The sequence below is a fragment of the Panicum virgatum genome, chromosome 3N, assembly GCF_016808335.1.
Source record: "Panicum virgatum strain AP13 chromosome 3N, P.virgatum_v5, whole genome shotgun sequence".
NCBI lineage: Eukaryota > Viridiplantae > Streptophyta > Magnoliopsida > Poales > Poaceae > Panicum > Panicum virgatum.
In genome coordinates, this window is record NC_053147.1 from 65281144 (window position 1) to 65416325 (window position 135182).

Here is a 135182-nt window from a genome sequence, read left to right on the forward strand (position 1 = left end):
TATTTTCTGCGAACAAAAAGATTAAACATAAAAACAAATAGTAATGTCCAACGAACAAAATATTACTTATCGCAAACTTTTAGATGTACAGATAAATAATAAAAAATGAATATTATGAACAAATGGATCAAAATCACAGAACAATTGAATCTATAAATGTGAACAAATAATTTAGCGTTGCGAACAAATGAATGAAAAATTATCTACCGAAATATTGCAAATAAATGATAAAAAGTGATAAAAAGGAATCATTACAAAAGGAAAAAATAAAAAATAAACAAAAAAAAGAAAGGTGTGTCCATTGCATGTATGTGCATGGAGCATGCAGGTGGCTAGTCAAACAGCTTTGCATGTGAATGGAACGAGGAAATGTGTGATTCGATGAAAAATATAACACTAAAAAGGAGATGTGTAGTTCAAATGGACCGTACCAAACAAATAGTGGTTGGGTCCAATAAGTAAATGGACAGCTGAAGAGAGAGTCTGATCGTTCTGGCGAGAGTTTCAACTTTTATAGCGCGTCCGATGCACAACCTTCTCGGTCGAGATCCCCACGCTGCGATGCGACGACGGACGACCTGACAGCTAGCTGGAAGCGAGTGGCATCGTAGAGAAGAGGAACAGCCTACAGCCGTCCACGCACGCACGCTTCCCGCTCGTGCTCTCTTCTCCGTTCCGGCCGGGAGGTCCGCCCACCAGAGGCTCCGGCGGCGGCGGCGGCGGCGGCAAACCTGGACAACGGGGCCGGTGGCCGTCAGGCGATCGAGCGGCGACGGTGATATATATGTGCGCGCAGCGCGCGCCTCTCTCTCTCTCTACGGACGACGACGCTGAGCACGACACGCCGGCCGGCGTCGCACGCAACATGACTGCGCGACGACGATTGGCTGGCTCTCCGATCCATGACGACGTTGACGTGTACAAGTAGGAAGAGGGGCACTCGAGCAAGCGACCGTCAATCATAGGAGCAGACGAAACGGAACGGAACAGAACCGGACGCGCACGCGATGAATGGGACGGTCTTGGATTCTTTGGGTCCTGGACAGGCAGAGTACATGTCCCGGCGGCCGGAGGCTACTACATACAGGGGCCGGCCGGGGCTACTACATACAGGGGCCGGCCGGGCCGGAACGCGACGTGGCGGACAGATGCCATCGTCGTCGGGTCGGTCGACCATCCAACTTGGCGAGCTGGTAGCAGCTAGAGCTCGACTGGTCGATCAGCCCCACACAGATCATATCATTGCTAAAAGCCGCTTAGATTAGACCATAGAGACTACTGCTGCTGCTGATAGTAGCTGTGTCGTCTAATATTCTTCCGGATGCAGATTTTACTGGATCGATCTAATGATTCAGTACCAAAAACTGAAAGTTTGGTGTAATTATTCATTGGACCGACCCATAAAATTTTAGTGCCAATTGGTGACAAGGAGGCTGGGTCACTCACTCAACCCAATCTCATCGTCGCCTTCATCCTCCCCCATCCAACTGTAATCTCTACCGACAGGGAGCAATTCATGCTTCAGTCAGAATCAGTGTTCTAAAAAATGTTTTTAAACATCGTTTAATCTTGATTAAACGCTGAACGGTGGCCAAGCGTTGCGTTTAATCACAGTGTCGTTTAATCGCAACACACGTTTAATCATGTTCAATCTACGTTTAATCACAAAAAACTCTAAACCATAGGCAAGCGTTCGCCTAGCGTCTAGTGTTTTTTAGAACCTTGGTCAGAATAGTAGAATACCATATTGCCGGTGGCCGGTGCGTAGAGGGTCAGAGGTTACAGACGTCACAGCGACCCGAACAATCTCCCGACACATAAACATTTTCAGAATGTGAGATTATCCTCCCTCGATGACCGCAGTCAGGACTCAGGAGGATGCGAGCCATGACCTAAAAAAAAGGGTTTGAATACTTCAGTGAGGCTGCTAGTGCTGCTCGATAGCCGCCAGCCCGCCACGAGCCACTGATCAACACACCCGTAACAGCCCAGATTATACGCCCCAGGGAAGGCCAGGTCTGCAACTGCGAGGGATTCTCAATTCACGGGTCTGCACTCTGCAGTGAGTCAAAAGAGCAGCAAAAACAATTCGGGGAATCATCATCACGGAAGGAGGAAAAAATGTTTTTTTTCAGAATGTGTTTTCTTGACCTGACCATATACTCTTATTGACTGATCAATCAAGCTTATTACCTGCCAATGATCCATCTTCTTCTCCCTCTTCCTCTCCCTGGCCCTATTGCGCCCACAGCACGCGCCCATCGTCTCCGACTCTCTCCCCTCCATTGGCATGTCCCAGCTTTCCAATACTAGACGACCACTAGCTAACCACCAAGCCATCCAAGGTACTCCAGGGAAAGAGCGGAGACCAGCAGAGTGAGCTGGCTGCCTACATGTCCCCCCTTCTCCTCCTCCTGTTCCTCTCGATCCCCCATGCAACCTTCTTCGCCGACGCCGCCGCCGGCGGGGGCGGCGGGTGCGACCGTCGGCGAGGCGGCAAGGTCGTCCCCTACCCCTTCGGCTTCTCCGGCGACTGCCCCATCATCCTGGCCTTCAACCAGACCGCCGGCGCGCCGCTCCTCCCGCGCGGCGCCGCGCCGCCGTACCCGATCCTGTCCTTCGACCCCAACGCCTCCACCTTGGTCGTCTCCGTCGCGACCTCCTGCGGCCGCACCGTCGCCGAGACGAGGGCGTCGCTCAGCGGCGCCGGCTACGGCGTCTCCTCCCGCACGGGGATCTTCGTCGGCGGCGGCTGCGGCGCCGGCGCGCCGGCGGCCGCTTCCAACTGCACCGTCCCGTCGGACCTCATGGCGAAGCTGCTCCGCACGCCGGGGTGCGGCGGTGGCGGCGGCCGCAACGGCACGGCCTGGACGTGCGTGACCTCGGCGCCGCCGGACCCGAGCAGCGCCGCGGCGGTGCGGGGCGAGGGCCAGTTCATGCGGTGGGAGACGGTGCAGGCCGCCGGGTGCCTGGACGCGCTGACGGCGGCGCTGTACGGGGACACGCCGCAGGGGGTTCCGTCGGTGGAGTTCGGCGTCGCGGAGCTGGGGTGGTGGCTCGACGGGAGGTGCGACGACACGGGCAACGCCACCGCCGCCGCCGCCGGCCGGTGCGCGGCGAACGCGACGTGCCGCGACGTCGTGACGCCGGACGGGGCGTGGGGGCACCGCTGCGCGTGCCGCGACGGGATGGTCGGCGACGGGTTCGTCGCCGGCGAGGGGTGCCGCTTCGGCGTGGCGGCGGCTGGTGAGTGCTTCCCTAATCATTCATTGCTGCTCTAGCGTCGTCATCTGTCATCACGGATGCATACGTGCCGCAGTGGGTGTCTCTAGCCGTAGTGTTAGTGTGGGTAAGTGGGGCCCACTTATGCCACGTCAGCCGCACCCGGAAGTCCTCGCGGGAATTGATTTCATGAGCGAGCGAGCTACTAGTGGCTAATCATAGTTTACTCACTAAACCACCAAGTTATGTTGGTATCCGGCCGGACCGAGGGACTAAATTGGCCCTTTGTGAGAGGCGATGGATGAACTTGAGTTTAGAGGCGAAGTGGATGAGATACACGACTTTGCTCTAAAATTTAAATGAACAACTTCCTCCCATCCGTTTGAAATTGTAGATCATTTTAGCAAATCTAGATGCATAACTTTTACTATATATATCTAGATAATTATTTATCTAAGTACATAATAAAATTATATATATATCTAAATTTGCAAAATGATCTACAATTTGTAACGAAGTAAAATTCAGTTTTTGCAATCATTATAGGGAATTCCGGACAATACCTCTTTGTTCCCTTAAGGTAAGTTCAAGGTAGCTCTATAGTCTTTTCCATCACCTGCGATCTCAATCATCCCACCCACTACCACCGTTAAGCTAATCTTCCTTCCAGACATCTTTCTTAAAACTTTCATAACTTTGCGTTGAACAGCCCAAACCCCATGCTCCAATCTCGTTGTTCGCTCGTAGTTTTTAGAATGACATGAGATTATCTCTGTTAGCATCAGCCAACCAATATTACTTTTCTCTCATAACAAATCAACACCAGCTACCAACTAGAAGCCAGTCACAGCCAGCCGAATAGAGACATACTATATATCATTAAAAGAGTTCAATATCCCAAGATCAACGTTGTCGAAAAAATTTAAAACTTGACGAAACAATTTGAAATAACTCAGTGGTAAGAGCCCAGGACTCGTACGCATGCCAGAGCAGCCATGATCAGGGAAAGGCAAGTCAAGGTGTGCAAGGATTCTCAGTTCACGAGGGTACGCAGCGAAAACAATATAATTCCGGTGAATCAAAATAGGTTTTTCTTTTACAGGATTGACCATTCATACTCTCTGACTGACTAATCAAGCTTGCCTTCCAACCACCCGTCTTCTTCCTCCGGCTGTTCCTCTTCCTCCCCGTCTCTCTGTCTCTCCAGTCAAATTGTCCACGCGGCTATCGTCTCTCCCTCTCCATTGCCATGTCGCAGCTTTGTAATATTAGGCAGGCGTAGCTAGGACGATCTGAGCAAGCCATCGAAAATTAAATTGAGTTTACACGCAAGAGCAGAGACCAGTAGTCTGAACTGGCTGCCTACATGCGCCAGCAGCTCTTCCTCCTCTTCCTCTTCCTCTTCCTCTTCCTCCCCCATGCTACCTTCTGCGCGACCGCCGGCGCCGGCGGCGGCCGGTGCGACCGCCGGTGCGGCGGCAGCTTCGTCGCGCCGTACCCTTTCGGCTTCTCCGGCGACTGCCCCATCCTCCTGGGCTGCAACGCCACCACTTCCACGCCCCACCTCCCGCGCAGCACCGCGGCGGCGCCGTACCCGGTCGTCTCGTTCAACTCCACCAGCTCCACCTTCCTCGTCTCCCTCGCGCTCTCGTGCAACCGCACCGTCCGCGAGGCGTCGGCGTCGCTCCGCGGCGCCCGCTACGACGTCTCGTCCCGCACCACGCTCTTCCTCCGGGGCGGCTGCCGCGCCCCCTCGCCCTCCAACTGCTCCGTGGTCCTGCCCGCGACCTTCACCTCCGTGAACCTCAGCACGCCGCAGTGCGGCTCCGGCGTCGCCAACTGGACGTGCGTGGCCTCGGCGCAGCCGGCGGCGGGCAGCGACGAGGCGGCGAGGGGGCAGGGCCAGTTCCTGAACTGGACGGCCGTCAACGAATCCCGGTGCGAGGACGCGCTCACGGCGACGGTGTACTGGGGCGAGCAGCTGGGAGAGGGAGTGCCGTCGCTGGAGCTCGCCGTGGCGGAGCTGGGCTGGTGGCTCGACGGGGCGTGCGCGAACGCCACCGGCGGCGGCGGCGCCCGGTGCGCGCAGAACGCGACGTGCCACGACGTGGTGACGCCGAGCGGGGCGCCGGGCCACCGGTGCGCGTGCCTGGTGGACGGAATGTCCGGCGACGGGTTCGCCGCCGGCGAGGGGTGCCACTTCGACGCGGGTTGGTTCCTTTCCTTCCTTCTCCCTTGGCCATTCGGGCGTGGCCACGTCAGCCTCACCCGGAAAGTCCTCCCTCCTCGCTCCCTACGGTCAATCACATGCGCGAGCTAGTCCATCATAATTCACACCCACCTCCCAAATTATGTTAGCTTTGATGTAGTCATAGTGGCATCACTTTATTAATTTCTAAAATAGTTCAGATTTAATCAAATTCATCAGTAAGATGTAAATGGGTGAACTTTAGATCTATCTCCGATCCTCCTTAGTTTAAATATTTATACTACTTCTCTATTTGCACCCTTATTATCCAGCATTCCAGCAGTATAATTCTGCATATAAAATGCACTTTACCCATAGTTTTAAGTACCATTTTAAATTTTCAAAAAAAAAACGATCTGTCCCAAGAATTAATATTGTCATTTTTAGGTTTCTCATCATTTAGACATGTAGTCCTATAATAATTATAAACTCGAGGGTTCAAAGATGGTGACGGGGGTTGACAATCAGCAACCTTGAGTTTATACAGGCTGTATCATGCAGCATGCTATTGCTAGCGACACTGATCCCTGCGGCAATAAGTGGACGCATAGGAATCCTTGTTTGACCTGGAACAACCTTTTTCAGTGTAAATGAGGCGTAATTTCATTTCCTCACAAAATTCTTTCTTCAATTCAACCCGCCTTCCTGAGTGTGTGTCTATATATATATATATATATATATATATATATATAAAGCGCCGCCCTAAACTAGGAATTAAGAAATCCGGTTATTATGTTTCAAGGGTGACTCTTCCTGGTCCAAGAAATTGTATGTTGAATTTTTTCAGTTGAGTTTTCTCAAGGGACAACCTACATCTAGCTGGCAAGAAATTATATATTGCTTTTCTTTTTCTCTTGTTGGTGGTTGAAAAGGAAGCATTCTTATGCTAGTGAGAAGAAGAAAAATACTAGTAATCGCAAGAGTGCAAGAGCCAACCAATCTGGGCAATATCTTAAAATAAACAGTATGAATCTGTCTGAAGCATTGAGTCAGACAGGTCATACTCATTTTTACTCGTTAACAGAAAACCAACCAACTGCCACCAAGTACCTGAAACCTGCCCCTAATTTATGATCTTACCGAGTCCACGCACTGACGCACTACAGCCTTTTTTTCATAAAAAACAGTAAACAACTTTATAGCATTTCATTGTATTAATCCTCCTCCTCTTGTCCCTTTTTTTTTCCCTGGCAGAGCGTCCCAAGAAGAAGACTCTCCTCGTAGTTGCAGGTAAAAATTCGAACTCTTCTGCTTGACTTTTACTGCTTGTCACATGTACTCCTTGCAGTAGTCTCCGACAGATTCTAACCCTGTTTCGTACGGCGTGGTGAGAACAATCAGATGCTCTGGGTCAAGTCAATTCGTCTCGTCACATTTTTTTCTCTGCCGGTTACGTGCAGTTTCATGCACGTTGATCTGATCGCAGACTTTGACCTTTTATTGTTCGTTTTGAAACCACAAAACTAGCATACAAAAATGAAACAAAAACAATCCCTTTTGATGGCGAGAATTTTATGGCTTTTGTTGGACCAAGAATATTTCTCAACAGTAGAAACTAGATAGAAAATCTGACGAACGAATTGGATTTGGTTACGGTAAATTATTCAGTGTGATCAGATTAAGTTAACCGTCGTCGATTTCAACGGCAGGTGTTATGGCGGCCGTCGCGGCGGCTGGCGGCGCGCTCGTGCTGTGCTGGGTGCAATGCCGGCGGTGCCGGGCCGGGCGGTCCGGCTCGGAGCGGCTGGCGGTGATGCGGCTGCTGTCGGAGGCGGCGACGTCGAGCGGCGTGCCGGTGTACTCGTACGGCGAGGTGGCGCGCGCGACCAACTCCTTCTCCCACACGCACCGCCTGGGCACGGGCGCCTACGGCACCGTGTACGTCGGCAAGCTCCCGGGCAGCGCGCCGGCGCTGGTGGCCATCAAGCGCCTGCGCTGCCGCTACCACCACGAGGACGACGACGCGGCGGCGGCGGCGCTGCTGCTCAACGAGATCAAGCTCATCTCCTCGGTGAGCCACCCGAACCTGGTGCGCCTCCTCGGCTGCTGCCTCGACCGCGGCGAGCAGATCCTCGTCTACGAGTACGTACCCAACGGCACGCTCTCGCAGCACCTGCTCGACGGCGGCCGCCGCCGCCTGCCGTGGCGCGCGCGGCTCGGCGTGGCCGCCGAGACGGCCGCCGCCATCGCGTACCTGCACGGCGTGCGGCCCCCCATCTTCCACCGCGACGTCAAGTCCAGCAACATCCTCCTCGACGCCGCCCTCCGCCCCAAGCTCGCCGACTTCGGCCTGTCCCGCGCCGCCGACCGCCTCGGCGAGGCCTCGCGCTCGCACGTCTCCACCGCGCCGCAGGGCACGCCCGGGTACCTCGACCCGGAGTATCACCAGAACTTCCACCTCTCCGACAAGAGCGACGTCTACAGCTTCGGCGTCGTGCTGCTCGAGCTCATCACCGCCATGAAGGTCGTCGACTTCGACCGCCCGCCCGCCGAGATCAACCTCGCCTCCCTCGCGCTCGACCGCATCGCCAAGGGCAGGGTCGCCGAGATCGTCGACCCGGCCATCCTCGACGGCGGCGAGGAGTGGGTCATGGAGTCGGTCCGGCACGTCAGCGAGCTGGCGTTCCGGTGCCTGGCGTTCCACAAGGACGCCCGGCCGGCCATGAGCGAGGTGGCCGCCGAGCTGCGGCAGATCAGGGACGCCGCCCCTGCGGACTCCGATTCCGACGACCCTGGTGCGCCCAGGCTCAGGCGGCCTACATTGGACGTGGACGTCCAGGTCGACGTGAGCTTGGACGGCCCGGACACGGTGGGGGAGAAGGCGGTGGTCTCGCCGGTGTCGGTGCAGGAGGTGTGGGTCAGCGACCAAAGCTCGCCGTCGACCAACGGCTCCATGCCACGCTTTGTTGCATAAGCTAGTTCTTGTACATTGACGAGGAAAACAATGTAATTTATTTACTAAAATTTTTGTTCTCTCGCTCATTTTCTCTAGTATAGAATTCATTGTACAAGATAACATCCATTGTTGTATAAGATAAGGGCAACGTATCTGGTGAACCAAGGATCTCGTGCAAACCTGTGCAAACCTACTAAAAAAAGTTTCAAAAAATTCTGAAAAAAACCATGAATGTGCTTCTCAGCTTATTTCATCTATATACAAAATTTCATGGTCAAATTCATCTTACTCTAGAAGTTACAAAAAAGACAAATTTGAGATGTATTTGAACCATTACTATTGTTAGAAAATTTGTCTTTTTTGTAATTTTTAGAGTAAGATGAATTTGACCATGAAATTTTATATATAGATGAGGTAAGCTGAGAAGCATATTCATGATTTTTTTCAAAAAATTTTGAAACTTTTTTTGATAGGTTTGCATGGGTTTGCACGAGGTCCTTAGTTTGCACCAGATATGTTCCCTTGTATAAGTAGTTACATGAAAATATGTGATGTACTGCATCACAAAATGGCATCTTTGGTTACCTTCGTTGTTTACCATGCAGGCAAGAGACCTCAGAACAGAGCTGTATACCAAGATGCGCATTGGGAAAATGGGAATGACCTTAGTTTTATCATCCACAAAGTAATGACGCAAGAAGAACAACATCCGCACTTTGTTTCCTTCACCAATTACACTGATTTTTTTTTTTGAGGAACGCTATGGTAGGCACGCAGCCGACCTGAGCTGCACTAATTTTTACAAGAAACAAGAGGGACATGTGGTGAAGCTATAAATACTGAAGTGATGAAGATACAGAAGAAACCATCTCCAGAAACTGAAACAGCCTCCTTGTCCTACATCTGAAACAAGCGAAGATGTGCTACAAGGTGGAGTGCAGCAGATGCGGCAAGTTCACCTGGAATGGCTGTGGCAAACATGTCGCATCCGTCTATGACGGTATCGAGAAGGGGAAGCACTGCACCTGCAAATCATGGCCAGGCGTCGACACAAAGGCAGAAGGATCCACATCAACCGCGAAAGAAGGTCAATTACCTTGCTGAATTTTTCGCCTGTCCAATATCCAGCAGCTAACCAATTTGCTGGACTGACTCCTGTGCTTGTTTTGCAGGTGAAGCAAAAGCTTGAATTGAATGCAAAGAGATCACTAGTTTTGCCACTATTCGATTGAAGGAGCTTACACTTTGAGAAAATAATGTTTGCCTCTGTTATCTGCTTATCATAAGTAATTTTTGTCTCTGCTATCAACTTGTACTGATTTCTGGCTTCTACAAAAATCCAATAAAACACTGTTCAGTTTGTTGAAATCATTGCTCTGCTGAAGACTCCAATTAGGGCTGTGGTCTAGAGAGAGTTTGAAGACTTCAGCAAACTCTTTGATCAAAGAATTATATGCTTGATCCATCAGTGATGTTTCATCAATTCCTCTTCCATCAGATGCCTTTTGTAATATCTCCTTAATGCTCCCCATGCAGCAGCCCTTTATGCCACAGGGAACAATCATTTCAAATGGGGATAAGTCAGTTGTGACGTTTAGTGCGACGCCCTGACAAGTTATATATCGAGGGAAGACCACATGAATCCCTATTGATGCAACTTTCTGATCCCCTAGATTGAAAACGGAGGCGATTTATATTAGTATCAGTGCCATAGTTAATTATACTAACCATTAGAAATAAAAAGTAACAAATGAAAAAAAGGAATAGTGAAACGATCGGAAACAAGGTAATGGACTTGAAATTTCCGGACGATAGCACATACCAACCCAAACACCAGTGAGGCCATCTACCCTCGATGCCTTGATAGAGAACGCAGAGTGCAGTGCACGGATGATCACTTCTTCAAGTGATCTTTGGTATAAATCAAGATACTTTCCGTGATAACACAGATTGAGGATTGGGTACATAACAAGCTAAAGAAAAAGAAACGCCTGTAAGAAACACAGATATGCTGTGTTCATTCATAATAATTGCAAAAGGTATTTTTAAATTCAGGATCTATCTATTAGGCTTAAAATTCAGGATCTATCTATTAGGCTTATAATTCAGGATCTATCTATTAGGCTTAAACAGGGACCATATGTTTTTTTCCCCATGAAACACATAACCAAGGTTCAAGTACAAAAATACTATGAAGTGCAGCTGTGGACATTGGATATAGATTAAAAAAAATACCTGTCCGGGGCCATGGTACGTGGCTTTCCCAGCACGGTCAACGCGATGAACATCGCAGGGAGGATTTTCCTTGTCGAAATGGAGGCATTCCTCGGTGGTGCCATTGCCCAGTGTGAAAACAGGTGGGTGCTGCAAAGCAATCAAGGTGTCCGAGTGATCCTCGCCTCTGCCTGCCAACCCTTTCCTTCTCGCGACAATGGACTCCTGCCAAGCCTGGGACTCCGCAAAAGGAACTATCTGCTGATGCAGATCGAAGCAGTCGCACCTGTTTCAGTACAGGCAGCTTCATCAATCTGACAGAACTAGATCGCGAAGCAGTTTGAACTGTTGAAGCCCTACCTCCTCCTGTCGACGGCGGCTGGTCGGGGCTGCAGCGCCGTTTCCCTCCAGTTGACGGGTGTAGGGCCATGGCGGCCGCCAGCTGCCACTTGGCACAGGCTCCGTCCCCTCCGGGGGCGCGCCCAGGTGGCCGCTGCAAAGGTCGCGGGGGACGAGGGGCAGTAGGATGACGAGGCGGCCGGAATAGCCATGGCGCCGCGCGGCGTTGGATCACGCGCGAGGGATGGGACTCGCTCCTTCCGTGCTCCCTGCGCGGCGGCGGCGGCGGCGAGCGGCCGGCACCGAGGCGAGGAGGAAGAAGGCCACTTGGCGTCGAAAGACTCTTGCGGGGATTTGATTTTTTTATATATATATAATAAGAGAGTGGGCTCGATGTTGGGCTGCAGCCTGCAGCCCATCTAAGCGATGGATTGAAAGGTGTCCTCCCTCCGATGATGATTGTTGGTGCAGGATCCTGAACTTTTGCTGCCAACCAACGTTAATGGCTGATCTGATCCAGTGATCACAGCCATTAACTAGAAAATAACTAGAACCATTTTTTTAGACAAAGCTATTATTTTAAGTTAGCATCAATGGTGATTTTTCTTTTGCAGGTAGCTGCAATGGTGAAACTGATAGCCACACTACCATGTTGATGATGAGTTCTTGATGGTATAAAACCGTCTCAAACCGTTGCGTAGGAAAACAGAATGTCGTCTCTGTGAGAGGCTAGTCATTTGTTCTTCCATAAAAAACGGGACTTAAACGAATAACACTTTCGATTTAGAATGTTGGATGATGCAAAACAACAATAGACACCATTTTTTATGCCGGTTCGGGTCGTATGGAAGAATTGGTTAATAAACTGTTACTTACAGCAAACGAGCACTACATGATGCTATAAACACTGAAGACCATCAAGAGGGGGGCGCCGAATAAACCCAATCCAGAAACATCCTGCACCTGAATGGATGTGCTACTGCTATACAGAGCGGACTGCAGCAAATATGGCAAAATTCATCTCGAACGGCTGCGGCAACCATGCTGCCTCCAAAATGAAACGTCAGGCAGTAGGCTGAGAATGAGAATGTTGTCTCACTGAAAACTGCAATGAGGGCTGATGTCTAAACTGAGTTGGAAAATCTCAGCAAACTCTTCCATCAAGGAGCTATATGCTATATCCATCAGTAACCTGTCGTCGATTTCTCTTCCACCGGATTCCTTTTGTAGTATGGCCTTAATGCTCCCAACACCGCGATCCTTTATGCCGCAGGGATCAATCAGTTTGAAGGGGGCTAAGTCAGTTGTGACGTTTAGTGCTAGACCATGGTAAACTATCATCCGGGTGCCACGAATCCCTATCGCTGCAACTTTTTGATCCCCTGGAGAGGAAATGGAGAGGATTCATTAGAGATCCAACAGCACAATTTATTTTACAAGCATTATAGGATTTCAATGACACAATGAATGGTGAAAAAAATGGAAACTTGGCAAGGTACTTGAAATTTCCCAGAGGATAGTTCATACCAACCCAAACACCTGTGAGGCCTTCTACCCTTGATGCCTTGATGAAGAATGCGGATTTCAGTGCACGGATGATCACTTCTTCAAGTGACCTAAAGTACCAATGAAGATCCTCTTTGTGGTACCGCAAATTGAGAATCGGGTACATAACAAGCTAAGGAAACAAAGAATGGGGTGTACTGTGTAAGCAGCACAGATATAACATACTCACTCATGGTAGCTGCAAAAATATATTTTGCGAACTAAAGACTGAATATGAATTTGCGAACTAAAGACTGAATATGAATATGCATGTAAGAGGTCAGCTTTATTCTGAATTTGACAATGAGCAGATGACCAATCCTGGGTTTATATATACTACTACCTATAACTAAACAACAATCATAATTAAGAAGCGACTAGTCAGTGAACAGAGAATTGAGCTGTGAAAAACACATCTAGATATGCAGCACTAAAAACATAGCTGATAGGTAAATACCTGTCCAGGGCCATGATACGTCACTTCCCCACCACGGTCAATCTGATGGACCTCAAAAGGAGCATCTTCCCTGTTAAAATGGAGGTATTCCCTGTTGCTGTCAGAGCCCAACGTATAAACCGGTGGATGTTGTAAAGCAATCAAGGTGTCCGAGGGATCCTCGCCACTGGCCAGCAACCCTATCCTCCTCTTAACAATGGACTTCTGCCAAGCGAAAGCCTCCGCGTAAGGAACTATCTGGTGATGGAGGTCGAAGCACTCACACCTGCTCAACACAGCTAACATCATCACCACGGCCGGCAGTGTGGAAGGAGCAAAACTCACGAGCAGTTTGGGCTGCACACTGTATTTGATTGAGTATTGGACTTATATGTAACAAATTAACCAATGATACCGTGAAAATCTGAATATCGAAGAGTGACTGCGCAATCACTTGTGCATCGACCAGAGACTTGCTAATTTTATACTACTGCACCACGGAATGGGCTTTCGAGTTTCGACAGGCAGCACAAGACCAGGAGGGAACCGATCGAACCGCCTAAACTCCCGAAAACGGCGAGCAGCTGTCACGGGAGGGGTTATCCGCGCGGGCGTACCTCCTCCGGCCTGCCGCGTCGGGGCGGGTCCGCAGCGCGGCGGCAGGCCTGCTGGCTGCCGCGAGGCACAGGGTCCCCCTCCGGGGGCGCGCCGAGGCGGCGGCGGCTGGAGCGAAGGGCGCGGCGCGGTGGCAGGAGGTTGACGGCCGGAGGGCCATGGCTGGCGCCCCCCTCCGTCGCAGGCTCTGGAGGCACGCGCGAGGCGCGGGAGGATTCGCCCCCCTTCGTACGCTCGCCGGCGCGCTGCGGCGGCGGCCGGCGGAGGCACCGAGGCGACGATGAATTGGGTCGCGATGCGGATGGCAGGTAGTCTGGCGGTTTTTTTTATTTTCGTTTTTTACAAAAATATATTTTAGTTTTCGAAATTTACAAGAATATTCCCAGCCGCCCCGCTCCCGGCAGCCGGGACCTGGTCGCCCCGCTGCGGGGCGGCAGGGGCTTTTTCTGTAAAAATTTCGCGAAAATTTTTGTAGAAAAGCCCCTGCCGCCCCGCAGCAAGTCTGTGTATCTTAACCCAACAAGCGGCCCAGTCTAAGTCCATAACGGCCCACTAGTTGAGCTCTGCTCTTCTGCTGCTCGAAAAGCTGGCTAGGGTTCTAAAAAAAGTGGCGAGGGCTTTTCCTTCCCTTCCTACCCAACACACATGGCTGAATTTGTACTACTATGGGAGAAGGTGCAAGAGGTGCATTTTACAGATAATCCTGACCAGATAGTTTGGAAATGGACAGCGAATAGTCTGTATTCCTCTAAGACGGTTTATGATGTACAATTTATTAGAGCCTACTGCACTTTTAACAGCTCAGCGATTCGGAAGGCCAAGACTGAAAGCAAGCGCCGGGTTTTTTTTTTTTGCATGGTTACTAGTGCAAGCGAAGCTACAAACTACAGACAACTTGTTGCTGAAATCATAATCACAAAGGTAAAGAGTTTAAAATCATAATCTTTACACCCCAACGGGATCCAACAATCGAAGATATGTCTTAGACTAATAGGAACTCTTGGCAGCAAGCTATCACAATGTGATAGTGGAGGCCGGTTTCCCCTTATCTAAAAAAAGGACTAATAGGAACTCTATCCCACCTCAAAGCTTCTTTGAAACTGGCCCAAACAAAATGAATCACACACTAGAAGAAAACATGGTCTACCGTTTCTGGTGAGTTGCAGAGATTGAAGTTAACATCACCCTTCTTTTTTTTGCCTTTAAAGCTACCCCGTATGTAATCTCCCCTGGATGGCTAGCCACAAAAGATTTTAAGTTTTAAAGACAGTTTAGAATGCCAGAGCCTCTCCATTCTTTTATTGATCACACCCCTATTAGAGAGGAAGCGATACATCGAACTGGTAGAATAACAGCCCGACTTCTCCAAACAGCATTTTCATAAAAAGTTGGTTCAGTAATTTGCAATCTAACAAACATTTTAGAAGACTCAGCATTTTGATTTCTATATTATTGGATAAATTAGTTCGGTATTCTGTACATCTACCATAGCTTAACACTTTAAAACTTAGTTCAATTCGTTATTGCTAAACCAACATTTCAGATAAACTAGTTCAGTATTTATTGCAAAAATGTGAAATAGTACATTTAAAATATTGATCTAGTTTATTCAAAATGTTGAATTTTAAAACAATAAAATATGTTCATCGGATGCTATTGTGTTGGATTAATTCTTAATAATTCTGTGGTTTAAACGGATTTATAGAAATGTTGACCGTTTGAAAAGAAAAATGTATTTTAAGGTGGGAACCCAAAACGCCCTACACATTCAGTCATTCACCACGTGTGCCTGTTTTATTGGTTCCGTGCTGGGAGCATCTCTTCTCACGTGTGCAGTTGTGTGGAGCTGCGTACGGCGTACTATACTGTTTTGCTTGCTTGCTGCGTTAGGCTAGCTCCAACGGTGCCCCCCATCCCTCCCCCCACCCCATATCCGGGGAGCTATAGGGGGAAATCCGATCCAACGGTTCCCCCTATAGCTCCCTCTATATACGGGGGGAGTTGAAACTCCCCCCATATATAGGGTGAGTTCCAACTCCCCCCATATCTCTAATCACACTGTTTCTTCACGATATTAATCCCGTTTGAGTCCCGTAACATGATGATAATGTATATTATGACAGTATAAATACTGTATGATTTTTTTTAAAATTCAAAAACGTTAAATAAATAGTTAGTTAATGAGTGATAGTATATAGGGGGAATATATATGGGGGGAATGGTTGGAGATAAGGAGTTATGGGGGGATGAATCTTTTGGAGGGAGATAGTAAAATATAGTAAATAGTACGTTTGTGGGGAGTTGGATGGGGGGAATGGTTGGAGAAAGCCTTAGGCTACCTCCAACCGTTCTCTGTATATGGCCCCCCACCCCACATAGGGGGAGCTTTGGGGGAAATCCGATCCAACGGTTCCCCCCAAAGCTCCCCCTATATAAAGGGGGAGTTGAAATTCCCTCCATATATAGAGTGAGTTTCAACTCCCCCTATATCTCTAATTACACTGTTTCTTCATAATATTAATCTCGTTTGAGCCCCGTAACATGATGATAATGTGTATTATGACAGTACAAATACTGTATGATTTTTTTAAATTCAAAAACGATAAATAAATAGTTAGTTAATGAGTGATAGTATATAGAGGGAATAGATATGAGGGGAATGGTTGGAGAGAATGAGTTATAGGGGGAGGAATCTTTTGGATGGAGGTAGTAAAATATAGTAAATAGTACGTTTGGGGGGAGTTGGATGGGGGGAATGGTTGGAGATAGCCTTACACGGGCGGTCACTGGCTTGGCTCGTTAAATACAATCAATTATTGGCAGTTTGGCACAATTACTAAAATAATAAACTAGATAATCAAGCTAGATGAGTGTTACAATGATAACATTGCTCTCACTCTCTCTATCCTCTCACTTCATAATGACTGTGCTATATATGTAAGCAAATACTTATAGTGAAACTAACCTAAAGAGCATGCGAATGAGTGGTTACCCTAAGACTTATTATAAGCTCTGTCGCATCGGATGTTTGGTTTGGTTACTATAGGGCTTATTATAAGCTCCGTCGCATCAAATGTCTAAACATAAGTTAATGACAATAAATTCTATAATTTCTAGTTTTTCACTAAACAAATCTAATTAGTCTAATTAGTTCATAATTAGTCCATGTGATGCTACAATAAATATGTGTTAACTATGAATTAATTAGGCTCATATTAGATTCATCTCGTGAATAAACTCTAGGCTTATGCAATTAGTTTTATAATTAAATTATGTTTAATCTTTCAAATTTGCACTGAAATATTTCGATGCAACAGGGCTTATAATAAGCCCCGAGAAACAAACAGCCCTTAAGCTGAGGCTTGGTAGTAGTTGGCAGCTTGAGGCAAGTTATAAGCCCAGTCCCATTGGACGTTTGGATGTTAATTAGACGTACTAAACATAGATTGATGACAAAATAAATTTCTAAATTCTAAATTTTTTAGGAGCCAAATCTAATCAAGGTTGTAAATAGCCGGCTATAGCTTCCGCTATAGACCGCTATAGCTTCTAGAAAGGGCAGCCACTATGGCATTTAGCCTGCTAAATGCCGTAACGGCAGCCCTGCCGCTAAACGTCTTAGCCAGCGATTTAAAACATTGAATCTAATGAGTCTAATTAGTTCATAATTAGCCAATGTGGTGCTACATTAAATACATAATAATTATGAATTAATTAGGCTCATTAGCGAATAAATCCTAGGTTTATGCGGTTAGTTTTATAATTAGATTATTTTTAGCCTTTCAAATTGGTACCGAATAATATTCGATGTAACAGGATTTATAATAAATTCCTAGAAACCAAGCAGCCTTTCAGCCTGATCTGTTTTGACCCGATCTGACCCGAAGCGGAGCCAACTGGGCGGCGGTACGAGGGAGAGGGACGGATGGGCCAGCAGCCCAGGCTGTGCGCGGACGCAGGGCCGCCGCTTTACGCGACACCCAATTTACGCCGCCCCGCGCTTGGCGCTCCCCCACTTCCTCCTTCCTAGGTGCGGTTCCCTTTTTCCTTCCAGATCCCAGTAGCTTCACCGGTTCACACGAGCCGCGTGCCGTGCCCGCCGGGGAGATCCTAGTCCAAGTGCTACACAAATTACGAGCTTACTACTTCCATCGGTACCTCTTGTATTTTTGTTTTTGAGTCTTTGGTTCTGGTCTAGAATGCCGAATTCTAAATGTTTGAATATTTTGTTCCAAAAAATAAATAAAGATTTGAATATTGGTAGTCGGTTCATTTTCTTTTTTCGCAAAACAAAATGCCCGACGCAGTAACAGGAGGGGTGCGACTTTGTACTCCTGCTACTTGCAACGAGATAAAACGTAACTTGTAATCTCGGATGACTTCTCAATCTTAAAGATCTGCCGACTCAGTCTTTGACGATGCTTAAAAGGGTAGAATTTACATACATTCATTTATAGAGATGAAACTACGTGTGTTGTAAGTATTTGAATTGTACTTTGTAATTAAAAAAATGAGGTGTAGCCTCCTATGATCACAGTAACGACGCTTTCCCATTTCGATCGGCTAAATACTTTGAGAAGCATACTAAGGTAGTAGTTAACATTAATTAACACCATTGAAACACAGTTCGGAACACACAAAGCCGACACCGGAGCCAAGAGACGGACAAAACGGTCCATCCAGACCAACGGAACCGTACGCGATCCCCTCCGATGAGCCGGACCGTCCGGCGAGAAAACGACGGCTCCGGTCAACCGCCGGACGCCGCCGTCGTTTTCTGATCGGACGGCCTTCCACCACCGCGTCCACGCGCTTGGTCAAGCCAGACGGCTGGCTGGCGGGCCGGAGGAGAAAGGAAGGGGCAAAAAGTTGAAACCGGCGGCAAGCCGAGGCAGGGACACTGTTGCCTGCTGCGGGAAGCGACACGGCTCGCTCTGGGCGCGCGTCCTCCCGCCATTAAAACCTTGGCAGGCAGGGCCTCGCATTTATTCGCGCCATTACTGCCCCGCCCCCGCCCCCACGCGGGCGCCAGGCCCACCGCGCCACCGAGATCCGCTCACCACCGCGGCGCGGTCGCGTCCCCGCCGGCGGCGGGCGGGGTCAGCGGCGGAGCCGGTCCGGCGAGAGCAGCGCCTCGGGGTCCCCGCACCGGAGCCGGCTGGACGCGGCGGCCGCGCGGCCCCGCCTCGCCGCGCCCAGGATCGAGGGCGGCTCCGACGCCAGCGACATGAAGAACCCGCTCCCGGCCCCGCCGTGGCCGCGGCGGCGGGAGAAGGGGGAGGACTTGCCCGCCGCGGAGCGGTACGAGCGGAAGGAGAAGACGCGGGCGGCGGCCGCGGAGCCCCCGCCCCCGCCGCCGAACGGGGACGGCCAGCGCTTGCTCCAGAAGCTGCGGCCGCGGGAGGTGGCGCCGTCGCCGGTGGCGGCGGAGGAGACGCGGTAGCGCCAGGGAGGGGAGGCCGTGGACGCGGCCTCCACGGCGAGGCTGCGCTCGAAGCCGAAGGAGTAGGAGCGCTTGAGCAGCAGCAAGTCCCTGGCGCCGCGGAGCTGGTCCGGGCTGGCCGGCGCGATCTCGGGCGGCGCGGCGGCGTCGGGCGGGACCGGGTGGAAGAAGAGGAGGTCGTCGAGGCTGGGCCGCACCCGCCGCGCCGCGCGGTGGAGCGGCGACGCGACGGGCGGCGGGAGCGCGACGGCGGCGCGGCAGAGCGGGCAGGAGGCGTGCGCGCGGAGCCAGACGTCGATGCAGTCGGCGTGGAAGGCGTGCGCGCACAGCGGCAGCGCGCGGAGCTCGTCGCCGTCCGCGAACTCGAGCAGGCACACGGCGCACTCCCTGGACGCCCCCGACCCGCGCGCCGCCGCCAGGTACTGCGCCGAGGGCAGCGACTTGATGGCGGCGGCGTCGAGGCCGCAGTAGGGCGAGAAGGTGTGGTAGTAGTTGTCGTAGGTGGTGAAGGACGCGAAGGAGCCGTCGCCGCCGCCGCCGCGCGCGGAGGAGGGGGAGAAGGGGCCGCCGCCCGGAGCCATGAGCAGCCGCAGCCGGCGCCGGCGCCACCGCCGCCGCGCCGCGCGGAACACCCGGCTCACCAGGCGCGCGTACAGCACCACCAGCAGCGCCGCGCCCACCACCGCCAGCATCGCGATGAGCGGCGGGCTCAGGCTCCCGCCCGCCCGCCGCTCGCCGCCCGCGAGCGGCTCCGGCGCGGGACCTGGGCCGGGACCCGGCGCAGGGCCCGGGGAGGACACGAACGCCGCCGCGTAGGGAGAAGGCGGCGAATGGCTGGCGTCGCGAGAGAGCGGCGCGGGGGACGGCGCCGGGGACGGGGGCGGCGGCCGGCGGGGCGGGCGCATGGTGGTCTCGCGGCGGTGCCTGCCTGCCTGCCTGTGGGCGTGTCGGTGCGGCGGCGGTCAGTGCGCGGGAGGCGGAGGCTGCGAGCACATGGCGCGGCGGCAGAAGCTGCTGCTAGTGGGAGTGAGCAAGCAGCGGCGCCGGCATGATGCGTGTGGCCGAGTGCCAGTGTGCCACTAGTCACGCTCGCTCGAGGTGGACAGGACACTGGTTGGTGGGCCGATTTATTATGGGTCGCCGATCCCATTTACTTCCACCCGTCCAGTGTTGCACAGCTGGTCGTTTCCTCACCCTCTCCCCGGCGAGCTGAGCTCCCCCGCGCCGGAGACCCGGCCACCGAAGAAGGCCGCCGGCCTGCTTGCCACGCTCGCCGCCGCCGCAAACCGTCCTCCACCTCCTTTTCCGACCTCCCCAGCGAAAGGCCACGGCGAGAACTCGCGCTCCAAGCTGAGAGGGCCTTGAGCATCCGACAAGATGAGCCGGGGCGTTTATCGCTTGATAATAAGAAAAAAACAGAGAGATTGGTTTCCTAATAATTGAACACTGGAAATGACTTCAGTTCTGTGGATCTGACCTTCAAGGCTGCGATTTCAAACTGTATAATGGCCTTGTTTAGATCAAAAAATTGGACGGAATTTTCTGTAGCAATTTTCAATCGAAGATTAGAAGGACTACCCATGATCTAATTATAAAACTAATTATACGGATGGACGGGAAATCACGAGATGAATCTATTAAGTCTTAATTAATCTTTCATTAAAGCATGTGCTAATGTAGCAGTTTAGTGTCTAATCACGATCTAATTAGGCTTATTAGATTTGTCTCGCAATTTATAGCAAACTGTGCAATTAGTTTTTTTTTATTTTATCTATATTTAGTTCTCTATGCAGGTGTCGCAATATTCGATGTGATACTTTTAGAAGTTTGAATTTTGAATCTAAACCAGTCCCGTATGGATCAACTGAGTCGAGCCTTGGCTAATGGTTATGCGCAATGATGGCGTGGGAATGGTTTCCCTGAAGACAGCCAACTATTTCATCATGAGCAAATGCAGTTAGGAAGAAAGTATCATTCCATGACAAACATACCTGATTTGGATTCTTATAAAAATTGTCATATCAATGTTCCCATATTCATGTCATGCAAAAGTAGCATATTCCTGCAAAATCACCGTGCCGCTGGAACTGAAAACATTCCCAGCTTCATCTCCATCAGCCGCTCCATGTGCGATGCATTCTGCGATCTGAATCGGCCGGGAATCAGAGCTTGGAGTGAAACCTGCAGAACACTACCCATTCTCCTTAATCTTGGTTCCCTGACAGAAAGGTCTCTCACACTCAAGTTTGCACTCATCAGGCCATTGGCGTCTCCCTTTGGGAAAGAAGTGAGAATCAGGATAAAGTGGGAGATATCGATCAGTGCCCTAGGTAGCTATATAACTCTGCTTTGCAATGTTCTTTGTGCTCCATAATTCCATTGTCCCTGCATTATTACATTCCTTGCTCTCTTTTCTGACCTTTTGGCATACGGACAGATGAAGGCAATATTCCAGTCTCGGAACCAATTCCTTCCTCGATCTTGATCGACAAGTGCCATGAACAATCTGATAGAGAGTTTAACACGAAGGTCGATCTAGGGGGAGATCAGATGCTCTGAGTTTCCATCCGAAATGACGAGCAAAGCGAGGTCCATGTTTTTCATAGGAGGCTAGTTCAGAATTCCTTCATTCAGTCTCTTTAGTTGGGCACTGAACTTTAGTATCATCTAGTTCGTGGGAAAAGGGTATTACAAATTGTATCGCCATTTTTAACTGTAACAAGAAGTAAAGAAATCTCCCAATGTTCGAATCGCTCTTTGCACAAGGGATAATTCTAATACTGGTCTGCACTTCTTTTTTAAAAAAAGTTTTTAAAAAAAGAAGTGCAGACCGGTATTAGAATTATCCTTTTTGCAAAGAGTGATACACTGATCTGAAGCACCATCACTTGAGACTCATCATGAATTTCAACTTTTGTTGATAGTACCACAAATCACAATAGTTGTTTTGAGATATTTTTCCCCGTGCGCCATAACCCTACATTCCTCACCTAAATTCCGGCCTGCCCGAGCAAACGATTCTCGCTGCACTCAAATCCATGATAACCACAGGTTTTTTGCAGTCTGTTGGGGACATTCCAATCTTATTCTCCTCTGCAATCTGGAATTTGTGCGCTCTTATCCGCTGCTCGCCCTCCATCATGAAGACAAAGATCAGCAAGGGGATAACTGAAATCCAGGACAGGATGTTGCTGAGCTGGTTTTACAAGGAAATGCTGTGTAGGATTAGTAGTTGGGTCAAGAGAAGAACCTGAACAATTTGACGTTGGAGGACTAGTAGGAGGAACGAGATGCCTGCACCAACACACCAAAGCTTGAGATGCCATATTGCCATGTGTTGTGCCAGTGACAATCCATGTCTCATCAAGCAGTCTCTTTTCCTCCGACTAGTCTTGGCGTATGAACTTGCCAGGCAGATAACATATCACTATTCAAAAAATTTCATCACAACTGACTACAACTTCACAAACATATGATGGAAATTATACAGAAACCATTGTGATTTCTCCAACATTCATGTCAATATGCTCTGTTCTGGAAACTGATTCATTTTAGTCCATGATCTCTCATGGTATTATATACGGTGTGTTCTCCCTTTAAACAAACACACTTCCTCCGTTCCAAATTGTAGGTAGAGCCTTTAATTCTCCCAATCCATGAAACACAACAACCACAAACATCCAAAATCCACAAAATTCGAAAGACACACAAGAATATATTCCATTCTATTCCTCGACACCCTTCTTCTCCAAGCCTAAAGCCAAGCCAACCAACTCAACTTCCATATAAACCTCCGCGTCCTCGGCTTCGTGGAATGGCACTGTTCTCTCTCACTCTCACACCATTACAATCTCTCTCAAGAACAGTGCAACGACCGGGAGGGTGGTGCCGGCCTGTTCCCGGCGGCGGCGATGAGGTACGGCGAGGTGGCGCACTTCAGCCACCCGCAGCACCGCCTCCGGCTGGAGCACCACGATACGCCGTTCCGGTGCGACGGGTGCCGCGAGGTGGGCATCGGCGCGCGCTTCCGCTGCCCGCACCCGGGCTGCGACCATGACCTGCACCGGCAGTGCGCGCTCCCGCTGTCGCCGCCGCCGCCGCCGCTCCGGCACCCGTTCTATCCGCGCTGCGCGTTCGCCTTCCTCGCGCGGGCGCCCGGGCCGCGCTACTGCAACGCGTGCGGCCGCGACGTCGCCGGCTTCGTCTACCACTGCCGCGCGTGCGGGTTCGACCTGCACCCGTGCTGCGCCGCGCTCCCGCACGCGCTCGACGCCGGCGGCGGGGTCCGGCTGTACCTGCACCCGGACTCCAAGGCCGGCGTCGCGTGCCACCGATGCGGCCACCGCGGGCGCAGCTGGAGCTACCGGAGCCACTGCGGGAGCTTCAGCCTCCACGTGGCGTGCGTCGTGGACATGCTCGTCGAGAGCTGGCACGGCGTCGGCCGCCGCAAGGGCGTGTACGACGGCGGGCTGGTGGTGCCCGGGGCCGGCGGGTACAGGGTGCCGGCGATCCGCGGCGCGGCAAAGAGCGTCCACGCGGGCAGGGGAGGAGGGTACGCGTCCTGGGGCAGGAAGAAGGGCAAGGTGAGGCGCTGCTGCGAGATCGCCGGGTTCGCGGGGCAGGTGGTCATCTCGGCGGTGCTCGGCGACCCCACCGCGCTCATCGCCGGCGTCATAGGGTCCCTCATCGCGCTGTGACGGACGGACGCCGGCCGAGGGCACCATGGCAACATGCCGACATGATCAAACGTGCAAAACACTGTACATGTATCTTGTATGTGCATCGCGCGGTCGCATGGCATGGCCGGGCAGATAGGGACTTCGTGGTGAAGTACCGAGCAGTAAACAGTAATAACATGTTCGGGGCAAACTGTAAAGTTAATCTCTGGTGCTCCCTCCATTCTAAATTATAAGTCATTCCAAGAATCTTGGAGAGTCAAACCATTTTAAAGTTTGACCAAAATTATAGAGAGAAATACAAAAATTTATGACATCAAATAGATATACTATAAAAATATAACTAACAAAGAATCTAATAATACTTAATTGGTATCGTAAATATTATTATCTTGTTGTATACATTTGGTCAAACTTGAAAAATTTTGACTCTCCAAGATTCTTGGAATGACTTATAATATGAAACGGAGGGAGTAACATATTTCGGTGGATGGAAGCGCAAATTCATCGATATTCTAGTCTTCCATGGAGCCATAACTCATTTCTATCCGCTCATGTATTAATCGAACTTGTTTATCAACCAAACTGCTAGTGCCCAGACATCCGATAAGACGATATTGCATCGTCAGAACTACCAAACCATTAGGTGTTTGTACTGTGACAACCTACTTTACAGGGCCCACTTAAATAATTCAATTGATATCTATTATATTTTCAAAAGATTTTATGTATAACTATTTATAGTTTAAAGCATGTAAATGTATTTAAAAATCGAAAATAGCACGACATAACGGGCTTGCCAATCCCTCGTTCTGTTCTTCAGAGCAAACGGACATATCAGCCAGCCCACCTTTCGCTCCTTATCCGACGGCCCATACGTGGCCCAAGGGCCCAATTTCAGTCAGAACTGAGGAGGATCATCCAGTCCATCCCCCAAATCGACCACTCCCCGACGCGGCGAGCCCTAGGTGGCCGGCAGGCAGCGACGGCGGCCGAGCTTGCAGGGCACAGAGGGCGGCCAAGCGGCGCGCCACAGCGCCAGCGCGTGCGCCTGCAGCAGCGCAGGGCGGGGCCGCAGGGGGCTCGGCAGCGGCCGAGCACCCGCGCCGAAGGGGCTCCGCGGCCGGCGGGCGTAGCCGGCCTACGGCATCGACTCCATCCATCGTCCCTCTGCGCCTTCGCCGGTACTCCCTTTCTCTGCTCCGGCCTCAGCACAGGCGCACGGCAAGTCAGCAGCTGAGTTACTGAGGTGAGCAATTTGTCAATGTTTTGTTAATTTCTTATTTGCGATTGCGATTTGCGAATGCTTGTTTGCTTGTGACAATGTGGTAGTGAGAGTGATGCAAGTTATTAGGATCAATTTTATGTATCTATAATTTAGGCTGTCAAAAGAATTTAGCATTTCAAATTTTGAATACTCATGCTCCAAATCCTGAGCCCACCCCTGGCTGGGGTATGCCACCCATTCCCTTCCCTTCCTGCTGTGCGAAATTGAACACCCATGCTTGACATTGCTTTATTGTTTTTTCCCATCACCAATCAAGTGAGCAATTAATTTCTTATACAGCTCTCGAGCCATCTTTGGGAATATGGATATTTCTCCATTGAAGCTGGACATCGATGAGCTAATAGCCGATTATGCCAAGGTAAATTTTGTCAGAAGTTTTGTGTGTTATGTACAAGCTACCTTGGATGAGTTACATTGTTGCGTTCCTGACTGGTAGGAGAACAGCACGTCACTGGCTGATTTCAAGCGAGTTTGGAAGGCAAAGAAATTTTCTTATCTCTATGAAGGCAGACCTAAGACAAACTCTGGTTTCTTCATGCAGTCCCTCTTTCTGCATTGTATTGGTAGGTGTCGCCGGCATCCTGGAAAAGCAGATTTCTGAACTGAACTCACAATTGCTAATGAACCTTTTTTTTTCTGCCACTTCTGAACTATTTTTTTATTTAATTGTGCACCCAGGTCATTTCACTTCTCAAAGTTCTCTACAACAAAGATTGGCTGGGCTTTACTGCCTTTACTGTCTGTATGAGTGTCAGCCATACAAGCCGCAGTTCAAGATCTACTTGTCCCTTGGTAAGGCATATATTTTTAAGCCAATAATTTGGTGCTTCTGAAACTGAATGTTAATACACTGAAACTTTTCCTCTGCTGAAAAACAGAGGAGTGCAGGCAACTGAAAGATTTTGTCGTTACGGTTAAGCAAAATGGAGTGCATGTCGTGCCGGCGCTTGTCAAAAGGATGCTGGATAAAGGCATGTTTTTGTTTGGCTACATGAATTTGCTGGATGATGACAGTGAGAAGCAGATCGAGGAATTGACTGCATTGCAGAATAAACGGGTCAACTTTGCCTGTGACAAGTATGTGATTTTTTGCAGTGTGATGTTTAGCATTAGCATTTGTATTTTCAGTAAATTGCACCAAGGAATACTTAGATTATTGTCACAACAACATGAGTTTTTAGTGTGATTTTTTTATCATTGATATTAGTGTTTCAAGTAATTTGCACCTATGGATGCATAAATAAGATTAGCGACATTTTTCACCTCACTGATGTGCTAGCGCTTCTGTCAAGTTCCTCCACTAGCTACACCCATCTTCATGTTGTTCTACACTGCAGTTTATTACTGGTGTTATCTTCTTGCGCAAACGAGACCATTAGTATTCCATGCTGATATTTTCCCTGTACTTTTGTATTGCAGGTTGTTCGCAAACACCCAAGCAGAAAGTTATATGCACATGGACCTGGTATGTTCTAGTATATTTAGTTCTACATACACCACTGCTTTTATAGTTCTATGTCCAATCTTTGTGACACGGCATTTACACTACTTCATGATTTGCATTTTCCACACTGACACACTCCCTGTGAGGCTATAATCCTTCCAGTTTTATGTTTGAACATAATCTCATTAAGATAGACCTGTGCTTCCTCTTAATTTCCTTAAGGCCTGATTAGAGAATTATTATGCTGTGTTGCTGGGTTGGAACTATAACAGCATAACTTCAAGGGCAGCCTGCCAGTCCGTTCGTTTTGTGATGAGAAATTTACGCAAATCTATTACTGACATGTTTCATCTACCTCCAGGGTGCGGAGTTTGAGCTTGATAGCATCAAGAAATTGTCAAAGGAGTATGCTGAAGCCAAAGAATTGGCCCTTGCAGGTGCTTGTTCCCTCGTTTCCTATGCCTTACATTTTCTACATGTGTGTGTACGATTTTGGAACTTACTGACAAGGGTTCTGGTTTGAACCTGCTGCTATCCGTTTGCCCTTACTTTCCACCTTGACAGAGGCAGGCGAAACTGTCGACATTGAAGATGCTAAGCACATCCTTAAGAGTGATAAGCTGTTGGGTGACAAGATAGATGAGGTTGTCAAAGAATGGGATGCTCAGAAGGAAGAGTTCTACGAGCGAACAGGTTTATCACGTGGCAATGAGCTCGCTGTGATTGACAATGATGAATCAGGAGTAGAGCATCACGAATACGACGACTTTGATGAGCTAACACAGCTGCTTGAGTGAAGAGTGTCTTACACATGAAATTCTTTGTCAGCTTTAGTAGATTCATCCCTTTTTTCTTTCTATTTTCACCTTTCTGTGTTCAACACTGCAATTAGGAATGAAATATTGTACATAGTTGTTTCATCAAAAAAAAAATTGAACATAGTTTAAGTTTATGGCGAAGCTTATCTCCCGTGGATGTTGGGTGTTGTGGTTTCATGCATTGGGGATTCCCACATGTATCTGGCATTCCAGTAGGCCAATTAACCTGCAATTTTGCATTTCCAATATAGGTCTTGCAGGAATTATGTACATTGAGAATTCGAGATAATATATGTACATGAACATGACAAAAAAAAGGAGCTGTACATCTAGTTACATAGTGTATTAAATTTCTGATAGTTGCATGTGACAGGAAACGGGAAAATTTTGAAAAAAAATTGAAATATGTGATAGGAACCTGGGTATAACATTCTGATAGGAAACAGGAAAAAACATTGAAATAATAAAATGTGGAACAAAAAGGCTTCCATTGCCGGGATTTGAACCCGGGTCGCCTGGGTGAAAGCCAGGTATCCTAACCGGACTAGACGACAATGGATTTGGTGCTCAAATGCATACGTTCCCATATACCACGTCAACATATAAGCAGTCGGTAACAGATTTGATAACATCTTGTGAATCCGGCGTGGAACATATGAAGAATCAAGATTTTTTATGTTCCTTTTTTGTTTTGGAAAAAGCAGAACAGCCTTTACCTTTATTTACTCCCTTATCAAGAACAAGAAAAGGGTGTGCAAGAGCGTGAAAGAAAGCCCAGCGCTTTCCTCGGAGCCCTAGATCTGAAAAATCCCAACCTGCACTTTGCTGTCCTCTCTTGCCAGCCAGCCAGTTCCCAATCTTCCATGCTCGCAGGTTGTAGCATTATCTACCACTCATCAAAGTGGTTTACAGTTTAGGATTTAGGGTGTGTTTAGATCACTTTACATTTTGTATTTTTTTATTTTTGGAAGGGATTTTTTAATATTTGAAGTATTAAATGTAGACTAATCGCAAAATTAATTACAGATCTCGTCTGTAAACTACGAGACGAATCTAATGAGCTTAATTAATCCATCATTAGAGCATGTTTACTGTAGTATTACTGTAGCAATTTAGCGTCTAATTACATCATAATTAGGCTCATTAGATTCGTCTCGCGATTTACAGTCCATTTGTGTAATGCGATTTATTTTTTAACTACATTTAGTACATCATGCAAGCGATTTATAAAAATTTTGCATTTTGCGTTTTGGGATCTAAACAAGACCTTACCATAAAAGGCGTAAACATTGCTTACCATGATAATTGCAACCGTCACGGTGAATGATTGAGAAAACAATTGCAGCACAAGAGTAGCTCGCTTAGTACTCCGTAGTTTGTATCAGCTGGTAGTTGATCCCTGTTCCATGTGGCCTCGCAGGCCTCCAGCTCAGTGAGGGCTCCAACCGCTCATGTGATCACTGCCCTAGATGGCCCGGTGTGGTCTGGTCCATCCCCTCTTTATCCATCTCCATCTGCTCACAAAAAAATGGAAAAGGCATTTCATGACTTTAGCAGCATCCTGCAGTCCTTTTGATACGAGGTGAGAGAGGCTGGGTTTTGGCCTCTGGTCCTTCCTCTACACATCTCAAGAAAGATGTTTCTTCCATGACATCGGCCTCCGTCCACAAACAAAATTTTGAGAAATCTTTTCTTTTTTGAACGAATGGGCACAAGATAGTGCCTATTTCATTGAAAGAGAAGAGTTTTTTTTTGACAATCCTGATGACAGGGCTTCGGGGCCCCATTGTGAACATGATGTTTTTTACAGTCTTTGTGAAGTTCTTGACTTCCTGTGAAATTACTGCCTTCCAAATACTTCCAACTACCAAACGTGCATGAGGGAGGTTTACATTTTATTTACAGCGGAGTAATCTTTCTACTACGGCCGGTATGGTCTTGTGAACTCTGAAGAAGCTGCCATCCATCTGGAACAGTAAAGAGAAATGCAGGGCCGGGCCGGCCGGCCAGAAAGGACAGCACGGCGACCCACGCCGGCGTGCTCGCTCGCTTCCGGGTTACCCAAGCAGTGAGGACAAGGCATTGGATTCGGAGCAACAATATCCTAGGCCTGGCAGCCTGCCTGCTTGCTTGCTTCTGCGCCACTTTACTCTGCTTCTCTAGTCTGTACTCCATCCTAGTCTGTACTCCATCCTACCTACCGGAATGTACCCAAAGTGGCAGTAGCTCCAGGACGCAGCAGCTGAACGAGGCCAGGACGCAGGACAACAGCTGAGCACACGCCCGGTGAGCCTGCAGAAGCAGTTGCTGCCTTGCCTTGCTGGGTTGAGCCCGGCCGTGTCTGTTTCCATTCCAGTTCGGGCTCGCGTTGTCACTCGGAGGCTTGCAGGGCAGGATCACAGGAGCGTGGGTTGACGACGATCTCCATTCTCCGAGGTGAAATCTTTGCCCCAGCCATGGTTTCCGTGCAAGCAATCCGGTAGCCCGTCGCCGCCGTTCGAGTCGGCACTGCGTTTCTTGACGTTGGCAGGCATGTCGCTGTCGAGAAGTGGGCATCTGCAGCTGCACTTGTGCGGTTGTGTTCTTGTTCGGTTGTTCAGGCTCTGATCGTGGAGTGGATAGACAGATGCAGGGAAAATGGGGAATCTTTTTATTTATTTTTCTTTCTGGATGAATTCGATTGAGCGGCAGCCATGCGCCGTGCGATGCGTGGTCTTGCGCTGATTTCTTGCTCTGATCTTGCACGCCGATTCGCCTGAGCAGGTTCTTCCGAGGAATCGGATGTGAAGCTGAAGCCGCCGGCCTCGAGCGAGGAGGGGATGGAGGGATCGAGGCCGAGGAGGGGCTCGCAGGCGAGGGTCCGCACCGTGCCGATCGCCGTCACGCCGGAGGGCTTCTGGTGCTGCCCGTCCCCGGCGGCGCTGCACAAGAGCCTCAAGAACCCGCACCACCACCACGCCGGCGGCGGCGGCAACAAGCTGGCGCCGCAGCAGCAGAAGACCCCATCGGCCCCTCCGTCCAAGGCGCCATCAGTCCAGACCGCGCCGTCCGTGACCGACGAGCCACCGGCGCCCGTCGACGAGCCGCGGCGGCAGGACCAACCGGCCGCCGAGGCGCCGGCGCCGGCGGGTGGGCAGCAGGAGCCGCAGCACAAGATCTGCGTCGGGTTCGGGCGGCCGGAGACCAGCGACCTGACGGTGATGCTGTACGGGAAGGAGGGGATCGCCGTCAGGATGGGCGTGCACAGGGACGTCCTCTGCCGGAGCAGCGCCTTCTTCGCGGCGCGGCTCGCCGGCGGCCACGGCCCGCCGGCGCCGTGCGTGGAGATCCACGACTGCGACGACGCGGAGATCTACGTCGAGACCGTCGGCCTCATGTACTGCGACGAGGCCAAGCACCGGCTGCTCAAGCAGAGCGTCCCCCGCGTCCTCCGCATCATGAAGGTAACATTGCAAATCCATCGCAACGCTTTTCATCGTTTCTGCAATGCAATCTTCACCCCATTGGAAGGAATCTCGAACATTTCGCAGGTTGCCGAGGTGCTTGGCTTCCATGGATGCGTCAAGTCATGCCTGGAGTACTTGGAAGCCGTCCCTTGGGTCGGCGAGGAAGAAGACAACGTCGTCGCATCGATACGGCGTCTTCAGAGCAAGGATTACGGAGTTACCCCGCTGCTAAGGAGGATTTCATCTGAGAATCTGAACTCACCGGGTGACACATTGGCAAACATAATGGAGATGGTACTGACGAGCACCGATGATCGGGGGCGTCGGGAAATGAAAGCCTTGGTTCTGAATCTTCTCAAGGACAGCAGCCATTGCACTGACGGATCTTCGGACATCTGTTCTGAAACATTGTACAGTTCATGCCGAGGTTGCTTGGACAGGCTCCATCGACTGTTTACAGAAGCATCTGAAGAGGATTACTCAGTGAATGTGACGCGGCGGATCACCCTGGAGACTGATAATCTCCTATGGCTGGTGGAGATTCTTGTCACCCAGCGAATCTGCGACGGCTTTGTGGCGATGTGGTCGAGCCAAACAGAGCTTGCTGAATTACATCCAAAATTGCCGGCAGCATCTCGGTACACCGTGAGCTGCATCACGGCGAGGCTGTTCGTCGGCATTGGGAGAGGGGAGATGCTTCCATCCAAGAACACCCGTCTCAGTCTCCTGCAGGTGTGGCTGCAACCGCTGATCGACGACTACTCGTGGCTGCAATGCAGCTGCCGGTCGTTTGACAGGAAGCTCGTCGAGGACGGGATCGGGCAGACGATCCTGACGCTTCCATTGGAGGACCAAAGGTCTATGCTGCTGTCATGGTTTGGGAGATTCTTGAAGTTGGGGGATAGCTGCCCGAATCTACAGAGGGCGTTTGAAGTGTGGTGGCGAAGAACTTTCGTCAGGCCATATGTTAATGAGGCTGAGGCAGGTAATGTTTTAGCATCAGATAGGAGTTCAACTTGAAGTGGTAGGGGTGTTAAATTTAGCTGACCATAGAATCTCTGTATCCTGAGGGTATTGTCTTGGTTGGTCAATCTGAGATGAGGCTGGTAAGAACTTGGGTGTTCTATTTCCTCGTGTAAAGGTGTTGTGGTGGTACAGATTTGTGCAACACTAAGTGTTTAACTAGTGTGTAAAATCAGAGGGTTTTTCCCTATTTATGAGAAGAAAATCACCATCAATGAATCCCCTCATTGTATCTATTGTGACCATCCATTTCCAAGTTCTTTAATGAAATCTGACTATTCTTCCTCTTTGTTTTGACTAACTGAAGGCCGCACTTGCATGAACTGTCAGTACATGAGAATCATGCTGTACAAGGCCTGAGAAGCTAGTTAGCGATACATGCATAGACTATAATCTTTGAATATAAAAGGTCATTGACTTCAAATCATAACCTTATTTGACAGTACTCAACAGATGACTCTCGGTGTGTTCTTGGAGGATAACCTTTTGATCTGAGTATGAATGAGATATTAGTTTAAATGAGCTTAATAGGTTGTGTGTGTGTGTGTGTGTGTGTGTGTGTGTGTGTGTGTGTGTGTGTGTTTGTGTGTGTGTGTGTGTGTGTGTGTGTGTGTGTGTGTGTGTGTGTGTGTGTGTGTGTGTGTGTTTTTGCAAATTGAATAATGTTAGTTAAACTGCGGATATTCTTATTGTGTATAAATAATGCACCTCAGATATTGGCAAAGTATTTGATGAACTCCGTATTTTTTCTTACAGTATCACATACTGCTACCAAGCGGTCTTTCAATGCATGAATTTCTTAGCAGCCTAAATATATGCGTATGCCTGTATTCTATAGTTCCATGCTACGGGTACATGTCATATCTGTCTCTCCTACAAAGAGTTCAGTACAAAGGATCACCTGGTCCAATTGTAACTCAAGAACTCAGCACAATGCCTCAAGTGAAAGAAAAACTAGATCCTGCATACCAATGTTAATATCCTACTGGCAAACTGTTTTGCTAACAGATGTTTTCAGCTAAAATTAAAATCTAACCACACCGTACTCAACTTGGGTCCAATCCACTACATGCGACTTCGCACGCCCAGTAATTGTGATAATCTCCTTTAATTTCCTCATAAATTCATCTTCTCCTTGTTCCTTGTGAGGTATAATCTGCAGCGAAGAAGACAGCACCCAAACCTTTACATCCAATGTTGTAAGGGCCTCTGGATCACGGTCATAATCCTGCATGCCAAAACAAAGGATTGGTTAGTTGAAAGGACAATCAATGATCAAGCAAAATATTAGACAGTGGGGATCCACAAGGCACTACTACCTTCTCGGTAATTAAGACGATGGCATCTTTGCCATGCTGATCCATTAGATTCCTCACGGTTTCTTGGATTATCTCGAAGTCCTATTGTAATTTGTTGGTAAAATAACAAGAGAGAATCAACCATCAAAACAGCCATCACTACACACGCACAGAATGCTGTGACAATTTCTATTGCTTTAGTGGAGAACAGAAGTAAATCGATGCATTGTTGCAAGAAGCGTGTCATATATTTTGCAGTCAAAAAAGTAGGATAGGGTGCTGGACCATACATCAGCATGCGTTTTAATTCAAGACTCATTCTGAAAGCGGACATCTTGATTTCTTTGTGTGGAATATTTTAGCCAATAATGCTGAGAAAAGGAAAAGAGATAACTGCACTTACATGTGCATTGAAGAAATGGTGATCACTGAAGTCCATCCTATCAATTTTAAGTGGACCCATCTGCAACAGCGAGGATAGATATTGCAATTCAGCTTTGGATGGAATGTACATGGATTTTATGCTTTCAATAAATTATTACAGTTCATAATCAGTATAGTAAAGGTTCAAATGCTTCTGTTTGATAAAGAAAATAGGTAAAAGTGTCATAAATATTGCAGGCTATAACAAATTTCTGATAAAGCTGGAAATTCATGCCTTCAACCCTTGCTAACAAATAGCATGTTGGCATGATTTACGAGAGACAATATGTAAAGCCAAAATAAGGGGGTTTCTATGCAATTTAAAAAGGCAAAAGTAAAGCAAAGAAGTATAGTACCTCTCTGACTGTATGAATGAATGCACTGGGGCAGCCAATTGCAGAAACACATAGCACGATCTTGTCATTCAACACATTAAGAGGAAGTTTCAGTAATGGTTGCTTAACTTCAAAAATATGTGATGGAGCCAATCTGCTATAGAACACTGAGCATGTTGCAGCCCTGGTTATTAAAACGACGTTTAAACGTCGTGAAAACGACGTTTTCACGAGAAAACGTTCTTGTGAAATCGACGTTTAAACATTAAAACGTCCGTTTAAACGATAAAACGTCCATCGTTTCGTTAAAATCTACCCTCTATTCGTTTCGTCGTTTTATCGTTTTAATAACCCCGGTTGCAGCATTGTCCTCTATTGTAGACGTGATTGCTTTAAGTTGCACTTCAGAAGCCTGTTAAGTAGTAAATGGTAATTAAAAAACAATCCACCTAATTATTCTTCAGGTAAACATATTATAATTTAATCTACATGTCTACCACTCACCTCTTATAGTGATATTGGTGGCAGAGAAAAAAACTCAAAGAAAAGGTGATTATTTCAATGTATTGGTTCATGTTCAAATAGCCAAGTCCATGAATCCATGAACATAATAAAAGACAAAACAGATGAAAGTTGGCTTTATTTAGATTCTCTTATCTCTGGAACTTGTCATGTGGGGCATCGCGTACAGGCGCAGGACGCGCGGCCAGGGGCAACAACCGTGGGCCACAAGTGGCTAGGCGTGATCTGCGGCAGGAGGCTTGCAGCCGCATGCATTAGTTCCTAGATAGAAGGAGTTAGTTTCCAATTTGTTAGCAGCCCATGGGGCCTTCATATATCGTGTAATCAGGACTCTTTTGGAAGCAAGCAATGAACACCTATCTCCTACCTCTCTCTCTACTCTTAATCTCATCCCCTTCACCATTGAGCAGTTAGGCAAAAACCCTAGCGCTCCTACCCGCCGAGACTACGAACTACGTAGTCGAGGTCCCGCTGTCTTGGGCGCTGAGGTCCTTGACAACCTGGTATCAGCTTCCAGGCATTCCTCGTCTACCACACCACCGCCAAACCCTACCGCGCCGCCGCCGCCAAACCCCACCGCGCCGCTGCCGCCTTTTCCATCCATCAACTCCATGGCCGAACCTACCTTAGCGGAGCTTGCTGCCATGATCAAGCAGCTCGCCACGAACGTGGAGTCGCTGCAGTCCAAGGTTGATGGGCTCCAACAGGAGCGCACCGATGCATCGTCGTCTGGTCCCCGCGCGCTGGTCACCGGCGAGCACCACAACGATCGCCCACCCCGGTTCCAGAAGATGGACTTCCCCAAGTTCGATGGCAAGTCCGATCCTCTCACATTCATCAACAGATGCGAGTCCTTCTTCCATCAACAACGGATCGCCGAGGAGGAGCAAGTGTGGATGGCGTCGTAAAATCTAGAAGGCGGTGCCCAGCTGTGGTACATGCAAGTCCAGCGCGACGAGGGCACGCCGCCATGGCGTCGCTTCACCGAGCTGCTCAACCTCCGCTTCGGTCCGCCCCTGCGATCTAATCCGCTAGGAGAACTGATGGCGTGCAAGCGCACGGCGTCCATCGTCGACTTCCAGGAGCGATTCGAGGCGCTCCTCCCTCGGGCCGGTTACCTGTCGGAGGCACAGAAGGTACAGATCTTCACCGCGGGACTCCAGCCACCCCTCAGCCTCGACGTGGAGATCCATAACCCACAGTCTCTCGCCATCGCCATGAGCCTCGCCCGCAAGTTGGAGCTGCGCGACCAATGCGCACTCGCCGTCGCGCCACCGGCTCGTCCTCAGCAGAAGGGCATCCTGCCGGCGCCCGCGCCACGCCTTGCGCTTCCCGCGCCCACGACGCCGGCCGCACCCCAGCAAGCGCCGGTCCTGGTGGAAGGGCGCCAAGTCAAGCGCCTGTCGCAGACAGAAATGGAGGAACGCCGCCGCCTCGGCCTCTGCTTCAACTGCAACGAGAAGTTCGGCAGGGGCCACAATCGGGTGTGCCAGCGCATCTTCCTCCTCGACCTGGCGCCAGACGACGACGACGATGCACATCATGCTCAGCGGCGTCTCCCTCCTCGCCTTGATCGACTCCGGCTCCACCCACAACTTCATCGCTGAGGAGGCGGCCGCCCGCGTCACGCTGCCATCCCCCACCCTCGACAAGATGCGCGTGACGGTGGCCAACGGAGAGCGCGTTCCGTGCCATGGTGTGTACCGCGCCGTGTCCTTCCACATCGCCCAGGAGGCGTTCTCGGCGGACTTCCTCGCCTTGCCGCTCGCGGGCTACGACGTCGTCCTAGGCACGCAATGGCTGGCAACGCTTGGGCCGCTCCTGTGGGACTTCCGCACCCTCTCCATGACGTTCTGGCGGGGTGACCACCAGGTGTGCTGGCGCGGCATTGCGGGTCCGCCTGGACCAGCTCTGAAGTCCTGCAGCGGCCGCGACTTCCTCGACGCCATCATCGCCGAGTTCGACGGCATCTTCGCCGAGCCCTCCGGCATGCCACCACCCCGCGCCCGCGACCACGGCATCACTCTGCTGCCCGGTTCTGCCCCGGTGGCCGTTCGCCCGTATCGCTACCCGGCAGCGCATAAGGACGAGCTGGAGCGTCAGTGCGCCGCCATGCTCGCCCAGGGCATCATCCGCCGGAGCTGTTCCGCGTTCTCCTCGCCGGTCCTGCTGGTCCGCAAGCCCGACAGATCCTGGCGCTTCTGCGTCGACTACCGCGCTCTGAACGCCATCACCGTCAAGGATGCGTTCCCGATCCCGGTGGTGGACGAACTCCTCGACGAGCTCCGTCGCGCTCGTTTCTGTTGGTCCCTGCAATCAAGGGCCAGGTAATCAACCTGCTCACCTTTCTCTCCCTCTCCTTTGCTCCAAGGTAGAAGAAGAGCTGAGCTCCTCTACACACACATACACTCACAGCTCACTGCGTTGGCTGAGAGCTAGAGACTGGATTGTGGCAAACTGAACTGCCTTTTCTCATTGCATTGCACTCATATTTATACACCATTTGCTACCTACTCTAAGGTGCTAATAACTTCTATCATTATCTGAACATTAGTGGCCTAAAGCCACAAGTCAACAAAGGCTGCAAGTCAACAAAAGCTGCTAGCAAACTGCAAACTTGCCTTGCTAGCAAACTGAAGACTTGCCTTGACTTAAACAGATAAGGGACAGCTGCAGATTAAGTCCTACATTACTTCCCCTAATCCTGCTGCTAGCCCTTGACCTCATCCATGCCGATCATCTTCCTCAATTCCGAGAACCGAAGACGCCCGAGCGACTTGGTGAGGATGTCAGCGAGTTGCCGTCCGGTGTCGACAAACTCGATGACAAGGTGCCCCCCATCGACGCAGTCCCGAAGAAAATGGAACTTCACATCGATATGCTTGCTTCGGTCGTGAAAGACGGGGTTCTTTGCCAGTGCAATGGCCGGCTGGTTGTCCAGAGCACTTGTTAGTCCCTGCAATCAAGGGCCAGGTAATCAACCTGCTCACCTTTCTCTCCCTCTCCTTTGCTCCAAGGTAGAAGAAGAGCTGAGCTCCTCTACACACACACACTCACAGCTCACTGCGTTGGCTGAGAGCTAGAGACTGGATTGTGGCAAACTGAACTACATTTTCTCATTGCATTGCACTCATATTTATACACCATTTGCTACCTACTCTAAGGTGCTAATAACTTCTATCATTATCTGAACATTAGTGGCATAAAGCCACAAGTCAACAAAGGCTGCAAGTCAACAAAAGCTGCTAGCAAACTGCAAACTTGCCTTGCTAGCAAACTGCAGACTTGCCTTGACTTAAACAGATAAGGGACAGTTGCAGATTAAGTCCTACAGTTTCTTCACCAAGCTCGACTTGCGTTCCGGCTACCACCAGGTGCGGATGCGCGCGGAGGACATCGCCAAGACCGCCTTCCGCACCCATGACGGCCTCTACGAGTTCCTGGTGATGCCGTTCGGCCTCTGCAACGCGCCGGCGACGTTCCAGGCGCTCATGAACGACATTCTTCGGCCGTACCTGCGCCGCTTCGTCCTCGTCTTCTTCGACGACATCCTCATCTACAGCGAGACATGGGCAGATCATCTCCGACATGTGCGCACCATCTTCACCGCCCTGCATCAGCACCGGCTCTTCGTCAAGCGATCCAAATGCGCATTCGGCGTCGAGTCGATCTCCTACCTCGGCCACACCATCTCAGCTGCAGGAGTGGCCATGGATCCCGCCAAGGTGCAGGCGGTGGCCGAGTGGCCGCAGCCACGCTCGGCGCGCGCGGTCCGGGGGTTCCTCGGTTTGGCGGGGTACTACCGCAAGTTTGTCAGGGAGTTTGGCGTGGTTGCCGCGCCCCTGACGGCCCTCCTTCGCAAGGACGGTTTCTCCTGGTCGCCGGAGGCGGCAGCAGCCTTCACCGCCCTCAAGACTGCGGTCACCACGGCTCCAGTACTCGCCTTGCCGGACTTCACACGGCCGTTCATCGTCGAGTGCGACGCCTCTACGTACGGCTTCGGGGCCGTCCTCCTCCAGGACCAGCATCCGGTGGCGTTCTTTAGCCGGCCGGCCGCGGCTCGTCACCGTTCCCTGGCAGCATATGAACGGGAACTCATCGGTCTGGTGCTCGCTATTCGCCATTGGAGACCGTACCTCTGGGGGCGCCAATTTGTGGTAAGGACTGATCACTTCAGTCTCAAATTCCTTCTCGACCAGCGCTTGGCAACTATTCCGCAGCACCATTGGGTCGGCAAGTTACTGGGGTTCGACTTCACCGTCGAGTACAAGGCCGGCAGTACGAACACGGTGGCGGACGCCCTCTCCCGCCGCAACACGGAAGAGACGGCGGTCATGGCCATCTCCGGTCCTCGCTTCGACTTCATCGATCGACTACGGCAAGCTACGTCAGCCGATCCGGCGCTCGTTGCGCTGCGCGAGATCACGGCGGGCAATCGGGAGTCGCCTTGGTCGCTCTCTGACGGCCTAGTCACTTTCAACGGCCGCATCTACATTCCGCCGACGTCCCCACTACTCCAGGAGATCCTCGCCGCCGTGCACGACAACGGGCATGAGGGCGTTCAGCGCACGCTGCATCGTCTACGCCGCGACTTCCACGCGCCCAACCTTCGCAAGACGGTGCAAGAGTACGTCCGCGCGTGTGCTACTTGCCAGCGGTACAAGTCCGAGCACCTGCATCCCGCCGGTCTGCTTCTTCCGCTACCGGTGCCCACGGCCGTGTGGACTGACGTCGGCATCGACTTCGTGGAGGCGCTCCCTCGCGTGGGCGGGAAGTCCGTCATCCTCACCGTGGTGGATCGCTTTAGCAAGTACTGCCACTTCATGGCATTGGCGCACCCGTACACGGCGGAGTCGGTGGCCCGGGTGTTCTTCGCCGAGATTGTGCGTCTCCATGGCGTTCCGCAGTCCATGGTCTCCGACCGCGACCCCGTCTTCACCTCGGCGTTTTGGCGGGAGCTCATGCGCCTCACCGGAACGAAGCTGCACATGACGTCGGCGTTTCATCCACAATCGGATGGTCAAACGGAGGCTGCTAACAAGATCATTGTTATGTACCTGCGTTGCCTCACAGGAGATCGTCCGCGGCAGTGGCTCCGGTGGCTTCTCTGGGCCGAGTACATCTACAACACCGCCTACCAGACGGCGACCCAAGAGACTTCGTTCAAGATCGTGTACGGCCGCGACCCTCCCACTATTCGCTCTTACGAGCCGGGCGACACGAGGGTGGCGGCCGTGGCGAAGAGCATGGCAGAGCGGGACGAGCTGCTCGCCGACGTTCGCTATCGTCTGCAGCAGGCGCAGGCGATCTACAAGTCCTACTACGACAGACGCCATCGTGATGTTCGGCATGCCGTCGGCGATTGGGTGTGGCTCCGTCTTCGCCAGCGCGCCGCGTCTTCTCTCAATTTGCCAACCAAGGGCAAGCTCAAGCCACGCTTCTACGGCCCGTACCGCATCTCCGAGGTCATCAACGACGTCGCCTACCGCCTTGAGCTTCCGGCGCGTTCGCGGCTCCATGATGTGTTCCACGTGGGCCTCCTGAAGAAGTTCGTCGGCACACCTCCGATTACACCGCCGGCCCTTCCTCCGATCCACTACGGCGCGGCGGTCCCGGAACCAGAACGCGTGACTTGCTCACGTCTAGCGCGCGGCGTTCGCCAGCTCCTCGTCCACTGGAAGGGCGAAGCTGCATCATCGGCTACGTGGGAGGATCTTGACAGCTTCGTCGAGCGCTACCCCGCTTTCCAGCTCGAGGACGAGCTGCTCGTCGAGGGGGGGAGAGATGTCATGTGGGGCATCGCGTACAGGCGTAGGACGCGCGGCCAGGGGCAACAACCGTGGGCCACAAGTGGCTAGGCGTGATCTGCGGCAGGAGGCTTGCAGCCGCATGCATTAGTTCCTAGATAGAAGGAGTTAGTTTCCAATTTGTTAGCAGCCCATGGGGGCCGGATGGGGCCTTCATATATCATGTAATCAGGACTCTTTTGGAAGCAAGCAATGAACACCTATCTCCTACCTCTCTCTCTCTACTCTTAATTTCATCCCCTTCACCATTGAGCAGTTAGGCAAAAACCCTAGCGCTCCTACCCGCCGAGACTACGAACTACGTAGTCGAGGTCCCGCTGTCTTGGGCGCTGAGGTCCTTGACAGAACTACTTTAACTTCACTCATTCTTCAAGGTAATTACGCACAATAAAGTTTGCAAAGAGAGAGTCCCTCAAATTTCTGGTCAAGGTCAACCAGACAACCACACTTCAGCAGTATAGTTTTATGCATTTGCCATTTGAGTAACGTTATAAAAGTAGACTAAAACAAAACAAGGTAACTATAATCTCAGAGATTGAGATGACAACAGATACCAGATCAGCATTATGAATGACCACAATATCAGCTCGACCAAGTGCACTCAAAGGTTCTCTCATGGGTCCTCGTGGAATGAAATGAGTGTTTCCCCACGGAGCCAACCCATTAACCATCACAATCACGACATCTCTGAGCAAGCTCCAATGCTGCCTAGAAAGGAAGGGTTGTTTCAAAAGAGCGTGTAAGTAAATTACCATGACGATGCCTTCATCTACACTGTCAAACAGATGTATCTGAAAACAAAAGACCAATTGCATCACCTGCATACCGTCATCTAATATGGCTACTCCAATTTTTCCGGAATCCAGTTTGTTAGTCGATGAAGGCTTGTTCTCAGCACAGAGAGTTTTAGAATGATGGATGTAGCCATATTTTCGCAGCATGGAAAAAGCCACTGCTGCTCTGTTTGCACCGACCCCAATCTTGGCTGAAGTATCAGAAAGGCGCCTCCGGAGCATCTTTGGCTCATCACCGCCTGCATAGCCCTGCGACACTAAAATCCAAATGTTAGGATTGTTCATCAACACAAACATCAAAAGAAATGTGGCCTAATATTTGAAGAAAAGGATGACGAGAAGGACAGACGAGAGCAGGAACTGACCCTCGTTAGGAGGAGCGGCGAGATGCCGAGGCGGTGGAAGCTGCGGGCCAAGAAATCGACCATGGGCGTCTTGCCATTCCCGCCCCAGGTGAGGTTGCCGACGCTGACGACGGGGACGGGCAGGGCGCGGCGCGGGCGGAGCCGCGAGAGGAGCAGGGTCAGGCGGAGGACGGCGGACGCGGCGGAGAGGAGGGGCACGGTGAGGGCGCGGTGGATGAAGGGGAGGTCCCGGATGGCGGAGTCCGGGGTGGCGGCGAGGCGAGCGTCGCTCGCCTCGCCTTCTCCTCCATCCCCGCGGGGGCTCCTATATGTCTACCGGAAGATGGAAGATGGAAGATGGATAAGGAGGTTTTTTAATTTTTTAATTTTTTATTTTCATTTTAAAAAAAATATATTTTCGTTTTCGAAATTTACAGGAATATACCCGGCCGCCCCGCTGCCGGGCGGCCGGGACCTGGTCGCCCCGCTGCGGGGCGGCAGGGCGGCCGGGATATATTCCTGTAAATTTCGAAAACGAAAATATATTTTTGTAAAAAACAAAAATAAAAAATAAAAAAATAAAAAAAACCGCATGGATAAGCAATATAACTATAAACCCCAATAAGACTATTTCGGCCCACGAATGACATCCCCACCCCGCGCGCCGTCAGTTTCTGTTCTGTTCCATTACATGCACGCGCTAGACTTTTTTGTTGTCATGCTATATCTTCTGTTAGTTTTGAAAATTGATTTGGCTTCTTTGAGCGGGCGCTCTTGACTTTCTTTTTGTCGAGTAACATCAGAAATAACGACACGTGGTTATTTCTTGTACATAAGACTTTTTTCGGGGAACGTGGTTAGAAGGGGGAAGTAACGGGTGGGGACTTACGCAACTTCAAAACTAAAGTTCAAACTTCAAACTTGAAGTTGAAAGTTTAACTGCAGCAGACGTAACTTCAAATTTTTTGTTTGACCAGAGTTTACAATCTTTAGATCTGAATTCTACAACAGAGTAGTATAGACTCAATTATAGTCTAGACATATTACATACAGTTTACATTCTAGAACTGAATGTGAAGACACTTGTAGTACTCGAGAAAAAAGTGGCACCAGGATGAAACATGCAGTAGTACTCTAAATCCAAAGGCGTTGTCATGCAACATTTATAGCCCTGTTACGAAAAAAAGAAATGAATTACATACAGTTCAAAGAAAAAAAGCAGAAATGTTGAAACAAGTTTATAGAAATGTTCACTTAGAATTAAAAAAATGTTTGTTTAGTTTTCCAAGATGTTGATTTATTTGAAATGAATTGTTTTTTCATTTGCAATCAATGCTAAATAGTGATCATACCTTCGAGTGTCTATACTAGCAATTCAATGAATCTATCAACGAACTTGTTGTGTTTATAAGATAGCAGTTGGAAGAGAAACTTCTGCCGAAGTGGGAGTAAATCAACATGTAATGTACATAAGTATTAACAATGGAGATAAAAAATACTTGAATTAGATTTGCAATGGACAATTTGAACTTTGTAATGTACATAACTATTAGCACTGGTAAGAAATCATACATTTGAAATTTTTTGAACAGTTGTTCCATCATAATTCTGCATAAATCTGAGAATAAATATACCTGAGTCATACCTGTATAAAAAATAAAGAATTTTATAAAACAACGATGAAAAATGAACTCATCAAGATTGAATAGAAAGGTGTCTGGAAAGTAGTATATAGCCTGTATTTCTGTTTTGGCACAAAAACATAGCAAGGCTTGAAATCTCTTATGTTAAAATGAATATAGTGAGGATAAGCAAGGAGAAACAAGCACTTGAAGTTGTACATCACTGTGTTAATAATGTGTTGACAATCTCCAGTTCCATAATCTGAGTTCAGTATGTCAAATCTCTTTTGCTTGAAATTAGCCACCACAACAAACCACTGATGGTTGTGAAGACAAGGAACAAAGACATAAAGAAAAAAACAGCATAAATCCAACAGAAATGATTCTGACAACAAAACATATATGTTGAAGTATTGCATATATGTGTGACAACAATCGAACAACAAAACATATATTTCTAACTATAGCAGATGATTATTGGGATAATGTTGAAGTAGTTTTTTACCAATGTTGATACAACCATAAAGAATAGTTGACTATCAGACAAATAAAATGTTGAAGTGCCTAAGAAATAGTGTATAATGATCTAATGAAGAGTCATGGGACAGTGAGCCTACAACCAATACAGCAAGAAATAAATGTTTGAAAATTATTGCATGGAAGTGGATAGATTGATCATGAGCATAATTTGGTCCTTACATGGTCAACAACGTCGAGTTTAATACCAAGATAAGATTCAGTGAAATATACTCTGACATCATTATGAAAAGAGAATTTGTCATTAACAGATCCTGTCCATATGAAATGTAAAAAATAAAATTAGACCGTATATTGAAACTATAATTGAAAAAAAAATGAATGAAGTGAAGTAAACATACAACAATCTTTTTGTTCATATAAAAGTATGTAAGTTCATCCAGATTTCGCTGCCTGAGCTTCAACCTCTCTTTCTGCTCATGATTGAACATTTTGCAGAATGCAGACATAGCAAAAGAATTAAACCAGCAACCAGATCTCATTGATAGAGCTCGTGTCCGTTTATCGATCCAAACATCATCAACTTGAAAAATGTGTTTGCTGCAAAAAAAAGTAATACAAAATTTTATTTGGACAAATCTATAATAAGAAGGTTCTCTACAACAAAAAAGACAGTAAATATCATCTACATACCTTTGCATGTTGTTTGGAATGTCAGAGGTAAATTTATCATAAAAGTACCGTTCAGCATCAGTTGCAATAATAATTGAAATTTCAGACCTAGAAGATTGTCCTTGCAAAGAAGTAGCAAACTTGTTGTTCAAGCATTCTTCAGCATTTATCATTTTACTGCACGCGGTGAATTTTGATGCAAGATTATTTACAAGTAGTAACTGAAAGTTTGCCTCAGCTTGAATTGCACAGTCTTCATACTGTTGAGCTAAAATAGTATCCATTGAAGAATCTTTTGCATCAGAAAGTGGTTGAACAGGTTGATTATTGTAAACAGGTGACTTGCAACTTTCAGTTATCAGGTCAAAAGAAGCAGAAGGGTCAATTGAATGCTTTTGAGCAGAAGTATAAGGATATTTGCTCTTTGAACAGACAAGTAGAACATGTTCATTAAGTGACAATGCTTTGCCAGCAGACTTTTCTGGAAGAGGACCTTCTTGAACATGGTCATTAACTGAAATTGGTTTGATAATAGACTTGTCTGAATTCAGAAATGATGTGTCAGCATGAGGTTCTGGAGGTGGTGCAGATTTATTCTCAGAGCATAGAGATATCAGTGGAGCAAATGTTAACAAAGAAGCTGAAAAAAAACAGAATGAATATTAATCAATAAAATGTTTGGCAGCAATGTAAATTGTACCATTAGCACTATATACCTGGTTCAGAATCTTTAGGAGGCACAAACTGGTCAACGACTAATCTAAATAAATGTTGAAATTCTTCATCAGGATGTGGGCATTCAAAGTCAGAAGAGCAATCAGGAAGTGTTAAATAAGACATCTTTCTAACAAGTTCAATAAATGGATCAACTGACAAATCATGATCATCAAAAGTTGGATGTTTGAAAACCAGTTCCAACGACCAATCTTTACTTGGTTTCAGAATTGAGCACAAACACTTTTCCTTGGTTGTGACATCTTCATCATCAGATTCAGATATTGTATCCGGAAAATTCCCAATTTCATTGGATTCCAAGTCTAATATATCAGTTTGTTGGATTGGAATATCAGAAGCATCATTGTTGTGAGTAGAACCATCTTGTCTATCTTATTGAATGATTTGAGTGTATGTTGACACATAAGAAGAAACAACAGGTTGGATTGCTCGAAATATAACCATCTGAAGATTATTTGATATTTGAGATAGTTTTCTTCTTGTCTAAAATGACCCATGAATGAGTATGATTAGAACAAATATAAAAAAGTACAATATAGAAGAAAACATTGGATTAGCAAAAATAAATAAATTACTTACTCCTTCTTTTATTTGAGAATATGGTTTGCTGAAAATATTGTCATGCATGGCATTCAAACTGACATTGGATTTGCAATACGATGATTCCATATCAGAAAATGGTGTCAACGATATGTCCTTCACCTATTAATTAAAAATATATTAATATTTCAAGATTAGAAATAATGGTTGCTGGAAGTAACAATTTAGAGTAACATGGTACATACAGGCAATCTGCGAAATCGAGGTGGAAAATAGGGTACATGTTAAGATTAGATGCAAGAGTAACATCACTAGTTGTCCAGAACTTCAAACGCGGACAAAGATGAAGGTCCATTTGTATTTCTGGTGATTTCAAAAATTCAAGATAGCAAACCTGCATAATAAAGATAAGTAAATCATTACCACAATTATGATGTGGTAAAAAAAAGAAATTTACATAAAAAAACAGACAGGCATACCACCAAGAAAAATGTACATCCACCTAGGGCAGGAGACTTTCCAAAAGATATCTTACGTTGGTATCTTTTCAGATAATGGATGAGCCAGTCAAAAACTAAAAGAGACCAGTTGAAACTCTTGATATCATCAATTTCGATCAGTGGATAAAAATATCTCGGGCTAGCATGGCCATGAGTAGTGAGGCACAAGAAAGAAGACAGACATAATAACAAAAATGCACGGATAAATTGAGTTTTATGAGGATGAGATGATAGAAGTTCCACAAGTTCATTGATTGTGGGTCTGTTTACCAGAACAGTTAGTTTCCTTTTTCATTATAGCAGAAGCTTCAGATATTGATTTGCAAGCAATTTCTCTTCCACCAATAGGAATACCAAGAACTTTATGCACTACATCTGGAGTAAACTTGAAAGAGAAGCCATTTGACAAAGTTATAGCGTTGGAAGAGCAATCAAAATTTGATGCTAGCCAAGATACAAGTGCTTTTGGTGTAAATGAGCATTTCAAATCCAAAAGACTGCCAATTCCAACATCAGAAACTATTTCCCTTTCCTCAGGTTTCAGATTACTTATAACTGACAGCAACAAAGAGGTTGAGTGACGAGTAGAGTAGGACTGCAAAAATAAATAGAATGGAATGCATCATGGATATGCATATAAAAAAAGACAAAAAAAGATAAACAGTAAAATTGATAGAAATAAAAAAGATGTATTGTGTATTAATACTTTAGAACCATTTCGCATATCTGAGCTGCCAATGTTGCAGTCCACGTGATGCCTTTTCGAACCAGCAGACATACTGTTATGAAAAAGTATACAATTAGAAACAAAAACTCTAGGATACATGTATTAACAAATGTTGACGACATTAATAAATATTGTTGAACATGTCTAATATAGCAATTGAATACAATTATCAGTAAAGTTGACCTAAAATATTAGTATGTTGTGACTTAAAAGAATATTGTGTTCGCTAAATTTTAAAGTAAGTAACAAGGACTACTAAGCGATCAGAGTTTGTACATACATGTAACCAGAAATTTGCAAGGGTGCGAGGCGTGATTGAAGGGTAGGCGGGCAAAAAAAATTAACAAGAACATTCTGTGAACACTAGAGGTAATTAACGAGAACATGGACCAAGATTGAGGTGCCGAAATTAAATTGAACGGAATTGAGCTCCTAAATTGAAGTTCCGACTCAGAAAAAAATCGAAATGGAGAGATCTGAACAAAACTGTAATCAAGGTATGAGAAATTAACAAGGGGATAGATCCCAATTGAGGTGGCAGAGTAAGATTCAAAGGAATTCCAGTCGAAATTAAAGTTTGGACACAGAGAAATCAAACCTAGCCATGTCGCCTCTCCCGTGTTGGTGCCCTTCAACTCGAAAAGGAAAGGGGAAAGTGACTTGAAGGAGTCCCTGGGGACAGAACGTTATCTGTTATGTTGTGACTCTGACGAGTGGACCCAAAGCTTTCTTTCAGTGCAAGTAAGAAAAGGACCCGTGATTTACAATCCTTCATCATAGTGCCAGGAGGAGCCACAGCAGCGGCGACGGGCGGAAAAACACCCAAAAAAATCTACCACTCAGTGAGATCTAGGACTCCATGGAACCGATTGGTGGAGCATCAAGATTAACTAAACCTCCACCAAACAAGAAATCTCCAGCACAGGTAAATTTGCGAAAAGAATTCATGAACCATTCACTGTTTGATGTATATTTCCATCAATTTCTTCGATGGAAATCAAAATTAATGGATTTCAGGAGTTTTGTTTTTCTTAAATTGCAGGAATGGCAAAGGCCAGTATCTCTATTCCCATCATTTGCTTCAATCAAATTCAGAAGAGAATGAAAGAAAGACAAGAAGAACTGAAGAAGAAAGTATCACAGGTAGATATGAAACTACTGATTCAGCATCAGTACTGAATATGTATTTTGTAGAACTAAACTAGAAGAACTGATGCTAAATATTTGCAGGTTGCTAAGCAATGTAAGGAAAAACAAATTTCACTTACAGAGAGAGTGAATGTAGCTTATGGAGAATTATCAGAACAAAACCAGGTAACATTTCTTAGTTCCATACTGAAAATGAACATATATTTCTTCCATATTGCAATAATTGCCAGGATGAACATAGATTAAATTATGATGGTGATAAATAATAAACTTGAAAATTTTGTAGGGTTCTGGAATGCAAGAACAAAATGACTTAGAGGCAAACCTGATGCATAAATTTGCAGAGAAGCAGTTGGTCAATGTGATTTGCACAAATTTTTAAAATGTGTAACATAAATGTTTTTTATTCTAACATAGAAAAATTTTGATATGCGGTTACTGAATGTGAAAATGCAGGAAGTAAGGATTTGTGGCAGGCAAGATATTCAAGATACTGCAAAAATGTTGAGAATTGATTCATATCAAGGTGATTCATATCAAGGAAATCTTGATGAAGCAGTAGAAGACTTAGTGATGATTACAGGAAGTGAAGGTCATGAAATGACAAACAATGCTGCACAAGTAGTACATGAGGATAATGTGTCAGATGATGAATCAATAGTAGCTAAAAATCAAGAGTATATATTCCCAAGCCCAGAAGAAGTCGAAAAATCTGCTGAACCTTCTGTTGGAATGGTGTTTGAGAGCCTGACAGAAGCTCAAAGGTATCTCAATGTCCATGGGCTCCTAAATGGATATGCAATCAGAAAGGGTACAAACTACTTGAAGAAGACATACCAACTAGAATGCAACAGAAGTGGAAAGCCAAAAGTTATGGAGAATGCACAAAGGATAAGAAGAAGGAATTACATCCTGAAAACAGGTTGCAAGATGAAGGTTATAGTTAAACTGATAAATGGAAAATGGATTTTCACAAAAGTCGACAGTGAGCATAATCACAATGTAGTGTCTTCTCCTTCCCTGACTAAGTTTTTCTTGAACCACAAAAGGATGACAGAGGATGAGAAAGCATTCTCCAAGATTTTGCAAGACGCAAGAATTAAGCCTATAAAAATCATGTCAATATTCAGAGAATTGAAGGAGAGTTTCAAAAATGTATTCTTCAATGCAAAGAACTTGGACAATCTGAAGCAAAAGGAGCGCATCAAAACAAGAAATTCAGACATTGAAACAACAGTAAATTATTTAAAGAAAGTACAGAATGAAAACCCAAGTTTTTACTATACTATGAGAATGGATGAAGAAAACATAGTGAGAAGCATATTTTGGACAGATGCTAGAGGAAGAATGGATTATGACTTGTATGGAGATTTCATATCGTTTGATACAACTTTCAATACAAACATGTATAACATGCCTTTTGCACCAATAGTGGGGATAAATGGACATGGGAAGAATGTGATATTTGGATGTGCTCTAATTGAAGATCAAACTACTGAAACTTTTGAATGGGTGTTTAGAACTTTTGTTGAGACTATGAGTGGCAAGAAACCCAAGATAATAATGACAGACCAAGATGCAGCAATGAAAAAAGCAATTGCAAATTATATGCCAGATGTCATTCATAGGCTTTGCATCTGGCACATAATGAAAAATCTGCATGAGAAATGTGGATGCTTCATGAGCCAAAAGCACAGAGAAGGGATGGAGAAAAGGCTAAATGAACTAGTTTATGATTCACTCCATGTAGCAGAATTTGAATCTGGATGGCAAACAATGCTACAAGATTATGATGCAGAAAAAAATGAGCACCTACAACTTATGTACAGATTGAGAAAGTTGTGGGTTCCAGTATACTTCAAAGATACAATGTGTCCATTCATCCATTCTACTTCAAGGAGTGAGAGCACAAACTCATATTTCAAGGATTATGTAATTCCTAAAGATACGATAGAGAATTTCATGAGGCAGTTCGAAATAATACAAGAAGCAAGCATTGTCAAGGAGGATGAAAACATGTTTACAAGTTTAGTAAAAGAACCAACATATTGCACACATCAGTGCATTGAAAGACATGCAACAAAACTTTATAATAGAGACATTTTTGTGAAATTTCAAGAAGAACTGTTCAATTCAAGCGCATTCTCAGTGAATGAGATCATAAAGGATCACAAGTACACAATTGTAAAGAATTGTTTCTATAAGAATGCCGAGTTCTGGAAGGACAAGTTCATCATAGAAGTTGATAGAATAAAGCAAGAGTTCAAATGTGAATGTTGTAAGTTACATAGGGATGGTCTGGTATGATGTCATATTCTAAGACTATTTACTCAGCTTGGAATCAACAAACTCCCAGATTCATGCATAAATAGAAGGTGGACAAAAACCTACAAAGAAGAAGAGCTTGAGAAGCAGAAAAAGAAATGCATAGAAGACCCAGGATGTACCAAAGCTCAAAAGGCAATTAGATATACTATGGTGAACAACAAAGTGACTGCTATATGGTCTGATATATGCAACAATGCTGCACAGAGCAAGGAATTTCTTGAAGGGTTAGAAAGATTTCATGAGAAGATGTTGAAAGAAAAAGAAGGTACACATCAAGAAGTTGAAAAGCAGAATGCTTTGAAGGATCCACTGATTGGTGAAGGCAAATCAGTGCCGAAAGGAAAACGCATGAAACATCCTATAGAACCAACTGTGGAGGAGAAGAAAAAAAAGGCAAAGGAAAAGGAACAAGGAAAGTAGACGGCATAGATAAAGTATTTAGATTGTGCATTTGCTACAGTATTATGATAATGTTGTGATACCTTATTTAAAAATGTTGCAAACAACTTACCAGGACATTGGTTATTCAAAATGGGGAAGTGGAATATTGCAAAATATGTGATGTTCAATAGTTGGTTCATTGGCGACAGAACGTCTGTGATTTTAAGTTTGATTGGAACTATATTATTATAATGTTGAAAATAGTTATATATAAATGTTGTTCTGAAACTACGAAGTTGCTGGAAAAGTTTAATTTTAAATTTGTAGAATGTTGCTTGCGTAGAATTTATGATTATCAATTTGAGGAAAAAAGTTGATAATGAGATAATGAAATGTTGATAATGAAATAATAAAATGTTGAAGTAGTTTCATGTAAATATTGATATCAGAAAAACTAATTGTTTAAAATATTGAAACAAAACTTATGAAAACATGTGGGCAACATAACCATTTTAATATTCATGTTTTGCGCTATTAGACAATAATAAGATGAAGTAGTAGGAAGTGTAATGTAACGGTACGAACACTTTAAAAACGGTTGGTAATTAACATATGAAATTTGAAATGTGCATTTGTTAATGTAGAACAGAATTCACAGTTTTGTTGAAAAGAAGATAGCAAATGTTGAAGTACCCTAATTGAAATGTTGAAGTCAACAAAAATAATTGTCGAATAAAATATGGAGAGCGTAACCACAACCGTGACAAAGAACATGTACAAGGAAATAGCATTAATACTACAGTAAATACACGATAAACCAGAAAGTATAGACAAGCAAGGAGAACCCATGTTATCTAGTATTAGATGAGCAAACAGCACTTGCAGTGGACAAATCTAAGGAAGCATGGATAAGCCATGTTTTGTAGCATTACATAACCAACACCACTGGCTAAACCCTAAAACAGCACTAAGAATACGTGCATGAGATAACATCCCAGACAACAGCAGTCTGCCATTACATCACCAACATCACTTTCAATGGAGAAGTCTAGGGGAAGCAAAAGATAGGCTATACTCGGTAGCATTACATAACCAAAGCTAAGATGAGCACTAAGAATATGTACAAGAGATAAAACCCCAGTTGCACTAAAGTTATATAGTAGGAAGACTATGCAGCTAACTCAGTCTCTGGTAACAGACGGGAATACATGTTCAGTGGAGAGTAGAAAATCTTGTATGCAACTATTTTCCGATACTCTGCCACAACAAGCTGAAATCACAAAAAAATGAAAAATTGAATGAACTTTGATCTATGTTATTCAACAGATGAAATGAAACAATTTAATGACAAACCTGGTCAAATTCTCTGACATTTAAACCATCAAAACAATACATGTAGAGAATACAGTAGAATCCACAGTCAAGACTTACAGCTCGACGAGTTTCATTACTGCATATATTTGAAAACCAATTATTAAACATTGAGTAGAAAAATTTGCTTAAACCTTCAGTAAAAAGGTTTAGTACATACACTACAGCTTCGCAAGGATAGCTAGGAGGTGAATATGGCTTGAAATGCTTGAAACCTTGAGTAGAAATATTTGCCTCGAAGCATGCAGTTGTAAAATTTGTGGCCTAGAACAATAAAACAATTAATATTTTATACACAACATAGTTTATAATACTTAAACATTGATTAAGAAAAAATCAGATGGGATAGAAAACCATACAAGGTTTTGAATCATACGAACAACATCATGTTCAGACGTGATTTTCACAGAATCAAAGAAATTGATTGTCTTGTAGAGAAGATTAACACAAATCAGAACCCAATGACACTGAACTATCACAGGGAAAAATATCTGTAGAAGAAAATAAAAAAAACTTAAGAAATGAAAAATTGCCATGAAATGAATCAGGGGGAAGCGATTACATAGATTTATACTAACCAGATCAGCAGTGGTTATTGATAGAAGTTCAAGAGCTTTCTTAATCTCAGCAATGCAAGCACTGGATTGAAATACAGAAGGGCTAACAAGCAACTTTTTCTGGGAAAACGAGTAACTATTAGAATTGTATTGTAGAAACTAAAACACACTAGTAAAACAAAGATAGTAAGAAACAAAACCAAAGCAGTGATTATACCGCAAGAGATGGAGATAGTGCAATTTTCTTGCGATCAGACTTGTCAAACAAGTATTTCATTGGTTTACCATTGAAAATAGAATAGTAAACTGACATTAAAGTATCTGTGATATCTCTATACTTATTTAGAGATTTCTGAAACTCCTGGTAAGAAACCTCCATATCATCAACTTTGACAAAAGGAGCACTGCAAAAAAAATGAATATAAGTTAACAATTTTTTGATATTTTTTTATTTTATTGGAAATGCAAATTAATATGACAAAGAGCACTAACTTTTTCTTGAACTTTGCATATTTGACACCATTGCTACAAACATAATTCTTATAGAAATTTTCAGTCTGGTCATCAACTTTGACAACTAGAGCAGGTAGTGGTTAGACAATAGCTTCTGCAACCTTCCTCTTCTTTCTATTTTTCAAGTCTATTGTACTTGGACCAAAGCTTGAGGTCGTGTTGACTATAGGAGGAGCTGAATGGAATAAAAAAATTAAATAATGTGAACAGAGTACAAGAACTAGTCATTTTATGCACAGGGTGTAGAATTTAATCTCACCAAATGTTGAAGCAATTGTCGGAGAAGCATAACTCATAGCAATATTAATGCCAGCTGAAATATTAGGAGAACTGATAGGAGAGATTTGTTGAGCCAATAAATTGGAAACATGTCCAGACGTGTTGATGTGGAGGCCATTTAAGATTTCATTTGCATCTTCAAAAGAACCACTAATTGTAGATTTATCTATATTGGGATCAGGGACTGAATCACGAGAAAGATGAGAATTTAAATCGGATTGAACTTCATTCTCAGGTTGATCACGAGAACTTGAATAATGAAATTGAGTATCATGATCATGAGCATTACCCTTTGAGCCATCTGATTTTCCTAAATGAATATGGCAATCTTGATTACTATAAGAGGAACATGGAGATTGACTATTAACCAAAAAACGACCATGGACATTACCAGTTGACTGAACATTGATAGAAACATATGGTACTTGACCATATAATGGAACATCATGGTCATGAAAGGAACCATGTACATTTCCAGAATTAATGCTCTCTTCATTATCTGATTCTTCAGGAATCTGTTCATGAAGTTGAGGCGAAGAATGACGAACTTCAAAAGGAGTAACATCTGATAAAACATTATGAGCAGCAGCATATGATTGAGGAATAGTATCATGAAATTCAGAAGGGTGACGATGTGATGCAGCAATACCAGACACATCTTGAGCAGGTTGGGTTGAACCTTTTTAAAAAAGAATATGTTTTAGCAATAATATACAATGAGCAAACATGAATTAGAAGGGATAGCAATGAACCAACTACCTTTAGAACAAGAAGGAATTGAAGATTTTAGATTTTCCACAGAACACTTAAGGGCTTCAATTTCCTGTAACTTTGACTTATACATATTATTGAATTCAGATGTAAAGCCACGAACTCGATTATCAAGAGCTTGATTAAAACTTGATTGCAGAAAAGTTAAATCATCCTTCCACAAAGCCTTTTGCTTTGCAACTAAATGCTGCACATCAGCGTGAAGTGCCTAAAAAGAAAAAAATGATAATGAGAAAGCCAAAAAGAAGAAGAATAGAACTCTAATAATATAAGGAACATGAATGGAGATAAGGAAAAACAAACTTACAATGGGTGGCAAATCACGGTCATCAGGCTGAGCAGTGTAATATGGAGTCTGTGTTATATCTCGAAACTGAAAACAACCAAATAAATGTTGAATAAGGAACATAGAAAAGTTAGAATAGATATTGCACAATATTGAATCTAAGTAACGTAAATATTGCATAAGTCATGGACACCTACTGGTCGCATTCCGTAAACATGAGGGCGAGCATGGTTGTTCCTATCGATTTCCATGATGAAATCAAAATCACTTGAAGATAAGTCGCAAATCCTAGGCACACCATAGCTCAAGCTGTGGACATATGTACTATGTTGTGGCAAATCAAAGAAATTAGCATACACAATTTGAAAAATGAAGAAAAGCAGGTAACATTATCAAAACTATAAAAATGTATAAACATTGAATAAGAACATAAACACTTACAGCCAGCAATGGTAAACATCCCTCCATATAAAAGTGTTTCAAAGCAACAGCATTTCCAAGACTATCCCTCAACTGGTGAAAGCGGTGTACTTCATGCATAATGACATGCAAGATTTCATCAGCCCAGTCCAGTTTTGGTAACAGCTCAAGATCAACCAAGGAGTACAAATACTCAACACATAAGGTATTAGATTTGCTAGGCATAAGAATGGTGGATATCAAGAAAAGCATAAAGCGCCTCATAAATGTTGTTTCATCTTCTTCCTGACTCATCAATTGAATGCACTTGCTTATTGGATATGATTTGCCATCCTTCTATTCAGATTTGAACTGTTCGACAAGTGCCTCTACCTCAAAATCAGAACTATCAACTTCTACTTGCATAGTTCCATATGGAATACCAAGAACTTTGACAACCATTTCCTTAGTAAATCTAATTGTCTTGTTTTTCAGCATGAACTCATATGAAGTAGCATAAGTATTAGACATAACCCACTCAATAAATTGAACTGGGACTCTGAAACTCTTGATACCAAACAGAAATCCAAATACATGTTTCTCAATGAAACCCTTCTGAACAGGAATCAGATTTTTGATAATCTAGCGACACGAGCAGTAGACCATCTTGACTTAATATGCTTCCCATCCCCATCCTCATCAGACTACATAAAACATAACATAAATTAAGGAAACACATATTCATAAGTAAGATAGATAGTTTGAGGAGAAACAAATTACACTTAAAGAAACATTCAACAAGATTATGTCATTTCAAATAATTCAAGAAGCTAGGAATACGAAGGAAAACATAACAATTTCAGGTAATCAACAAATATCATTACAAAGAGTAATTAAGGAAAGAATCAACAGGAATATGCCATTAAAATTTATGTGCCTCCCATCTCAATTTTAATTTCATCATAGAACATAACTATATTATAATCCAGTTGTCCATACAAGTGTAGATGTGACAAAACCATTTTACAAAACTTGAATAAAAATCCAAACAAGCAGAAAGCAATCGAAATATTTACCCAGATTTAGAAATTAGCCAAACATTTAACTAGATTAGCCGAAACATTTTACAAACCTCATCAATCAAGTCCACTTTCCTCGATCTCTCGGCAGCCACTCGACAAGAACGACGCCTCTTCACTGTGCGAGTAGCAGATGCTAAATCCGGAGAACCACGGGAACTAGACTCTCCCAAGGCACGTCGTCGTTTAGGAGCCATCACCACGCCTCAAACAACAAAAAGAGAATCGAAGAACCTACCCAACCAGAAATCATCCACAAAGTTAAGAAGGATGGAGACGAGGCCAAGGGATGAAACAAAGAACAAACATGCAGGGAGGATAGACAATAAATACTCACTGGAAAGGACCAAGGACCGAGGAAACTAGAATGAAATCATCGATCTGCAGAACACATCCGCCGCCGCCAAACCCTAGCCCAGACTCTTCTCCGCCTCCTCAAAGAACACGGCAGGAGAGGCGACGAAATCATCCACAAAGTTAAGAAGGATGGAGACGAGGCCAAGAGATGAAACGAAGAACAAACATGCAGGGAGCATAGACAATGAATACTCACTGGAAAGGACCGAGGAAACTAGAATGAAATCATCGATCTGCAGAACACATCCGCCGCCGCCAAACCCTGGCCCAGACTCTTCTCCGCCTCCTCGAAGAACACGGCAGGAGAGGCGACGGCAAAATGGTCTCAAACGGAACGGAAAAAGGAAGCGGAACGGTTAAAGGTTCGGCGCATCAAATCGGACGGCTCGGGGCACATTGCACGAATCTCAAACACTGGAAGGTGAGGGAGGAAAAAATCTTGTGGAAGATGTATAGGATCCGCGCATCCCCACCCCCGTTCAGCGGCGGCCCGGCGGCCGGAGAAGGGAAGACCTGGTTGTGCCACCTCCTGGGGGAGGGGGGGGGGGGCAGGTTGGGCCTTTCCTTGTCTATGGGCTGGCATCTGGATGGGCCCTTTTTTCTCATGGCCTTGATCTTGGGCTCCCGGCCCAATGTATAAGAAAAGGAAAAAGGACTTTTTCCGAAAAGGAAATAAATAGAGTTTGCCCTGGCCCATGGGCCACTTCATCAACGACAGATAAACTATCTCAGCTGAAAAATAGCAACCCTAAAAAAAAAGGAAAAATAGCAGTTTCTTCCTCCTGATCAGATGTTTCTTTCAGTTGGAGGAGTCAGATCCTCAGAGATGATCTTTTCAGCTTTCTTGAGCTTGGTCGTGCCTGAGTGCTGACTCAAAAGTAGGAGTATGTTCTTTCTGTGGGCCCATGGTTTTTATCCATGGCTGCCATGATTTTTGCATTGGATAATAGAGTTGTGAGTTGGAGGTTGCTGGGGTATGATTAGGACAAAGAAAGTTTGGCTGGGTACGCATCATCTTTCAGATGTGCATTAAACAAATGCTCTTTTGTCGTGCCATTATAGTGGAGAACAATGAACATATATGGGCCTCAGAGATGACACATCAGGAGGCTACAAAAAGATGCCATCATTTGGTGATGACGGCATGGCTGTCACCTTTCACCAAACGACTTTGATCTATTGCCAGCGTGTTAACAAGTCAGAGCATGTAGTACAATTGTTCATATCTTAGTTTCACCACGTTCAGTGTAACATCAGCCAACCAATCATAATCCTCCCACATGCCATGATGGGGTTTACTAAATTTTGCCGAATTTGTTGTGGCACGACGCGGTGGGAGTCAAACAGGGCATGAATTTTGTTTCCCAAAAATGAATAGAGCATGAATTTTGAGTATATGACTCTTATGAGCGAGTTGTACCTAACATGCATGGGCAGAAGAACCTGCTGGCCACATGGTGTGCCGTAGAGCCAAGAGAAGTTGTAGATTGACTATGCATGACCTACTACATCTATGCATGACCTACTACATCTTGTGAGGTCAAAACAAAATATAGATTTTGCAACTTACTCCCTCTGTTTCAAATTATAAGTTATTCCAAGAATCTTGGAGAGTCAAAGTTTTTTTTTCAAATTTGACCAAAATTATATAACAAAATAATAACATTTATGATACTAATTAAATATCATTAGATTCTTTGTTAGCTATATTTTCATAGTATACCTATTTGATGTCATAAATCTTTATGTTTCTCTCTATAATTTTGGTCAAACTTTGAGATTGTTTGACTCTCCAAGATTCTTAGAATCACTTATAATTTGGAACGGAGGGAGTAGCTAACATGTCACAAGGATAGAAAAAATTATAGGACATGTAGCTTTGTCAATATGAATAATGCAAGTGTAGCAGTTTTATTTATTTATTTTCCTTCTGTGTGGTTGCAAAGACATGTTATCAGCTACTATGTGATTGATTGCTCTCTTATTCCGTACAGGTAGGTACTGTACCAAGCGAGGTGCCAATGGTTTAGTTGGAGTGATATACAATGCTCGAGTGATTCCTCAACTTGTATGTGTAACTAGACATTTTTTTATCTGCTCGAGTTTGCACATGCATTCTTTTTTCTTGTTGAAAAAAATACTCGAAACTTTGGAAAGTGAAGTTGTTAATTGACCATGATACTCCCCAACTGACTCTCGAGATCCCATTTTTTTTTAAAAAAATAGGTGAAGATGTAATCCCCCATCAAATTGCTCCATTTTTCGAAAGTTTGGTGAAAAGTAGCATGGCCTTTCAAGTTGAAAATTCCAAGACTAGTAAACGTCCAAGCAAGCGTTGACTAGTCAACTCACTGGACCCACGCATCTCCAACTCCAATTCTCCATTCCAGCTGGGCAGTTACCGCGCGCCATCCCGAAATCCCCGCGTCACCATCTCCGCGCGACCGGCGTTCGACGAAATGCGACGCCACGCCGCGCGGCGCGCCCCCATGTGGCCGTGCGTCTCTTTCCTCGCCTCCTCCTCATCCCGCTGCCCCGCGCGCGCGCGAGGGAGGGCGTCGCTGTGCCAGCGCGGGGCGGACGTCACGTCACGTCACCCCCTCCTCGCCTGCTTTTCTTGACCCGGCTGCTGCGTCTCCACTCTCCACTACTCCGCCTCCCGCCGGCCCTGCCGTCCATGTCACGCCTCGGCTCCTTCCTTTCGCTTCCGCCTCCTCCCTTGCCCCTTGTCCTCTTCCCACCTCCTCCGGAATCTGGCAGCGCACCTACTTGTCGCCCGCCCCCTCGCTCGCTTTCCCGTCTCCGCTTTCTTTATCCTGCGGGCGGGGCGGGTGCGGTGGCGTTCTGTGTTCTTGGATCAAGGAAAAAAAGAGAGAGGAAAAAAAAACGAGCTTTCTATCTGCGGCCGGCGGTTAGCCTGTCGCTCGCTGGCTCACTCAAGCGGTTCATCCGCGTCTTCTTGGTGTGTGGCCAAGCGCGATTGCGGAACTCGAGCCTCTCGTTTTGGGAGTTTTTCGGATCACTTCGAGGTGAGAAGCTTTGTTGAATTGTGACGGTTTTGATGTAGTGTTTCGATTGGGCTTAGTAGCCTGATACTGCTTAACCACAGGGGCTCGGGGGAAAGGATGATCGCCAATTCGCCAGTTATCTTAGCTGGTTTTGATAGAATCGTGAGTCCCTTTGTTGACTGAATTCGCAGTTTATTTGGCAAAGAAGAATATAGTGCGTCACAAGAAATTAATCATCCAGTTGGATTGATATCCGCGTTTCTTCATTCTGTCTTGTGAGAGATCAACTTGATTTGCTCCCTTCAGCTTCAGCAGCGTTTTCCTCTAATGCGCTAATTTGTTTCTGTTATGATACAGGTCTGAATTGTTGAGAACATACTGGGTTCGTAGATTTTCTTTGCCGTTTCATCCTTAGACTAGGTATGGGATTAGAGATTTCCTGCTTTTACAGTCATGCTATGCCTTTTGCTAATACAGAAAAGGTGCTAAGGGACAGTTTAGTTCCCAAAATTTTTTGGGTGAAATTTTTTGGACAACGTTTGACCACTAATTAGAAGTATTAAACATAGATTAATTATAAAACTAATTACATGGATGGACGGAAAATCACGAGACGAATCTATTAAGATTAATTAATTCATCATTAGAGATTGGTTACTGTAGCACGACATTGTCCAATCATGGTCCAGTAAGGCTTAAAAGATTCGTCTCGCAATTTTCACCCGGGGGTTGTGAAATGGGTTTTGTCAGTTATTCACATTTAATACTCCTAATTAGTGGTCAAACATTGTCAGTTACTGTAGCACCCAAAAATTTTTGGAAACTAAACGGGCTCTAAAATAAACAAATACAGGATAGGTGCTCACTGATGAATGAGGACCATTTCATTTGCGGCTTGCCAGAAAACAATTTTTTTTTTCATTTGTAATTGCAACTCAATGGTTTCTCTAAGTTCTTCTGAATTTGTTATATTCTTTACTGCAGGATAGAGGAAATTTGATCATCACATAAGCTCAAGATCATGAGCTGGTTAAATAAAATTTTCAAGGGTTCAGTAAATAGAGTTTCAAGGGGTCACTATGACGGAGACTGGCATGAAGGCCATTCATCTGATTACAACAGAGTAGGCCTCTATCCATGCGCTTTGCTGTTATACAAAATCTGCCATGTGTATTCCTTTATCCTTTCTAGTTTCTACTGTAGCTAGTCATTTCTTGTTTCATATAACCTATGCCTAAAGAGAAGTTTTAGCCTTATACCTTTTAATGTGATTATTCATATTCTATAGATTGCATGATCCCAAGACAAAAAAAAAATTGTTATTCAATGGTGCTTGTCCTCATTACTGTAGGAAACTTATGGTGACAGTGATAATGAAGATATGGATCGTGCTATTGCATTATCACTAACAGAGGAAGATCAAAATAAGGGAAAAGCGGCTATTGGTTAGTGCTGGCCTGACTTTTTCGTATCCCCTTACTTCTTTGTTTATTTTATCATTATTTGCCTATCTCGCCTCATGTATAAAATTTATGTCCTTGGGAACAATGACTTTGGAAATGAAATCATAATACACCATTGCTGATTTTAATGTAGATACTCACTATAATTTGGATGAAGATGAACAACTTGCACGAGCACTGCAGGAGAGCCTGAATGCCGAATCTCCTCCTCGACAGAATGTTCCTGTTGAGAACGTACGTCGTCGATGGAATGTTCCTATTGAGGATGTGCCTTCTCGACAGTATGTTCCAGCAAAGGAGTCACCTCCACATGTTTACCCAGCAAGTGGATTCAGGTGTCTATTTCTTCCTCTGGTTTGTTTGGTATTTTAGTTGTAAGAAGTCACACAAGTCTCGTCCTGTTACATTATTCTATTAGAGACATGGTCTAAACATGTATGGTCAATTGGTCATATTGTGCTACCTTCCATGTAGAACATAGGCAGTTGGATGGTTGTGAAACGAGGTGAGAGAGCGGCGGGTGGGGGTGGGGGGGGGGGGGGGGGAGGGGGGTGGGGTTTGTCAATGTTGGATAACTCACGGAACAATTACCTCTACACATATGCTAGCAGGGCATGTGTGTTAAAGTTATCATGTGCGGCTGCAAATTTCATGGTCCACTCCGTCTATCTATTAGCATTCCAGCACTGACTTGACCAGAAGTACTGTTATTTGTGTAGGACTTGTGCTGGATGCCATAATCCAATTGGCCATGGCCGTTTCCTTAGTTGTATGGGTTCAGTTTGGCATCCTGAGTGCTTCAGATGTTTTGCTTGCAACAAGCCCATATCCGAGTATGAGGTATATGAGAGTAGTATGTTTGTATATATTAGTGTTCTTCAATTAAACCAACTGATTGATGATAGTTCTTCTTTTGTGCAGTTTGCTATGCACGACGATCAGCCGTACCACAGATCCTGCTACAAAGAGTTTTTTCATCCAAAATGCGATGTTTGTGACAACTTTGTAAGTGTCCACAATTCAATTGTATGGATAAGCATGAAAATATTAGTCAGAATTATATTTTTGATCTGTCTATAACTGTTACGTTTTTTGATCTGTCTATATAACTGTAGTTATGTTTTCCTTCCCTAGATTCCAACGAATAGAGATGGCCTCATTGAGTACCGAGCACATCCTTTCTGGATGCAGAAGTACTGTCCTTCACATGAAGATGATGGCACTCCTAGGTGCTGCAGTTGTGAACGAATGGAGGTCAGTACAGGATTTTATATCTGTCAATGCGAAAAGCTCCCCTGGTCAGTTCCTGGGTGGGAGCTGTTCACTTTTCACTAACATTTGAAACATACCACTTATTTACTTGAAATCAATAGATCACTATATGCCAGCATAAATATATGTAAGTAGCTATATCACTTCATTCCTATGCTCTTCTTGTTGCCAAAGGGCCTCTAGCTGAGTTGGTTAGAGGAACCCAGCGGCACTCCTCAGGTCCTGGGTTCGACTCCCCGTGGGAGCGAATTTCAGGCTGAGGTTAAAAAAATCCCCTCGCTGGCCCCGGTGCCAATGCACTGGTGTGGACGGCCCAGGTCGGCCTGAGGACCCTTACATGGCCCAGGCAGGGTTCCCATGGGCTACGGCCCCCAGTGTCAGGGCGGGGCCAGGGTTCGGGGATTTTCTCGGTCGGGGAAGCCGAGGCTTCTTCTAGAAAGTCAATACCGGTGGGGCGGTCTTTCCCCACCCGGCCGAGTTTTTTATGCTCTTCTTGTTGTCACAATTCTTGGTTTTTACCATGCACTCCGGTGCTAGAGTCTTAGGAATACCAGCACAGTATGTGGTACTCCAGCCAAGTTGTGGTTCTGGTTCATGTCACCAATGTGTTGTGTGGTGATAACTCCTGCATAGAGAGTTCAGATATGTTCGAGCAGTTTATAACCCAATTTTTCCAAACATAATACCTCTCAGTTAAAACTTTTGCAGAAATGATGACAAAATTGTAAGCAGGGTACTATTCCTAAGCCCATGCGATATGTAGGCTGGGCATAAAGTGGCAATAAACAGTTCTTTTGGTTCTACTGCAATCAACTTTTGTGCCTCAATTGGTTCTCAGTTCCTCAGCCACTATTCCTTTTCAACTAGTGGTCTATGTTATATGTTCCTGAAGATATTCCTACGACATTGCAAGTTACACTGTGTACCCATGTTCTTATATGTTCCTTCCATCCTGAAATTCAGCCTAGAGAGATCAAGTACATAACATTAGACGATGGGAGGAAACTCTGCTTGGAATGCCTCAATTCTTCGATAATGGATACTCCAGAATGTCAACACCTTTACATGGATATTCAGGAATTTTTTGAAGGTTTGAACATGAAAGTAGAACAGCAAATTCCATTACTTTTGGTTGAGAGACAGGCTCTGAATGAAGCATTGGAAGCTGAGAAAAATGTAAGTGATATGAAATAGCTATTTGGTGTGCACAAAACTTCACATATTCCCAAACTTATGCCATTTTATTTTGCTCTGTTTAAGGGGCACCACCTATCTGAAACCAGAGGTCTATGTCTTTCTGAAGAGCAAATTGTCAGAACGGTGAGTTCTTTAAATATTGATGCATTACTCTGTTCATTTGACTATTGGGCTACTGCCACGGGTAAAATTTTAAGATATGCATGTACTCATTGATGCTATTCTTCCAGATATTAAAAAGACCACAGATTGGGCCAGGAAACAGAATCCTAGATATGATTACAGGACCATACAAGCTGTCTCGGCGGTGTGAAGTGACTGCGATCCTTATATTATATGGTCTACCAAGGTACGTTCTTTTACCTTTATTTTTCCTCATTTATTGTTTTATTCAGATCATCCATCAAGCAGACTTCCGCCAGTTCCATTGGGAACCTTTAATGGACCATGAACTTATGATGTTCCGATATGTCAGCGCTCCTGCCTTACAAACAACAACAACAACAACAACATAGTTTTTTTCCCAAGCAAGTTGGAGTAGGCTAGAGATGAAACCCGAAAGAAATAAGTTCAATGTTCAGGCACATTGATAGCTATTCTCCAAGCGCTCCTATCCAAAGCTATCTCTTTAGAGATATTCCAATCCTTAAGGTCTCTCTTAACCGACTCATCCCACGTCAGTTTAGGTCTACCTCTACCCCTCTTTACATTATCGACCCGCTCAAGAACCCCATTACGCATCGGCGCCTCAGGAGGCCTTCGTTGGACATGTCCAAACCATCTCAGTCGATGCTGGGTAAGTTTCTCCTCAATTGGTGCCACCCTGATCCTATCCCGAATAACTTCGTTCCGGACTCTATCCCTCCTTGTGTGCCCGCAAAACCACCGCAATATTCGCATCTCTGCTACACTCAGTTGCTGGACATGTCGCCTTTTTGTAGGCCAACATTCAGCACCGTATAACATCGCCGGACGAATTGCTGTCCTATAGAATTTGTCTTTTACCTTTTGTGGCACTCTCTTGTCACAAAGGATGCCAGAAGCTTGCCGCCATTTCAACCAGCCAGCTGAAATTCTATGCCTAGCATCTTCATCAATGTCGTCATCCTTTTGTAGCACCGATCATAAATACCGAAAAGTATCCTTCTGGACCACCACTTGCCCATCTAGACTAACATCTCCCCCCTCATGCCTAGTCGCGCTGAAATCGCACATCATGTACTCGGTCTTGGTCCTACTAAGTCTGAACCCTTTCGACTCTAACGTGCGTCTCCACAGCTCTAACTTCCTATTAACCCCTGCCCTACTCTCGTCAACTAGCACCACATCATCAACAAAGAGCATACACCAAGGGATCTCACCTTGTATATCCCTTGTGACCCCATCCATCACTAAAGCAAATAAATAAGGGCTTAATGCTGACCCCTGGTGTAGGCCTATGTTAATAGGAAAGTCAGTGGTGTTGCCATCACATGTCCGGACAAACGTCGTCGCATCCTTGTACATATCCTTAATAAGGGTAATGTACTTAGTTGGGATTTTATGCTTCTCCAAGGCCCACCACACGACATTTCTCGGTACTTTGTCATATGTCTTCTCAAGGTCAATGAAGACCATGTGCAAATCCTTCTTCTACTCCCTATATCTCTCCATCAATTGTCGTATTAAGAAAATCGCCTCCATGGTTGACCTTCCAGGCATGAACCCAAATTGGTTTTGAGTCACACATGTCACTCTTCTTAGGCGATGCTCGATAACCCTCTCCCAAAGCTTCATCGTAAGACTCATCAGCTTAATCCCACGGTAGTTAGTACAACTTTGATCATCGCCTTTGTTTTTGAAGATAGGTACTAATATACTTCTCCTCCATTCTTCCGGCATCTTGTTTGACCGAAAAATGAGATTAAAAAGCTTAGTTAACCATACTATTGCTCTATCTCCTAGGCATCTCCACACCTCAATGGGGATACCATCAGGGCCCATCGGTTTACCTCCCTTCATCCTCTTCAAAGCCTCCCCGATCTCTACCTCCTAAATTCTCCTCACAAAACGTCTGTTGGTATCGTCAAAAGAGTCATCTAACTCAAGAGTAGGGCCATCACTCTCCCCATTAAATAACTTGTCGAAGTACTCTATCCATCTATCCATGATCTCCTCATCCTTCACTAGCAGTCGATCTGTCCCATCATTAATGCATTTGATTTGGTTGATGTCTCTTGTCTTCCGCTCGCGGATCCTAGCCATCCTATAAATGTCCTTCTCCTATTCTTTCGTGCCTAGCCGCTGATACAGGTCATCATACGCCTTACCCTTTGCTACACTCACAGCTCGCTTTGCAACCCTCTTCGCTAATTTATAGCCCTCGATGTTGGCTGCACTCTTATCAAGGTGGAGGCGCTTGAAACACTCCTTCTTCTCCTTAATAGCCCTTTGCACCTCGTCGTTCCACCACCAGGTGTCTTTCCCCTCCTGTTTGCCTCTCCTACTCATGCCAAACACCTCTGAGGCCACCTTTCGAACACATGTTGCCATCTTTAACCACATGTCATCTGCGTCTTCTCCTTTTTCCCAAGGCCCCTCACCTAACATCCTTTCCTTAAACACTTGTGCCGCTTTCCCTCTAAGCTTCCACCACTTTATTCTCGCAATCTTGGCACGTTTGTCCCGGTGGACACGTACCCGAAGACGAAAGTCCGCCACCACAAGCTTGTGTTGAGGGACAACACACTCCCCAGGTATCACCTTACAATCTAAGCAATCACGTTTATCCTCCCTCCTAGCAAGGATAAAGTCGATCAGCGCTCCTGCCTTCTTTTCAAAAAAAAAAAAACTTATGATGTTCCCATGTTTGAAGCATAGCTAGATAGGTCTTCTTACTTCTCATTAATATAATGGCTGCACAGGTTACTAACTGGCTCCATTCTTGCCCACGAGATGATGCATGCATATCTTCGTCTCAAAGGTAACTTGTTTATGCTAACATTTTTTTTGGACCTCAATGTATCGTCATCACTTTATGCACTTTTTTTCTTCCATAAAAAGGACAATTTCTACTCCTAGTGCTGACATGATTTTCTTTCTATAGGTTTCCGAAATCTTAGTATTGAGGTTGAAGAGGGCATCTGCCAAGTTCTGTCCCACCTTTGGCTAGAGTCAGAAATCATCGCCGGTTCCAGTAGCAATGTCGCATCCAGCTCAGCGGCATCGTCATCGTCATCTTCAGCTCCTACCTCTTCCAAGAAGGGTGCAAAGACCGAATTTGAGAAAAAGCTCGGGGCATTCATCAAGAATCAGATTGAAACGGATTCTTCGGAGGCGTATGGAGGCGGGTTCAGAGCTGGCTACCCGGCTGTCGAGCGCTATGGCTTGAGAAGGACCCTGGATCACATTAAGCTGACAGGGTCTTTCCCCTATTGAAGTATCTGTAACTGAAGCAAATGAGGCGCAATTCAACCTGCGGTGGTGCTGCATATTCTGGAAGATATGGTTTAAAATAGACATACATACCAAAGGAGAGAAATAGGCTGTAAATCAAAAGGAAAAAGGATGATTCACTGGAGTAATATAAATTTGCAAATTCTGGGAGACAATACACAAGAGACTTCAGATAAAGAGTTTTCTAATCCTCAGTTGTCCCATTCTTATCAAACATCACAATTTTTAGATTCAGGGAATAGTGCAATTACCTAGTTGTTAAACAGTTCGTGTAAAAGTAAATCCTATAGCTAGCTAGGACACCAACTAGTTTGGCTATAACGAATTTGATGCTAATGGTGTTTCTTTGCTTGACATGTCAGACGTCGCAAGCGTTCACGCATTGGCCGCTCGCAAACCATCAGTGGCAGTGGCGGCTGTTGCCTATAGCCACTGTGTAGGACCCACTGAAAACTCTTTCCCTCCCTCTACCGACCATTCCCCATTTTTTTCCCCTTCCTCAACGCAGGCGCTCATGTGAAACAACGAAGGGTCTGTTTGGGAGAGTTTTACCGGCTTCGGTTTCACCTGTTTTGTGCAAATCGAGATACTCTAGCGTGAAACCGTTTTATAAGCGGGGTAAAAAATGAACTAGAAGTTGAATGAAGCTATTTTTTTTTTTACTTCACCGGTGAAGCTGATCTGGGAGAGTCCTTCCAAACGGTCCCGAAATCTCCTGTGTAAAAGGGATTGAGAGTGATTCATTAGTTGCCAATAGCTGTAGCTAAAATAGAGAGTGAAGGTTAAGCAAACTAGATATTGTATTACAAATTACAATCGGATTCTTTTTAGATTGCAATGTGAATATTTAATGGGATAGAAGTTTGGATGTTTGAATTTCTTTTAGATGAAGAAAGATTTATTAATACATTTTTAGGCTCCGCAACAAACCAAATACATGGAGTCATTAAAAAAGAAAATAAAGGAATAAAACTCAATGCGCTCTAATCAACATGGAATTTCAAACTCAACATGTAGCTCAAAACCATCTACCAATCATATATTCCGAGTTTAAAATAATTTCTGGAGTTAGATTATAAATGACCAAATCTAAAATTCCAGAGCTGGAGATCTACCTAACAAATCGATAATCCAACAATTTGCATAGATATGTTTCACATTTTATATGAAGCTTGTGAATAATGAATTTGATTTATTAGGATGGTATATAAATTAGAAATGCTTGTACAGAGAGGAGAATATGGTTCCACCGGGTTCTTAAACTGTAAAACAGTTTTTTTTTTAAAAAAATGTTGAAGTTTACCGATGGAAAACTGGTTCGGGATTCGATAGGGTTTATATTCATATCGCACTGCACGGGAGTCGGTAGATGGTAGGTCCTGGCTCTTGGAGTCTGCAGTACTCCTCCCTACACTTAAGTCACTGACATGTGGATCCGGACCCACAGGCAATCCAAAACTGGGTTGTTGACACCTTCTCTCGATGCTCCACCACCGCGTGGGTGTTAACATGTAATACTATTTTATTTGTTTGTCTAGACATGGTAGAGACTTGGATTCAACCTTTTTCGTCCACCTTATTCTATTTGTACAGATATGGTAGAGGGCTATATCCAACTCTTTTTTTTTATTCAGCAAGCAGGCAGCAAAAAAAATGAAAGAAAAGCATAGCCTATCCCCTTTAAAAAACTGCACTGTTCCATATACAACGCTTGAAGAATATTGTAATACCAAATGTGCATGTTCTTACTGTTTTTCTGTATAGATGGCCACTCATTTTACTATTTCATTCTGGTTGAGGACCTAGATGGCAGGAGGAGCGTGGGGATGCGGGTTGATTGTGAAGTTCATTATTGCTGGCGACGGAAAGGGCGAGGCGGCCGGGGTTGGGATTCTTTTGGTGGTTTGTTGGGGAAGATGAAGCGTCGTCAAGAAAATAAAGCAGCGTGGGTGAAGCGGGGGGTCTGTGTGGTGGACAACAATAAAGAAACCGACCAAATACGCCGTCTTTATAGTCAGATGAATCGGAGGTGGTTAACCATCTAGGTACTTATCCTAATGTCTGTTCCTGAAACTGATGTACTTAGATGAATTCGTCTTAGCGATTTGCCTACTTAACGTATGCTACTTCCATCTAGCTTTACTACATCCTTCGCTATAAATTATAGATCGTTTTAGCAAATCTGGATGTATAATTTTTTCCATACATCAAGATATATTGTTTATTGATATGCATAGCAAAATCTATGTATCTAGATTTGACAAAACAATATACAATTTGGAAGTAAGGGAGTAACATACTTGCTCTTCTAATTTCTTTCACTGCAAAACAAATTTCAGTTATTGAACTTTATGGTACTTTTTAAACAATTATAAGCAGATACAGATATCGAATATTTTAAATATCCACATTCACATTTTCATCCCTACTTTTAGTGCATGAGTCAACTCTTTCTTTTTGCGTACGCTCTGTCTCCTCGACGATTGACTCGCTACCGCGGATGCCCTCGTATCTCACTGCACGCGGTAGGCGGAGGTCCCTACCTCCTGGCTAGTGGCTAAGCTTGTTTTGCACACTGCGTCGCCCGACTGGAGTCCGCAGTACTGCTCTGCTCCCTATACTTGAGTCACTGACGTGTGGACCGGGACCCACGCGTCAGTGACTTACATGCAGCGCCCACTACTTCAGAGGATCGATCCCTCTCCCGGACGGGAAGCAAAGGCTTTCCCCACCACCAAGCGGTCTAGATGGACACAGGTTCTGTGAGCGAGTAAAAAAAACCAAAGAAGAGACTATTTCTCCCGTCTAGATGGACACAGGTTCTCTGGTCAACAAGCGTCAAGCGAGAACCGTCCCCTGCCCATGGAATACAAAACCGCTCGATAATCGCGATTATCGGTGAAATTTATCGTTACCGATGCTAGCTGAAAACGTAAACCGACTGGAATTTCGGTGGATTTCAATGGAAAATTCAAAAATTTAAAAAAATTCATAAAAAATAGAGAACTTATTTTTATAAAAAACTAGACCTTCTCTTGATTCCAGAGTATTGTCACATGTTGAAAGCAACACTCTTTGAAAGCAACAATTTAAAATAATCGATGATGCTGTAGCTGGGAGCGAGGGAGCTGTGATCGTGGCGTCGATAATCGAGGTAAATCGTTAATTATCGATTTGTACCGGATGATTTTCAGTTCAGGTCAGCTTCTTTTGTATCGGATGACCCTTACTGCAGCTTTCATGGAGACCCAAAAATATGGTCATATTGGTGAATTACAAATATGTATGTACCTATATTACAATTTTATCATTATGTGTTTCCCTCTTATTTGAGTTCATTTCAATATTTAGGAATATTATTATGGATATCACACGTACCAGCAAGAAGAGACCGAAGAATAATTAAATTGATATGCCGAATGACTTCATGTATGGACTATGTGCTTGCTAGTTTGTATATGGCTTGTATACACTATGTACTCTTGTTTTCTATGCACTATGAGGTTTGTATGAACTATGCACTCTTTTGTTTATGTGAACTATGAAATTTGTATGGACTATGCACTCGTTTGTTTATATGGACTATGCACTTCGTGGTTTGTATACATGTGCAAATTCATGTGCTTTATGCAATTTCATGGGCAAAATATGTAAACATGTTTATTTCTTAGGCAATTCCATATACAAAATTGTGCATATATGTGTAATTTATCTAATATAATACAATACATAACCTAAAAATTAAATACTATCAAACCTTTATATTTTTCCCACTGCCAAAACATATTTTCAGTAGGCGAAGCGATAAATCGTTCGGTTTGTATCGATTATCGACGATAAATTGTCGATTTTCGTTTTTTTGAATTTGGGTCCTTTTACCGATCGGTTTTGGCGATTTTTCACCGATTTTCAATCGATTATTGTTACCGGAGCTCGCTGATAAATGCTGTATCGCCGGTAATGTAATCCTTGCCCCTGCCCACATCTTCTTTCCTTCTCCTAGTGCGGCACTCACGGAGGCGTGGAAGGAGACTGATTCCGCCTTCCCGGGAGCAGAACTCTGGATGGGAAAGGCTGTTGTGCTTCGCCAGGTAAAGATCTCTGATCTGTAGTATCCTGGATGTTCTCCTAGTATTTTTCTTGCAAGTTGCATCTTACTCAAATTGAACCCATTCTGGCGCTATCTGCGTGATGGCAGTCATAAAGACCTTCATCCAATGATTCGATTTCTTGTATCTTCATCGCGAGAGTGGTGACTCTTGCAAGGAAGCTGGAGGACACCAAATTCCGTGCATCCTGGAAGGAGACAAAATTTCTTCTTAACCAAAAAAACGTAAAAAAAAACGTTGTACTTCAAAAACAGTGGAGGGAATTTTATTTGCACTTTGTGGGACTAATATATGCTTTATCTCGTGTCATAGTGTCCCTCTGTAATCAGGAAAAGAGAACAAAATGGTTGGTGAATCTAGCAGATGTCATAACCTGGAGAGTATGCTACAAGACATACAAGCAGAACCATGCAATCTATCATTAGAACTTTTATCAGATATCACTGACAACTTCTCAGATAAGCGAGAGATTGGCAGAGGTGGTTTTGGAGTGGTTTATAAGGTAAAATAAATTTCTGTCCTTCCAACCTCCGAAAATAAAAAAACATGCAACCTCATTTAATTCACAAAAGCATGTATGTATTAACAATGACTTTGCATAGGGAATGCTCGAAAATGGGGATGTAGTTGCTGTGAAGAAGCTTGCTTCCATGCCAGGAGTTAATGATGTACAGTTTGAAAATGAGGTTTATCATCTTATGATGCTGAAGCACAAAAATATAGTTCGGTTTCTAGGATACTGCTTTGAAACACAACATGTATGCATAATGCATAAAGGGAGATATTGTTTTGCGGAGATGCCAGAAAAGTTGCTTTGCTTGGAATATCTGCCAAATGGAAGCCTTGACAGACATATTTCAGGTAAATTTGAATATTTGCATACTTACAATACAATGATATGCAGGGAAGTAGTGTATCATGCTGATGTTGACTTGCAAACAAAAGAGAAGAGAACACATGCTAGAATCCTTTTTTTTGCTGTGTAATCAAGACCATCAGATTTATGTCCTATATGGAGTCTGCTGTTCATTTTCTTTTCTCCAACACTCTGCTGTTCTCCTTTCACATGCAGATGAATCTTGTGGACTTGATTGGCGCAAGCGTTACAAAATAATTAGGGGGATCTGTTCTGGTTTACATTACCTTCATGAGGAAAGCCAAACAAATACTCCGATAATACACTTGGATCTAAAGCCTGGCAATATATTGCTAACAAAAGAGATGGAGCCGAAAATTGCGGATTTTGGTCTCTCCAGACTCTTTGGTGAACAACAATCTCGAATTTATACTATGAATATGGGTGGATCACTGTAAGTTGAATGCTCCCATGCTAATTACTTTATGCGATAACTGAGATGCATTTATGGCCTTCCATTTTGTTATGTAGTGGTTACATGGCACCAGAATACTTGCGCAAAGGAATAATAACAAAGAAGTCAAACATCTTCAGCTTGGGAGTAATAGTCATAGAAATAATCACCGGACGCAGAGATGGCCCCGATAGTACTGGGATGTCTATACCGGACTTCATTGAGAATGTAAGAAAATTTTGTCAACGTGCATTGAACATGTTGTGCACTCGTGGAGTTAATTTTCCCCCCTTTACTGCTCTAGCTCTGAATACCAGTTCCACAGGTGCTTGAAAAGTGGAGGAATCGCTTGGAAGACTCGAGGTGCACATCACTGGAAAAGGGTTGCCAGCAAATAAGCAGATGCATTGAAATGGGTCTAAACTGTGTGCAATTTGATGAGACGAAAAGACCCACAACAAAAGAAATTATCTATTGTCTTAAAAGGCATGATGATGCGAATTTACGTGTTATCAATGAGGAAGAGTTTGCTACTGAGGTATAGCCTATATTATATATTAATCATATCATTCATTCCAAATTGATTTTTGAGGATATCGTGTTTATTATTTCAAACCTTAGGATCATGATGCAGCTGTCGATTGGTCCATTAGTGATGCTGAAATTGCTGAACTTGAAGCTAGCATGTATGGATTGCAGGTGCAGTTCTCATGCTCTAAATTTTTCTTGATCAAAATTGCTATTTGATTCGCAAAACTCATTGCCATGCATTTTATCTATAACATGCAAGTAATAGAAACTTGTGGTTGTTATGATTTTGATGACCAGATCATAAAAAACAGTGACCTCGAGGAGCTACATGAATTCAGATCTGAGACATTTGGAACTCTATACTATGGAAAGTGGCGAGGAATTGATGTTGCTATCAAACGTTTTAAGAAAAGCTGTTTTGCTGGGGGGTCATCTGAACAAGAGAAATTTGTGAGTAATGTTTCAATCAATATTTTTAGTCATTTGATTGCTTCGTCATCTATGCGAAGTTTTCGTTGACACCAGATGCGAAGACACTGATGATAAGGATAATATTGTTATTGGAACTGAAGCCATTTCAACTGAACTCATGCATTTTTTTTTGCCTGAATTTGATGTTGATCTTCTTCTTTTTTTTCTACAGACCAATGACTTTTGGAGGGAGGCAAAGATTCTTTCAAAGCTACGTCATCCAAATGTTGTTGATTTCTATGGTGTGGTCCCCGATGCATTGGGAACTGTGACAGAATTTATGGTGAATGGATCACTAAGGAATGTTCTTTTAACGAAGCACAGGTGAGTTGTTTATGTTTCTGTTAGGCACTTTCCACTCTGCACAATGATGTGACTGTTTACTAGATCTGAGCAGAATGCTTGACCGTCGGAGAAAACTTACCATTGCAATGGATGCGGCATTTGGGATGGAATACTTGCACTCCAAAAGCATTGTGCATTTTGATTTGAAATGTGATAACTTGTTAACTTGAGAGATCCGCAGAGGCCAATCGGCAAGGTAGGTTTGATTCATATTGAGCTCTCCATTGAATCATTTGAAATTGTGTTCGTTGCTAATGAGCAAAATTTTTACCTTGTTTTGCCTTTTGAATTTTATGTTGTCTAAACTGTGCCATTAATCATTCGTAACTAATTTTCAGGTTGGAGACTTCGGGTTGTCAAGAATTCAGCGCAACACTTTGGTTTCTGGTGGTGTGCGTGGCACTCTTCCATGGATGGCACCGGAGCTATTAAATGGTAGCAGCAGCAGAGTGTCAGAGAAGGTAAGGTCTTTGAGAAATATTTACAATGATTGAAAAAAATAGGAGCCGTCCATCTAATAAAATCCTATGGTGGTGAAGGTAGAAAGTATCTAGGAGTACCTAGGATAAAGTACATGGTACTTAAATGTGGGATCAAGTACCAAAAAGTGGAGTCGAATACTAATTTAATTTAATTTTTATAAATACTCTCCATAGATCAACAGTTAGAAAAAAAGTTTAAGTTAAAAGTACCTGAAAGTACCCATTGGTACTTTAGTATCATTGTAAAAGAGCTCAAGGTTTTTAATCAGGCTCCAGATCTTTGTCTAGGACAGGACTCCAGACCATTATTTGCAGGTGCAATCATGATGTTCCTGAAATGTAACAAGTTCTCACACTGTAGGTGGATGTTTTCTCATTTGGTATTGTTTTATGGGAAATCTTGACTGGTGAGGAACCATACGCGAATATGCATTATGGTGCTATCATAGGTATGTCTTTGCCACATCTATCTTGTTTTAACTTTCACTATTCATCAACCAGGATAGGAACTTAGGAAGAAATAGCACGACAATCCTTCATCCATTATGCTTTCACCATCTTGAGGAATGTTGAGTACTCTATTATGCTTGTGATGAGTGAATTGTCAACCGTGCGGTGTGATCGTGCGCTTGGTCTTTGGATTGCAGGTACACGGGCGTCGAGTGTCGACGGGGAGCTGCCGTGGAGGTGCTGTGGCCGATGGACCGTGCGGTGGACGGCGGTGAAGGGCAGCCGGGACCGGAGCTCGGACCGGGCGGCAGCTGTGGCGTCCACTCCTGGATCGAGGGCGCAAGCGGCGATGGAAGGCGGGTTTCTTGGTTTGCGCCACAAAACCAAGGAGGCGGACGGCGGTTGAAGACGCCAAGTCGTGGAGGCACGGGCGTCGGTCTCGGGACTGACGGAGGCGACGGGCGTCGACGGCGTCTAGGGCCTCGCTGCGGGCGAGGAGGTGACGGGCGTCGGGCGGCGTCTAGGGCCGTCAGAAGGCCGAGGCAGGAACGGCGTCTAGGGCCACGGCGTGGAGGCGGGAATCTTCCCGCGCGTGAGGTTTTGGCGGTTTTCTCAAAACCGGCCATCTACCCGGGTTTCGCGGACCCTCCAAAACCGCAGACTGGATCTTCATCAAGACGGCGGCATCGCGGAGAAGACTTCGTTTCGAAGAAAGAACCTCGGCCGTCGGATGAGATCATGTACAGGGGGTGCTGCAGGCCAACCGGTCTGACCGGTCCTTGGCACCGGTCTGACCGGTCCAGCGTACCGGTCTCACCGGTCCCGCGGGTATAAATACCCCTTCTCTTGTGTTAGGTTAAGAGCGGCTTTTGTAATCTGTTCGTGGACTCTCTGTTTCTCCAGGCCGCCGCCCCTGCGTCTCCCTCCCTCTGTTCCTCTCGTTTGAGTTGATTTTGTCCATGGATTGTTGAAACCTTGTAAGGGATTTGATTGGGAAAGGAGGCCCTATCCTCCTCGTGCCCTCTGGGCTTTTGATTCGATTCAATCCCCTGGTTTTGTGCCTTGTACAATGGATTTTCGATTTCGTTTTTGGCACACTTGATTGAGAGGAGGCTACAAGTTCTTAGCTGTGATTCCCATGCATCTAGCCCCTTCCTACATCCTCTGGAATCACTGGCGTGTTCAAATTTGAGTTCTTGAGTGTTTGAGAAAACCCCAATCCCTTTTGATCTCCCCCATAATTCTCACGATTCGTTGATCTTTAGGATGAGATCTTTTGGGGATATGCTCACGGGGTAGGGGCGAAGCAATCCCCCAAGTTTCATTGGTTTTCGTGGTCGTTTGCTCGGGATTCACCGTTTGAATCCAATTTCTCGGGGGTTTTCTGGGTGATACCGGTCAGACCGGTAGGCACGACCGGTCAGACCGGTCCAGCGCACCGGTCAGACCGGTCCAGGCAGATCAGTTCTGCAATCTTTCAGTTTTGCTTCCTTTTGCTTCGTGGTTTCGCTCGCTCGTTCGAGGCCTTTTGTGTTGGGTTAGCTTTTCAATAGCTACTCCAAACTTTGGTCAGAACGCTTGAGGGCTTGGGTGATTTTCGGGATATAGGCCGACGGTTTGAATTTCGGAAGAAATTTTGATCGGCTCCCATTCACCCCCCCTCTGGTCGCCGGCTTCAGTCCCACAATTGGTATCAGAGCTCGGTTGAGGTTTTCAGTACCTTAACCGGTTCGAAAACCACTCGGCGACCATGGCGAGTCTTGGTAAGATCCCGGTGTTTTCGGGCGAGGACTATGCCTACTGGAAGGTTCGTATGAGAGCCTTCCTGCAGAGCATGGGAGCCGAAGTCTGGGAGATTACCACGAACCACCTTTACGAGGTGCTTGCTGTTCGGACCACACCGCTTCAGGTGACCCAGCACGAGGCTAACGCCAAGGCCGTCAATGCCTTGTTCGCTGGCGTTTCTCGTGCGGAGTTCTCACGCGTCCAGGGTTTTCAGGAAGCCCACAAAATTTGGACGTGTCTTGAGAACTACCACGAGGGTACACCTCAGGTGAAGGCCAGACTGTTCGAGACTCACCGGCGTGAGTACGAGAACTTCACACAGGAGCCGGGTGAGAGCATTGACCTGATGTTCAGTCGTTTTCAGTCGATTGTGAACAAGGTCAATGCGAACAGATCTACTGGTGCCCTTGAGTACACAGAGCACGAGAAGGCTCTCAAGTTGCTTTACGCACTTGACCGCTCTGTGTGGGATCTCAAGGTGAACACGATCATTGAGTCTGCAGGCTATGAGACTCTGACCGTGAACGAGCTTTTCAGCAAGCTCAAGGCCACGGAGGTGGATAACCAGACACGAGCCAAGCTCAATGGAGCCCCTCCTTCCAAGAGCGTCGCTCTTGTGACTGGCTCAGGTGGATCGAGCTCTAACGCTAACTCTGCTCTTGGCTTTTCTCTTGCCTCTTTGCCTTCTGTCTCAGATGAGCAGCTGGAGACGCTGGGCGACGACGACTTGTGCCTCCTCATCAGCAAGTTCCAGCGCGTCTACCACAACAGGCAGAGGAAGAAGAACCCCGGGTGCTACAACTGCGGCGATCTGAACCACTTCGTCGCCGATTGCCCCAAGAAGTCCGGCGGTGGCCAGAACAACTCCTTCGACTACTACCGCCACCGCGACCGTGACGAGGGAGGCTCCAACAAGGAGCGTCGGCGCCACAAGCACCGCAGTCGTGACCGGGGAGGACGCTTCGACAAGGAGTCGCTCAAGAAGCGCTTCCAGTACAAGTCCAAGAAGCGGGAGAAGGCCTTCCTGGCGCAGCTCAGCGACCTCGACAAGAGCTCCGACACTGACCGCTCTTCTTCACCGACCTCCGACGACGACGACAAGAAGAAGAAGAAGCGGGACAAGGAAGCCACCGGCTTCATCGGCCTTTGCTTGGCGGCCGGTCGGTGCAAGAGCTTCTGCACCATGGCCGTCGAAGCCGATGGTGCTCGTGCGTCTTCAGGTGGACATGCTACACCGACGCACTCCGGCTCTACTCCTGGATCCGAGAGCGATTCAGAGGTAAACTCCATGATCGACCTGCTTGATACAGAGGTTAGGGAGTTGTACGCCGCTCCCGACAACCAGAAAAGGCTGCTTAAGAAAGCAGCTAGAGAGCGTAGAAAGCTTAGGGCTGAGCTGGCTTGTGTTAGGGAGAAGTCTAGTGAGGATGAGTGCGCTGACTGCATATCTCACATGAATGATCTTGTTGCTCTCCATGCCAAGCATGATGAGAACGTCGCGAACTTAGATGTTGTTAAGATTTCGCTTGCTGACGTGTCTCATGAGCTCGCTAAGGCCAAGCATGAACTAGAACTGGTTAAGGATGCTCCTATTGTTAGCGATGTGCTTGAATGTGAGGAGTGTCCTATCTTCAAGTCTGATCTAGCTTCTTTGCAGTCCAAGTTTGCTACTGTTGTGTGCGAGCTAGAGGAGATGAAGTCTAGGCCAGTTTTGCTTGGTGCTTGTAAGCTTTGTCCCACGCTTAGGTTGGAGCTAGAGGAGAAGAACGCTTTGATCAAGTCTTTTGGAAAGACTAAGGTCGTAGAGTCTAGCCCACCTATTGACTGCTCTGTTTGCCCTGGTTTGATTGCTGATTTAGATAGTCTTGCGGTAGAGAAAGCCAACTTAGAGAATGAGAATACCTATCTTAGGGCAATTCTGAGTTGGGTCTCTAGCAGTGAGCCGCAGTTGGGCATGATAATTAAGCAGTTCAAGCGTGGTGATGGGTTTGGGGTCGGTTACACATACACGAAGTCAGACTTTGACAGGTTGTATGGTAAGATTGGCAAGGCTGCTGGAAACACTGCCATCATGAGCACACAGCCCTCGCTTGTTGACCCCGCGGATGGCGTGCTTAAAGAACCACTGAAAGCACCTCCGCAGAAGCAGGTTTGGGTTCCAAAGCCCAATGAGCTGAGGAACTCCCTCGACACGCTCCCTGCTGCCACAGCCCAGGTTGCCCAGAAGAAGAGGGCCGCTCCTCCCCGTCCGCAGGCTAGGCCTCCACCTCCCAAGCGTGAGGTGAGGTACCACTGCGAGTTCTGTGACAGGGAAGGTCACCTGGAGGAGTTTTACTTCAGGAGGAAGCGGGCTGTGAGGAGAGAGCAGGAGAGACGGAACGCGGACATGTACTCTGCTCGGGTGCATGATCCTTCTCGGCATGGTGATAGGCGAGATGCTAGGGCGTGCCGTGTAGGTGGAGGTCAGGGAGACGGTGGTGGTTACCGTGCTCCAGCAGGTGGTCGCTTTGCCGGCCGTGCTCCTGGTCATTTTCAGTACGGCTATGGACCACGGGACCGAGGCGTTGGAGGAGGTTTTGAGACTCCACGCTTTCCTCGCGGTGGTGTTCGTCAGTCACGCGGTAGACGGGACGGGGGATACGCTTTGTCTGGTTTTGCTAACCCTTCTGTAGAGCAAATGGCTCGACACTGGTTTGCTTCTCACTTTGCTAACCCCAGTGTTGAGACATTTGCTCACCCTTTGTCTCACTACTGATGTGCAGGTCGGAGGCTTGGAGAACAGGTGGATCATTGACTCCGGTTGTTCGCGCCACATGACCAGAAATGACAAATGGTTCTCCAGCCTCACCCCGATGCGCTCAAAGGAGTACATTGTGTTCAGGGACAATGGAAGAGGAAAGGTACGTGGACTTGGCGCTGTTCGTATTTCTGATCGCTTTACCCTGAGAGAGGTTGCTTTGGTTTCGAATCTTGGTTTTAATTTGCTTTCTGTTTCGTAACTTCTTGATGAGGGGTTTGAGGTTCGCTTTAAGGAGGGCTGTTCGCGTGTTTTGGATTCCAGGGGAGATTTGGTTTACCGGATTACACCTCGTGATCGAGTTTTCTTGGTTGACTTCTCTGGAACTCCTTTTGGCCATTCTCATTGCTTGATGGCTGGTCCTTCTTCTGATTTGTGGAAGTGGCATAGGAGACTAGGACATTTGAGCTTCGATTTGTTGTCGAGACTGAGCTCACTTGGCATCCGAGGATTGTCCAAATTGAAGTTTGAAAAGGACCTTGTTTGCCATCCGTGTCGCCACGGGAAGATGATTGCCGTTTCTCATCCGCCTGTTAATCAGGTGATGACCGCTCACCCTGGAGAGTTGCTACACATGGACACAGTTGGTCCTTCTAGGGTGATGTCTGTTGGTGGGAAGTGGTACGTTCTTGTGATTGTGGACGACTTTTCTCGCTATTCTTGGGTCTTTTTCATGAGAACCAAGGATGAGGCTTTCGAGTTTGTTCGAGACTTGATCTTGAGGTTGAAAAATGAGCTACCCCAGGCCATGCGAGCGATTCGCAGTGATAATGGCACAGAATTCAAAAACGCTCGTTTTGACGCCTTTTGCAGTGATCAAGGGCTCGAACACCAGTATTCTTCTCCCTACACTCCACAGCAGAATGGAGTTGTAGAGCGGAAGAATCGGACGCTGGTTGAGATGGCGAGGACGATGCTCGATGAGCATAGAACTCCTCGCAAATACTGGGCTGAGGCGGTTAACACCGCTTGTTGCGTGTCCAACCGTATTTTCTTGCGTGCTTTCATACACAAGACTTCTTATGAGTTGCGGTTTGGACGCCAGCCCCGTGTTGACCATCTCAGAGTTTTCGGTTGCCGGTGCTTTGTGCTGAAAGATGGAAATCTTGATAAGTTTGAGTCTCGCTCGTCTGACGGTGTCTTTCTCGGTTATGCTTCTCACTCTAGAGCGTACCGTGTGCTGATTATTGATACTAACATCGTCAGAGAGACTTGTGAAGTCACTTTCGACGAGACTGCACCGTGCAATTCTTCTGTCTTTGAAGTTGCAGGAGATGATGAGCTCGGCACCTCCATCTTTGAAGATGAGGAGGAAGAAGCTGCAGATGGCGAGGCTGAGGCTACCACGCGTGCTATGGACTCGGCTATCTCTGCTACGAGCTCGGACGATGACGACGGCCCCGATCCGACTACGTCTACTTCACGGGGGCTGTTCGAGGAGGTGACTTAGGCTTCACCAGCTGCACCTGAGGAGGCAGCAGCTTTGGTTGAGGAGGAGGCGACTTCGACACGGGAAGCACCGCGACACATTCAGCGCCGCCATCCACCTCAACAGATGCTAGGTGATCTCAACGAGCGAGTCACCAGGTCCAAGGTAACAAGTATCGCTGGCTTTGCTCATTCAGCGTTTGTTGCCTCTTTTGAGCCCAAAGATATTGGACACGCTCTTTCTAATTCTAATTGGGTCAATGCCATGCATGAGGAACTTGAAAATTTTGAAAGAAACTAAGTTTGGGTTTTAGTCGAGCCTCCACCTGCTTGTAATCCCATCGGAACGAAGTGGGTTTTCAAAAACAAGCAGGGTGAGGATGGTTTGGTTGTTCGAAACAAGGCTCGTCTTGTTGCCCAGGGGTTTTGCCAAAAAGAGGGTATTGATTTTGAGGAAACCTTTGCTCCTGTTGCTCGTTTGGAAGCTATTCGAATCTTTCTTGCATTTGCTGCTTCCAAGGGTTTTAAGGTTTTCCAAATGGATGTTAAATCTGCCTTCTTGAATGGTTTTATCGAAGAAGAGGTTTATGTAAAGCAACCCCCTGGTTTCGAAAATCCCAAGTTTCCAAACCGTGTTTATAAACTTCAGAAAACTCTTTACGGTTTGAAACAGGCACCTAGAGCTTGGTATGATAGATTGAAAACCTTTTTGCTGGCTCAGGGCTTTAAAATGGGATGTGTTGATAAAACTTTGTTCCTCATGCGATCTGGCACTGATTTTCTTTTAGTTCAGATATACGTGGATGATATTATCTTTGGTGGCTCTTCTCACGCTCTTGTCTCCAAGTTTTCTGAGCAGATGTCCAGGGAGTTCGAGATGAGCATGATGGGTGAGTTGCAGTTCTTCCTCGGGCTGCAGATCAAGCAAACTCCTCAGGGCACTTTTGTCCATCAAGCCAAGTACACTAGAGACTTGCTGCGGAAATTCGACATGAGTGACTTGTCTCCTCAGCCGACTCCGATCAGCACATCTACGGCGCTTGATGAGGACTTGGACGGCGAGGCGGTGGACCAGAAGGAGTACAGGAGCATGATTGGCTCTCTCCTGTACCTGACGGCGACGCGACCGGACATCAAGTTCGGCGTCTGCCTCTGCGCGCGGTATCAGGCTTCGCCGCGCACCTCCCACAGGCAGGTGGTGAAACGCATCTTCAGGTATTTGAAATTCACCCCTGAATTTGGTCTTTGGTATTCTGCGGATTCTTTTATGGTTTTGGTGGGCTTTTCTGATGCCGATTTCGGTGGGTGTCGGTTGGATCGCAAGTTGACATCCGGCACTTGTCAATTTCTCGGTACATCTTTGGTGTCTTGGTCCTCTCGCAAGCAGGCTAGCGTAGCGCTTTCTTCCACAGAAGCTGAGTATGTTGCCGCTGCTAGTTGCTGCTCCCAGATACTTTGGATGAAACAAACCTTGCAGGATTATGGCTTGAGCTTCGGTAGGGTTCCTATCTTTGTAGATAACATGTCAGCCATTAGCATTGCAAAGAACCCTGTCTTACACTCCAGAACCAAGCATATAGACATCCGATTCCATTTCCTGCGAGACAACCATGAGAGAGGACACATAGACCTGATCCATGTCCCTTCGGAGAGGCAAACCGCAGATATCCTCACCAAACCGCTAGAGCAGGACACCTTTGCTCGCTTGCGAGGTGAGCTTGGGGTTTGTTACCCCTTTTGATCGCTGACTTTTCTTTGGTTAGCTTTGTAGATTTTATTTGCTTCTCTTTGTTTTCTAGTTTTGGTAGTTGCATTGTGCATATGCATTATACATGTTTGCATTTTTCATTGTCTCACTTGCACTAGCATTCTTGTATACATTGCTATGATCTTCTAGTGCCTGCTAGTGTGAGTTAATAAACTTGATCATGTATAGCTTGCTCCACTGTGTATATGACATCATCTGAGTTAAGCTATTTTGATTTGAAAATCTGAAAATATGATCACCCTGTCTTGGCTACTAGCATGTTAGGGCGTGTTGATATGCTTTGCTATCTTATTCATGCTAGTGTGGCTTTTCGTTCAGCAATTCATACTTGAAATGATCTAAATCTGTTAAAATTGCTTGAACTGTTCTTGAATTGGATTGAAAAGATCCAGGTGAGATTGCTTGTCGCACTGATCGAGCTTACGGGACGGCTCACTTTGCACTTGTGAGAACCCGGGCAAGACTGTGCATGACTGAAACGAGTGCTTTAAGCTTCTGATTGTCTTTTGGCATAGGCTTGGCCTCGTTGCTAAGTAAAGCATGACAAGCTTTCAACCCCTGGCATTAAGAATTGATTGATATAAAAATTGATTAAAAAATAAATGTTGGCAACTTGTTTTGGCTGTTTTGGCTCACCTGTATGAGTTTGAGTAGCACTGCTTTCCATTCCCTACATGTTAGTGCTAGATCATGGTCGATGCTTTTATTTCTTCTAAACTGAACTTGCGTAGCTCTAGACTGATTTGATATACCCTGTTGAGCTAGATGCAGGTCTGGTTTATGGATGTACACGTGCTTGAGACTAGATGTTGCTCATATCTTTGTATCCCTGAATGCTTTCACTTACACCTCGTGCATTGCATTCATGGCATAGCATCTGTTCAGGGGGAGTTTTTGCTTCAGGGGGAGCTTTAGGTCTTTTTAGGCTTGATGTGTGCATGTGCCAACAAGGGGGAGAATTTTGAGAGAAGTGATCGAACAAGGGGGAGACTAGTTTGATTTTTGAAAAACTTGTTGTGCACAGGGCTTCGAGAGTGCATCATTTTGGGAGAGTTGCACTTGTGAGAGGGAAAAACTTTGCTTGGGGAGTTTCTGCTTTGGTTTTGGCTCCTGGTTTTCCTCGTTTTCCCTCTGCTTCTTGCATGACTGCGTCGAGCGTTACCTCTGTCTTTGAGGAGTCATGTTTTATCTTTTGATCGATTGCGTCGAGCCGTTGCCCTTGTCTTAGGGGATCGATCTGTGCTTGAGTAGGTGACTGTTCTTGCCTTTCTGAGCTTTTTGTCACTTGCTTGAGTTCTTCGTTTTCTTGCTTCTCTTTTTATCACTTCTCTGGTTTCAGGTGGTGTGTTGACAATGCACTCATCAAGGGGGAGATTGAGGAATGTTGAGTACTCTATCCTGCTTGTGATGAGTGAATTGTCAACCGTGCGGTGTGATCGTGCGCTTGGTCTTTGGATTGCAGGTACACGGGCGTCGAGTGTCGACGGGGAGCTGCCGTGGAGGTGCTGTGGCCGATGGACCGTGCGGTGGACGGCGGTGAAGGGCAACCGGGACCGGAGCTCGGACCGGGCGGCAGCTGTGGCGTCCACTCCTGGATCGAGGGCGCAAGCGGCGATGGAAGGCGGGTTTCTTGGTTTGCGCCACAAAACCAAGGAGGCGGACGGCAGTTAAGACGCCAAGTCGTGGAGGCACGGGCGTCGGTCTCGGGACTGACAGAGGTGACGGGCGTCGACGGCGTCTAGGGCCTCGCTGCGGGCGAGGAGGTGACGGGCGTCGGGCGGCGTCTAGGCCCGTCAGAAGGCCGAGGCGGGAACGGCGTCTAGGGCCACGGCGTGGAGGCGGGAATCTTCCCGCGCGTGAGGTTTTGGCGGTTTTCTCAAAACCGGCCATCTACCCGGGTTTCGCGGACCCTCCAAAACCGCGGACTGGATCTTCATCAAGACGGCGGCATCGCGGAGAAGACTTCGTTTCGAAGAAAGAACCTCGGCCGTCGGATGAGATCATGTACAGGGGGTGCTGCAAGCCAACCGGTCTGACCGGTCCCTGGCACCGGTCTGACCGGTCTAACCAACCGGTCTGACCGGTCCAGCGTACCGGTCTGACCGGTCCCGCGGGTATAAATACCCCTTCTCTTGTGTTAGGTTAAGAGCGGCTTTTGTAATCTGTTCGTGGACTCTCTGTTTCTCCAGGCCGCCGCCCCTGCATCTCCCTCCCTCTGTTCCTCTTGTTTGAGTTGATTTTGTCCATGGATTGTTGAAACCTTGTAAGGGATTTGATTGGGAAAGGAGGCCCTATCCTCCTCGTGCCCTCTGGGCTTTTGATTCGATTCAATCCCCTGGTTTTGTGCCTTGTACAATGGATTTTCGATTTCGTTTTTGGCACACTTGATTGAGAGGAGGCTACGAGTTCTTAGCTGTGATTCCCGTGCATCTAGCCCCTTCCTACATCCTTTGGAATCACTGGCGTGTTCAAATTCGAGTTCTTGAGTGTTTGAGAAAACCCCAATCCCTTTTGATCTCCACCATAATTCTCACGATTCTTTGATCTTTAGGACGAGATCTTTTGGGGATATGCTCACGGGGTAGGGGCGAAGCAATCCCCCAAGTTTCATCAGTTTTCGTGGTCGTTTGCTCGGGATTCACCGTTTGAATCCAATTTCTCCGGGGTTTTCTGGGTGCTACCGGTCAGACCGGTAGGCACGACCGGTCAGACCGGTCCAGCGCACCGGTCAGACCGGTCTAGGCAGATCAGTTCTGCAATCTTTCAGTTTTGCTTCCTTTTGCTTCGTGGTTTCGCTCGCTCGTTCGAGGCCTTTTGTGTTGGGTTAGCTTTTCAATAGCTACTCCAAACTTTGGTCAGAACGCTTAAGGGCTTGGGTGATTTTCGGGATATAGGCCGACGGTTTGAATTTCGGAAGAAATTTTGATCGGCTCCCATTCACCCCCTCTGGTCGCCGGCTTCAGTCCCACAATTGGTATCAGAGCTCGGTTGAGGTTTTCAGTACCTTAACCGGTTCGAAAACCACTTGGCGACCATGGCGAGTCTTGGTAAGATCCCGGTGTTTTCCGGCGAGGACTATGCCTACTGGAAGGTTCGTATGAGAGCCTTCCTGCAGAGCATGAGAGCCGAAGTCTGGGAGATTACCACGAACCACCTTTACGAGGTGCTTGCTGTTCGGACCACACTGCTTCAGGTGACCCAGCACGAGGCTAACGCCAAGGCCGTCAATGCCTTGTTCGCTGGCGTTTCTCGTGCGGAGTTCTCACGCGTCCAGGGTTTTCAGGAAGCCCACAAAATTTGGACGTGTCTTAAGAACTACCACGAGGGTACACCTCAGGTGAAGGCCAGACTGTTCGAGACTCACCGGCGTGAGTACGAAAACTTCACACAGGAGCCGGGTGAGAGCATTGACCTGATGTTCAGTCGTTTTCAGTCGATTGTGAACAAGGTCAATGCGAACAGATCTGCTGGTGCCCTTGAGTACACAGAGCACGAGAAGGCTCTCAAGTTGCTTTACGCACTTGACCGCTCTGTGTGGGATCTCAAGGTGAACACGATCATTGAGTCTGCAGGCTATGAGACTCTGACCGTGAACGAGCTTTTCAGCAAGCTCAAGGCCACGGAGGTGGATAACCAGACACGAACCAAGCTCAATGGTGCCCCTCCTTCCAAGAGCGTCGCTCTTGTGACTGGCTCAGGTGGATCGAGCTCTAACGCTAACTCTGCTCTTGGCTTTTCTCTTGCCTCTTTGCCTTCTGTCTCAGATGAGCAGCTGGAGACGCTGGGCGACGACGACTTGTGCCTCCTCATCAGCAAGTTCCAGCGCGTCTACCACAACAGGCAGAGGAAGAAGAACCCCGGGTGCTACAACTGCGGCGATCTGAACCACTTCGTCGCCGATTGCCCCAAGAAGTCCGGCGGTGGCCAGAACAACTCCTTCGACTACTACCGCCACCGCGACCGTGACGAGGGAGGCTCCAACAAGGAGCGTCGGCGCCACAAGCACCGCAGTCGTGACCGGGGAGGACGCTTCGACAAGGAGTCGCTCAAGAAGCGCTTCCAGTACAAGGCCAAGAAGCGGGAGAAGGCCTTCCTGGAGCAGCTCAGCGACCTCGACAAGAGCTCCGACACCGACCGCTCTTCTTCACCGACCTCCGACGACGACGACAAGAAGAAGAAGAAGCGGGACAAGGAAGCCACCGGCTTCATCGGCCTTTGCTTGGCGGCCGGTCGGCGCAAGAGCTTCTGCACTATGGCGGGCGAGGCAGATCAGTTCTGCAATCTTTCAGTTTTGCTTCCTTTTGCTTCGTGGTTTCGCTCGCTCGTTCGAGGCCTTTTGTGTTGGGTTAGCTTTTCAATAGCTACTCCAAACTTTGGTCAGAACGCTTGAGGGCTTGGGTGATTTTCGGGATATAGGCCGACGGTTTGAATTTCGGAAGAAATTTTAATCGGCTCCCATTCACCCCCCTCTGGTCGCCGGCTTCGGTCCCACACATCTAAAATTTGCATTCCTTGTCCTGAGAAGGCGGTATTGTCAATAACACTCTCCGGCCTCCAATACCTGAAAACTATGACCCCGATTGGCGAAAGCTGATGGAACAATGTTGGTCGGCCAACCCTGATGCCCGGCCCTCATTCACCGAGGTCACCGACAGGTTACAGGCCATGGCCATCCATCAGTCGAGAGGACAGGCTCCGGGGACCAGATAAAGCGCGATAACATCATCCAGCAGATTATTTAACTGCAATAGGCTGCACCAGTTTCTGCACTGACATGCGAGGCGCCTATATGTGCATAGAGTACATATATACGGACATGTATTTATATATGCATACATGTGTGTAGAGTATATATATACATACATGTATTTATTGGTTATGGTGTGTATTCTATTCTGATGTATCTACGCTTCTTGTATACATTTTTTTGAACCCCCGATGTTGAGGGTTTCTGATGTAACAAGTAGTGCATGCTACTGCTTGTGGACATGCCTGGCATACCACAGATCGCACAGGTGCTTTGAGTAGCCATATTCCTATGGTGCAGTACATCCCCTGTCGTCAGGGAGTGATGAGCAAGCCTCCACAAGAGCACATGTATCTTTGATGGTACCTTTACCTGCCAAAACGACTTCCTTTCATTTTCCTCGGACCTTAAATCTGATCTCCCAACAGTATTCTCTAGATATGGTGTAACTCGTTCTTTGTGTACAACCAACATCCTATAGGCCGAGCGAACTGAGAAGATACCCTCTTTTCATAGTGCCATGCTTAGAAATCCCCTTGTCTCCAAGTACAAAGAGGTACATTCAAAATTGCCTCAACATCAAATTGATAGAAAACAGCATGAAGGTTTTGGACGTCCCATGATGCCGACGTGTGATCTATCAACTCACTAACCATTTGCAGAGGATCTGTCAAGTCCCTCTTAATGGGTCCAAGAGATTTGCTAACCCAAGTATTCATACTAACCTAGTGACCCATTAACCAATTTTGAAATTTCAGTGCAAAAACTCTATAGGGCCAACCCATTAGTATCTGGTGTCAAATTGGGTATAACACCATGGCCCGTTGGGTTACCCATTGGGTCGCACAACGTCATCTTCACGCGTCGATCTACCAGGAAGAATCCCACGCAAAAAAAAAAATCTATCAGGAAGAATGCGACTCCTGCACGCGATGTCCGAAGAGGCTGCGGACGAGGCCGATGATAGCGAGCTTGACGCCTTGACCCTGCTGCGGCGGCGTGCGAGGCGGCGGCGGCCTACCGGACAGCGACGACACGGGCTATCGAGCAAAACGTACCTGTCGGGCAGCCTGCTTATGCCATTGTCGGAGACAGTGGCGGATCTAAAAAATTATTAGGAGGGGCTTATTCACTTCATCTTTTATCTATAGTTATTTCTTTCAAACTTCAATGGTTACAAATTCATAGGAGAGGTTTAGGAGAGGCTCCATGCATCTAGCACGGGTAGGAGGGGCTCTAGCCCCGGCTGTCCCGGTGCTAGATCTGCCCCTGGTCGGAGATCGAGGTGCCTCGCGCCTTTCATCAGGCTATTGTAGATTTGTAGGACACCTGCTGCTCGCTCCTGCCGCTCCCTTCGTGTTCCTTCGTGCTCCTGGTTATGCCATTTTTTTTACTGCACCGCTGAAGCCGATTTGGGAGAGCCCTCCCAAACGGCCCCGAATCTCCTTCCATGTAAAAGGGATTGAGTATGATTCATTAGTTGCCAATAACTGTAGCTAGAATAGAGAGTCACGACACTTGGGTTTAAGCAAACTAGGTATTGCATTACAATGCGATTCTGTTTAGATGGCATTGTGAATATTTAATGGGATAGAAGTTTGGATGTTTCAACTTCTTTTAGATGAAGGAAGATTTATCAATACAGTTTTAGGCTCTGCAACAAACAAAATACATGGAGTCATTAAAAAAGAAAGTAAAGGATTAAAACTCAGTGCGCTCTGAGCAACACGGAATTTCAAACTCAACATGTAACTCCAAACCACCTACCAACCATATATTCCAAGTTTAAAATAATTTCTGGAGTTAGATTAGAAATGGCTAGCTCTAAAATTCCATAGAGCTGGAGATCTATTTAACAAATCGATAATCCAACAATTTGCATAGATATGTTTCACATTTATATGAAGCTTGTGAACAATAAATTTGATTTATTAGGATGGTATAAATTAGAAATGCTTGTACAGAGACAAAGAATATGGTTCCAGCGGATTCTGAAACCGCGAAACAGTTTTTTTAAAAAAAATGTTATAGTTTACTGATGGAAAACTGGTCCGGGATTTGATAGGGTTTGTATTCACATCTTACTGCACGTGGTAGGCAGTAGGTCTCTGCCTTTTGGCTAAGACTGTCGCCAACAATGACACCCAAAATATAAGACCCATTCCACATTTGCATAGCGCTACACGCCAAAGGTTCGATACCCACTTTTGATCTTCGCCAACAATAAGACCTAAAAGAGAACACTTTCTGCAAATAGGTCTTCCGGAGAGAGGATACTCAGATTGAGGGTCTGTTTAGATTTTTATCTGTAAACTCCGTAAACGCAAAAAAAACGTCACATTGAATATTGGGATACATGTATGGAGTACTAAATAAAGTATATTTACAAAACTTTTTGCATGGATGGGCTGTATATCGCGAGACGAATCTAATGAGTCTACTTAATCTATGATTTGCAATAGTGATGCTACAGTAACCATCCACTAATTATGGATTAATCATAGATTAATTAGCATCATTAGATTCGTCTCGCGATTTATAACCCATCTATGCAAAAAGTTTTGTAAATAGATTTCACTTAGTACTTCAAATTAATAAGATTCCAACGCAAAATTTTTACATGTAAACAATTAAACACGGACTTAGGTCGTGCCTCTTCTGACACGCAAAATAGATCTATATAGGTACTCGGTTGGAGACTGGATTTGTACTGTTAGAGACTTCCCCACCAGCGGTCTAGTAGATCTTTAAAATATGAAAGGGCGTTCCAGCAGGGGCCATTCCTTGGCCTGAGACCGTGGCCACGTAGCCCACGTTTCTCCACCGTCCGATCGTTTCTCGACCGTCTGATCGACCGCACGGATGGCTCAAATAGTGTGTTTCCGCAATATTTTGCAAAAAAACTCCTCAAACTTTTAAAAATCAACTGCAGTCCGACCTCCTTTCTCAGGTATATTTATGCGGAAAAGCCTTCTACTTTTATCGTAAACAACCCACACTTCCACATCTTTGATTTATTGAAATTTATAAATAAAATCTTAAGTTTTCATAGAATCAACCCACCGTCCTGTCCCTCTTATAAAATTTTAAAGAAAACCCTCAAATTTTAGTTAAATCAAACCACAATCCATTTCATTCGTTTACTTCTATACGAGCAATATTATACGTACAATTTAAACACCAAAACACATTCAAATCAAAAGTTGTTCAATATAGAATTTTATGAAAATTTTGAAAAATACAACTTCATTATAGAGCCAAATTTCAAATTCAAAACTTTTTCGCAATTCGTTTGCACAAAAGCTTGCATGCCAGCTGTCGTACCTACAATATGGACACCAAAATGTCTTCAGATTAACAAGTATTCAAAACAAAAATTGCTCAAAATTTTTAAATCTATAGTTTTATTATATTGTACAATTTAAATTCAAACCTCTTTTATAATCCATTCACATAAATATTTATGTATGATCTGTTGTACCTATGATTCAGAAACATCTTTACATCAAAAAGTTTCGAGTAAAAAATTCCTCAAAATCTCCATATACGATTCCTGGATCAAACCGCGGGCGTCCGATAAGGCCACCACATCGCCAGTTAACCCATTAGCCGTTACATCGAGCGTTCATGCCATTTGCTCCGTCCAATACGGGTTGGTTTGGAATCTCCCACCCAATTGGACGTGGCTGATCCGTTGCGAACCTTCACGGACCGCTGCTTCTCTGCCCGCTCCCTCTCTCTGCCTGCGCATTTCAAGTTGCTCATCGCCTATTTCAAAAAAAAAAAAAATTGCTCATCGCCGCCGGCCATATCCCACACCGGAGAGCTGGCCACGCCCACGCCGGTGAGCAGCCACGACAGGTGCAGCCGCCGTCGCTCACCCCCACCACTCGACGAGCAGCTGCTGCCGGATTCGCCACCACCGTCACAGTTCCGCCGCGCCGATTAGCTCGCACCAGAGCAGAGAGCGCGCAGGAGGCAACGCATTTGATACATAACCCAGTCGTGGCCGTGGATCTCTCCTTGCCTCGCCCCGGGATGCAAAGGAGGCAGGTAGGAGGGCGGAGGCGCAGGCGTCGATGTGGGCCCAGGGGGTAGCAACGGCGGCCATGGCAGCGTCTGTATTTCATCCTTCTGTTCGTGCATACGGGAGCTGCTCCTTCTGACGTACCATCGCACACAAGTTGTTTGTAGAAATGCAAGACTAGAACGCAGGCTCTTTATGCGTGTGGTCTCAGGCTCTCAGCTCATCTTACTTGAACACGACGATGCCCCGCTCAGGTATATTCATTTTTGAATTCAGTTAATCCAATTTCCTACCAATGGCTGGACATAAGTAAAGCAGCAATCACTAGCATTACTCATTGGAAATGACGAACATTATTATTCAATGGTATATGAATTACCATCGCTATTAATTATTTCTCAAGGAAATATGTTTCTTTTGTGGTACTCAGCTTGTTGAAATGATTATTGCTCAAATTCGAGTCAAATAGCAACATTCAATTGGGTTCTCATGATCTCATGGCAACTCAGCTTCCAATTTTATTGTCAATGATTACTTGCTCTTAAATAAAATAATTATACTTATCATTAATCTTGCCGGATACAAAGTAACCATATAATAATATTTTCTTAAAGCCTTGTAGAAAATGGCCTTAAAATTTTACAATAACTTAGTGAAAATAAATAGTCTCAAGTTTCCTGTCTGCAAATATTGATCTGCTACTGTTTTGAGCTAGATATGTGTGTGTCCAAACAAGCATCAAGGCCAAACTTTCTACATGTATCCATGCATAAATGGCTCTCTGAAATTTAGATGCTACCACATAATTATACTTATCATTAATCTTGCCGGATCAAAGTAACCATATAACAGTATTTTCTTAAGGCTGTGTAGAAAATAGCCTTAACATTTTACAATAACTTAGAGAAAATAAATAGTTTCAAGTTTCTGGTTTGCAAATACTAATCCGCTACTGTTTTGAGCTAGATATGTGTGTGTCTCCAAACTAGCATCAAGGCCAAACTTTCTACATGTATCAATGCATAAATAGCTATCTGACATAATTATACTTATCATTAATCTTGCCGGATACAAAGTAACCATATAATAATATTTTCTTAAGGCAATGTAGAAAATGGCCTTAAAATTTTACAATAACTTAGGGAAAATAAATAGTTTCAAGTTTCTGGTCTGCAAATACTGATCTGCTACTGTTTTGAGCTAGATATGTGTGTGTGTCCAAATAAACATCAAGGCCAAACTTTTTACATGTATCCATGCATAAATGGATATCTGAAATTTAGATGCTACGACATAGACCAAACAAAATGGAACACTAAGGTAATGTCTTCGCTACTATTTTACATAAACCTTTTATTTCTAAAAATCACCTCCATTTACACGCGCATCACTTGCTAGCGATTTCTATTGTGACTGCACCATCCCATGAAGACTTATGAAGAAAAATAGACTGGAGGATGGTTCCACCAGATGAGCTAACTCATACTGAATATAATTTCTAAATAAACCAAAAAGAAATAAAACTCTTGATATTATTCATATAAAAAAAGAACAATGGAATCCAACACACTCTCCAAGACAAGGAAATCAATACCTTGCTGCACGGCTTACACCTCTATTACAAGCTATGGGCTGATACTGACCATACCAAACCTAAGAAAATATACACCGGTCAAGTTTCTAGTTTTAAAACCTAAAGCTTTCTGACGGAACTGATGAAATTAGATGGCGTTGGACTGCAGATGGGATTTACACTTCCAAATCGGCATACCTGGCTCAATTCAATGGTTCCTATAGTACTTATAATGGGAATGACTTATGGAAGGCACAAGCTGAAGGGAAACACAAGTTTTTTTCTTGGCTTTTAATACAAACCAAGATTCTCACGGCTGACAAATTGATCAAAAGGAATTGGCCTTGTGACCTGGTGTGCAAATTATGCGATCAGGAACAGGAGACGGCGATTCATCTTTGCCTAGGATGTGTTTATGCGAGAGAGGTTTGGACACTCATGGAGGACTGGTCAGGAGGGCTTGTGCGAGTGCCTGAGCAAGGGCTGCAGATTGAAGATTGGTGGAGGAATTTGCTAATGCATTTGCCAAAGAAGGAACGCAGGGTGGCAGCTGCTCTACTAATGTATACAGTTTGGAATATTTGGAAGGAGAGAAATCGAAGGATTTTCGAGGGAGCTTCACTGCCTGCAACTCGAGTTGTGGCTCTCATCAAGGAGGAAATCGGCTTGCGGCAATCTGCTACGGGGGTACCGAGTGTACCGTAATCTCTATGATTAGTTTTCTTTTTTCAGTTTTAGTTTCAGTGAGCTTGAGTTTTTCAGATTTATGTAATAGTTAACTAGCTCTGTTTGAACCTCTGCTTCTCCTTCTTATATGATTTGGCAGTGCTCCTGCCTGTTTTCAAAAAAAAAAAACCTAAAGCTTTGCTACACAACAAACTTTTAAATAAATGGTAAACAAAAAAATATAACAAAAATTTCATTTCAAATTCAAAAATAATATCCTGCTTAAATAGTAACATCACGACAATAGAGAGTCTAAAATATATACCACACATTATTACAACTTGTACGAGAAGGGTATTAGTAAACTAATCAATTGTATAAGTACAAGATAGACTTGACCAGCTGTTTGTTATCACGTATGTTATAGATAGATAGGAGTTGTTGTATTTAAGCTAAATAAACAACAGCTGGTCATCCTAGTCTTGTACTCCACACAAGAAATGTTTCTTGCATATATATAACATGTACCCGCCGGCCAGCGTGAGGTCACGGGGTTCCCACCGATTTCCATAGCGCCTCTGAAATTTACAAAGGGAACCTATGGTCCATGACAACTTTTAAATTTGATGGATAATTAGTATTTTCAATCATACAAATAATATATACATACATTGTCAACATTGACAAGTTATGTGCTTAACCCAACCTGCCGCGGCACCGCGCCCCCAGGTTTTCTAGTGCACACAGGTTCTGTGAGCTGCTCTGCTGCTAAGAAAACGAAAGAAAAGACTTTCTCTGGTCAACAAGCGAGAACCCCTGCCCACATCTTCTTTCCGATCCTTCTCCTAGCGCGGCAATCACGGAGGCGTGGTAGGAGACTGATTCAGTCTTCCCAGGAGTGGAACTCTGGATGGGAAAGGCTGCTGGGCTTCGCCAGGTAAAGATCTCTGATCTGTAGTATCCTGGATGTTCTCCTAGTGTTTTTCTTGCAAGCTGCATCTTATTCAAATTGGACCCATTCTGGCGCTACCTGCATGACAATCATGAAGACCTTCATCCAATGATTCGATTTCTTGTATCTTGATCGCGAGATTGGTGGCTCTGTCAAGGAAGCTGGAGGACACCAAATTCATTGCATCCTTGAAGGAGACAAAATTTCTGCTTAACCAAAAGAAGGTAAAAAACCGTTGTACTTCAAAAACAGTGGAGGAAATTGGGAAACAAATTTGAGCGAAGTTTTATTTGCAATTTGTGGACTATATATGCTTTGTCTCATGTCATACTCTCCCTCTGTAATCAGGAAAAAGAAACGAAATGTTTGGTGAATCTAGCAGATGCCGTAACCTGGAAAGTATGTTACAAGACATACAAGCAGAACCATGCAAGCTATCATTAGAACGTTTATCAGATATCACAGACAACTTCTCAGATGAGCGAGAGATTGGCAGAGGTGGTTTTGGAGTGGTTTATAAGGTAAAATAAATTTGTCTTTCCAACCTCCGAAAATAAAAAAAAACATGCAGCCTCATTTAATTCACGAAAGCATGTATGTATTAACAATGACTTTGCATAGGGAGTGCTCGAAAATGGGGATGTAGTTGCTGTGAAGAAGCTTGTGTCCATGCCAGGAGTTAATGATGTACAATTTGAGAATGAGGTTTATCATCTTATGATGCTTAAGCACAAAAATATAGTTCGTTTTCTAGGATACTGCTTTGAAACACGACATGTATGCATACTACATAATGGGAGATATTGTTTTGCGGAGATGCCAGAAAAGTTGCTTTGCTTGGAATATCTGCCAAATGGAAGCCTTGACAGACTTATTTCAGGTACATTGGAATAAGAGTTTTTTTACAATGATTGTAAAGTACCAATAGGTACTTTTACCTTGAACTTTTTTCTAGCCGCTGATCTATGGAAAGTATTTATAAAAATTAAATTAAATTAGTATTCGGTTCCATTTTTTGGTACTTGGTCCCATATTTTGGAAGTACCAGGTACTTTATCCTAGGTACTTCTAAGTACTTCCTACCTTCATCACCGTATGATTTTATCAGATGGACGGCTCCTGTTTTTTTCAGTCACTGTAAAATTTCTCTTAGAATATTTGCATACTTATAATACAATGATATGCCAGGGAAGTATTGTATCATGCTACGTTGAATTGTAAACAAAAGAGAAGAGAACACATGCTAGAATCCAAATAATTTTTTGCTGTGCAATCAAAACCATCAGATTTATGTCCTATATGGAATCTCTGCTGTTCATTTTCTTTTCTAGAACACTCTGTTGTTCTTTCACATGCAGATGAATCTCATGGACTTGATTGGTGCAAGCGTTACGAAATAATTAGGGGCATCTGTTCTGGTTTACATTACCTTCATGAGGAAAGCCAAACAAATACTCCGATAATACACTTGGATCTAAAGCCTGGCAATATATTGCTAACAAATGAGATGGCGCCGAAAATTGCAGATTTTGGTCTCTCCAGACTCTTAGGCGAACAACAATCTCGAACTTATGCTACGAATATGGGTGGATCATTGTAAGTTGAATTCTCCCATGATAATTACTTTATGCAATAACTAAAATGCATTTATGGTCCTCCATGTTGTTATGTAGTGGTTACATGGCACCAGAATACTTGCACAAAGGAGTAATAACAAAGAAGTCAGACATATTCAGCTTGGGAGTCATAGAAATAATCACTGGACGCAGAGACACCCCTGATAGTACTGGGTTGTCTATGCCGGACTTCATTGAGAATGTAAGAATATTTTGTCCACGTGCATTGAACATGTTGTGGACTTGTGGAGTTATCCCCCCCCACCCAGTGGCGGATGCAGGATGAGAGACAAGAGGGGGCTGAAACAATTGATATGTTGATTTGTGTGAAGATTTAATGGTAATTTGAGACTTTTGCTACAGTGATTTACATGTAATTAGGGGCTCTTAGGGGGCTGGAGCCCCCCAGCCCCCCCCCCCTTGCACTGTACTGCTCTAGCTCTGAATACCAGTTCCACAGGTGCTTGAAAAGTGGAGGAATCGCTTGGAAGACTCAAGGTGCACATCACTGGAAAAGGGTTGCTAGCAAATAAGAAGATGCATTGAAATGGGTCTAAACTGTGTGCAATTTGATGAGACTAAAAGACCCACAGCAAAAGAAATTATCGATAGTCTTAAAGGGCAGGATGATGTGAACTTACCTATTATCAATGAGGAAAAGTTACCGGCAGACCAGGTAGAATAACTTGCACGAGCACCGCAGGAGAGCCTGAATGCCGAATCTCCTCCTCGACAGAATGTTCCTGATGAGAACGTACCTCCTCAACGGAATGTTCCTATTGAGGATGTGCCTCCTCGACAGTATGTTCCAGCAAAGGAGCCACCTCCATAAGTTTATCCAGCAAGTGGATTCATGTGTCTATTTATTCCTCTGGTTTCATTGGTATTTTAGTATGAGAAATTTTACGGTGCTTGGAAATTTTAAGAGCCATTGAAGGGTCCACATCCAACGGTTAAAAAATAGGAGGAACCTATTACGAAGAACCTAAAACGTGGATCAACATGATGACCAGCCAGTATCTAAAAAATTATGAGCACATCAAAAACAAAACAAACATAATACTTTTTGCAATAAAAGTAAATGTGTTCCTAGTACCAAGAGAACTCATGGAACGATTAGCTCTACACATATGCTAGCAGGCATGTGTAACTAAGTTATCATATGAGACTGCAAATTAGGAGGTCCACTCCGTTTGTCTATTAGCATTCCAGCATTGACTTGACCAGAAGTCCTGTTATTTGTGTAGGAGGACTTGTGCTGGATGCCATAACCCAATTGGCCATGGCCGTTTCTTTAGTTGTATGGGTTCAGTTTGGCATCCCGAGTGCTTCAGATGTTTTGCTTGCATCAAGCCCATATCCGAATATGAGGTATACTCCCTCTAGGCTGGTAAAGGAAGTCGTTTTGGACAAGGTTTGAGTCAAATATTGGGAATATAAATCATCAATAACTTTTAAGTTGACGAGGTTGCAAATGTGAAAATTATATGAATAGATTTATCTTGAAAAATACTTTTATAAAAGTATACATATATCACCTTTTCATAAATATTTTTGTAATAACAAGAGGTCAAAGTTGTGTTTTGGAGACCGTGTCGCTGTCCTAAACGACTTCCTTTACCAGCTCGGAGGAAGTATGAGAGTATTATGTTTGTATATATTAGCATTCTTCAATTAAATCAACTGATTGATGATAGTGCTTTTTTTGTGCAGTTTTCTATGCGCAAAGATCAGCCGTACCACAGATCCTGCTACAAAGAGTTTTTTCATCCAAAATGCGATGTTTGTGACAACTTTGTAAGTGTCCACAACTCAATTGTATGATAAGCATGAAAATATTAGTCAGAAGTATATTTTTGATCTATCTATATAACTATAATTACGTTTTCCTTCCCTAGATTCCAACGAATAGAGATGGCCTCATTGAATACCGAGCACATCCTTTCTGGATGCAGAAGTACTGTCCTTCACATGAAGATGATGGCACTCCTAAGTGCTGCAGTTGTGAACGAATGGAGGTCAGTACAGGGTTTTGTATCTGTCAATGAGAAAAGTTCCCCTGGTCAGTTCCTGGGTGGGAGCTGTTCACTTTTCACTACAATTTGAAACATACCACTTATTTACTTGAAATCAATAGATCATTATAGGGGGTGATTGGTTCCCCGCATCAGTCCCCAGCCATGTTCGCGGGATGCAGTTTCACCTTGTTTGGTTACTTGTATGAGGTAGTGGACCTGGCTCTGGCGATGCAAAAAGCGACCATGGGCCTGGCTCTGGAGAAACGCAAAAATCGGTCGTATCTGGCGGGCCTGGCTGCAGCGATGCAGAGGCAAGTTTTGGGACCCGCGTGCAGACAAAGCAAAAAAGCTGGACATAATAGTGGAGCAGCTAACCAATCAGCGTCTCTCTGGTTGCCTGGATGCGTGGAAACACGAACCAAACAAAGGCACGGTGCAGCTCACGAGCCTGGCCAGCGCGGGCCTGGATGGCTGGCTGTCGGCCGCAACGAACCAATCAGGCCCATAAGCCAGCGTAAATATTTGTAAGGAGCTATATCACTTCGTTCCTATGCTCTTGTAGTTTGCCTGGACTGAACCTTTTACGTTGGCTGTAGACCATCGTTCACGACGTGTCGAGCCCGGAGTTTCCTTAATCTAAAAAAATAAAAAAATGCTCTTGTTCTTGCTGTCGCAATTCTTGGCTGTTACTTGTTACCATGCACTTCGGTGCTGGAGTCTTAGGAATACCAGCACAGTATGTGGTACCCCAGCCAACTTGTGGTTTTGGCCCATGCCACCAATGTGCTGTGTGGTGATAACGGATACTAGACCTGCATGGAGAGTTTAAATATGCTGGAGCAGCTTATAACCCAATTTTTTCCAACATAATGATGACAAAAGTGAAAGCAGGTGTTGCATAGCGAGATCAAGTACGTAACATTAGATGATGGGAGGAAACTCTGCTTTGAATGCCGCCTCAATTCTTCAATAATGGATACTCCAGAATGTCAACATCTTTATATGGACATTCAAGAATTTTTCGAAGGTTTGAACATGAAAGTAGAACAGCGAATTCCTTTACTTTTGGTTGAGAGACAGGCTCTGAATGAAGCATTGGAAGCTGAGAAAAATGTAAGTTGTCGTGGTGTGCTAACCCACAGCTGGGTGGCGGAATGCACCCGCCTAAGCCCTAAGGGAGTATGAACTCGAGGGGTAGCTAGCTTAGTTCGATCTCTCCCAAGAACACGATGAACACCAAGGATTTAGAGTGGTTCGGGCCGCCGGAGCGTAATACCCTACGTCCACTATATGTTGTATTGCCTGCACTTTTTCCGCTTGAGAGCGAGAGTGTCTGCCTGGAATAGGATGGAATCGACTTGTCCTGTACTAGCGAACGTCATGTAGAATGAACAAAACTCTGCCAACACTATTCTGCCGTGCTAAAATTCTAGCCTGCTACATTGATTCGTCAAATTCCCTCTAGAGTACATAGGTTATGGACGTAGGGTACGGGATGATTAAGAATTCTAGCACCCATGTATGTCTGTCGAGTGGAGTCTCAGGTGTTGCTGCTCTCACTGAACTGATGACTTGCCAACCACCTCACTTGCTTGTCTGTCAGTGTTGCTGTTGGTTGAGTTAGTTACTATAGAACGCGGATTGGATTGAATTAGGATTTTAGTTCAATTCACTTCATTTTCTGGACATAGTATGATTGCTCACAACAGCAACTGCAAATGAGGTGATGCTGGCATGAAGCAATGCTATCAACATCATAATTACTCAGCCATTCTGGTTCAAATGATTTGGTTCAGTCATTGTGGTTCCCATAATCCCATGTTGTTTGTAATAATGGTGCGCCTTGGCTGATTTTGTATACCTGGAACAACACAGGATCACCTTCAAATATTTAATATAGAGGCTAAGACTAAGATAAAATCTCATCAGATGCCAGAGCAGGTACAAAAGTCTATCCAATATTCTCCCACCTGTTTATTTAGATTAGATGGTCAATACAATCGACTTGAGTTTATTTGCTGCTCATCTTTACTTTCCAACTTCAGGTTGTGTTTTGGAAGTGGATCACCCCAAAGTTGTTGGGTTTAGTAACACAAACATCGGTTTATCACTGGTCAATTGAAGGTGATTCTGAGCCTGCCAAGATGTTTGATAGGACAGCTAACTTGGCAAACAATCAGATCATCAACTATCGATGTGACCCAGCAGAGAAGTGGCTTGTGCTTATTGGAATTGCACCTGGCGCCCCAGAGGTTTGCTCTGCTCTAGCGATATCATTATAGACATTCCATTTGTGAAATGAGTGTTGATAGACACATATTACTGTTGCCCCCTTCCTGCTGATATCTGTTTCGATCCTTTTTTGACTCAAAACATTTTTATGTAAAACTCAGTGCTTTTGAAATTTGAACTAAGAGCAGTTCCTGCTCGTACTAATTAGCAAAAACATAATACTTTGTCATACCTCATACATGCTTCTCATGTTGATGTGTCCTCCTTTTCACCCATCCAGAGGCCGCAACTGGTGAAGGGAAATATGCAACTTTTTTCTGTTGATCAACAGCGTAGTCAGGCACTTGAAGCCCATGCAGCATCTTTTGCAACATTTAAGGTACCCTCAATTATTTGTGATGCTTATACCCTTATATCCATTTTTAGTAATTTATTGACCTTGCTTTATCTAATCTGTCCAGGTTGTTGGTAATGAGAACCCATCAACCCTTATCTGTTTTGCCTCAAAGACAACCAATGCTGGACAGATAACTTCAAAGTTGCATGTTATTGAACTGGGCGCCCAGCCAGGTTTGTATTAAAAGATTCTCGAATTGTCTTCTTTTCCATTCTTGCTACATTCAAACATCTAGCTGTGTCAACACAAACACGTGCAGCACTTCCTTGTTCTGTATTGCACTACTTATTTTTCCGTGTGGGTTTCCTTTTTTTATTGAAGGACACTTCAGCACACTGATATCATCGTTCTTCTTATTGACATTTGGTTCTAGGGAAACCTGGCTTTTCTAAGAAACAAGCCGACCTCTTCTTCCCACCAGATTTCCAGGATGATTTTCCTGTAGCTATGCAGGTGAGCATCTTAGGAGCCGACATATGCACTTCTTAGGGAAAAATGTGAAATTGTTAGAACAGCACGTGATTCATCTACATTGTTTCTGTTCCATTTTTGCTGCAGGTTTCACAAAAGTATGGGCTTATATATGTAATTACAAAGCTTGGCCTTTTGTTTGTATATGACTTGGAAACTGCCGCAGCAGTGTACAGAAATAGAATCAGTCCAGACCCTATATTCTTGACAGCAGAATCTTCCTCAACTGGTGGATTTTATGCTATCAACAGAAGAGGGCAGGTTTTACATGCCACAGTTAATGATGCAACTGTTGTGCCTTTTGTCAGCGGTCAAGTATGATCTTCTTCACTTCTGGACTTCCTTTCCTGATATATGTTTTAGATTTTTTTTTAACACAATCTTGGTATGCAGTTAAACAATCTTGAACTTGCTGTCAATCTTGCCAAGAGGGCTAATCTTCCTGGCGCTGAGAACTTGGTAAGCTCCGTTACTAACATGACTTGTGTGGATGCTATTGATTTGGATGGCATATCTTGTCGAAATGTTTGCTTGTGTGGATGCTATTGATTTGGATGGCATATCTTGTCAAAATGTTTGCTCGATCAGTTCTTATCATACTTTCAGTCCATATATGTTTATTGTTGGGAAGACTACATGCTTGACCATTGGCTGATTTGGGCATATTTCACCTGCTGTTTTTAACCTATAGCTTGTTATTTTAGGGAATTATCTATCAATGGCATTGCCACACTAGTGCTTATGGCTTATGCTGCTATCATCTATGCATATACAGAATTCTTTTTTACCAAAGCTTCACAATTGTGTACAGCGATTTAAAAATGCACAGACAACTGACTTCTTCTATCTCTTGTAAACTACTGCTACATTTGTTTCTAGTATATGTATCAGGATTTGAAGAAGTCTTAAGAGATGTACTTGATCACCAATTTCTCTTACAATATATCACCAATTGCTACAAAACTATGTTGATTAGGAGATATTTGAATGAAATATGAATATATTCATATAACTTTGGTACACCAAGGTTGTAGACTCTGTAGTTGAAGTTACCTATTTGTGTCAGATTGTATGATTTTTCATAAAATTTTGAACTGTATTGCAGGTTGTGCAAAGATTTCAGGAACTGTTTGCGCAGACAAAATACAAGGAAGCAGCAGAGCTGGCTGCGGAATCTCCCCAGGGCCTCCTGAGGACGCCTGTGACCGTCGCAAAATTTCAGGTGAGTTTCTTATTCTCTTGTGTATGAAGCTATCGAGGTTTGTGCACCTCCTTTCAACAGGGGCCACCTCTGCACATTTTCGTAAATCATAGTTAAGTCAGTGAAATAACTACTGTGCCAGGATCTTGATAAATTCATGGGATTTTGTTGATTGAAATTGTTTAGTTTTTGTGTATTGTGGAAGAGTGACCTTTACTGCTTATTGGTCATTTCTCAGTTTTATTAGATACAGCAGAAAAGCACTATAGTTAATCTCACATGCCTCTTCTGCTATTGGGATTAATTTTCATATATACAGCCAATCACCTTCCATTCTAGTTTCCTTTGTTTGACTGTATTATTATTTTTTGTAAAACTGCAGAGTGTTCCTGTGCAAGCTGGGCAAACTCCCCCACTCTTGCAGTACTTCGGCACATTGCTAACTCGAGGGAAGCTCAATGCCTTTGAGTCTCTTGAGCTATCTCGACTTGTCGTCAACCAGAACAAAAAGAATCTTCTGGAAAATTGGTTGGCAGAAGACAAGCTGGAGTGCAGTGAAGAACTGGGAGATCTTGTCAAGGTAAGATGGGTGTCATGCTGTTATTGTTGATTTCATGGATCTTACTGTACTTTTACTTTGCCAAATTTCATTAACTTTTCTTTGCTGTTTGCTAATCATGTCTTGTGCCCTTTGATGTAGACTGTGGACAATGATCTTGCACTAAAAATATACATAAAGGCTAGGGCAACCCCTAAAGTTGTTGCTGCTTTTGCTGAAAGGAGGGAGTTTGACAAGATACTTATATACTCGAAGCAGGTTTGTTTTTGTTTTATTGAATTCTTGTTTTCAATTACTTGTTATACCTCATGTGAGCTTTGAATTTTATTGTTGTCCTACAACTTGGTTATAGGTTGGGTACACTCCAGATTATCTCTTCCTCCTCCAGACCATCTTACGTACAGATCCTCAGGTGATTGACAACAAAAATCGGGCATTTGTTAGACATTTCATATTTGGTACTTGGTTGTGGCTTCTTTAACTTTATGAATCCTTGTCTCACTATCTTATATTTAACTAGGGAGCTGTGAACTTTGCTCTCATGATGTCACAAATGGAGGGAGGTTGCCCTGTAGATTACAATACTATAACTGATCTTTTCCTCCAGGTATCCTTTGTATTCATAAATAGCTTTCTTTGTTGCCTATTAACATTTTTTTAGCTTTTATAGTCCTGATTATGGAATTTGGTTGTATCCTTGACTTGTATGCTTCTATTAACAGAGAAATACGAAAAGGGAGGCAACAGCTTTTCTGTTGGATGTTCTAAAACCAAACTTGCCAGAGCATGCTTTTCTTCAAACCAAGGTTAGAATTTGCCTTTTCCCCTATGAAGAAGTTGCCCCCAGATGTGTACATTTTTTCGTAACTCAGCAGCTTCTGTCTGAATGTACTTGTAGGTTTTGGAGATCAACTTAGTGACTTACCCAAATGTTGCTGATGCCATTCTTGCTAATGGTATGTTCAGTCATTATGACCGTCCTCGTATAGCTCAGCTGTGTGAAAAGGCTGGCTTGTACTTGCGAGCTCTCCAGGTCAGTACCTTTGCAATGGTGCAGCTGATTCCTTCTCTTTGCCTGTCTGTTGAACTAATCTACATTTTGTTTATGCAGCATTACGCAGAGTTGCCTGATATCAAGCGTGTCATTGTAAATACCCATGCCATTGAGCCACAGGTTTGTAGCCTTCAGTTATGATCAGTTATGTTCTTCTGTTGTTTTTCCCATTAACAACTTTGTTGCACAGGCACTTGTTGAGTTCTTTGGCACCTTGTCAAGAGAGTGGGCTTTGGAGTGCATGAAGGACCTTCTACTGGTCAATCTGAGGGGAAATCTTCAGATTGTTGTGCAGGTAATCCTGTTCAATTTCCTGTGACCTGTCAACCTCCAGCACCACTGACATCTCTTTTGCTTCTTTATTGGTTCTAATTATTGTGAAATCTTTGGCAAATCTGCAGGCCGCAAAAGAATACTCTGAGCAGCTAGGAGTTGACGCCTGCATTAAATTATTTGAGCAGTTCAAATCTTACGAGGGCCTTTACTTTTTCTTGGGATCCTATCTGAGCTCCAGGTAATTTCTCCTGATGCTTGACATCTGAACATCTTTCTCAAAATGCAACATGCCTGATATTTCTTTTCATGCGGCAGCGAGGATCCAGATATCCATTTCAAATACATAGAAGCAGCTGCAAGGACTGGACAGATCAAAGAAGTTGAACGTGTAACCAGAGAGTCTAACTTCTATGATGCTGAGAAGACAAAGAACTTTTTGATGGAAGCGAAACTGCCTGATGCCCGCACACTGATTAATGTTTGTGACCGCTTTGGTTTTATGCCAGATCTGACTCACTATCTGTACACGAACAACATGCTTCGGTACATTGAAGGCTATGTTCAGAAAGTATGTGATTCTTTGGACTATGTTATTTTGGGCAACATTTCTCATAATATGTGATCATGAGAGTGATTATTTCTTTTCTCTGGTTTCTAGGTGAATCCTGGGAATGCTCCCTTGGTAGTGGGGCAACTGCTCGATGATGAGTGCCCTGAAGATTTTGTCAAGGGTTTGATTCTTTCTGTTCGTTCTCTCCTTCCGGTTGAGCCTTTGGTTGATGAATGTGAGAAGAGGTTTGTTTCATATTCCTCCTGCCTGCATAGTCACATGATTCAGAGCCTTCCTACTTTTGCCCTCCTTTTGCTGATCTCGTTTGTTTGATGTCTACTTTTCCCCTCTTTTGCTGATCTCGTTTGTTTGATATGTGAACCAGGAACCGCCTACGCCTGCTCACTCAATTCTTGGAGCACTTAGTGAGCGAAGGTAGCCAAGATGTGCATGTCCATAATGCTCTTGGGAAGACCATCATCGACAGTAACAATAATCCTGAGCATTTCCTTACTACCAACCCATTTTACGATTCTCGTGTTGTTGGTAAATACTGTGAAAAGCGGGATCCTACACTTGCTGTTGTTGCTTACAGACGTGGACAGTGTGACGAAGAACTTATCAATGTCACCAACAAAAACTCGCTGTTCAAGCTGCAGGCTAGGTATGTAATTATTTTTGCTGTTGTGATGCCTTTTTTGTTCGAAATGTTTATATCCATTATGTGGTGGCTTGCATGCTCATATCACATTATTTGAAATGGCAGGTATGCGGTTGAGAGAATGGATGGTGATCTGTGGGATAAAGTTCTTCAGCCTGAGAATGAATATAGAAGGCAGCTCATTGACCAAGTAGTTTCGACTGCATTACCTGAGAGCAAGAGCCCTGAGCAAGTGTCTGCAGCTGTCAAGGCTTTCATGACTGCTGACCTCCCTCATGAGCTGATAGAGCTTCTTGAAAAGATTGTTCTTCAGAACTCTGCGTTCCGTGGAAATTTCAATCTGCAGAACCTGCTCATCTTGACTGCCATCAAAGCAGATCCATCAAGAGTCATGGACTATTTGAACAGACTGGATAACTTTGATGGCCCTGCCGTTGGAGAAGTTGCTGTTGACGCTCAACTATTTGAGGAGGCTTTTGCTATATTCAAGAAGTTCAACTTAAATGTCCAGGCTGTCAATGTTCTTTTGGACAACATCCGAAGCATTGAAAGAGCTGAGGAGTTTGCTTTCCGTGTTGAAGAAGATGCTGTTTGGAGCCAGGTTGCCAAGGCCCAGTTACGTGAAGGTTTGGTCAGTGAAGCAATTGAGTCCTTCATTCGTGCAGATGACGCAGCACATTTCCTTGATGTGATCCGTGCTGCTGAGGAAGCCAATGTGTATAATGATTTGGTCAAGTACCTTCTGATGGTAAGGCAAAAGGCAAGGGAGCCCAAAGTTGATGGAGAACTCATATTTGCATATGCTAAGATTGATAGGCTCAGTGACATCGAAGAGTTCATTCTTATGCCAAATGTTGCCAATCTCCAAAATGTCGGCGACCGTTTGTATGATGAAGAGCTTTATGAAGCTGCAAAAATCATCTATGCCTTCATCTCCAACTGGGCTAAGCTGGCTGTTACCCTGGTTAAGCTCAAGCAGTTCCAAGGTGCTGTGGATGCTGCTCGCAAGGCTAACAGTGCCAAAACATGGAAGGAAGTCTGCTTTGCCTGTGTTGATGCCAAGGAGTTCCGTCTTGCTCAGATATGTGGTCTCAATATTATCGTCCAGGTAAAGAGCGCATGCTTTATATTTTGTCTAGTATTCAACAATGGTTCTATAATCTGTTCATTTCTGACATACCTTTTGTTTAGGTTGATGACTTGGAGGAAGTAAGTGAATACTACCAAAACAGAGGATGCTTCAATGAACTTATAGCTCTTACGGAGAGTGGTCTTGGACTTGAACGTGCCCACATGGGCATCTTTACAGAATTGGGAGTTCTGTATGCTAGATACCGCCATGAAAAGCTTATGGAGCACATCAAACTTTTCTCCACCCGTCTCAACATTCCTAAGCTTATCCAGGCTTGTGATGAACAGCAGCACTGGAAAGAGCTTACCTACTTGTACATATAGTATGATGAATTTGACAATGCTGCCACCACTATTATGAATCACTCTCCAGATGCATGGGATCATATGCAATTCAAGGATGTCTGTGTTAAAGTTGCAAATGTTGAGCTATATTACAAGGCAGTCCACTTCTATTTGCAAGAGCACCCTGATCTCATCAATGATATGCTAAATGTGCTTGCGCTTCGTTTAGACCATACCAGAGTTGTAGACATAATGCGCAAGGTTTGCATCTGAGTGGAAACTTAATTTCTTTTGTGGTTGAAGCTGTTTCAAATTCCATCACCAAAATTTAACGTTTATCTTGTTGCTGTTTGCACAGGCTGGCCAGTTGCATCTTGTGAAGCCATATATGGTTGCAGTTCAGAGTAACAATGTCTCTGCTGTGAATGAAGCGTTGAATGAGCTTTATGTTGAAGAGGAAGACTATGAGAGACTACGTGAGTCAGTAGACATGCATGATAACTTTGACCAGATAGGTCTTGCCCAGAAGGTAAAAAAGGAACTAGATAATTGTGCAACGCTTCTTGTTTCTACCTCTTATAATGTAATAATAACTTGTGTGTTTATTTCTTGATCAGCTTGAGAAGCATGAATTGCTTGAGATGAGGAGGATTGCTGCCTATATTTATGAGAGGCAGTGGAGGCCTGCTCCTTAGTGTGATGAGTGATTGCCAACACGTGGAGTGGACTAACTGTGTTTAGTCGCGACTCTGTGGAGATTGCGCCGATTTCTTGGTCTGTGGTGTGCAGGTACACGGATGTCGCGGTGGCAGCGAGATGGTTTGGACAAGAGCGTGGCGCGTGCCGATGGACCATGCGGCGGCGTTGCGGTGGCTGGGAGCTCGACGACCATGCGGAGGCGGGAGACCTTGCGGTGGCGTTGGAGGCCCGACCGGACGACCGTGCGGTGGAGAAGGACGGCCCAGATGCTTGGGCCACTACTGGGCCGCATGGCGATCCACTCCTGGCGCCAAGGCGAGACGACGTGGAGTTTGTTGGTAGCTCGGGAAAAACCAACGGCTGGGATGCATCGACGTCGGCCGAGTCGGAGAGAGATGGCGATGGAGTCATGGATGACGAAGGCGCTAGGGTTCCGGCGGGAGGTCGGACACGTGGCGACATCGGGCTTGGCGGGTGTGCCCGTAAACATCGCGCGGGAAGGTTTGACGGGTCCTCCAAAACCGCCCCCCGAACATGGTTTCGGCAGTTTTCCCAAAACTGCCCTTGTGAAGATTCCAGAAGGACGCGTGGCGACATCGGGAAGATTGCGTCGGACCGAAGCAAATATCTCCAAGTCGTCGCAGCCGTCGGATGGTCTTCAATGTATCTTTTCCGGTTTTGCCCCTAAGGGCCTTCTAGTTTAATTCTAGCACTTAGGGGTAGTTTAGTCTTTTAGTGGAAGACTTGGAGGAGAAGCATTGGGAGTGGGTGGCGTGACCTGGAGGCCACAAAAGGGCAGGCGCCCTCCCCTGGCTTGCTGCGCGCTGGAGAAAAGAGAGCAGAAAGCCAGGCACCATCTCCTCCCTCTTCTTCCTCTCCATGTTCTTCCTCTCCAAGGTAGGATTCTAGACCATGGATTTTTGAAGAACTTGTAAGGAGATTTCGTGGGAAAGGAGGCCCTTCCCTCCTTGTGCCCTCGGGGCTTTGAAATCAAAATCAGGTTCATGTTCTTTTGAACCCCTTTGTGATGGATTTTTGATTTTGTGGTTGATTCCTTGTGTGCACGAGTTCATGGTGGTTCTTAGAGCTCTTTGCGTTGGATTCATGCCCTCTTGCCTAGTGCTAATCTCCTAGAATTCACGAGCTTCTTAGGATCGTCGTTCTTGAGCTTTTCACGTTTTGAGAAAACCCCGTTCTTGCTCGGTTTCTCGTCGATTCCTCTCAAACCATGGAGTGAATCGTCGATTCCTTTTGTGGATACGTTCACAAGGTCTTTGTGTTCGTGCCTGCAAATTTTGGTGAGATTCAGACTCATTTTGATCAGGGTATCGTTGAGTCTTGATCAAGCCGCGAGCAAAAACAGAGCTTCTGCGTCGTGCTGAACTTTTCCTTTCACCAGTTTAACCGACACCTGTCTGGGTGATCATCGGTTCAACCGGTGAACAGAAGTTCCTGCTTTTAGGGTTTTCTGCTGCTTGCTAGATGCACCAGTGCTTTTGCTCCCATAGGCATCGGATTAACCAGCATTGCTGATTTGGTCTGCAGTTTCGATCGTTCGACCGACGTATGCATATTTCGTAGCGTCGGTTGAACCGGTGCTTAGCTCTTTTGGTTTTGCCATCTCTCTGGACAACTGCACCGGTGATGGGGTTTTGATTTCATCGGATTAACCGGTGTTCATTGTGTGGATTTGGTGCGTTTTGTTGCTCCTCTGGACAACTGCACTGACGTCAGCTTGTGATTTTGTTGGTTAAACCGACGTAGGATCACCGGCTGAACCGATGCAGTTCAAAACCTTGCGTCGGATCGACCGGTGCTCGCTGGTCTTTGCTGCAGGCTCTGTATCATCGGTTTAACTGACGCCCACATCCTTTTGAGCGTCGGATCAACCGGTGCTATATACCTTACTGTTTTCTGCGATGTTTCTTTGCGTGTGCTTCCGTGTTGGGTTCCATGGGTTTCTAGGGATTTCTTGTGTTGATGTAGCTCCTTCATAGCTACTCCACACTTCGCCTGGAACTCTGGGGTTGGGGTGCACTCTTGAATCTTGAGCCGAAGTTTTCAATCGTGATATATTTCGAAGGCTCCCATTCACCCCCCCTCTGGTCGCATTTCTCGGTCCTACAATTGGTATCAGAGCCGGGACGGTTTCTCTATAGCCTTCTCCGGTTCGAAACCGTTGTGCGACCATGGGTTCACCGGGCAAACCCCCGATCTTCGATGGATCCGATTATGACTATTGGAAGGTGCGCATGCGTGCCTATCTTCTGAGTCTAGGTTTTGAGGTCTGGGAGATTTGCGTGGACCCTGATTATGTGAACCTTGCAGTCCGCACGACCGAGCTTCAGGTCAGGAGACATGAGGTCAATAGCAAGGCGTACAACGCTCTCATAGCCTATCTCGCTCGTCCTGAGTTCGATCATGTCAGCGACCTTCTCACAGCCCGGGAGATTTGGGCACGGTTGGTCAATTTCCATGAGGGAACCAACCATGTCAAGTCTAGGCTGTACGAGACTCACCGGCGGGAGTATGAGAACTTTTCTCAGTTGTCCGGTGAGAGCATCAACACCATGTTCAGTCGTTTCCAGTCGATTGTGAACAAGGTGCGTGCGAACCAGCCACAGGGCACCCAGGCCTACTCCGATCATGAGAAGGCTATGAAGCTTCTCTATGCTCTTGATCGCAAGGTCTGGGAGGTGAAGGTCCAGACTATCATAGAGTCTGCTGGCTATGAGACCCTCACCATGGATGAGCTATTCAGCAAGCTCAAGGCTTCGGAGGTGGAGAAGCTCTCTCGAGCTAAGATGGAAGGCAATCATGGTGATGCCTCCGCCTCCAAGTCGATGGCCCTGGTAGGCAACTCTGGAGCTAACTCTGACCCCTCTCTTGGAGGTTTTTGCTTGTCTTCTCTTATGTCTGTGACAGATGAGCAGTTGGAGGTGCTGGGAGTCGAGGAGCTTGCCTTGATCATCCACAAGTTCCAGCGCGCCTTCAACAACAGACAAGCACGAGCGAAGACTTGCTTCAACTGCGGCAAGACCGGCCACTTCGCCGCCGAGTGCCCCAAGAAGAAGAGTTCCAGGGATGACGACGACCGCTCCAGGCACGAGGAGTACTGTGAGCACCGCCACAAGCACAAGAGTGGAGACTCCCACAAGAAGAAGGGCGGACGCTCCAAGCGGCACCACGAGCGGAAGAAGAAGAACGTCGGCAAGTACAAGAGCAAGCAGGCGTTCGTCGCCCAGAGTGAGGATCACTCCTCCACTAGCCAGAGCTCGACATCTTCGTCTTCATCCAGCTCTAGCGACTCCGACTCACACCACCGCGGTGAGAAGAAGCGGAGCTCCAAGAAGAAGGCCACGGAGGGCTTCACTGGTCTTTGCCTCCATGCTGGGAAGGCGGCCAGTTTCTGCACCATGGCCATCGACTCCGATGCTGACGGGACTCCTTCCACTACGGCAGAGCCTGTACTTCAGCCAGAGCCAAGCTCTGAGGTACATCCTGAGCACCCCACTCCTGAGGAGTTGGAGGATCTTTACACTGCTCTAGATAATCAGGACTTGATCATTAAGGATGCTAAGAGGCAGTTTAGGGCGTTGAGACAGGAGCTGAAGGAAGCTAAGTTAGCTTTAGAGATTGCTCAGTCTGCCCCTATAGTGGAGGATTGTGAGGAGGACGATGAGTGCAGTCAGTGCATCGGGTTGATGTCTGATTTGTCCGAGCTCAGGAGCAAGTATGATGAGAACTTGCTCAAGCTCGAGGAGGGCAAGAAGGCCTTGGACGAGCTCAAGTCCCGGCCTACCCTCTTGGGTGCTTGCAAGGAGTGCCCAGCGCTTAGAGAAGAGCTTAAAGAGAAGAGTGCTGCTTTGAGGAAGTTTGAGAAGTCTGCAGTTCCTAGCTCTTGCTATGCTGATTGTACTGTGTGCCCAAGCCTGATCTCTGAGCTTGAGGAGGCACGGAAGGACAAGACCCGGTTGGAGGAGGAGAACTCCCACCTTCGGGAGGTTCTCAGTTGGGTGTCCGCCTGTGAGCCTCAGTTGGGCATGATGGTTCAGTAGTTTAAGTGTCCTGATGGTGTTGGGGTTGGTTTTGCTTTCACTCCTGCTGACTTTGTCCAACCCTATGGTAAGATTGGTGAGATGTTTGAGCCGAGTGTGAGTGCACTTTCTTCTTCCACAGCTCCACCAGCTCCTAATCCAGCACCAGTTAAGGATGGAATCCTCACTGAGCCACCCAGAGCTCCACCTAAGAATCCAGTGTGGGTTCCCAAACCTAACCACCTGAAGAACCGACTAGATACACTCCCTCCTAGTGGCAAGCCTATTCCTAAGCCCAAGGTGAGGACTCAGCCCCCCAGAGTGCCTCAGAGAGCCCCTGCTCCTACACCACAGCCTACACACAGGAGAGAGCCTTACCAGTGTGAGTGGTGTGAGAGGGAAGGTCACTTGGCAGAGTTTTGCTTTCGGAGGTTGAGGTTTGAGCGCAGGCAATTTGAGAGGCGCGCTCCGGAGGTGTTCCACCAGCCAGCCGGTGGACACACTCCAGCTCGACGTGGGCAGAGGCGGGATGCCAGGCCACGTCGTGTAGGTGGAGGAGGGGGAGGCGGTGGTGGATACCGCGCTCCTGTTGGTGGTTTCGCCGGCCCTGTTCCACACTGTGCTTTCGGTGGTGGTCAGCGTGGCCGAGGCTTTGGTGGTGGAGGCGCACCACGTTTTCCTCAGCGTGGTGGTCGCCAGCCACAGTTTTCGTTTGAGGATACTTACCCTGCTTTCGAGCAGATGGCACGACACTGGTTTGCTTCCTTCTGTGCTAACCCCAGTGTCGGGCCATTTGCCCGCTCTTTCTCTTTCTACTGAGCAGGACACTCGAGGCCTGGAGGACATATGGCTCATGGACTCCGGTTGTTCGCGCCACATGACCGGGTGTCACAGATGGTTCTCCAGCCTCACCTCGACGAAGGTCAAGGAATACATCACATTCAGGGATAACAGCAGAGGAAAGGTACGTGGAGTTGGCGCTATTCGGATTTCTAGTGACTTCACCCTGAGAGAGGTTGCTCTTGTTGATAAACTTGGCTTTAATCTGTTTTCTGTTTCGCAACTTCTTAATGATGGGTTTGAGGTAAGCTTCAAGAGAGGTTGCTCGCGTGTTCTTGATTCCAGAGGGGATTTTGTTTGCGGCATTGTTCCTTTTAGTCTTGTGTTTCGCATTGACTTTTCTGGATCTTCTTCGAGCACTTCTCACTGTCTGGTGACTGGTCAGTCCTCTGAGCTCTGGAAGTGGCATAGGAGACTCGGTCACTTGAGCTTTGATCTATTAGTTAGGCTCAGCTCATTTGATTTGATCCGAGGATTGCCCAAGCTCAAGATGGACAAGGACCTTGTCTGTCACCCATGTCGTCACGGGAAGATGGTTTCCCTTCTGCACCCACCTGTGAATCAGGTGATGACATCGCATCCAGGCGAGCTTCTTCACATGGACACTGTTGGTCCTGCTCGTGTGCGCTCTGTCGGTGGAAAGTGGTACATTCTTGTGATCGTTGACGACTTCTCTCGGTACTCTTGGGTTTTCTTCTTGGAGACTAAGGATGAGGCTTTTCAGTACTTTCGAGACCTTGCCTTGAGGTTACAGAATGAGCTTCCACATGCCATGAGGGCTATCCGCAGTGATAATGGCTCTGAATTTAAGAACGCTCGTTTTGATGACTTCTGTCGTGGCTTCGGTCTTGATCACCAGTACTCCTCTCCTTATGTTCCTCCACAGAATGGTGTGGTTGAACGCAAAAACCGGACCCTAGTGGAGATGGCCAGGACGATGTTCGATGAGCATAGGACTCCTAAGCGTTTTTGGGCCGAAGCGATCAACACTGCATGCTATGTTGCCAACCGCATTTTCCTTCGCTCTTTCATGAAGAAGACTTCTTATGAGTTGCGGTTTGGTCGACAGCCTAGGGTATCCCACTTGCGTGCTTTTGGGTGCAGATGCTTTGTTTTGAAGGAAGGTAATCTTGACAAGTTCGAGTCTAGGAGCTCTGATGGCATTCTTATTGGCTATGCTCTTCAATCTAGAGGCTATCATGTTCTTATTCTTGAGACTAACCGGATCGTCGAAACTTGTAATGTAACATTCGACGAGTCCACTCCTTCTTTGTTTGCTTCTTTGGAGTGTGCAGGTGACGATGAGTTTGGCCAGGACATCTTTGAGGATGAGGATGAGCCTGAGGCCTTTAAGGGTGATGGTCGTGTCCCTGCGCCAGCTGCAGGCCCACTTCCTGGAGATTCGAGTTCTGATGACGATGGCGGCCCGCTCCCCACAGCTTCGACTATGGCCGATCCACGTCCAGCTCAAGGTTCTTCCTCCGGGACCCATGTTGAGGGCGGTGGCGAGGCGACTTCGTCAAGAGAAGCACCACGACACATTCAGCGTCGCCATCCACCTCAACAAATGCTAGGTGACCTCAACGAGCGAACCACGAGGTCCAAGGTAACAAGTATCGCTGGCTTTGCTCATTCAGCGTTTGTTGCCTCCTTTGAGCCCAAAGATATTGGACATGCTTTATCTGATTCTAACTGGGTCAATGCCATGCATGAGGAGCTAGAAAACTTTGAGCGAAACCAAGTCTGGGTCCTTGTAGTGCCTCCACCAGATTGCCACCCTATAGGTACCAAATGGGTTTTCAAGAACAAACAGGGTGAGGATGGGATGGTTGTGAGGAACAAGGCTAAGTTAGTAGCTCAGGGTTATAGCCAGCAGGAGGGGATAGATTATGAGGAGACCTTTGCACATGTAGCTCGTTTAGAGGCCATCCGGATCTTTTTAGCCTTTGCAGCTTCGAAGGGGTTCAAGCTGTATCAGATGAATGTTAAGAGTGCCTTTTTGAACGGATTTATAGAGGAAGAGGTCTATGTGAAGCAGCCTCCTGGCTTTGAGAGTCCCAAGTTTCCAGACCGAGTCTTCAAGCTTCAGAAGGCTTTGTATGGTCTGAAGCAAGCCCCTAGAGCCTGGTATGCGAGGTTGAGAGCCTTTTTGCTTAAGCAGGGGTTTGTCATGGGATCGGTAGATAAGACTTTGTTTCTCCTTAGACGTGGCGCTGACTTTTTGTTGGTCTAGATTTACGTGGATGATATTATCTTGAGAAAATTCGATTCATGCCACTACAACTCCGTGAATTTGGGTTTCATGTTGAAAATCATGCCACTCAATGGCATGGATTTCAACATGAAATCCAATTATTATCTTTGGTGGCTCCTCTCACTCTCTTGTTTCTAGCTTTTCTGATTATATGAGCAGGGAGTTCGAGATGTCTATGATGGGTGAGCTTCAGTTCTTCCTCGGGTTGCACATCAAGCAAACCCGGGATGGCACCTTCGTCCACCAGGCCAAGTACACCAAGGACATGCTCAAGAAGTTCGACTTCGGGGATCTCAGTCCCATGCCGACTCCGATGAGCACTTCTACGGCGCTGGACGAGGACACCGAAGGTGTTGTTGTGGACCAGAAGGAGTACAGGAGCATGATCGGCTCGCTCCTGTACCTGACGGCCACCAGACCCGACATCCAGTTCGCGGTCTGTCTCTGCGCGAGGTTTCAGGCTTCTCCACGCACTTCTCACAGGAACGCTGTGAAGAGGATTTTCAGGTACCTTCGATACACTCCTGAGTTTGGCTTATGGTACTCTGCTTCCTCTTCTCTTGCGTTGGTTGGCTTTTCTGATGCTGATCATGGTGGGTGTCGGATTGATCGCAAGTCGACTTCAGGCACTTGCCAGTTTCTTGGAACTTCTCTTGTGTCTTGGTCTGCCCGCAAGCAAACTAGTGTAGCCCTTTCCACCACAGAAGCCGAATATATAGCTGCTGCTAGTTGCTGCTCCCAGATCCTTTGGATGAGACACACTCTCAGCGATTATGGCCTAACCTATGGCAGAGTTCCCATTTTCATAGACAGCACCTCAGCCATAAGCTTAGCCAAGAACCCCGTCCTACACTCTCGCTCCAAGCATATAGACGTGAGGTTCCACTTCCTGAGAGATCACTATGAGAAGGGTGACATCGAGCTGACCCATGTATCCACTGAAAATCAAGTAGCCGACATCCTGACCAAGCCCCTAGAACAAGCCACCTAAGCTCGCTTGCGGGGAGAGCTTGGCGTGTGCTACCCATTTTGATTTGGGTAGTTGTTTCTGTAGTTTAGGATTGGTTTTCCTTTCTTCTTTGCTTTCTCTTGCATTTTTGTGTACATACCATTTTGCATTGCATTTGCTCATATGCATTTCACTTGCACCAGCTTCTTTGTATGATATCTGCATTTGCTTGTGCCTTGTGCTATGCTATGAGTTGTATATATGCTTTGACCATGCGTAGCTCCTTTAAATATGTTGTATATTGGCTGTGAGCTGAGCTGCTTTATTCTTTGAAAATCATAAAACATGGTCACCTCCAGGATCTGCTACTAACATGTGTAGGTTTGTATGCTTATGCTATCTTGATCATGTTTAGTGGCTAGGTCCTTTGCTCTCGCATGCAACAAGATGCCCTTTTTTGCCTCATGATTGTTTTGCAAATTCAAAAATTAGTATATCATGGTGTGCTTTGTGTGAAAAGATCCAGGTGGGATTGCTTGCACCACTGATCTTGTACCGAGACTGCTCCTTTGGAGAACTTGGACAAGGCTGTGGATGACTGAGAGTGTTGTCTTAAGCTTCTGATGGTCCTTGACCTAGGCTTGGCACATTTGCTAGGTTCAGCACTTGCAAGTTTTCAACCCCTGGCACCACTTTTTCATGTTGAGAATTTAAGAGTGTTCAGTTGGTGTCAAAATTGCTTGAGTGGCAGTTGTTGTGATATGCTTTGGATAGCTCACCTGTATGTTCTTGCTAGCACTAGCATGCTTGTTTACCTTTTAGTATGCTAGGTCCTTTATGGTGATGCTTTTCCTTTACAAATGACAAATGCTTGCTCATGATCTGTATAGATATATTCTTATGAGCTTCTCCATGCATTGTCTTTGTATATGCACCCTCATATGCTGTGCTGTTTCGACCCTTGCAAATGCTCTTGTTTTGTACCTGGAAGCTTTTAGGCACGCATGCACTTCATGGCATATTTCCAGGAGGAGCATCTAGGCAGGGGGAGTTTTCCTTGACGTGTGCTTTGTCAACAAGGGGGAGAAGTTGTTGATTGGTATCTCACCTTAGGGGTTAGGGGGGAGAGATCCAGTTTTTGAGCATGCACACATCGGGGGAGAGTTGCATAGTGAGGGGAGCTGCATTTTAGGGGGAGTTTTGAGCTTTTCATGCTCTTTGCTAGTTACGTTGAGCCTTGCCTCTTTCTGGAGGGACCAGCTTTGCACATGCTTGGCTGTGTTGAGCCTTGCCTCTTTCTTGAGGGGTCAAGCATATTTTGGAGTCAGTGCGTCGAGCCGTTGCCCTTGTCTTGGGGGTGACTCTTTTGGCTTTGCTATCTTCAAGTGATCTTTTCTGGCTTTCATTTGCTTTTGATCACTTGAGCTAGCTCTCTTTGTTTTCTGTTTCTCTTTTGGTTATCTCCTTCGTTCACCAGTGCCCGTGTGGGAGTGTGGTGTTGACAATGCACTCATCAAGGGGGAGATTGAGAGGCAGTGGAGGCCTGCTCCTTAGTGTGATGAGTGATTGCCAACACGCGGAGTGGACAAACTGTGTTTAGTTGCGACTCTGTGGAGATTGCGCCGATTTCTTGGTCTATGGTGTGCAGGTACACGGATGTCGCGGTGGCAGTGAGATGATTTGGACAAGAGCGTGGCGCGTGCCGATGGACCATGCGGCGGCGTTGCGGTGGCTGGGAGCTCGACGACCATGCGGAGGCGGGAGACCTTGCGGTGGCGTTGGAGGCCCGACCGGACGACCGTGCGATGGAGAAGGACGGCCCAGATGCTTGGGCCACTGCTGGGCCGCGTGGTGATCCACTCCTAGCGCCAAGGCGGGACGGCGTGGAGTTTGTTGGTAGCTCGGGAAAAACCAATGGCTGGGATGCGTCAACGTCGGCCGAGTCGGAGCGAGATGGCGATGGCGTCATGGATGACGAAGGCGCTAGGGTTCCGGCGGGAGGTCGGACACGTGGCGACATCGGGCTTGGCGGGTGTGCCCGGAAACATCGCGCGGGAAGGTTTGGCGGGTCCTCCAAAACCGCCCCCCGAACTTGGTTTCGGCAGTTTTCCCAGAACTGCCCCTGTGAAGATTCCAGAAGGACGCGTGGCGACATCGGGAAGATTGCGTCGGGTCGAAGCAAATATCTCCAAGTCGTCGCAGCCGTCGGATGGTCTTCAATGTATCTTTTCTGGTTTTGCCCCTAAGGGCCTTCTAGTTTAATTCTAGCACTTAGGGGTAGTTTAGTCTTTTAGTGGAAGACTTGGAGGAGAAGCATTGGGAGTGGGTGGCGTGACCTGGAGGCCACAAAAGGGCAGGCGTCCTCCCCTGGCTTGCCGCACGCTGGAGAAAAGAGAGCAGAAAGCCAGGCGCCATCTCCTCCCTCTTCTTCCTCTCCATGTTCTTCCTCTCCAAGGTAGGATTCTAGACCATGGATTTTTGAAGAACTTGTAAGGAGATTTCGTGGGAAAGGAGGCCCTTCCCTCCTTGTGCCCTCGGGGCTTTGAAATCAAAATCAGGTTCATGTTCTTTTGAACCCCTTTGTGATGGATTTTTGATTTCGTGGTTGATTCCTTGTGTGCACGAGTTCATGGTGGTTCTTAGAGCTCTTTGCGTTGGATTCATGCCCTCTTGCCTAGTGCTAATCTCCTAGAATTCACGAGCTTCTTAGGATCGTCGTTCTTGAGCTTTTCACGTTTTGAGAAAACCCCGTTCTTGCTCGGTTTCTCGTCGATTCCTCTCAAACCATGGAGTGAATCTTCGATTCCTTTTGTGGATACGTTCACAAGGTCTTTGTGTTCGTGACTGCAAATTTTGGTGAGATTCAGACTCATTTTGATCAGGGTATCGTTGAGTCTTGATCAAGCCGCGAGCAAAAACAGAGCTTCTGCGTCGTGCTGAACTTTTCCTTTCACCGGTTTAACTGACGCCTGTCTGGGTGATCATCGGTTCAACCGGTGAACAGAAATTCCTGCTTTTAGGGTTTTCTGCTGCTTGCTAGATGCACCGGTGCTTTTGCTCCCATAGGCATCGGATTAACCGGCGTTGCTGATTTGGTCTGAAGTTTCGATCGTTCAACCGACGTATGCATATTTCGTAGCGTCGGTTGAACTGGTGCTTAGCTCTTTTGGTTTTGCCATCTCTCTGGACAACTGCACCGGTGATGGGATTTTGATTTCGTCGGATTAACCGGTGTTCATTGTGTGGATTTGGTGCGTTTTGTTGCCCCTCTGGACAACTGCACCGACGTCAGTTTGTGATTTTGTCGGTTAAACCGACGTAGGATCACCGGTTGAACCGACGCAGTTCAAAACCTTGCGTCGGATCGACCGGTGCTCGCTGGTCTTTGCTGCAGGCTCTGTATCATCGGTTTAACCGACGCCCACATCCTTTTGAGCATCGGATCAACCGGTGCTATATACCTTGCTATTTTCCGCGCTGTTTCTTCGCGTGTGCTTCCGTATTTGGTTCCATGGGTTTCTAGGTCTTTCTTGTGTTGATGTAGCTCCTTCATAGCTACTCCACACTTCGCCTAGAACTCTGGGGTTGGGGTGCACTCTTGAATCTTGAGCCGAAGTTTTCAATCGTGATATATTTCGAAGGCTCCCATTCACCTCCCTTTTGGTGGCATTTCTCGGTTCTACAATTTACAAGAAGGCTGGCAGATGGAAGCAATCGATTGCTCTATCGAAGAAAGACAACATGTACAAGGATTGCATGGAGACATGCTAACAGTCTGGTGATCGTGAGTTGTCGGAGGACTTGCTTGTCTATTTCATTGAACAGGTTTGTTTTAAACTCGTCCTCTTGACTCGTGATATGATACCTGTGATAAGTTTCAACTTACACCAGGAAGCCTAGTGTTTGCCTACTTGGTATTGCATTTTTTAGTATTCAACATCTGCAATTATTTAATGCAGGGGAAGAAAGAATGCTTTGCGTCTTGCCTTTTCATTTGTTATGACTTGATTCGGCCTGATGTGGCTCTTGAGCTTGCATGGATGAACAACATGGTGGACTTTGCTTTCCCATATCTTCTGCAGGTACCTTATTTCTGTCCATACCTCTGCTGACGTGTATTTATGTACAGCATGCTATAGTGACATCTCTGTTGTGCATGCAGTTCATTCGTGAGTACTCCAGCAAGGTCGGTGATTTAGTGAAGGACAAGATTGAGTCACAGAATGAAGAAAGAGCCAAAGAGAAGGAAGGAGAAAGACCTTGTTGCCCAGCAGGTAACCTAAAAAACTGCATTAGCCTGTTTTGTTTACGGAATGAGATTGATGGTAGAGTATATGTATGACACGTTGCATTTTTTTGTTGTGCAGAACATGCACGCTCAATTGCTTCCTCTTGCGTTGCCCGCGCCACCTATGCCTGGCATGGCCGGTCCTCCACCTCCCATGGGTGGAATGGGCATGCCTCCAATGGGAGGAATGGGTATGCCGCCGATGGGACCTGGTCCGATGCCGGCGTTTGGGATGCCACCAGTGGGAAGCTACTAGATTTGATTTTTTGGAGATTCTAGCGTGACGATTCCAGTTGTTTCATATAAGCAGAAGTGGGACAAAAGGATCCAGTTGCACCTTGGAAGCTGTAGATGATTTGTTCAGGGTTAATATTCTTTATGGTACCAGGACAATTTTGGGAGCAAAATCTCTAGCCGAGTTTGAGAATTGATACTTGCTGCTATATATTACGATCGGATAGGATGGGGATGATTAGATGAACTAGCTGGTACCTTCTGTATAGTGTGATGAATATCGTGCTGCTTGTATACTTATTCAGCTTTGCCGTTGACAGAAGTATCTGATTTTAAGAATATTTTATATTCCCTTGACAGCACGGTAATCTTGATACCATGTTGCTTTTGTTCTTCAATGCTTGAAGAGCACAGTTCATTTCTTCGTAAGCTCCCGTGTCGAGGCATCTCGAAGAGAGCCTGTATATGCGTGCATGATTATCTGCTGCGCGTGATCAACGATGCTTTGATGTCTGGAGCTGAGGGAGGGAGGTTATTTGCAAAGATGCATAGCTTGTTGGATGCAAAATAAATCGTTGAGACTGATTGTTTGAAAGACTGCATAGTGACCCTGATTGTAGAAAATGTAGATGTTTGGTTTGAAAATTTAGCTCAAATCCCTAAGGCCACTAGGACCACATGTCATAGACACCGAAGGGCGAAGGAACACGAGTCATACATAGTATAAATTTTCCGCAAAGGCCCCGTATTACGTTTATCCATCATGTTTTGCAAAAAGAGAAATTCTGAAAGCAACAACAACTAGGACTAGGATCTTTAAATATCTCGCGATTTATTTTTCATCCTTTCATATATATATATTCTTGCACTCTTGCCGGACGGCGGGGGCGCAGAAAGGGGAGGAGATGGAAGTCCTGAGGCGGACGGGGGAGCAGAACGGGTGCGTGCTGGACCGCTGGGCTTCTGCTGCAAGGGCGGGCGGGCGGACTACTAAAGCAATGATTTCTCCTCTTCTCCGCTCCCCGACCGAACCCGGCTCCGTTCCAATCCGATCAGCCGGCGCCCGTCGGCACGATCCTCTCGGATCAGACGGCCATGAGTCGGATGGGACTCTAGGAGCCGCCTTCATGAGTATATAAAGGGAGGCATAGGGTCCTCTCGGGCAGAAGACGAACAAGAAAGAGATAGGCAGAACAAGAACTAGAACTAGAACTCGACCAGCAAGCTCGAATAACTCGGCGAGATCTTGCTGGGCGACTTGTAACTCGACCTCGACATTTTGAGAATCAATAAAGAAAGCAGCACACATGACGTAGGGTGTTACGTGATCTAGCGGTCCGAACCTATCTAAATCGTGTCTCTGTGTTCTTGTGTGTGCAACACCGCGCTACCAAGCCGCCACCAATCCCAACCGATCAACTAAACCCCCCGCGTGAGGAACCACGTGGAGGGCTGCCGGTGGCGAAACACCGACACTTGGCTCGCTGCGCTCCTCCTCTTTCTCATCCTTCGCCGCCGTCGCCGCTCGGCTCGCCGAGCCTCTCCTCCGCCTCGTCGCCGCTCTGCCCGCCGCACCCCCTCCTTCGCGGCCACTGCCACTCGGCTCGCTCGTGGAGAAGGCCGCCGGCGCAGCGCGGGGAGAAGGAGGCCACTGGCGCAGCGCGAGGAGGAGGATGCGTGGGCTGCCGGAGGTCGGCGGGCGTAGTGCGAGCAGAGGGAGGCGCGGCGACGGCGCAGCGCGGCGATGAGGAGGCGCGGGCGGCCGGCGGGCAGAGGGAGGCACGGCGACGGGGATCGAGTGGCGGGGCGCGGGTGGAGGTGCGGCGATGGCGGCCAGCCGTGCGGCGGGGCACGGGCGGCCGGTGGGCAGCGACGGCGGCGGGCGGAGGGAGGCGTGGGCGGCTAGGAGCAGAGAGGAGATAGAGAGAGGATTGACACATGGATATCTGACGAGTGGGCCCAGGTGCCACTCGTATGCGCCACATCAGCGAAACCACCTATCAAAACAACCCGATGGTCAAAGTTGAGCGGTTTTGATAATTCGATGACCAAACATAACTGGTTTTGTAGTTTGATGACCAAAAGCAAACTCCGGCGATAGTTGAATGGTCAAAAATGGACTTCTTCCTTTATGTTAATACTATCTTATTAATATAACAGATAAATATGTTCATTAATGCTTTGTTATCTTGTCACACTCTTTTTGTCACTTTAATTTAATATAAACCATTACACACGATCTAGAATGCTTTTTTTATTATCATGGTAATTTTCTTAGCCTCTCAGCGAAAGTGCCGATTTATTTTAATACTATCTTATTAATATAGTCTTATCACACTCTTTTTGTCACTTTGTTTTAACATTGCTTATTGACTTCTTAATTACATATGTAAGTAGCATGATACATAGTTTTTTTTCGTCACTGACGAGCAGGCTGCTAGCCAGTACTGGTAGCAAGCTTGGCGATTAGGTCCTCCAGGATCGTGACGGCCTCTCTTAGATTTTCCTGATCGTTGAGGAATTGCAAGCATGCCTCCTTAAGCCCATGGCAATGGTGGTCCCTGGCGAATGCTAGGATGATTGCCACGGTTCTGGCATTGACAAACTCGCACAGCTTCTCTTCGCAGAGCAGCCTTAGCCTCTCCATCTGGAGCCTGTTGGCTGCGGCAACCAGGTCCGGGAGCATCGCCGCTGCTTCTCCTTGCTTCATATCCGGCAAGGAGTCCGTGTAGATGTAGCGGAGCAAGGCCTCGAAATCATGTGCTTCCATGTCCTCGATCCGTACGACGATGGTTGCTGCTGCGCTCTTCCTGGTGAGGCCAGAGAGCTCAGCGTGGAGCACCGGAGACCGAGCCATGAGCACGCACCTGTGCGCCATGAAAGTTGTGCCGTCCACCTCGAACGTCACGTCCGCACCCTCCCCGGTCTCGAGGAGGCGGCCTAGGTGACGGTGCAGGTCCGACGGTGGCACCGGCCCCACCGAGGTTTTGCCGAGGTCGATGCTCTTCGTCTGAATCTCCTTCATGACCGTGACATCACACACTACCGTGAAGCAGTTGTCCTGGAGATGCTGAGACCTCTCCAACTCGTCTCTCCTGATTAAACTCGTGGTGCCCCAGCCAATACCAGTGGTATGTCTTGTCTCAGTGGTGAAGTACAGCACCGGCTTCCCCTCGCGATCAAGCAAGCTAAACGTGTGTTTGGCTCTCACGCCTTGTGGGACATTGCTTTCTAGCCGGAGGAACATGGATATGTAGTCGGAGCAAGCCGAGGAGAGGCCGTTGGGGTAGTAGAGGATGCACCAGTTGTGGCCTCCCACGCGGAAAGGCTGGGACTTGATGTTGCTGCCGGTTGGGACATCCTTGGTGTGGGAATAGCCGTCGATCTTCAGAAGGTGCTGCCCGCTCTCGGTGAGGGCAAGGATGGCTGACGCAGACCGCGACACTCGGCCGTAGCTTTTGGTCGTCATGGAATATTGGAAGGATTGCTTCCGGTTCCTCTTCTTGCTGGCTGCATTTCGCATGCAGAATTTTATAAGAATATTATAATATATATAAGTTGTATGCTGGCCCCATTATTACTTGCAAACGAATCATGGTATACATGCATATGATCGTTTTGGTATATATGCTATTCCGATATTCTTAACTTGCAATACGACAAATCCATTGTTAAATCTTGCCCCTTTATATTATTTTAAAGTGTGAAGCCAAGAGAAAAATATGGTCACCCTGCCACATGAATGCCGATCTAGTACGTGGATTCATAATCATTAGCGTGTTGTATCCACCAAAACTTTTGTGAACTGCACTACTACAGATAGAATAGGAATATAGTGTCGATTTGTAACCTCCATATAGTAGCGGTTTTCATAACGGGGAATCGGCACTAAAGACCTACAACATTAGCACCGGGTGTGTCAACAACTGGTGCCAAAAGTTGGTAAAAATGCTAAAATTATTTTGCTCCTTTGGAGTTCGAACCTAGAACCTGCAACATCACATGCAAATCCCATCTTAGTATTACACCACAAAGTCACATGTGCATAGGTAAATAATGCTATTTTATAAAAAAAAATAAAATCTTTTAGAGGAGGCTCCGAATATCTATTTAGAGAACCAAATTTGGAGGACATGGTTGCAGACAGCCTCGTTGGAAGCAGGCAGGATGCTCCAGTTCTGAGCTGCTCGCTGCATGCTATAGGTTTAGGGGAGGACAACGGTTTGGTATAGAAGAAAACCAGTCAATTGTGAACTTAACAATCCCTACCTAAAAGCAGAACTGGTACTCCTTATAGTTTACTGTTTCTCCCTTGAAACCTGTTTCGGCGTAAAATTTTCATTGTAGAGATGAGTTCACAGTGATTTGAAAATGCTTGCAAAACTTATAAATTGTAGAAAATGAAGGACCCCAACCATAAATATGAGATTGCTCAAGGTCTCCCAATGCTATCAACAATACAACGGATAAGTTCGATGAAAGTTTTGTCACCAATAACGAACTTCATCCTGCACGTCTAGCAGATTTATCTATCAGTATATGAGCAAGAGAGATTGACACACCTGGGTAAAACTGAATTAGCTTGCAGAGATGATGTAGAGGTTATTTAACTTGGAGATGATTTGACGTAGTTCATTCTGATGTGGTTGTGAGAGGCAGCGACACATATTTATACCCAAGGCCAAAAAAAGGCATCAAGGTTGAACTACTATATTTTTTTTTTAAAAAAGGACTATTATAATTTGACTCGAAGTATAAATTCTCCTGCTTTCTTGCAAGCAACCGAGTAAGGGCTACCCGTGTAAGTAAACCGCAAGCTTCCGAAGTCCTGGAACCTCTGCAATCCCTGTTTCCTGTCTTCGATAATGGGGTTCTCGTTATACCAAACTTAGGAATAATTCAGATAGGGTGGATGCCTTTTGTAAGTGTCGCTCCACTAGCGTGTGAAAATTTCTACAATGCAATTGTGATCATTAAAGAATATCGCAATTGGCTCGACCACCGATTTTCTTTTTTTTTCGATCACCATGTATATTTTTTTATTAAGAGGGCAGAATATTACTGTTATTTAAAGAGAGTAAGCCGCGGCTTATGAATTATAATAAATAAGAAGAAGAAAAAGATAACAGACTCCCGAATGCACTAGCAATCACCAAAATGACCAGAACCACTGAAACCCCCGAAAAAGTGAACTGTGGACAGCCCGGTCTGGAGAGACGGACCCTCCGTAGTATAGTTTTGAGTTGGTTCTAGAATCTTGGTGGTTCTGAGTTTGGCGCAATTACGAATGGCGGATCGTCAAGCCCTAGAGGGCGGATCGTTCGCCGGTCTCCCGAAGAGCTTGGACCGGCTGGCCCTAGTGGGCGAACTGTCCGCAGGTCATTTTGAGCGAGTTCATCAAAGGTGCAGAGCTACTGTGTTTCAAAGTATTTCAACTACGGACAATCCAAGATTTGTACGGTGGACAGTCTGCGGGTCAATTTGAACTGGTTGCCACTACATATATTGCAAAAATAGTCGTTGGGGGTTTAAGTACAGACAGTCCGAGGGTTGTACTATGGACAGTTCGGGAACGCCCAGTTTTTACAAGTTTTGAACATAACGGCTAGTTGAGATAAGGGGACACATAAATACTTGGTGCCTAGGTGTGGGCACACTCTATTGGCCATTTGGAACACTTGTTGAGCATACATGAGCCTTCCCTCTCCTCTGTCACACACGCTCATTTGGGGTTGATTTCTAGTGAGATTAATTGAGAGGAATCTAGTGCATTGCATAAATCGTGTGTGAGCTTTGAGGCACTAAGAAATCTTCAAGCAAGGTATTTGGCTTGTTACTCTTGGAGGTTGCCACCTCCTAGATGGTTTGGTGGTGATACACAATAAAGCTCTTCGAAGGAGATTGTGAAGAAGCTTCGGTGGTGATTTTGAGAGATGGAATCAACATTTAGTGAGGTTCTTTGATCCAATCAACATTTTATCTGTTCTGTTCATTTCTTCCGCAGAAGAAGGGCATCAACTACATTCTATTTTTTTCTCAACACTGGTGGTGTTTGGTTGCACCCAAATTTTTAGAATTTGTTTCTAAAATGAGCTATTCAACCAAACATTAGCTCATTATACTACCTTGGATTTTTGTGCATATGAGATAAAATCCCATTATCTAGCTTGGAGTTGCTATTCTTGTACAGTGTTCATTATCTACATTCTCGAAATCCCTTCAAACCAAACACGCCCTTATTTTGTTTTGTTGGCCTGTGCCTTATTTGTGATATAAATTTGTGCACGGCATCGATTTCAAGTCATGAGTGGAGTTCAAATAGCACAGGTCGAAATAGTGTTTCTTAACAATTTAGCAGCAGGGGACTATTGCAACAATCTCTACTGAATGTGGCACAGGCTAAGTGTCCATTTGCACTTTCACAAAGCATAGAAGGGGATGGTCAGGCAGGCTCCATTCAAGGCCAGCAGCGGACACCTTCACTGGTGAGGCTACTCTGCTGCCCAACGGACACCACTGCTGTTGCCGCTGCCCAATCCTTATTCAAAGCACGTGTTTTGATATGGTTAAGGTTTTGGATATGGGTTGAGGCAGGGTGTAGGTTGGCGATGGTGGGATGAGTGTGGAGCGGTGCAGTAGCGAGGTTGCCAGTAGTCACAGGTGAAGCTCGCGGAGGGTGGTGGTAGGGCGGGTGGGGAGGAGAGGGTTGGGGGCTCAAATGGCTGACATGCTTAGAGGGGTTGTTACTGGCCATGGCAGGCCCAACAGTGGTGGCGGACTGAGGGAGGTGAGGCATAGATCCGGCCTGGCAACTGTTTTTGACAATAACGTCTACCTTGAATCCTCAACACCCTATGTTTTTGACAAGTTACACTATAAGAACTTCCCAAATAAGATGGTGTTCTGCATTCTCACTAGCAACTGTTCAATAGGCTCAGCAGACTTACTAGATAAGTAGATAAGCACCTACTACTCAAACATGGCAAAATTCTTCAGCAATTTCAGTGCGATGATAGTGAAGACGGGCAACATTAGTCCTCTCCTCAATAGATTAAGTGGACAGGTAAGGAAAAACTGCAGGAAGGTAAGCTAGGACTGGTATATTTCAGTGTGCGAGGGTGTGTACCTGAAAATCACATTGAAGGAAGAAGTGCCCCTTTCCTGATGTTGTGATCTTCTCCAAAGATGTATCCACCCCTTTCAAAGAATATATGTGGAAGGAATAAAATGATGAAGAATGCTTTCAATTCAGTAATTGGTATTATCTTTCACTGTTTCCACTGCCCATCCTGAACATGCAAGCTGATAGACACCGGTTGTTCTGGTAAAGGCACAAGAGTACAAGACTAACACCACCAGGAAGACATGCTCAGACAGAGGTGCATTTCGATCATATATCATCACTTTGAAATTGGAGTGAGCATAGATAGTACTCACAACAAAGATGTTTACATGGGAAAATCAGGAAACAGTTCCATAAAAAGATGGCTTCCAGCTCCCATAATTGCAACCCGAGCATACAGTGACATGAATACTTCCTAAAATAGTTACTACTGGCAGGGTCACGACTGATGAATATTGCGTATGGCTGCATTGACACTTTTACAGTCGAAGTCCATGATCTTCATCCAGTTCTCGAAATCTTCAATTTCCTAAAAGAAACAGTTGCTGATCAGTCTGCTACATAATAGATTGGTACAAAAGCATAAAAAGAATCCCAAGAGGGGGCAGGGCGTGTGAACAGCATCACGGCGGCGAGTCACCCACCTTCAAGGCCGATCGAGTTGATCTCGTTGGTGGCCGCCAGCCACTGGTCAGTCTGCTTCCTGTACCGCGCGACGGTACGGAGCAGCGCGCGGGCCTCGATCTCGATGCGCTTCTCGTTGACGAAGAGCTCCTGCACCCCGCCGTCGACCGTGTCCACGAGAATATCGGCGACCCGCGCTGCGCTCCTCAAGGCGTCCTTCTTCGCTCGCTCTGCGCAGCGCGTGGAAACTCACGCCGTCAAATCAAGGGGATGTGTAGTGAGGACGAAGGAATCGAATCGATCACAGAAGAAGAGGCGTACCGGTTTGCTGGCGCTGGCAGTGGGATTGGTGGTGGTGCTGGTGCACGATGCGGAGCAGCGCCTCCTCCAGCCCCGGCTTCCCGCCAGCTGCAGCTGCCGCCACTGGCTTGGCTCCGTCCATCCCGTAGAGCAGAGCTGCAGAGTCGAGGGCGGAGGGGCGAGTGGTAGTAGTCCGGCACTGCCGTCTGCGGTCTGCCAGAGCAAGGAGGCGGAGGGACGCCGCCGCCACCGCCACCGCTCGCCGCGACTTCGGGTAGCCGCAGAGCCCCCTGCGCTGCCTGATGGGGCCGTCTGGGAGAACCGAACGGAGGTCGGGGAAGGAAGCGGTGGGGAATCGGGGATTCCATCGGGGAAGAAGACGAACGGCGCAGCCTGGACCTGGGCTGGGCGCAGGGGCGGTAAGGGGTCTAAGATTTTAAATTACAAAATCTAAGGGCCGGGTTCTAAAAAGACTGGATTCTAATCTTATATAATTTTGAACTAAATAATTTAAGAGTGTTGTTGGGCTGTGAAGAGGCCACTAGAGCCATGGCCCATTTCCACCCCTAGCTGGGCCTTATTTCATGGGCTGGATCCGCTATCAGAGCAGGGGGAGAGGCGCGGCTTTTTTATTTTTATATTTAAAAAATACAAAATTTCAAAACTATAATACCAGAAAAGGAAAAAACAAAAATAGACTCCTACCGCGACCCGGAGGTGCGGTAGGTGGCCTACCGCTACACGGGGTCGCGGTAGTTTTCCTTACATGTAGGTCCCTGCCGCGCTCGGGCCGTACGTGGGCCGGCCCCTACTGCGACCCCGAGGCGCGGTAGGGTGCCTACCGCGGCCCCGAGGCGCGGTACGCTCCCTACCGCGGCTCGGGGTCGCAGTAAGGTGCGTTTTTTAGTTTTTACATATGTCTATTTTTGATTTGTTACAATTATGTAAAAAAAGGTTTAGTGATATAATTAGTTCTTTTTTTAATGGAGTAAGGTATATTTTTTGGGGAAATTCTAATTCAGTGTAATATATATGAAAAAGAGGATGCGTGAGTGAAGGTAAAAGATAAAATATTTTTCTTGAACGACATAGATAATTCATAGATAGAATAGAAATCCCAGCTGGCAATATTTGCAAGTTACATAGCTGATACATGGGTAGAACACAACAACAAAAGTAGGCTACATTTATGAAATTGAAAGATGACTACTAGGACATAAACAAGTGCAGACACAATTGCGATGGCACATGCACATAGTGCCTTAGGTAATTTAAAAAGCCGGGAACCTAATAACATGAGCCAATTCGTCTATGCGAACTGGTTGGAATAATACTGCGATGGGCCTCCAGGATCATAGTAGCCGGCACCTCCAGAGGGTGGGGACTTGGGTGGCCAGGTTGGCTTCGGGTGGTATGGGCACCTGCAATACGGGTCAGGGCATATGGGATCACCTTCTATGCTAACCACCAATGCGTTGGCCTCTGCCTCGTCTTCCAGAGACTTGACGCGGCACTCGAGGTCTTGGATCTTGTTCTTGAGGTGGTTGATGTAGTCTTGGACGTGGTCCCAGTGCGGAGGATCTACCCACTTCGTGAAGCGGCAGTTACGTCATGAGAGTTCTGCAGTGAACAAATAGTGTTAGATAAAGTTGGGATTTATTTCCAATATTGCAAATTGTGCATTGAGGTATAAGAGCACTCACATAGCCAAAAGGGCATATCAAAAAACGACGGCCACCATCGATGTAGTCATCAAACATCTGCACGACAGAAGGCTGACCACATTTGCACTGAGGCCACGACTCATTCCTCTGTTCGTAAGGCCTAAGCTTGCGTCCTCCAACGAAGTCCTCTATTCCCTCTATCGGGGAATCATCTAGTGGATGATCATACATATCTGGGCCAGGACCAGCACCCCAGAGGAACTCGCGGCTCCGACGGCCTCCACCCCTCCCTCCCCAGCCGCGGGCTCGGCCACGGCCACGGCCACTCTCTCCAGGCTCCACCATTGTTGGTTGGCTGCGGTTTTGTGTTGTGTGTGAGTTGAATGGGTGCTGTGAAGGGGTATTTGTAGGTGGCTGTGAGGGTGAGGCATTGAGTGGTTATGTCGAACTGGAAAAGCCTATAAAGCAATTATCACGTCGGACAGAAAAGCATACAGAGGTCTAGTCATATCGATCTGAAAAGGCTACGAGGGCACGTCGACCTGAAAAAGGCTATAATAGGTTGTACATGTTTTGTCACGTCGAACTGAAAAGGCTACAATAGACTGTACAGGTCTTGTCACATCGAACTGAAAGGCTACAATAGCGTGTTTAGGTCTAGTCAGTAGGTTGGCGTGACGCTGAGGTATTGAGTGCACATGAGAACAATAGTTGTACATTCAATGACAACAATAGTTCGAACAAGAATTAATAGTGCGGATCACAAGAAGAGATAACTAATACGTAACACACACTAGTCACACAATCCAAACTACCTAACCACCCTTGGTCTTCTTACCCTTGTTCGCCCTCACATGGTCGACAGAGTACGTGAGACGGTCCGGGCTGCGGCGTCTGTTCGGCCTGACGGCGGGCTGCGGTGTCTACTGTGAGAAGACGGGATCCTGCAACCATGGAGGTGGTGCACCTGGCATCTGCGATGAGCCCATGACGTCGTACTGCGTGTCGATTTCCGACATGTGGAACTGAAGATCATCATCATTGCCTGTCGTGTGGACCCAACCTATGAGAGGACAAGCACAATTTAAGTTTTGTTTGAAAGGCTTATTGTAAGCGGTAACATTTTTACAATCTTACCTGGACCCCTAGATTGGAAACCACCTGCGTCCATAGGTGTGGCGGTCGAAGTGCTCGTCTCCGTAGTAGGGTGATATTCTGCATGGAAAAATGGTGGTAAGGTGCAGTCATTATATATTTGTTACGATAGACATAAATACGAAGGGTGGAGCATGAGTCTTACCGGTGTATGCTGGTGTGTGCTGTGGTGGTGGCATAGGCACAGATTGCTGCGGTGGTGGCATAGGCACAAATTGCCGCGGTGGTGCCTGCATTCCTGGAACAGGAAATGGCTGCGGCATCCAAGGAGCATAACCAGGATATGGCTGAGGGGGGTAACCATAGCCTACGTATATTTTATATGCTTTATAAGTTATGATATTTTATAAAGATTTGAAATGACGTGACAAAAGACATGACAATGGCCTTGTTTGGATGTGCTAGAAAACTAGCACGCACGCATCCCGAAAAAAAGAATCTCGCATGCATGAAGCACTAAATGAAGTCTATTTGCAAAACCTTTTTAGGGATGGGTGTAACTTTTCGCGACGAATCTAATGGTGGTAATTAATCGATGATTTGATACAGTGATGCTACAGTAACCATTCTCTAATCGCGCGGTCAAAGGCCTCATTAGATTCTTCAGGGTCACTAGCGCGGGGTTCTGAAGTTGGTTTTGTAAACTGACTTTGTTTGACACCGTAATTAGCAGTCAAAGTTGTTACTATTCCTAACGTGCTACAGTTCTAGCACGAACCAAACAGGACCAATGACTCATACCTAGAGCGCCGTAGTAGGGGGGAGGTCGTACTGGTTGCTGGTAGGATGCCTGCGGTGGCTGGGCGAAGTGCTGTGCTTCCCCATATGGCGCATAACTACCACAAGCTTGAATGGCAGAACGTAGACCTCCGTGCATCCTGACCCAAGCATCTTTGTTGTCATCAGGGCTCATGTTTGTTCCGGCTTCGATACCCTCGACATGTGTGTTTGCTTCTGTCTCCAACAACCTAAGCATGTTCAACTGCAAAGACCAAAGTTCATTCAGTACTAATTTCCATGCGTAATAACATGTCATGGAATCGTACATAACAATCAGTACAAATTACTCACCGCGCCCGCTAGGGCCTCATCTCGATGATATGGGTACGTGTCCTCCGAAGTCGCCTAGTGTGGCTGCGCCGTCATGTCCGGAAATATGATGCGAGAACGAGTACGAGGCTCATAGTACCTTAGATAATCCCCATAAGACCAATCTGTATGTGGCCCAGTCAGTGGGGCCACATGCTGAGTAGCTTCGTTCCAAGCCTCTACCAAATCATGTAGCTTAGTCACCCAAGAGGATGAGGCGGGCACTCCTAACCTGGTCAACCTGCAACGCACGTACACGTATTAGCAATGCCTTGATAGTAAAGCAATATTAGGAATGATGTTATATTAAACGAACTTGGATAATTTCGTACCTGTGATTGTTACGCGATACTCGATCGAACACACGAGCCACTGGATATGTCTGACGCTGACCAAACTGTCTCATCACTCTATCCGGCATGTGAGGCTCAATAGCAATATCGTACACCAAGGTAGCAGTAGTCAGCCACAAACCTTGGCCCTCGTAACAGAGTGGAGCCAAACCACGTGGAGCACGAATCTGTACACGAGCGAGCAAGTACGGCTCCCACACCACGTCATCTGGTGATAGGCGATCCAGCTCCCGGCGAAAGTCCGGGTGTGCTCGACGCACTTGGTCGGTTGCCCAATTTGGCTGCTCATGGATTGGACATAATCAAATTGAGCAATATATGGTTTATATGACAAGACATAGTGTACGGGATAATCGAAGAAGCATGTATGGTTCACGTACCTGTCGAGCGTACCAGATAGTCCCCATAGTAGGGTTCTCCGCCACAAGGTCACCGTACAAGTCCTCGTCGTACGGTGTGTGGTCTACGAGCGGTCGCCCGATGGCGATCCTTTCATAAGACCATAGCTGTAGGAAGAGTGGGCAGCCAGTGATGAGTGCACCATCTTCAGTCTTCTGGCAGGCATCACAAAGTCCACGGTATGTGGCCGCAAGTACTGCAGAACCCCAAGAGTACAGAGGCACCTCCCCTGGAGGCGCGTCTGCGATCTCCTGTGCGTACACACCGAGGACCTTGTCCACACTGGCCTGATGTGTGTTCACGAACATGACCATGCCAAATATCCACAGCAAGTACACCTCAAAGGACCGTGTCACACTGTCATCATCAGCCCCAACAGCTAGGTGATTTGCCTGCATATATTTTGTAAGTTCATAAGTAGAATAGAGGGATACAACGTAGTTTAATTGTTACAATGATTGTTAACGTTTCATACCTGGAATTGTAGAAACCAAGACTTCATGGGACCATAGGATTTAGCTGGGTGCGGGATGACCTCGCCCAGGCCATCCATAAGCTGCACGTTCTCAAACCGAGCCTCGAGCTCGGCCTTCCAGGTTCTGCGCACCTCACGTGGTCCGACTGCCGGGCTGGCGATCGGGAGCCCAAGCAAGTAGGCAACGTCCTGCAAGGTCGGTGCCATCTTCCCACACGAGAGGTGGAACGTGTGTGTCTCAGGCCTCCATCTCTCAACGAGAGCAGTCGGCAGGGACCGGTCCAACTGCACCATTCGGCCCTCCAGTAGATGGCCGAAAGTGAGCAGTCCCACTGCGTTCAACCTGTTTAGATCAATGCAGTTAGTATATTGTTTACAACTATAAGAAAAGCAGACAACGTGATGGATATTGAGATATAGTACCTCGCAGCCCAACGAACATCCACGTCGAGCACCTCCAGCGGTGCACGCAATCGAAAGGCCTTTGGCTTCTCGCGTTTAATGGAATACGGTACGTGCGATGGCCCGAGTCTATAGTAGGGTCTAGTAGCTCGGGCGTCGGAAGCTCGTGTCCGGCCATGGCTGCAAATTTCCAGTGAGAAACAATGTTACAAGCGTCAATAATGAGTACAGAATAAAGTGATTTGTTGAAAACATACAAGACAAGTACAGAATCAATAATATGAGTACAAATAATAATGTTCTAGAATCCAACGGTGCAATAATATGAGTACAATAATAATGTTCTGAATCCAACATTAGAACAATAATAGTACAAGAACAATGCAATACATAAATAACTAATTTATTATCGAAACTAAGCCCTCATGCGTCAATAAGCTTGGCTAAAATCAGGCGGTGCTCCATCATTAGGGTTGCCTGATGGTCCAGCCTCTGCTTTCGCCGCTATTGCATTTAGATGACACTTCTTGTAGTTGTGGCCCTCCGGTCCACATTGGCTGCATCTCTTCACTATCTTCCCCACCTCGGACTCATCCATACCATTACGAATCTGACGAGTCTGCTGACGCCCTCTTCCTCTCTTTGCACGTTCATCTGGTATAAACATTTTTGGTTTGTTGTCCTCGGTGAAAGATCCAAAAATTCCAACTGAGTATACTTCATGCGACCAAGTTTGAACTGCTGCCTCCTTTGTGAAATACGGAGAAACAAATGATCCTACTTGAACACCAGCTACTGAGCACGCAGCGATAAGGTGCGAGCATGGAACATGGAACAGTGATGGTTTGTGGCAAGTGCAAAACACCATGTTGTCAGGCTTAATCAATACTTCTTGTTGCACTCGCTCACCATGAACTCCAGCCGTAGCTCTGCCTGAGCAGCAAATCACGAACCTTAGCTCTCTTGTCCCCATTGTTAGTACGTTGTGTCCTTGGGCCTTCTCGGTTTTCTCAGCCATGTGTGTTGTGATCCTAGAACAGAACAGAACACCAGGGACATTCATATGCAGACTAGCAGCCATGTAACGCTCCTTGAAATACCTTGCACAACCATACAAGATGAACTCAACTATGCCCACCAGTGGCAGGCGACGTGCATGACACATTACCATGTTGTAGCACTCTGCATGATTTGTAGTCTGGATCCCATACCGACATCCATTTGTATCATACAAAAACGACCACTTCTCCTTCGGTGCATCTCTAATCCAATGCGAGAATGGTTTCCTACTCACTGACTCTTGTGATTGCCTCCTAGTAGAACTAGAGGCCCTTGCCTTCTCACTCTCAGCGGTCATCTCATCAAGCATCTTCCATATAGCATTGAACTTTCTCTGTTGGTTCTGAACGCAAAGCCTCTTGAACAGGTTCATCAGGTCCTGGTTCTTGAATCGCTTAGAAGTTTGCACCCATATGCCGTATGCACCACCTATTCCTGACATCAGGCCATATAGCAGGGCTCCCGTGATATCCATTTTGCAAACCCTCTATTGTTGCAAGCAAACCTGAATGCCTATCACTGATTAGGCACACACAAGGACGTTGAGCGACCACGTGCAGCTTCACTCTTTCAAGGAATCAATACCAACTCTCTGTGTTCTCGCTCTCAACAAAAGCAAATGCGACTGGAACGATCTGATTGTTAAAAACTACTCCAATTGCAGTAAGTATGGTTCCTTTATATTTTCTAGTCAAGAAGGTGCCGTCGATGCAGAGCATAGGGAGGCAATACTGAAATGCCTTGACACAAGCACCGGGACAAAAAAAATGCTCGCTGCATAATCGTAGGCCCATCTCCCGTCGTCGGGAGGTCGTGGATGGCAAATGCACTGCCATGATTCCTTGCACAAATTGTTTGCAACATAAGAGGCAGGTTATCATACGATGCTTCATATGTCCCAAACCTCATCTTGAACACCTTTTGCTTCGCTCTCCATGCCTTCACATAGCTGATTTTGTATTGGAATGATTTTTCAATGTGTCTAATGATTTGCTTTGGCTCGAAGTCCATCTTATCAATGATAAAACCATACATATGCTTGGCAACAAATG

At 46.0% G+C, this 135182-nt stretch overlaps 14 protein-coding genes, 1 long non-coding RNA gene, 1 other non-coding gene and 2 pseudogenes across 27 annotated transcripts; 9 read left to right on the forward strand and 9 right to left on the reverse strand.

Annotated features, from left to right (window-relative positions):
* Positions 1-2046: 2046 nt before the first annotated feature.
* On the forward strand, positions 2047-8531 carry LOC120666791 (wall-associated receptor kinase-like 21). 2 transcript variants are annotated; one of them, XM_039946731.1, is made up of 3 exons: positions 2047-3246; positions 6665-6700; positions 7120-8531. In XM_039946731.1, the coding sequence occupies exons 1-3, from the start codon at positions 2394-2396 to the stop codon at positions 8382-8384; spliced, it is 2154 nt and encodes a 717-aa protein (XP_039802665.1). In that variant the 5' UTR covers positions 2047-2393; the 3' UTR covers positions 8385-8531. The 2 variants fall into 2 exon arrangements, with proteins under 2 accessions (XP_039802665.1, XP_039802666.1); XM_039946732.1 differs by lacking the exon at positions 2047-3246 and adding an exon at positions 3254-5432.
* A 464-nt stretch (positions 8532-8995) lies between these two features.
* LOC120666799 (octanoyltransferase LIP2p, chloroplastic-like) lies at positions 8996-11265 on the reverse strand. Its single transcript, XM_039946746.1, has 4 exons — positions 10941-11265; positions 10602-10866; positions 10189-10339; positions 8996-10035 (listed from the first exon to the last, which is right to left on the reverse strand). Exons 1-4 carry the CDS (start codon positions 11129-11131, stop codon positions 9647-9649), a joined length of 996 nt encoding a protein of 331 aa, XP_039802680.1. The 5' UTR covers positions 11132-11265; the 3' UTR covers positions 8996-9646.
* A 415-nt stretch (positions 11266-11680) lies between these two features.
* LOC120666800 (octanoyltransferase LIP2p, chloroplastic-like) lies at positions 11681-13828 on the reverse strand. The gene is made up of 4 exons (XM_039946747.1): positions 13518-13828; positions 12922-13186; positions 12447-12597; positions 11681-12301 (listed from the first exon to the last, which is right to left on the reverse strand). The coding sequence occupies exons 1-4, from the start codon at positions 13673-13675 to the stop codon at positions 12015-12017; spliced, it is 861 nt and encodes a 286-aa protein (XP_039802681.1). The 5' UTR covers positions 13676-13828; the 3' UTR covers positions 11681-12014.
* Positions 13829-17998: 4170 nt separating this feature from the next.
* LOC120666797 (RING-H2 finger protein ATL65-like) lies at positions 17999-20431 on the reverse strand. Its single transcript, XM_039946745.1, has one exon. It carries the CDS (start codon positions 19861-19863, stop codon positions 18616-18618), a length of 1248 nt encoding a protein of 415 aa, XP_039802679.1. The 5' UTR covers positions 19864-20431; the 3' UTR covers positions 17999-18615.
* Positions 20432-22778: 2347 nt separating this feature from the next.
* On the forward strand, positions 22779-23898 carry LOC120666802. Its single transcript, XM_039946749.1, has one exon. It carries the CDS (start codon positions 22870-22872, stop codon positions 23653-23655), a length of 786 nt encoding a protein of 261 aa, XP_039802683.1. The 5' UTR covers positions 22779-22869; the 3' UTR covers positions 23656-23898.
* Positions 23899-24566: 668 nt separating this feature from the next.
* LOC120666801 lies at positions 24567-27359 on the forward strand. The gene is made up of 8 exons (XM_039946748.1): positions 24567-24883; positions 25202-25280; positions 25359-25485; positions 25601-25714; positions 25801-25999; positions 26342-26387; positions 26728-26803; positions 26931-27359. Exons 2-8 carry the CDS (start codon positions 25224-25226, stop codon positions 27161-27163), a joined length of 852 nt encoding a protein of 283 aa, XP_039802682.1. The 5' UTR covers positions 24567-24883; positions 25202-25223; the 3' UTR covers positions 27164-27359.
* Positions 27360-27669: 310 nt separating this feature from the next.
* Positions 27670-27743, reverse strand: TRNAE-UUC. Its single transcript has one exon. It is a non-coding gene; the product is annotated as a tRNA-Glu (tRNA).
* A 1454-nt stretch (positions 27744-29197) lies between these two features.
* LOC120666794 (BTB/POZ domain-containing protein At3g50780-like) lies at positions 29198-31887 on the forward strand. 3 transcript variants are annotated; one of them, XM_039946736.1, is made up of 3 exons: positions 29198-29714; positions 29948-30627; positions 30715-31887. In XM_039946736.1, the coding sequence occupies exons 2-3, from the start codon at positions 30004-30006 to the stop codon at positions 31648-31650; spliced, it is 1560 nt and encodes a 519-aa protein (XP_039802670.1). In that variant the 5' UTR covers positions 29198-29714; positions 29948-30003; the 3' UTR covers positions 31651-31887. The 3 variants fall into 3 exon arrangements, with proteins under 3 accessions (XP_039802670.1, XP_039802671.1, XP_039802669.1); XM_039946737.1 differs by having other exon boundaries at positions 29198-29470; XM_039946735.1 differs by having other exon boundaries at positions 29199-29620.
* Positions 31888-40431: 8544 nt separating this feature from the next.
* LOC120666805 (probable tetraacyldisaccharide 4'-kinase, mitochondrial) lies at positions 40432-41520 on the reverse strand. Its single transcript, XM_039946752.1, has 3 exons — positions 41198-41520; positions 40865-41081; positions 40432-40746 (listed from the first exon to the last, which is right to left on the reverse strand). Exons 1-3 carry the CDS (start codon positions 41258-41260, stop codon positions 40715-40717), a joined length of 312 nt encoding a protein of 103 aa, XP_039802686.1. The 5' UTR covers positions 41261-41520; the 3' UTR covers positions 40432-40714.
* Positions 41521-47493: 5973 nt separating this feature from the next.
* Positions 47494-50346, forward strand: LOC120668021 (protein FAR1-RELATED SEQUENCE 5-like). The gene is made up of 5 exons (XM_039947983.1): positions 47494-47592; positions 47680-47763; positions 47885-47959; positions 48055-49899; positions 50131-50346. Exons 1-5 carry the CDS (start codon positions 47494-47496, stop codon positions 50344-50346), a joined length of 2319 nt encoding a protein of 772 aa, XP_039803917.1.
* An 844-nt stretch (positions 50347-51190) lies between these two features.
* LOC120666803 lies at positions 51191-52544 on the reverse strand. Its single transcript, XM_039946750.1, has 6 exons — positions 52453-52544; positions 52257-52355; positions 52038-52169; positions 51839-51942; positions 51661-51757; positions 51191-51577 (listed from the first exon to the last, which is right to left on the reverse strand). Exons 1-6 carry the CDS (start codon positions 52510-52512, stop codon positions 51476-51478), a joined length of 594 nt encoding a protein of 197 aa, XP_039802684.1. The 5' UTR covers positions 52513-52544; the 3' UTR covers positions 51191-51475.
* A 1977-nt stretch (positions 52545-54521) lies between these two features.
* On the reverse strand, positions 54522-56203 carry LOC120666806. The gene is made up of 3 exons (XR_005671866.1): positions 56116-56203; positions 55616-55796; positions 54522-55187 (listed from the first exon to the last, which is right to left on the reverse strand). It is a non-coding gene; the product is annotated as an uncharacterized LOC120666806 (long non-coding RNA).
* Positions 56204-58574: 2371 nt separating this feature from the next.
* Positions 58575-66630, forward strand: LOC120666795 (protein DA1-related 1-like). 6 transcript variants are annotated; one of them, XR_005671863.1, is made up of 14 exons: positions 58575-58948; positions 59029-59089; positions 59285-59347; positions 59912-60050; positions 60279-60372; positions 60524-60725; positions 61110-61230; positions 61312-61395; positions 61525-61644; positions 62371-62838; positions 62923-62982; positions 63090-63208; positions 65763-65821; positions 65945-66630. XR_005671863.1 is itself a non-coding variant. In XM_039946738.1 (14 exons), exons 4-14 carry the CDS (start codon positions 59949-59951, stop codon positions 66274-66276), a joined length of 1506 nt encoding a protein of 501 aa, XP_039802672.1. In that variant the 5' UTR covers positions 58599-58948; positions 59029-59089; positions 59285-59347; positions 59912-59948; the 3' UTR covers positions 66277-66630. The 6 variants fall into 6 exon arrangements, 5 of the variants coding, with proteins under 5 accessions (XP_039802675.1, XP_039802676.1, XP_039802674.1 ...); XM_039946738.1 differs by having other exon boundaries at positions 58599-58948; positions 62626-62838; XM_039946739.1 differs by having other exon boundaries at positions 58675-58948; positions 59029-59202; positions 62626-62838.
* A 3634-nt stretch (positions 66631-70264) lies between these two features.
* Positions 70265-86845, forward strand: LOC120666793 (annotated as a pseudogene).
* A 3540-nt stretch (positions 86846-90385) lies between these two features.
* On the forward strand, positions 90386-101917 carry LOC120668022. Its single transcript, XM_039947984.1, has 18 exons — positions 90386-90798; positions 93513-93720; positions 93833-93959; positions 94084-94256; positions 94357-94615; positions 95094-95331; positions 96599-96722; positions 97065-97148; positions 97250-97369; positions 98261-98482; positions 99415-99621; positions 99882-99980; positions 100063-100171; positions 100372-100451; positions 100557-100784; positions 100863-100928; positions 101575-101691; positions 101909-101917. Exons 4-18 carry the CDS (start codon positions 94098-94100, stop codon positions 101915-101917), a joined length of 2121 nt encoding a protein of 706 aa, XP_039803918.1. The 5' UTR covers positions 90386-90798; positions 93513-93720; positions 93833-93959; positions 94084-94097.
* A 4064-nt stretch (positions 101918-105981) lies between these two features.
* On the forward strand, positions 105982-119767 carry LOC120666807 (annotated as a pseudogene).
* A 2007-nt stretch (positions 119768-121774) lies between these two features.
* On the reverse strand, positions 121775-124138 carry LOC120666808 (BTB/POZ and MATH domain-containing protein 2-like). Of its 3 annotated transcripts, none has more exons than XM_039946754.1 (3): positions 123903-124040; positions 123757-123806; positions 121775-122997 (listed from the first exon to the last, which is right to left on the reverse strand). In XM_039946754.1, exon 3 carries the CDS (start codon positions 122954-122956, stop codon positions 121925-121927), a length of 1032 nt encoding a protein of 343 aa, XP_039802688.1. In that variant the 5' UTR covers positions 122957-122997; positions 123757-123806; positions 123903-124040; the 3' UTR covers positions 121775-121924. The 3 variants fall into 3 exon arrangements, with proteins under 3 accessions (XP_039802688.1, XP_039802689.1, XP_039802687.1); XM_039946753.1 differs by lacking the exon at positions 123903-124040 and adding an exon at positions 124050-124138 and having other exon boundaries at positions 121776-122997; XM_039946755.1 differs by lacking the exons at positions 123757-123806; positions 123903-124040 and adding an exon at positions 124050-124115.
* Positions 124139-126853: 2715 nt separating this feature from the next.
* On the reverse strand, positions 126854-127938 carry LOC120663824 (biogenesis of lysosome-related organelles complex 1 subunit 1-like). 2 transcript variants are annotated; one of them, XM_039942761.1, is made up of 3 exons: positions 127556-127938; positions 127255-127464; positions 126854-127139 (listed from the first exon to the last, which is right to left on the reverse strand). In XM_039942761.1, the coding sequence occupies exons 1-3, from the start codon at positions 127674-127676 to the stop codon at positions 127132-127134; spliced, it is 339 nt and encodes a 112-aa protein (XP_039798695.1). In that variant the 5' UTR covers positions 127677-127938; the 3' UTR covers positions 126854-127131. The 2 variants fall into 2 exon arrangements, with proteins under 2 accessions (XP_039798695.1, XP_039798694.1); XM_039942760.1 differs by having other exon boundaries at positions 126868-127129; positions 127556-127928.
* Positions 127939-135182: the final 7244 nt, after the last annotated feature.

What these genes read in the sequence shown, in the direction of transcription:
- LOC120666794 (XM_039946736.1), top strand. Translation starts at nt 30,004, where the DNA reads ATGGAGGGATCGAGGCCGAGGAGGGGCTCGCAGGCGAGGGTCCGCACC. An exon ending in GCGTCCTCCGCATCATGAAG is followed by an intron (nt 30,628 to 30,714) that starts GTAACATTGCAA and finishes AACATTTCGCAG; the next exon opens with GTTGCCGAGGTGCTTGGCTT.
- LOC120666795 (XM_039946741.1), top strand. Translation starts at nt 59,949, where the DNA reads ATGAGCTGGTTAAATAAAATTTTCAAGGGTTCAGTAAATAGAGTTTCA. An exon ending in ATTCATCTGATTACAACAGA is followed by an intron (nt 60,051 to 60,278) that starts GTAGGCCTCTAT and finishes TCATTACTGTAG; the next exon opens with GAAACTTATGGTGACAGTGA. An exon ending in GCGATGTTTGTGACAACTTT is followed by an intron (nt 61,396 to 61,524) that starts GTAAGTGTCCAC and finishes TTCCTTCCCTAG; the next exon opens with ATTCCAACGAATAGAGATGG.
- LOC120666797 (XM_039946745.1), bottom strand. Translation starts at nt 19,863, where the DNA reads ATGCGCCCGCCCCGCCGGCCGCCGCCCCCGTCCCCGGCGCCGTCCCCC.
- LOC120666799 (XM_039946746.1), bottom strand. Translation starts at nt 11,131, where the DNA reads ATGGCTATTCCGGCCGCCTCGTCATCCTACTGCCCCTCGTCCCCCGCG. An exon ending in GCCGCCGTCGACAGGAGGAG is followed by an intron (nt 10,867 to 10,940) that starts GTAGGGCTTCAA and finishes GTACTGAAACAG; the next exon opens with GTGCGACTGCTTCGATCTGC. An exon ending in CCTCACTGGTGTTTGGGTTG is followed by an intron (nt 10,036 to 10,188) that starts GTATGTGCTATC and finishes TTTTCAATCTAG; the next exon opens with GGGATCAGAAAGTTGCATCA.
- LOC120663824 (XM_039942760.1), bottom strand. Translation starts at nt 127,676, where the DNA reads ATGGACGGAGCCAAGCCAGTGGCGGCAGCTGCAGCTGGCGGGAAGCCG. An exon ending in CTGCCAGCGCCAGCAAACCG is followed by an intron (nt 127,465 to 127,555) that starts GTACGCCTCTTC and finishes CGCGCTGCGCAG; the next exon opens with AGCGAGCGAAGAAGGACGCC. An exon ending in CAACTCGATCGGCCTTGAAG is followed by an intron (nt 127,130 to 127,254) that starts GTGGGTGACTCG and finishes AGGAAATTGAAG; the next exon opens with ATTTCGAGAACTGGATGAAG.
- LOC120666791 (XM_039946731.1), top strand. Translation starts at nt 2,394, where the DNA reads ATGTCCCCCCTTCTCCTCCTCCTGTTCCTCTCGATCCCCCATGCAACC. An exon ending in CTTCGGCGTGGCGGCGGCTG is followed by an intron (nt 3,247 to 6,664) that starts GTGAGTGCTTCC and finishes TTTCCCTGGCAG; the next exon opens with AGCGTCCCAAGAAGAAGACT. An exon ending in GACTCTCCTCGTAGTTGCAG is followed by an intron (nt 6,701 to 7,119) that starts GTAAAAATTCGA and finishes TTTCAACGGCAG; the next exon opens with GTGTTATGGCGGCCGTCGCG.
- LOC120668022 (XM_039947984.1), top strand. Translation starts at nt 94,098, where the DNA reads ATGTTTGGTGAATCTAGCAGATGCCGTAACCTGGAAAGTATGTTACAA. An exon ending in GTTTTGGAGTGGTTTATAAG is followed by an intron (nt 94,257 to 94,356) that starts GTAAAATAAATT and finishes GACTTTGCATAG; the next exon opens with GGAGTGCTCGAAAATGGGGA. An exon ending in GCGATGTTTGTGACAACTTT is followed by an intron (nt 97,149 to 97,249) that starts GTAAGTGTCCAC and finishes TTCCTTCCCTAG; the next exon opens with ATTCCAACGAATAGAGATGG.
- LOC120666801 (XM_039946748.1), top strand. Translation starts at nt 25,224, where the DNA reads ATGGATATTTCTCCATTGAAGCTGGACATCGATGAGCTAATAGCCGAT. An exon ending in CAAGATCTACTTGTCCCTTG is followed by an intron (nt 25,715 to 25,800) that starts GTAAGGCATATA and finishes GCTGAAAAACAG; the next exon opens with AGGAGTGCAGGCAACTGAAA. An exon ending in GTCAACTTTGCCTGTGACAA is followed by an intron (nt 26,000 to 26,341) that starts GTATGTGATTTT and finishes TTTGTATTGCAG; the next exon opens with GTTGTTCGCAAACACCCAAG.
- LOC120666805 (XM_039946752.1), bottom strand. Translation starts at nt 41,260, where the DNA reads ATGGTCGATTTCTTGGCCCGCAGCTTCCACCGCCTCGGCATCTCGCCG. An exon ending in CGCCGCTCCTCCTAACGAGG is followed by an intron (nt 41,082 to 41,197) that starts GTCAGTTCCTGC and finishes TTAGTGTCGCAG; the next exon opens with GGCTATGCAGGCGGTGATGA. An exon ending in AGTAGCCATATTAGATGACG is followed by an intron (nt 40,747 to 40,864) that starts GTATGCAGGTGA and finishes CTTCCTTTCTAG; the next exon opens with GCAGCATTGGAGCTTGCTCA.
- LOC120666800 (XM_039946747.1), bottom strand. Translation starts at nt 13,675, where the DNA reads ATGGCCCTCCGGCCGTCAACCTCCTGCCACCGCGCCGCGCCCTTCGCT. An exon ending in GACGCGGCAGGCCGGAGGAG is followed by an intron (nt 13,187 to 13,517) that starts GTACGCCCGCGC and finishes TGTGTTGAGCAG; the next exon opens with GTGTGAGTGCTTCGACCTCC. An exon ending in CCTCACAGGTGTTTGGGTTG is followed by an intron (nt 12,302 to 12,446) that starts GTATGAACTATC and finishes TTTCCTCTCCAG; the next exon opens with GGGATCAAAAAGTTGCAGCG.
- LOC120666803 (XM_039946750.1), bottom strand. Translation starts at nt 52,512, where the DNA reads ATGAAATACTTGTTTGACAAGTCTGATCGCAAGAAAATTGCACTATCT. An exon ending in CAATAACCACTGCTGATCTG is followed by an intron (nt 52,170 to 52,256) that starts GTTAGTATAAAT and finishes TTTCTTCTACAG; the next exon opens with ATATTTTTCCCTGTGATAGT. An exon ending in TTCGTATGATTCAAAACCTT is followed by an intron (nt 51,943 to 52,037) that starts GTATGGTTTTCT and finishes TTATTGTTCTAG; the next exon opens with GCCACAAATTTTACAACTGC.
- LOC120666802 (XM_039946749.1), top strand. Translation starts at nt 22,870, where the DNA reads ATGAGGTACGGCGAGGTGGCGCACTTCAGCCACCCGCAGCACCGCCTC.
- LOC120666808 (XM_039946755.1), bottom strand. Translation starts at nt 122,956, where the DNA reads ATGACGACCAAAAGCTACGGCCGAGTGTCGCGGTCTGCGTCAGCCATC.
- LOC120668021 (XM_039947983.1), top strand. Translation starts at nt 47,494, where the DNA reads ATGGCAAAGGCCAGTATCTCTATTCCCATCATTTGCTTCAATCAAATT. An exon ending in CAGAGAAGCAGTTGGTCAAT is followed by an intron (nt 47,960 to 48,054) that starts GTGATTTGCACA and finishes GTGAAAATGCAG; the next exon opens with GAAGTAAGGATTTGTGGCAG. An exon ending in AGTTACATAGGGATGGTCTG is followed by an intron (nt 49,900 to 50,130) that starts GTATGATGTCAT and finishes AATGCTGCACAG; the next exon opens with AGCAAGGAATTTCTTGAAGG.